General features: G+C 50.0%; 2 protein-coding genes, 1 non-coding gene and 1 pseudogene across 4 annotated transcripts; all 4 read left to right on the top strand.

Moving 5' to 3' along the window:
- The first annotated feature begins 6732 nt into the window (after window positions 1–6732).
- LOC149370640 (uncharacterized) lies at window positions 6733–11593 on the top strand (annotated as a pseudogene).
- A 6888-nt stretch (window positions 11594–18481) lies between these two features.
- LOC149370639 (uncharacterized) lies at window positions 18482–34117 on the top strand. 2 transcript variants are annotated; one of them, XM_089583860.1, is made up of 5 exons: window positions 18482–18638; window positions 20479–20548; window positions 24554–24721; window positions 27458–27541; window positions 33977–34117. In XM_089583860.1, the coding sequence occupies exons 1-5, from the start codon at window positions 18571–18573 to the stop codon at window positions 34079–34081; spliced, it is 495 nt and encodes a 164-aa protein (XP_089439986.1). In that variant the 5' UTR covers window positions 18482–18570; the 3' UTR covers window positions 34082–34117. The 2 variants fall into 2 exon arrangements, with proteins under 2 accessions (XP_089439986.1, XP_089439995.1); XM_089583869.1 differs by having other exon boundaries at window positions 18495–18688.
- Window positions 34118–81323: 47206 nt separating this feature from the next.
- Window positions 81324–138666, top strand: LOC149370638 (uncharacterized). Its single transcript, XM_089562452.1, has 2 exons — window positions 81324–81813; window positions 134466–138666. Exons 1-2 carry the CDS (start codon window positions 81339–81341, stop codon window positions 134801–134803), a joined length of 813 nt encoding a protein of 270 aa, XP_089418578.1. The 5' UTR covers window positions 81324–81338; the 3' UTR covers window positions 134804–138666.
- Window positions 138667–143376: 4710 nt separating this feature from the next.
- TRNAA-AGC (transfer RNA alanine (anticodon AGC)) lies at window positions 143377–143449 on the top strand. Its single transcript has one exon. It is a non-coding gene; the product is annotated as a tRNA-Ala (tRNA).
- Window positions 143450–143662: the final 213 nt, after the last annotated feature.

Here is a 143662-nt window from a genome sequence, read left to right as displayed (position 1 = left end):
AGATATGGGTGTGCTGCCTATATTCCTCCGTTAAGTAGGCGAGAGTAGTTTGCAGAAGCGCTGCCTGTGGCATGCGGCTCTTTGCATTCACACCTGGAACAAACTTCTTCACCTTTAGAGGAGAGAGTGTCCATGGAGGAAAGGCCAGAGGTAGTAGTTTCTGTGGCTGATTAATAGTAGGGATGGGCAGGAGCTGCACTGCCTGGCCAAAGCTAGAGTTGCTGTGAGTTAGTTGGACACGGTGCAGGAAGTGCTTCTTCCCTTGAAGAACATGGCGGAGATGGGTACGCATAGTTTCCTTGGCGGCAATCACCTCTAGTGGGAGACATCCTGCCTCCGCTACTGTTCCTGATGCAGAGGAACCCTTTGGGAGGCCAAGGCATATTCGCAGGCAGTTGTTCCGTGCGGCAACGAGAGACTTATTGCTTGATGTAGATAATCTTTGAAACACTGGTAGACAGTAGCGCAAGGTTCCTTCAACGTAGGCTTTTTCAAGCAGAAGCATTGATCGGCAGTTGCTACCCCACCTTGTTCCCGCCATGAACCTAAACACTTGCGATGCTGCAGTGATCCTCTCGCGGAGTTTTTTGATCTGAGGTGTCCATGACAGATTATAGTCGATTACAACACCCAGGAATCGTTGAGATCGTACATATGGTAGCGATCGTCCGCCTAGGAGCAGCGGATATCGGGTCATCGTTTTTCTTGTAAACGCCATTGCAACACTCTTTTCTGGCGAGAGACGAAGACCTCTGGAAGCCAGGTACATCGAAATGTGCAATAGCGCTCTCTGTAGACGTTGCTGGGTGATATAGCGCGAGCGGGATGCGGTCCAGATGCAGATATCATCAGCATAAATTGTTATACGGACCCCTCGCGGAAGGTTTCTTCTTATGTGTATAAGGGCAATATTGAACAGGAGAGGGCTGAGCACTGCTCCCTGTGGTACGCCCCTCTCTACTGCGTGAAAGCGTGTTGAACCGTTTGGAGTGCTCATAAAAATTTGCCGTTCTTTCAAATAATGCCCAATCCATTTGTATAGCTTTCCTCCAAGGCCAAGACTGGCAAAGGCGGCGAGTATTGCATGGTGAAAGACAGAGTCAAAGGCGGCCTTGATGTCTAGGAAAACGGCTGTCGGGATGTACTCAGCATGAAGGTACTCCTCAATTGATGAGACGGCCGCGGCGGCTGGAATTTCTTTGGAGGAGAAATTCTAGAGGCCCGTGTACTATGCGATGTCAGTGCACGTTAAAGAACCCCAGGTGGTCGAAATTTCCGGAGCCCTTCACTACGGCGTCTCTCATAGCCTTAGTCGCTTTGGGACGTTAAACCCCACAAAACCAAACAAAACCAATTGATGAGACGAGGGAGATGATATTGTCAGTCGCAGACCTGTTTTGACGGAACCCGTTCATTTCTTGGGGAAACTCATTTCGGCTTTCTAGGAACCAAGTTATGCGTTTGCAGATCATGCGCTCCATGAGCTTACCTACGCAGCTCAGTAGGGCAATGGGCCGGAATGATGCGTAGCTTGTTGGCTGCTTACAGGGTTTCAAAACAGGCACAATTTTCGCCAGCTTCCATTCCGTGGGGACCTCATCAGTCATCCAGGAAGAATTGTAATACTCCAGGAGTCGAAGACGGGAGGTGTGGGGTAGCTTTGCAATGGCTTCATAGGTCACCTCATCATGACCCGGAGACGTGTGTCTATTTGTCTCCGCGATAGCTGTGGATAGTTCTTCCATTGTGAAAGGCAGGTCTAACGCTGGCACTGCCGCCTTTGGGATGCCTGAGTGACCATTTGCGGAGAGTGTCGAATGCCCTGACCCTGCCGACAGTAGCCTACAGTATTCTTCTGAGACTTCTTTTATAGATTTTTGTTCGTGAAGGGAGAGTGCAGCGAAGGGGTGGAGTTGTTGAGGTGGCGTGCGCATACCTCTAACTATCCGCCAAATATTGGTTACTGGTTGGCGCACATCCAGAGTAGAACAAAAGTCACGCCACTTTTGCCGACTGAGTTTATCCATATAGCGTCGAATGTGACGTTGCGCCCGTCGGCATGCACGTAGGTCATCGAGGCTTTTTGTGCGCAGAGCTTTCCTTTCAGCTCGCCGGCGTATAGCGCAGAGCCTTTGAAATGTGTCATCATTTGAAGGTAGGCTATCATTTTTAGTTGTAATTTGTGTACTCGCTCTCAGGCAATACGCCATTGTTGATGCTATTTCCTCATTGCGAGTTGCCGCAGTAATTCCTCTGCTTACAGCGCCCTTGTATGCGTCCCAGTCTGTAGATTTTGTAAGGAATTTCTTTGGGTTCCTCTGCGCATGGAAAGCCGATATGAGGATTGGGTAATGGTCGCTTCCGCGTGTCTCCAAATCAGTGCACCAGCCAAAGTTGTGGGCGAATGAACTTGTGACAAATGTCAAGTCGATGCTGCTGGTAGTCGTCGGGCCACGGAGGTAGGTGATGCTGCCATCATTTAATGGCTGAACCGAATGCTTGGAGAGAAGTTTTGCAAGCTTGGCACCTCGGGCACATGTATGTGAGCTGCACCAAATTTCATTATGAGCATTGAAGTCTCCGCAAATAATATGCGGTGAGGGCGTCCTTGCTATCAAGTTATCAAGTCTCATAGCATCAAATGGCGTGCCTGGCTCAAGATATACTCCAATCAGAGTGTACTGTTGTCCGGCAATAACTGTTACAGCGCACACGTATTCATTGTCGCTGTGAGGCGGGACATCAACCGATGAGGCCGGGATATCCTTGCGAAAGCCTATTAGCAATCTGCTGACGTTATCTGGTCGTTGTGAATGATGGAAATAGTATCCGTGGAGTCGGAAAGTTCCCTCGACGCGTGATTCACAGATGACTATGAAGGGGAAGCGGTACGCTCGCACGAGCTGTCGGAAATCTGAGAGTTTAGAGCGTAGCCCGCGAGCGTTCCACTGGAAAATGGTGCATGTACGAAAGATGTTGTGGATTGTCAGCTGCGGCGAAGTTCTCGCTGTTGAAGCCATGATTACTGAAGTGTGGTATTACGCCCCTGCGGAGCGTAGGAGAGCGACACCAACGGCTCCATTGCAAGGACAGCTTCTACTTCTGGGAGACCTCCTGACGAGGGGTTTGCACGGATAAGAGCCTTGATGGCTGCAAACAGCATCGGAATGAGTAGGCTTGTGATATCTTGTTCAGAGTTTCCGGTTTGCTGCTTGTCGCTGATCTTCCTGTCATGTTGTGGCGCCTTAGGCTCAGAGCGAGCGACGCTGTTTGTCGGGTCTTGTGCAGTGCGCTGCAGCAGCTTTGATGAAGGTGAAGAACCAACGGACTTCCCACGCTTCTTTTTTACTGCATCAGCGTAGGTCTTGTCAGGTGCTTTCCCACGCTGTGTTGACTGATTCTCGGAAAGAGCTGCCGTAGTCGTGAAAACCACGTCGGGGTTAGGTGGTGGTTCATGGCGCTTAGGGGGTTTCCCTTGTGTTTGCTCTGCCGTGCGAGCAACTGTGGCTGCTTTCTTTTTATAACACCCTCCGTAGGAAGCAGGTTGAGGGCCACCGCAGTTAGCGCATTTAGGTTGGGCTCTCGAAGTGCATTCTTTGTGTGAGTGGGGGCCGGCCAGCACACTTTGCAGCGCACGGGGCCGTTACAATGTCTTGATATGTGGCCATGCCTCTGACATTTATAGCACTGAGTTGCTGCTCCGACGTATTCAGTTACAGGGTAACTACAGAACCCAAGCGTTACTCTTTTTGGTAGGTGCGCATCTTTTGCGAATTCCAATATAACAGCGCGACGGCGTACCTCTTTGATCTTTCCACCGTCCTCAGGAGTGTAGGCCGTTAGCCTCCTTGCTGAAAGGACACCTTGGTCACGTAGATATTCCTTCAGATCTTCGTCTGTGTAGATGACAGGTACATCTTGTATTTTGCCATAGCTTGCCATATAAGAGTATGGGACTCGGGCCTCTACGGCCACTCCAGCCAGCTTAGTTACCGTGAGCAGACGGTTGGCGGCGGGCAGCGTCGATACTGTAACCATCAGGCTTTCATCCTTGTGAATGCGATGGCTGAGGACTTTTTCTTGTGCCGATGCTACAACCGCCGAAGCCACAGTGTTGGGGTTGGCTTTCCATAGGCTTCCTCCTTCCTCGGTGGGCCTGAAGACTACAGGAACACCGGTAGCTCTCTTTTTCTTGTACGAGACAACTGTGAACGATGCTTGGTCCATGTCCTCTGGATGATCGGTCAGAGGCTCGTTGCTTGCTTGGTCGTCACGCAGCCTCTTGTTTGCCGGGCCCTGGTCTGTAGCCGCAACTACAGGGGCCGCTGGACCCGCCGCTGCCGCTGCTGCCATCAGTGCAGCATGGAGTTCAGCTGGTGGTGATGTTCCGTGTCGGCGGTGATACGGCGCACAGCGCCGAGGAGGCCGCTTGACGTGCTTTTGCCGGCGTCCAGGGACCCCCAGGTCGTCGCACGTCGAGAACACACGCCACAAAAAAGTGAAAAACCTCTGAAGTGAGAAAATAAAGCCGAAAATTACGGACCGGTGTCAGACAGCCGGCCCACTAATCATCGTCTGGCTTTGTGGATAACGTTGTAGACATAATTGAAGCTGACGGGGAACGAAAGTAATATTGGATTTAGGCCTTATTAAGGCTTTGTGGATAACGTTGTAGAAAGCTTTAATAAGGCCTAAATCCAATATTGCTTTCGTTCCTGTTCCCCCGTCAGCTTCAATTATGTCCTTGTTAAAATGCAAGAGTATGTCCTGGGTAGACAGTTGGGCCCTGAATCCTAATATTGTTTCAGGTAGGAGGGTCATGTCCTTCGCATAGTTTTGGAGCCGGTTGAGGATGACATGCTCCATGAGTTTGCCTAGGCATGATGTTAATGAAATTGGGCGTAGATTCTCAGCGCTGAGTTTCTTACCCGCTTTAGGAATGAAAGTGATTTTTGCGTGTTTCCACTCTTGTGGTATGTTGCCTGCATGCCAGTATTTGTTCATAAGGTCTTTAACCGCTGCGACTGACGTTGTGTCCAAGTTCCTGAGAGTTTTATTTGTTACTTTGTCTGGTCCTGCCACAGATATCCGCAGTTTTCCAATTGCGTAGCAGACCTCTGCGTCTGTGATGTCTGCGCTAAATTTGGATTAGGAAACCCCCGGTAGTCTGGTTGTACGGTACCCTCATCCGTGTTTAAATAGCGTTCTGCTAGCTCTTTGATTAGGTCTTCACTTGTAGCCTCATATTTATGTATGACTCTATACAGCTGACTTTGTTGCACGGGACGTGTTTGTTCTTGGTCTAGGAGGTGTCTTAGAAGATGTCATGTCGTTTTATTTCCGAGCTGTCCGTTTATGCTTTCACATACTTGGTTCTATTGTTGTGCTTGGAGTGTAAGTGTATGCTCCTCGACTCGCCTTTCGATTTCAACGATCTTTTTGCGGAGTCGCTTGTTGTGTTTTTGGTTCTCTCAGCGTTTTTGGAGGCCTTTTTGTGCCTGCCATAGGTGTTAGAGTTTTGAGTCTGCAATCTGCTCCTCTTTATCAACTGGGACCACAACGATAGTGGAGCTGGCATTCTCATTCAGGGAGCTAACTCAGCCGCTAAGGTTAGTGATCTCCTTAGTGATTTTGTTGCGAAGTTCCCTGAACTTGTCCCAATCCGTGGTTCGTATTTCTATAGCTTTGTTTTTGAGTTTTGTCACGGGGAAGGGGACGTGAAAGATGAAATGATTACTACCAAGATTTTGCCCGGTGTTGACGCACTTTGTGTCCTTGACCTTTTTAGAGAGGGATAAGTCTCGAGATGCGTCTACACGTACATTGTTACCCATGCGTGCGTGGTCGCTCGGGTTGTTTAACGTTGTGAACCCTAGTGATTGTATGGTTTGCCAGAACAGGTTGCCTTTTGGAGTTGCTTTGGTATATCCCCATACTGGGTGTTGAGAGTTGAAGTCTCCCACATTTATTAGTTGAGCTCTAGCAGCCAGCATTATTGTGTTTATCAACAAGTGTGGGAGTCCGTTGCCTATGTTTCTGGGCGGGTTGTATACATTAAGAATGAAGAGATTTGTGTCACCTTTTTGTCTTGGTACTACCTGTACTACGGTGTAATTTTCTTCCGATTCGTTTATAGAATGTTTTAATCCACCGGCTTTTGCCGCTACACTTCACCGGTTTAAATGCTAAAGCTGATCTTCCGGGTTCTCTTGGAATCCTCTCCGCTACCCTTTAGAGACCAGGATAACCGGTGGTCTCGTATGGCAACGGAGTCATTTCCAGTAGAGGTCAAACGTTGCAGTGAGTGACAGAGCGTTGGATGGGCGTATGAAATTAGGAATCTTTTAAGATAATGTGGCCACAGCTGCCTTTTTCCTGCACTGCGCCCAGTCAGACTGATAGTGATGATGATATTGCAATGGTCACTAGAATAAGAAATATTATTCTTCAACTGTATAAACAAGGTCTAGCGCCATACAGGCAGGATTTTTCTACTGGCCTCATCGTGTAGTGCCTTAGACATAGTTCAAGTCTGCACAAAGTTTGCTTAGCCTGTGGTAATCATCATCTTTATGTCCAGAGATGACCAAGGTACCTCGTGGCTGCGTGCCACAGCCTCGAGACAGAAGAAGAAGAAATCCCGCCGAGGTTCTGTCGGTCTCGTTCTTCCTTGGATATCTGCTTTTCTGATCCACCCTGTGTCCGCAACAGCGTCCACCACATCAACGACTCGGCATGCATGGCGTCCTCGGGGCGCAAGCACCGGGCCCGCGACAGGGCCCCTTCCCAGGGACGCCGGAAGTCCAGCGTGGTGGTCCTGGAAGAGAGCCTGCCGAGCCGTCGCCACGCCGTGTTCGTGGCCTGCATGTCCACGGTGAGCGGCGTGCTGGCCTGCGTGGTGCCGTTGGCCGTCCACTGGTGGCAACACAAGTGCGAGGACCGAGAGTGCCTCATGCTGTACGCCGACGTGCGCCGCTCGGTGGACCCGAGCGTGAGCCCCTGCGACGACTTCCACCGGCACGTGTGCGCGGGCTGGACTCGCCTGAACACGCCGCTCGAGGCGTACAAGCAGCGGGCGTCCCTTATCTTACGCAACGTGGTCCTCTTGCAGGAGTCCGGCCCTGTGAAACACACGGCGAGGGACAAGGCGCATCGGCTTTTCGTGAGGTGTGTACGCCTGACCCCTTATCGTACATCGTGCCGCAGACCGGCACACTTCGAAATGCAGAACGCGCTAGAGGCGATGTGGCAGAGCTAGACATACGGAGCGCAACGCGACGTTAGGGTATCAGTCTGTCAGCAGGACCTGTCTTGCTTGGTGCGCCGCAGACATAAAAATAAGCATTAACTAATCCGACCTTCCGAGTTTTAATACCGCCATCTGCTGTCAGCTATGGAACTTCTCCATCATCAGCCTGACCATGCCCACTGCAGGGCAAAGGCCTCTCCCATATTTTTAACTCTGTCCTGTGCCAGCTGCTACCACCCTATCCCCATCAACTTCTTTATCTCCTAACCCAACTCTCCTACCCCAACCTAACTTTCTTCCGCCCCCTGCTACGCTTGCCTTCTCTTGGTATTCACTCTGTTACCCTTAATGGGCATCGGTTAACTCGTCTTCGCATTACATGCCCTGATCAAGCCCATTTCTACTTGATTTCGGCTAGAACGTCATGCACTTGCGTTTGTTCCCTGACCAATTTTGCCCTCTTCCTCTCTTAATGTTACGCCTATAATTTTCCATAATTCGCTGTGTTGTACCCTAAGTTGCACATTTTTCGTTAGCCTCCACGTTTTACCCGTAGTTGAGTACCGGTAAGATATAGCGGATATATAGTTTTCTCTTGAATATTGTTGAATTGTCATTCATTACCTGAGAGAACTTGCCAGATGCGCTCCACGCCATATTCATCGGACGTCAGTCTGTGTTTTCCTTTTTTTTTTTTTTTGTCGCCGAGATCCTGCTTAGGTGCGCTTCACGAGAGTGGTGCACAATTCAGAATGATCCACGTAGAAGCATTTGCAACGTCACAAGCCTTCCAGGGCTTAGGGAAGAGAGCCAAATTAATACGGCTGCCATTTATACTTCGCCAGATGTAGTACTAGGAAAATATTCTTGAACCACGACTTCAGCCGAATTCGGGTAGTATTTAGCTAGCGAAAAATAGTCGTGTACAGTATTGCCACCACAGAGGAGCAGAGGAAGACAGTGATGAAGAGGATAGCTGACAATTTTGGCGTTGTTTTTAGAGGGCAACTAGATATATATAGTTTTCCTGCTTGTTTTTTTTTTCGTGATGGGCAACATGCTGTTTCACAGCTCAAAGAACAAATAGAGACTGAGTCTTTTCAGTGCGCTACCATCAGTAACAGCTGGTATACGCTGTCGGCTGATGGCTACGACTTCAACAGACGTGTCTAGAAGAAAGACCAAGTGACCATGGCCTCACACGTGTGTAGTACCGTCGCCTGACACTACCAGTTTTGCATTGACCAATTATTCCTTTACATTACAAGCTACCCTATTTATTTCTAAAAATTGAAGTTCGCAGAATACATCACCCACACGTTTGTCTGTTCATTTCATTTACTGAAGCCTCAAGGGCCTGCAGGCGTTACATAAGGCACTCAAGAAGAATGTACAAGATATCAGAATTAAAGGAAAGAAACCAAGAATAATAAAAACTTTTGCAAAATAGTACGGAAACATGTCACTTGGGAAAGCAACAAACATCGTAAGAAATACAGAATATCACTCGTTGCTTTGTTGCGAAAAAAATGGCTGTGGCTTAAGTTAGTTATGCCTGGATGTGCGTAGCGAGAGGTACGGTTAATCTTACTGTTTGCCTCAGTTATCTCTACGCTTACATCTTTATCGTTTCGCTTGATACGTCTCAGTGTTTAGGTTTTGTTGTCATCTATCGTTAAGTTATGGTTACATTAAAGCCTAGACATTTTTAAAGTGTAACGCATTTATTTTCATAGTCTTCACCTTGTTGTTTCTCAATTGCCACAAAGACGGTCCGATGGTCGGTGAAGTAGCAAAAAGCCGTCTCAATGGCTCCGACACAGTACTGTCGTCGGCCCTGGCACAACATGGCGAACTAGACGACGAGCCATCCTCATCTGAATCCACTCGCCCGGCCGCTTCGTACTTACGACGCTTCTCGAAGCGTGCGGCTCGTTCTTCCTTCGTCTCCTCTGCTCGCTGCTTCCTCTTGGTTTCGTTCCGACGACGAAGCCTGGCTTTTTCAGTCGCTCCTACTCACTTTCCATATTTGCTGACGAATCCTACCACTTATATATATATATACGATGCAACGCTGGCTCCTCCTCTGTTACAACGCGGTTTCATCGCATCCTCCTCTGACATCATGCCAGATGGCGTGGTGAGCAGCGCTGCCAGCTTCGGCGGTTGCTAGGCAACGGCTCAGCTTGCGGTGCGGCCACCGGCCACAGCGAAACGGCGAATGTAGCTCTCGCTACAAAACTGCTCGATCTGTGCAGGAAATAATGTTTACAGACAGGGCATTTAATCCGGCTATTGTATCTGGGGAAGAACTACCATTCATCGCTGTTGTGCAGCCAAACTCGAGAGCTAGGGGATGACGGTGAATTAGGCAAGAAGATATTCATGGTGGGCGGGGTGGGGGGGGGGGGGGGGGGAGGGGGGTGTTGTAGAAGATGCCTGCTTTGAGAGTATGTAGAAAAGGAAACGAAGAAGGCAAATGCGGCGTGAGTGAAGTCTTGGGCATGAGAGGGTTTATTTAAGAGCACTGACGCTAGTTTCACGTGATTATTGTGAGATGAATACCGTGGCTCCGTTTTGGACGCCTTATGTTGATCGGCAAGATATGCTTGGGAAGAATGCCAGATGGGCGGAACGCCTTCGAGTTTCTGGCGTACGTGAGTTTGCCAAGTGAGTTGTCTGACTTCGTGTGGTGCTGATTTTAGGCTTCGTCGCAATAATCAGGAGTACGTGAGGCCTGAGATACCCCCGATGGCGATGATATCAGGTGGAGACCAAATATTTGTATGAAGTTACGGTAATGGGAGTCTAATTGACGTGGTATGTGTTGTTAAAAGAGGAGTGTTTACTAGCGAAGGACACCAGTGAGAATTTGCGCCATTTTTCACACCATGATTGATTATTAAGTGACCCTCCAGAATAATAATGCAATCGCCCTCTTGAGAAGAAAAATCCACACGTTACACAGTCTACTAAAGAGAAACCTTATTATTGTCTACACCACCCGCCATTTTTTTCTTACGTTACCCCAATATTTTGATTCCAGGTGTCTCAGCCATGCGGCCTCCGAGGATTCACTGCGCTCCTTTCTGCGTCATCTGAAGCTAGGCTGGCCTGTGCAAGCCGACTCTGTCTCACGAGTGGAGTTCCTGGACACGTTGGTAGGGTCGTCACTAGACTACGGCGTGCCATCTCTGTGGTCCTTGACCGTAGGTCGCCACCCCACCTGGCCGCAGCAGAACATCATCTACCTGTATCTGGACCCTTCCGTGCCTCAGTGGATCGTGCACGTGCTCAGCTTAGTGCGGCGACGCCGAGCGCGCCTCTACCTGCGTCGCTGTGCCGAGATCATTGGCGGCACTGGTCAGTCCTACGAGGAGATGATTCAGCACATTCTTCGCATGCACACGGCGCTGTCGCGGGACATATACACCCACTACGGCTTTCCCGACGTGCAGTACGTCAACCTCTCTGACGTGGACATGAGGGTCGCTGTGAATCGCCACCTCCCGGACAGTTCGCAGCACTGGCCTAAGGATGAGATGCTCGTCCTCCATCTGCAGCTTTTCAGGCGCTTTTTGGACAGCTACACGACGAGCGAGGAAGCGAGGAGTCGGGCGCAGCTCTACATTGGCGCATATGTTGTGTGGTACTTGTCGCCGCTTGCGTCCCATTACCTAACCAGACATCTGATGGCCGACCTTGGACTCGCAGACGAAGCGGACGGGTACAAAACCACACGCTGCTTTGACGCAGTCGCGAGTCTCATGCCTTTAGCCGTGTGGAAGATGATGTACACTGTGGTAAATGAACACGAAACAGCAGCCATGTTCGAGGTGTTCGGGGAGGTTCGCAACGCGCTTTATAACGCGACTCGGCGCACGGATGTCAGTACTGCAGAAGATATGCGCCTCGTCATGAATGATGTGTATATGAACGCGTTCAACATGTCCATGACTTGGGAGGCGGTGGAACAAGCCTACAATTACGTGCCGATGCTGAAAGGTTCCTTTCTCAGCATGTACCTGGCTGTAGCCTCGGCAGGGACGACCACGTACAAGGACTCCCACCGCAACTCTGCTAGTGACGTTCGCTACCTTCCAATCATCACATTTATCCAGCTTTACAGAATGCTGGTGCTACGAGAAGTTGGGGTTCCCGCGCATCTGGCGACACCCCCGCTTTTCCACAGCAGCTTCCCGGTGCATCTGAAAATGGCGGTGTTAGGAAAGCACATAGCTTTCAACTTCGGGCTCATGTTCTACTACATCTATTACAGAACAGCCACCTTCAAACCGGTGCCGTTCGATCAGGTCCGATACAGTAACAAGGAACAGTTCAGAGATATCTTGATGTCAGCGAGACCAGTTCTCCTGAGCCTGAGCCTCCACCGCTCTCACCACGTTCCGCTGGTTATCCATTCGTACGTACTGGATGCCATACAGAGGACCACCTTCTTCCAAAACGATGGCGCCCAAGAGCCCTCCGAGGGCGCCTACCCTCCGGCTGACAACGACGGACAACTCGTCACCGGACAAGGCTCCGACCTACGCCCCGTTCGAAGCCTGCAGGAGTTAAGTGCTTGGGAGCTGCACCGACTCTTCTACCTGGTCTCCTGCTTCGCACACTGCCGCGGACTCGGAGACATGTCCCTTCCGAAATCCATCTGCAACGTCGCGCTTCCCGCAAGCGCCAGTTTCTCGCGCGTTTTCAAGTGCACCACAGGTGATGCCATGTTCTTTAACGTCACATGGGAATGAACAACGTAAGCCGAAGACTGGAGCACCGGATGAGAGACCTCACCAACTTCAGGAAACCGTCCGCTGAAGATGACGAAGAGGCGGTGACTATTTTGCTTCCAGTTACTGCTGTGCTTGAACACACAAAATAGGTTATGGCGAAAGCGCCATCGTGGTGTTCAAACGGCAACGTGCTTGCACGAAACATTTTAATCTATAATAGGGTCCTTGCAAAAGGAGTTCACAAGCGGTGTTTATTTAACATTACGTGCTATGGGACAAAGGGTTAACAGGCTATAACAGAGCACTAGGCGATGGCACTGGTGCAGTGTGGGGGGTTTGTTTTAAACATATTCCAGATTCCACAGCTAAATACAACTCTAATTTCATTTGGGGTGTACAATGTGCAGACCCAGGTCGCTAGCTTGAGCAGAGAGCCTCCGTTGCGTCGCTGCAGTCTAATTGCTTTTGTTGTTTCCTCGTCATCTTTAGACCATCAAACTTCACCTGTGTTATCGCAATTTATGCTAGCATTAATGAAAAGCTAAAGTATTTCACGAGCAAATTAACTCGTCCGGGCTAAGGGTGCCAGCTAATCGTTGCTTGATCGTCCACTACAAATAAGTTGGAGAGCAGTGACAGCACTTTTTGTCGTTTATAACGTATTGCAGGCACTGGCGGTGCTATCCGGTATTGCCAAAGGACATAATTAGCCATTGAAATATACTCGCCAAATTTCATTGTTCTCAGTGTGCCAGAACAGGCGTTTACGTGGTCCTTAGTTGTTCTTCATGAAGGGTCATTGAAAAACAATGACGTTTGGAAAATGCTGGTGTCAACCTCAGTATAGAAGTAATTCGATGATAAAACTATCAAGTATCACTGCGCGAAATATAATTATGCACGGGCAAGTGACATGAACAAAAACACGTGTACTCTCATTTCGATGGTGTTAGAAATGAATTGCCATTCGAAGCTGTTGATGCCTCTGCTGGAAGTGACTGGTGGAGCTCATATGAGACCAAGGTTGCTCTTCCCGTACATCACCTGCCACCTGCCGCGCATGGCAGATGGAGACTTCACACAAACCTGCTGACTTCCGACTGGTTGCTGCAAGTGACTTCTAGCCCCCCTCAGCCAATGGGAGTTAATGATATCGCAATAAAAAAATGCAGAGCCAGTGTTTGACTAAGGAAAGCTTCTAGGAAGTTCATTAACTTCGCTAATAAAAATCCATCTTTCTAGAGTAAAGCGGGGACAGACTACGAGAGAGATTTTTATACAAGTACGGTATAAAACTGGTGCCAACTAAAGGTAACCAAGCTTTTAACAGTGTTCTAGAAGCGGAGTAAAACCAACTGAAGGCTTCTGAGAATTGCCTGGCCTAGTCTAGTATTTTTTTCGTTCTTCAAAGTTAGTTAATCAGTAGCTCCTAATTAGCCACCTTTCTCATTATTGGCTTCAGGAACAGTGTCAAATGAGAAGTTGTGGATCATCTTTTAAAGCAGATAGCTGAAATGTTTGCACCAAGGCACCGTTTACGTGAAGTATTTTTACCAGCCCGAAAAGTAACTAGCCGAATACAGAAGTTTCCACGTAACAGTGGTGCTCCTTCAGAGTTCAAAGACTCATATCAGAGAACAAAATACGCTTTTCTCTGGAGCGTTGTCGCCAATGGGGCTTTGCGTGAGCACTGGGCGAGAGACATGCGCCAGTGGCTGTCAAGTGGCAGCTTTTTTTAGAGCGCCGCTCTTTGGCACCCGTTCCTGCGTTTCGCGGCGTTGCCGTTGTCCATCGTAACCAGTTCCGGAGCCGGGGCAGCGCGCTGCTCTAGATTCGCGAAGATAGCACGAGGAGGAAAGCGGATGGGGAGGGTACGGTGGCAGCCAGTAGACGGGCTCCGCGGCTGTGACCCGCCAAGAGATGGCGCCAGTGTTCCGCGCGTCATCTTCATAGCTGAAGCATATGCTGCACACTGTGGACTAGAATGCTCCCCTCAAAAATCTGAATATTTATGCATATGCTCGTACTCAAAAGACAGTTTCCAATACAGCTCAACTTGAAAAACGGTCTAATACAGGAGAGACCAGCAATCCGGGTCTTAGGGCTATATATCCACCAAAGACGACACGCTACCACCACTATTCGAAAACTCCATACAATAGGGGAACAAGTAGGATGCATGATCAGGCGAATCTCCAACAAACAGGGGTCTTGGGAACTCACCATACCCTGCGGCTTCCACATGCGTTTGTGGTCAGTCGCATTCTATACTCGACACCATACTTACACTTACGCAAACAAGACTAAACCAAACTCGAAGCGGTTCTACACAAAATATATAAACGTGCTCTGGACCTTCCCATTATTACGTCTAACGCAAGATTGCTCGTCTTTGGTATGACGAACACATATTAAGAGCTTAAATTTAGCCCATCTCACTAATCAAACACAACGACTGACACAAACCGAATCAGGTAGACGACTTTTAACCCACCTCAAAATTCAACACACCAACCCAGAACACGAACGGTACCGAATCCCGGAATTACGACGTCGGGCCATCCACGTCAGATCCCTCCCAAGGAATATAACTTTTGCGGACCATCAGGGACACCGTACGGCCCGGGTGGAAGCCATAAATCAATATTATCAATCCAAAACTGGCGTATTCTATGTAGATGCCTCCGGACCACATCATTGGAGCTGGTACACAGTGGCCATAATGCATACTAACCACATAGTTGACGGGCTCGCGATTTGCGCCCCGGATATCACACACGCTGAAGAAATAGCTATAGCACTGGCTGCAGCGAACTCAAAATCTAAATACATTACCACTGACTCTTATGAGGTGTGTCGAAACATAGTACAGGGTTACGCACCCTATCTGGCCTCCGAAATTTACCAAAGCTGCATCCGAGAAACCGACCCTCCACGTAAACATATGGTGTGGGCACTGGCACACCAGGGGGTTATAGGGAATGAAGCTGCAGATGCTGCAGCCTGAGCGCTTCCAATCCGGGTCGTTCCCAGACCCCATACAGGCCAACCACCTGTTGAGGAGCCCACGCCTATGACCTTTAAGGAAATTCTTACAAAGCGCCGCTTGGAACATCAACGTTTCCCGCCCCTGTGCGAAGGTCTCAGCAAAGGAGAAGAAAGGATTCTACTTCGCCTTTTCACTAACACCTACCTCAATCCTCAATCTTGCAATCATAAAATTTTTCGGTCCTAACGTAGATGGTACCTGCCCGCTCTGCGAAGCAGAACAGGCTGACTCCTATCATATGGTATGGGCCTGCTCCTCCATTCGCAGCATTACCCTTCCCCCAACATCACAAGGGAGGCGTGGGAAGCTGCCCTGCTTAACTGCGCTGACCTCGCGGCCCACTTGGGCCCAAGCCGCAGCCGCAGCTAGTGGTATGCCGGACTAGGCAACCACCTATGCCTCCTATCAACCTACTTTCCTTTTCTTGTAATAAAGTTTTTTCTTACTAAGTGCGCCCAGGTAAAGACCCAGCGGCGGGGGACTGCTGTGCGCTGCCGAAGCCGAAACCTAGAGCGGCCTCCGTTAGGCACTGCGCTTTCCGTATGAGGTCGCCTACGGTCCAAATACCGTAGCAGCTGCGTTCAAAAACCGCATTACCGAGAAGCGGAATCGTCGGCCAGTTTTAGAGGGCAGCTTTTGGCGCTCGTTCCTGCGTTTCGCGGCGTCACCGTTGTCCCTCGTAACCAGCTCCGAAGCCGGGGCAGCGCGCTGCTCTAGATGCATGCGCTCCTGGCGCCGTTTCTCCCGCGCGCCCAAGCCGAAAAGCATAGCCGCCGCTATTCGCCACTGCGGGTGTCACCTCGCCCACTAGCTCCGTGGCGGCGACCGTGCGATAGCTCGCGGTGTTCTCCGGTTGCCGAGGCGCCGGCTTGGCATCAGCGGATCACGGTGCGTGCATCCCAAGCCGAAACGCAGAGCCTCGTTCACTTCACTCGTTAGCAGCGTCAGCGGCATCAGTCAGGCGCTGCTATCTCCTCTCCGCACAACGTTCCTATGCGCCCACGCGCTGCCTCCCGCAACCTCCCGATAACTTAATTGCTCTATTCGTTCCTCCTCCCATGCCACCCTTGTGTTGCAGCAATCAGAGCATCGCATCGGTGGCGGCGGATCGCAATATGTGATCACAAGTTGTCTGTAATGGAACATACGTGTCTTGCTCGAATTCTTTGTCGCAATCTATCGAAAAGCTGGAACAGCTGATGAGCTGCGCTCAAATTTCGCATTAGGAAGTAACGTAATCGTCGACAATTTTTTAAAGACCGGTAAATGAAGCTGCGTAAATGGCACCTCGGTGAAAGCATTGCAGCCGGCTGTTTTTCAAGAGGGTCTACAACTTCTCAACTGACACTTAGTTTCTGAAGCCAATAATTAAGAAGTTAGCTAACTAGTCTTTACTAATACTCTCCAAAATGCTGCGGATTATGCCGAGCGGCACTCAACATCCCTCAGTTGGTTTCATTGGGGCTAGGACATACAGTCTGATTGAAAAGTTTGTTTAACTTCTAGCTGAGACACCTGGTATTACAGTACATACTACGTCCGCCGCTATGAACGAGGGGGCCTCTGGTGCATACTCCAAAGGTTTGATTGCACTCAGCATAAATGCCCCCGAAAGCAGATCGCACAGCCGCTGCCGTAACTCAGTTGTATAGCACCGGACGCGAAATTCGGAATTCGTGGATTCGGATCTTTCCGGCGGCATATGGTTGTTTTTGGTCTTTATTATTCTGCCCTCTACTCAATTACCTTTAAGCGATAAAGTAATTGCGCTATCAATCTGCCATTGATCAATACCACAAATACAACATAAATGCAAACATTAACCTTTGCTCCTTTGTTTCGATGGCTGTTGGCTTCCGTCATATGGTGCATGACAGTTTGATTTGATAACAAGGAACTGAACAGACAGAGAAACCAAGAAAATCATAGCGGAATGTTTTCTTATATATTCATTTGCTGCGTTTGACAGTGTCAAATTAGAAAAAAAAATTGAAATTAGAATGAGAATTAGTACAGTCAGGGGTGACGCTGGTGAATGCACTCAAGAGATTTTAGCCGGCGTCTAAAAATCGCTGGCATGCTACTCTGCGTGGGGAAGGAAGTTTGGGAGATAAAGGCGGAAGGAGAGCGGTGCGAAAAATGTGAAATAAAAAAAAGGGGGGGAGGAGATTAAATGCAGCCATGAAATGGGTACTGGGATGCATTGGCAAGTAGTGATGTCAAATATGAAATGACGAAGTGCATAGCCCGACATATGAGATAACAAAGTTCACTGCGTGAAGAATAGTTGAGGCAAGCATGCAAGGTGAAATTATAGCTTGTCAATATGTCCAATGTCCTTTAAATATGCAAATAAAAAGTCCATTGTTGGTCAAATGTTTAAGGGAGTCCCCCAAGGTGGAGTAGATTTGAAGTAAGGGAGTAATTACTCATTGACATCCACCCAAGCGCAGCCACACGTCTACAGAGGAAAGCTATACAGCTTTCTCAGAAACTTCGTAGTTAAAAAGAAAATTCGTCCTGACTTCGGGTTCGAACCTCGGACGGAAGATCTGCGGATAAATTCATTGGCATAGTGAAATCTTAGAATATATGAAAAAAATGTCTTCGTAAACTCTTTCCCGTTGAAAAATTGATTGTATCCGTTGCTGGGTGTGAGCCACCTAATAAAATACTGTGTACTTAAAACATTTTTCTTTTAACGCGAGGTATCCTTGTGATGTGTTCATGTGTTTTTCGAGTGTGTGAAGTTACAGACAACGGCACCGCAGCGGCAGCGGATTGTTTCTTGGGGCTCTACTGGAAACCGCATCAGGCACAGCACCGATGGTACCGCGTTACTGAAATTCTAAAAACTGATATGAATCTTGGAACGAAAATCACGCAAAGGACGATACACAGGGAAGAAGTAGACAGGATGAGCGCGGACTTGCAGCTAAGTTCATGCATTACCAACTACCAACTAAGTTCATGCATTGCCAACTAGCCCCCCATCGTACACTCCTTGATATGAATCTTGCTTGCAGTAGGATACGCGCCTCTCAACAATTAAGATGCCTATTACTAATAGTTCAAAAGTTAACTATTAAAGTTTAGTTACCAACTTTACTACTTAGCATGATTCGCCTGTTTTTTGACGTCCACCAACACTGGTATTATTATGTCGCAAAAAGCTTCCCTTTAGCTCAAAAGCCCTATTTTTAAAAATTAGTGATCGGCTTCCCTTAAACACCTGGTATATTTTCCAGTCGGTTTTTTATTTCTTTCGCTCCGCGTGCGTCATCGCGCGCGAGTCGTTTAGTCCTGTTGCTGCATGCGTTAGCGGCGGCGCGTGGTCCATGACGGCGGCCACATTTTGCTTCGTACAAATATAGCCGCTTCTGTTTCGGCCGCGCGTACAGCTGCATTCTGGAGTCAACATAGCTGAGCCTCTGTTCGGGCGGTGCGTTTAGCAACTGCGCCTGGCTCACTCATCGCGGTGGAGGAACTGGCCGGAAGCCCTCTGCAGCGCTTTTACGTCGCGCTTATACATGGCCACCAACGACCGGGTACGGGAACCCTTGGCCGACCGCCCTGGCCTTACCACCCTAGCACCCTGGTAAGACCACCCCACCATCCTGGTGAGACCAGTCGCGAATCATGAACAAGGTATTCAAATGTTTTAAATTTAAATTCCATATGTGTATGGTGTACCACGTATCGTGTTCAATTAAACCCACAAAAGTGCTCTTATTTCTTTTTATGGAGTCCCGGCGTTACACACACGTAAGCCAACAATTCCTCTAGACACTTACAGTCTCAAGTTTGAACCAAGTATTCAATGATTTGTTGTTTTTGACTTTAACTCAAGCTTTATTTCATAAGTTAATCATTTGCAAACGAAAATTCTTGCATCCACCGCCAAGCTCATTGGTTCCGTTTCCATTTTCATGCTTCCCCTTGTCATTTGTGCTCAATTTATTTATCGTCAGGTTATTATTGTTCTCATAATCACTTCTGCTGCACCGAGCTTTCAGACTTCATTGCCCCCTTCCCCGACTGAGAGATTGTGTCGTACCGCTTCAATGAATTTCACTTCTCCCTCTTATTGGTGCCTACAATACTACGCTGTTCATGATTGTACGAGGGGATGCTGAAAAGTTCCTGGCTTTGCCCCCTTTCATGTCGAACTGAAATATTAGTTGGGTACCATAAAAAGCATGATATCTTTTTATGTAACTGCGCAAGTATCAGATGTTTCTTGTTTTTGTAACTATTTTTAATTTCTGGTAGAACGTGAGATGGCAGAGGCACAAGCATGTTTCACGCCTGTGGAGTTACGGGTCGTGATGAAGTTTTTGTTTCTATAGGGAAAGTCTGCAAAGGACATTCACAGTCAGATGTCACAAATACTAGGGGAGAAGTTTCCCTTCTACAGCACTGTCAAAACCTGCGCTGCTCGTTTCAAGACTGGGCATTTCACTGTTGAAGATGAGCCATGTAGTGGGGGCCCCACAACCTCAACAGAGCCGGCAACAAATGATTCTCTCCGTAAGCTGATCCTTGAGGGTCGGCTAATATCCGCCAGAGAGATAGCCTAGATACTGGACATCTCCCGTGAGCGCGTTGGTTTTATTATTACAGATATCCTAGACATGCGCATGCTTTCAGCGAAGTGGGTGTCGAAATGTTTGAACAGTGAACAGAAGGAGGCTCGAGTTGAGGCATCCAGAGCTGTTTTGACCCATTTTGATACTACAAAAGACTTTTTGAATAGATTACTGACTGAGGATGAAACATGGTTCCACATTTATGATCCAGGAACCAAGGAACAGTCAGAGGAATGGCGCCACAGTGGGTCCCCGCGACCGAAGAAATTCTGCGCCCAGAAATAGTCAAAAAAAGTCATGGCGTCCATTTTTTGGGGCAAAGATGGAGTTCTATTGGTAGACTACCTACCTCAGGGCTGTAGTATAAGCGGAGAATATTATGCCGGCCTCCTTGACAAGCTGAAAGAGGCAATTAAGAAGAAAAACGCCGGAGAAAGCTGAGCAAAGGAATCCTTTTGTTGCAGGACAATGCATCTGCGCATTTTTTCAAAGTGTTGACTGGCAAACTGTAGGCCCTGGGTTTCCAATTGGTCCACCATCCCCTGTATTCATTTCACCTGGCCCCTTCTGACTACCATCTGTATCCAAACTTGAAGAAACATCTGAAGGGTCGTCATTTCGACGACATTGCTGACGTCAAACTTGCTGCTGAAGGCTGGATTGACGACCTGTCACATAATTTTTTTTTAAAATGGACTAGAAAAGCAGAAAGAACGATGCAATAATTGCATCAGACTCAGGGGGGAATATGTTGAATAAATGGGCACTTTCAAAACTCTGGCTACATTCTTTCTGTGCAAAGCCAGGAACTTCTCAGCACCCCCTCGTATTTATGGGATATATGCGCAGGTTAACCATGGACAACACCAAGACATGGCTGCTGGTCAGCCTTGACGCATCCTATTTCATCGGAGAGTTGGTGAGTTCACAGAGCAACACGCATGATGAACGTGGAGACTGCATAGTGAAGGAAAAGCAACCCATTTACTTCGCGCAGGTGGGTACGGGCTGCATCCCACTGCATGCCAGAGACACCACAGCGCCTCCGTCGCTACCGGACTGCGTTTTGCGAAGAAATGCGGAGGAAATTAGCTTGCTTCTTACACAGGATGAGAAGCTCTCTTTGGGGGCGTACTAGCTGCTTACCCGGTCATGAAAGCGTCCTGAATTCACCGTCAATGTGAGCGCAGCTATAATGACAAAATGGTCGAGAACAGGCGACGGAAAGTGTGGAAACCCTATGTCAATGCAGAGCGTTCTCTCCCTTGTACGAGCAGGGTGCTCCTAGTTCCTTTTTTTTTTGCAAGGAATTCACTTCACTTATTAAGCGGGTGATCGGCCTCTTCTCGCCAATGAAACTGCTGTAGCCATCCAGCCGTCCAGAAGAGTCGCTTCCTGAATGCAGCTCAAAGCTGAAGGGTCTACGTTTAACGGAGTATTCCATTAGCCTTGACTGCTGTCTGTGTCTGGTGGGCACGGCGTCAAACCTTCAAAGAGAGGGCTGAGTCGGGCTGGTTGGTTTATGTTGAATGGTACGGCAAAACAGCGCTGACGGACGGGACGGAAGAAGACGAGACAGACACATGCGCTGAACATACAACAGATGAGCGGAGGCAATAGGCGGAAAGGAAAGTGCCCGATGTACAAGAAATGAATTCAAGGAGAGGGCTGAGTCGGGCTGGTTGGTTCATGTTGAATGGTACGCATGTGTTTGTCTCGTCTTCTTCCGCCCCGTCCGTCTGCGCAGTTTTGCCGTACCATTCGACATGAACCAACCAGCCCGACTCAGCCCTCTCCTTGAATTCATTTCTTGTACATCGGGCACTTTCCTTTCTGCCTGTTGCCTCCGCTCATCTGTTGTATGTTCAGCGCATGTGTCTGTTTCGTCTTCTTCCGTCCCGTCCGTCAGCACTGTTTTGCCGTACCATTCGTCAAACCTTACATCGACTGCGAACACAAAATTAGTTCGCATCTACAATCACCAGTGTACCTCAAGGCAAGACACACGATGGCTAGCAATTAGCTTCGAGCTTCTAGGCAGATGATCTTCCTGAATCGCGACTTTGCGTCTCATCCGAGGCGCTGTACTCGAATAGTGCAAATGTGATCGGAAACACCCCCACAAAATGGAAAGCAATACCTACAGCGACCACAAGCATCATGGCCTGCGATGTAGTTTCTGCGAATGTCGAAATGTGTCCTGTGGTTGATAGTTTTAATTGTAATTTATTCTTTCATCAGATAGTAATCACAATCTGTACGTGTCCGCTTAAGCATGCATCTGTATAAACAAAGTACATATACGTGAATACAGCACAGATCTCCGTCTTTCAAAACACCTTAAGACATTGATTCATCCGAACAATTCAAACCGAAGCCTCCTTAGCATTCACTGCCCAGCGAACAAACAGAGAAAAATTCATCTTCTTAGTACGTACTTAATACAAGAAAGTCTGACATGGATGCCACAGTATACCCTACAAGGATATCACGAGTGAACCTAACGAAGCAGCATATGCCATAAAGAACACTCCTGCTACATCAGGAACCCATATCCAGCCTAGAAAGACAAACAACCAGCATATTCCACATCATCATTCCAACCCTCTAAATGACAACAAAAAGCACGCTTTGAAGCTGAAACAAAACCGGTGAACTGATTAAATCTATTCACTGGATAATCGTCCAAGTCCATTCATACGCTTTACCTTTGGCTTTTGCAGTAGATGATATTTCTGGATCTACAGAACTCGGATTGAAGTAAAATGGAATGCAAAATTTCCTTGTTAGTTTGCCACAGTTTGTGGAGAGACTTGGCACCGCAAACGTTTCTATTGGACGAAGGTCAAGAGTTTTTGTATTCTTATTCGAAATTAATTGATTTAGTTAGCTGATATATAGTTAAAATTGTTTACTCAGTGTATTAGAGGGAACTCTGCGTGAACGACGAAGAGGTACCTTGTAGCAACTGCCGTCATGAACGTTTGTGGCTCGCTGTGGTGACCCGGTCTACGGAGGGTTGACATGGCAGCGGCCAGCCAAGTTGTCCACCGCGGTATTGCCGACTGGTACTCCGGCACTGCACTTTAACCCCGCTCTTGCGCTTGGCACCATATTTTTATTCCGTTGCAAGGTATCGGTAGAATCTGCGTGATCGATTACACATCCACCGCAATACAGTAGCGTGCGTGCTGAGCGGCGTATTGTGCGTGGCGTACATCTCGACATGTATAATATGAACTCGCGAACTGCAACCGCACATAAGTGCTGTGCCAGTGTGACTGGCGAGGCGGAATGCTGAAGTTGGATATTCTCCGGCTCCGCTTCAAAAGGCCGGTGAGACTTGGGGTAAAAGCTGTAGCTGAAAACGTCTGTTAGTCAGGAAGAATGTCAATTACTTTGTGCTCTCGAGAATGCCTTGTACAGTGATATCCAGTGGCACTGATTGGTATAATTATATACGAGCACACTGTGATTCGAAACACGCCAGAGGGGAGAAAACCAGGTGGTTCTGGGGGGGAGAATAGGCGACCAGGTTGCGTATAACTGGCTAGTCATAGGACAGCGCTTTTTAGGACGAAGAGTGGAGTTCTTATTATTACCGACACCGAGGGACAAGGGAGCCAGCGAGTACAATAGCTCCGCTTGCCGACAAGTCTACTACGCTCTAGGTCGGTACATGCTGCAGACAACTGGCTGGTGGTAGTGGTGGAAGACATTTATATACAGGTACACTTAGAGGTTATGCATGAGTTGGCCCAGAGGGGCCCAGCCCTTACAAGTACTAGATGGAGGTCCCTAGTTCCGGACCCCAGTGACGTTGGCCGCCGCCCGGGCCCGCGCGACCAACGCTCGTTGGGCCTGCAGGTCAGAGCAGCCGAGCAGGGTCGCCTCCCAGTCCTCCCGGGTTGGGTTGGGGGGGCAGGCCCACACCATGTGGTAGATGTCCGAAGACTTCTCCGCTCAGAGCGGACAGCTGCCAGAGAAAGAAGGGTCGAAGTGTTTGAGAGCTGCCGGGCAGAGCTAAGTATTAGTATACAGGCGAAGCAGAAGCCGCTCCTCCGCCCTTGAGAGACCTTTACACGGGCGGGGATAAAGACCGTGGCCAGATTGGTAAAGTAAAACAATGTCTTTGAAAGTGTAAGCTGGAGTAAATTCGAGTTTCTGATCGTCAGTGTCGGAGGGGAATGTCCGGTGAGAGAGCGCGTGGGCGGCGGCGTCAGCTGCCTCATTTCCCTCAAGGCCCATGTGAGCAGGAGCCCAAACGATACGCCGGTGAGCGGGGTCCCCGGTGTAGCCGCTGTTTTGGAGAATGCGGTAGGCTAGGTACGGTACCCAGCCCTGCTCGACGTTCCGACAGGCCCCTCGTGAGTCGGAAATAATTGTTTTTGAATTGGAATCAGATGCAGCCAACGCAATGTTGACCTCCTCCGCGTGTTATGTCGCGGGCTCGGAAGGCTGCAGTGGTTCGCGGCGCCGTGCGCCGTCTGAGTCGGCAGATTTCCTACCCAACGGAGATTTTGCCGCGGTATGGGAAGTTTAATGCGCCGACGCTACACATAGACTTTTTAAGGCATACCGTGGCGGTGAGGTCTAGGTACACCCACCCGGAACTCTGTTCTGGATAACCCCGACGCTTTCCCCGTTTTATTTATTTGTCTCGAACCAACAGGGTAAGCTTGTTAATATATAGACAACAGGGTGCGGCGTCTAGCAAACTGCATTTCAATTTTACTTCGGCAAAATAGTAACCTTCATCACTTGCTTCGTGCAAAGGGCCCCGGCACGTTCCCCGGCGGTAGTCGACGCTCACTGTGCTGATCGGTTCTAACAGACGCCGCTAGGGCGTTCAGCAGCTTCTGCGTCGCTCCTGGTACGTGTCTGGGGTGCGTGGATCAGCGCGTATGATGCGTCCCATCTACAGGTACTGGGCGCTCTTGTCTGGGCCGCCTGTTTCGCCTTCCCGGAAGACAGTTGGCATCATCATATCATGTACCAATGTGCCTTCGTCGCCATCATCGTCATCGCCGGAACGCTTTTTCGCTGCATTACAAGCTTGGAAGCCCGATATACATTTCATCGAGAATTGCCTGTGAGTAGCCACAGATCATGTCCCTCATATATATTCACCGTGTAGGGAACTGCAGCAGTTTTCAATCCGGACCGAAGCATTATACTAATTTCCCGAATTTATCACCCTTCGCAGGGAAGTAATTGCGACAGGTGTTCTGTCCTCGAGTGACCTGTAGGCTTTCAAAGGAAATAATTATCCATCGTTAAAGCTCAGCCCCTGTAAATTAATTTTAAAAAGGCTTCGGTAAGGTTGCTAGGAAGGACGAAAGTGAACAATTGATTGAACTGAATGTAATATCTACAGCAAAGTCTGCAGCTGCGAAAGTCAAGGCGAGTATGGCGTCATTGGAAACAGATCTAATTTGCCTGGCTTCAGCTTTCCTTCATTTGCGTCACACCTCAATATTCGCGCGGTGAATGGGACCGGTTTCTATAATTAGAGATAAATTTCACGCGGAAGAAAATTTAGTCAGGATACTGTTTCCCGTCGACGTGGAAACACGAGGGGTGAATAAGCGGGCATTAAAATTCATTGTTCATAAACAGAATGTTGAAGCATGGGGGGCCAATAATGAATGTGTTTCTAAGCAAGGGAAAAAAACCACTTGTAATTGTCTGAGAAAATTAAAAACACATTTTCCTGTGTCTTGAGTGTGCCTCGAACAGTACTTACAGAGCATCGGTGAGCGTCACCTTCTATAAATACCGCACTGCTGCCGCTGGTGGAAGCAAGAGGAATATTTTGCGCCTTCTTTACATTACCACCCAGAGTGGACTACGAGCACAAGAGTTGCCTAGAGTCACTCAGTAGAGGAGCGATACCGCACGCACACACGCACGCACGCATTTTTTTACCATTTGTCCCAGCGGTAGTGAAGAAGTAATAGGCCCGTCCAGCAAATACCGCCCAACAATGCAATAGGTAACACCTGCTAGATAGCGTGTTATCTAGCCACGCTTTGGTTTGTCTAGCAGGCAAAGTTTCACGGCAGCTTTCCCCGCTTCCGCGCAGGTGTAACTTTTGGACACGTCTGCAGAAATTTCAGTGGATGTCAACGAAAAGTTCGCCTTTGATGTGTTCAAGAAGTTCCGAGACTCTTTGCCGTACTTAGAAGACCCTGTGGTCAGAGTTACTGCGCTCGATTACCGTTGCATGCCAGATGCCGAGCAAGGTTTCAGACAGTCCCCATACCGAGGGAACTCTTCAGTTTGCCTTCAGTATTATGTTCAGTACCCAAGGAATTAATCGCAAAAGAACTGGATGTACTTTCAGCCTGAGAGCTGGATAAGGAGTATGGCGTCAGTGGTGGCCTCGCGGTGTGTCGCCCGCGAAAACTCAGGCAGTCACGTGCTACCTAAGAACAATGCTGCCTATATATGGGTGCAAAAAAAAAAATGTGGACAGGCATTCTAGAATGGGCCCTTGGTGGACGTGTGAATCAGGTCAGGGTGGAAGTAACTATACGCATGGGAGCAGCGGAGTCCGGTGCAGCTCTAGTTCTCTCTTGTTCGCCGCAGGCGAGGGGGAGAAGGCTATGTTCCAGAATGTATTGTTTATACTATCCCTGCAAAGGGTCTCACCCACACTTTGTACTGTATACTCTCAATGGTGAACATTGGTAGGTCATGTAGCATTCATTGGTATCATTTCCAGAGAACAAACATCTGAGCGAATAGCCTGCCAAACGACCGACTGTCCGCTAGCTTTCTCGCACGCTCGGAATTGCGAGTGTTTCTTTTAGTATTTGTGCGGCGGGACCGGCGGGATCAGCAACTTGCGAAGTTACTGATCCCGCAACTTGCGATCAGCAACTTGCGAACTTGCTGATCGCCGACTTCGAATCGCTCGAGAGGTATTAAACTGACATGGACCCCAGCTCACGCGGAGAATCCAGGAAATGAGCTGCCCCATCAACACGTTCGAGAATTAGTCGACTAAGCGGTGGTGCAAAGTCAGGAACCGGAACATTTCGGTGAGCCACTCATATACCATGAACTCGCTGAAGATTATATAGAAATAAGAAGAATACTCCCAAAACCCCATAAAAGTCTGACCAGACAACAACAGGTTATGTAGAGACAACTACAGACGGAGACCCTCCCCAAACCAAACTACATATCTAAATGCATAAATAAGGATATCAATCCCTCCTGCCACTTTTGTGGGGAGAAAGATAACTTCGACCATATCATCTCTGCGTGTAAAGTCTGAAAGCCTCCCTCAGAACTGTTGCCTGATCCCTCTAAAGAAGCATGGGATAAGCTAAAATCCAGCGATGACCCCGGCATTCAGTCCAAGGCCGTCCAATAGGCCGGCGTCGCCAAGGTCTCCACGGCCTGCGGCACGCTATGCCTAACTTGCCTCAATTCCCTACCTTTATGCACAAAGTTTTGTCAGCCTCAGGCGCGAGTGAGTCTCTACGCAGAAGACTTTTTGCGCCACCTCGTACCCCAAATGACAAAATTAAACCTTACATAATTTCCTGCGCAGGTTAGTTTAGTAAAGAAATTTTGCACTTGAATGAACTTGTTTTATTTGCCCTCAACCGGTAGCACAACTTTTAAACCAGCAAAGACACTGAGAAAACTTGAGATAGATTCGATAAATTGCACTAAGCTCAAACAATTCAGACAAAAGTGTCATGGTACGCACTCATCTCAGAGTGCCAGAAGCCTTTTCGTTTCAGCGTTCCTGTTCCCGTCACTTGCCGAGTCTCTGTGTGCTTTTAATATTGTTTTACTGTTCGATTTTCAGGTCCGTATTTTTCACCTCACTGTCGGTTGCGGGTACCTAGTCTCAGGAACAGCCGGCATCAGTAATGGTCCGCAGTTCACCTCGGTGAGTGCTACCTTGCACGTTTGTTACCTTGACACCTTACGATCCATAACTGGCGATTTTCACGACCTAGTGGGGGCGCCTCAGTTTATTCAGTATGGCGGCGCTACTGAGTACTGCTTTTCAGCGGAGCATGGGTAGAATCATGCGCTCTACAATTTCAAAATATGCTCGCGCTTGTTTGCCAATGGTGGATACCTAGTGTGAGTCAGTCTATCGTTGCTGGGCGGTGTAAACGGACTAAACCCGATATAAGGAAGAAATCGCTGTCTGGCCTGTGAAAACGGCGGCCGTGAATTCCGAGCGGTGGACGGTGGAGGCGCACCTTGGAGAGAAATTTAAACCATAACAACGATGTTGGAGACTTACGCAGCGGGCTAACGACGAAAATAGAAGCAATTTTTTTTTAAATTTAGCACTTTAGGTAAGCAAGACACAGCGACTGTCATGCTGGTTGCACAGAAAATCAGTTAGAAACGTTCTTACTGCCTCATGAGTTTTAACTGCTAAAGCTGCCTTTACTTACCGTTTTTTCGTGCTCACAAATTTTATCGCCACGTTCTACTTCTTCATATGAATATTGATTATTTTGTCGTGCGCACAAGGGTAAAGCGAAAACAATACGTTATCTCCTTCACCGCGCATTATCTTCTCGGGGTAACCACGCTTCGCGCTCTATGTTTGTGAGCAGTGAATGCAAAGCACGTAACGAATGTAAAGCCGTTATGCTACAATATTTTCATCCGATTCTATTCGGTACTTACCATCCACCCGTCAGAGCTAGTGCATGCTTCCAGTCACAGCGAAGGCATGAGGAGTTCGAGTAAAATATTACATCAACCCCCACCCCCACCCCGCCCCCTCCTTTCCGTGCATAACTAATCACCATACACGCAAGCCGTAATAAGGCCTGCCACTACAGAGACATTCATGAACAAACCTCATCATGCACTCGTTAGCCGTGTTTGATCAGCGATGGTTGTTAACGAATAGCCACTCGTATTTACATAGCTCCTCACAAATACCTCTTTAGAAGTAGAGATTCGGTGCTTGATGAGAACTGCGCAGTCATGGTCCTGCACGCGCTCCACTACAAAGCGTACAAACTTGCTGTCCCCATGTTTTCTCAGTATTGATAGCTCCACAAAACTCTCGCAGTGACGCTCACCGCCTCTTCTATCTCGTCAGCATACAAACGTGCACGTAACAGGACTCGTAAGATATATTAGTACAGCAAAACTCGGACAACGTCTTATTGTCCAGGAGAAAACATTCATGCAACGAAGCAAAAAGGCGCGTTTGCGCGGTCGGTGGAGTTCGCGGCGCCACCGCAGCATGGCGTCACTTCTGGAAAATCGCCACATATGTATGAGAGATGTGGCGAGGAGCCGAAATGTCTTCATTGGAAAACCCACACTGATGTTAAAACGCATCATTACAAGTGCTGCGAGTTCCCTCGCTGCAAATTGATTGTTCAGTGACCTTTAGCTTCGCCTTCGATCGAAGACGTATTGTATCTGTGCTTTTGCGTCGTGCATTGCAGCGCTGGACCTTTTGGAGCATTTGTGTCAGGTTTTTACCTACACAAGTCTACATTATTCAATAAGAGAAAGAAACTGTCCCATAAGCAGCACCATTTTTAAACCTGTTTGACAGGGTGCCTGAAAACTCGTGTCAAATCAAATCAAATCAAATCAAATCAATTTATTCAAACATCCTGAGATGCTTAGGGGCACGGACAAAACGCCAAAGGTGGCTTGACGAGGTCCGTGCCCCTTACAAGGCATACAGTGGAATACGCGGAATGTTTAAAATACAGGCAGTGAATTTGCAGAAAACGCAGCTGCCCACTAGGCAGAAAGGCGCACAAAATAAAAAAATTAAAAAATTCGAAAAATGGAGATAACGAAAGGCAAACAAAACTTTAGGTGTCCGGATCATGAAAAACTGTAGTGCACAAAGCTGGTTAAGTATAAGAAATGCACGGCACGAAAGTGAAGGGAAGAAAAAACGAGAACAAAATAACACACATCTCTGTAACTGTGCTTATTTCACAAACAAAAACAAAGAAATTCACTTTATCGCCACGTACAATTCTTTTGTTACAGAAACATGCTGCGTAGATCCCTGAACGATTAGTTGAGGACGTCTCGGTTATCATCACCGAAGAGTTCGTTCAGGATAGCTGGCAGACGATATTTCAACATTTGTTTCCCGAAATTTGTGCGGCATACATCAACTTTCCATTTTTCCGGATTTCGTGTACAATACACAGGATAGTTCGCAGCAAGTGCGGGTAGCACTGCTAAAGAATTGTCGTGTTTAATTATTTCTGATTTGTAGTGACGGATTAGTCTCCAGGAATATAAAGACTCTATACTGATTATGCTAAATTTCTTAAACAATTCGGCTGTGTGTGAATAACGAGGAACTTTTGCAATAATGCGGATAGCACGTTTTTGTAAACGCAAAAGTTTATTAATATTATCAAGCGTTGTGGTTCCCCAGACAAGCGCGCCATAATTCATAACCGAGGAAAAAAGGGAATTGTATAACAATACGTTAACTGATGTAGGAAAAGATGAACAGTAGCGACGCAAATAGCCAGTCGTACGCGAGAGCTTCCCGGAGAGGTAGGTAATGTGGTCGTCCCAAGACATATTTTCTGAAAAAATGACCCCTAGTGTTTTAAAATGGGGAACCACTTCAATTGTAGTGTTGTTTATTGCAAGGGATGGAATAGAAATACCTTTTTGACGTGGATGAAAGATCACTGCTTTTGTCTTTGCAACGTTGATCTTTAAATCATTCTCCGTCGCCCAAGTATTTATATGTCCCAGTGTCCTCTTTGCACGATCGGCTAAATTGATGCTCGATTTTCCAGAAAAAAAAACACACTTGTGTCGTCGGCGTATATAATATAGTCAGCAGATTTGTCAATATTAACAATTTCATTGACATAAATTAAAAACAGTAAGGGCCCTAAAATACTCCCCTGAGGGACACCCGAAACTACTGGTTTAATAGCTGAGCGTTGTCTATGAATATCGACAAATTGTGTGCGATGCTGTAAGTAAGAAGACATTAAAGAAAGAACTTTGCCGCGAAAACCGCAGTATTCCATCTTTTTAAGCAGGATGCGGTGATTGATGAGATCAAAGGCTTTCGTGAAATCTAAAAAGAGGCCTAACACGATATATTTATTTTCGAAATTCTGTAATATCAGCTCCTTTTGAGCAAGCAAAGCTAACTCGGTTGATTTATTTTTTCGGAAACCGTACTGAGCCGGAGTTAAACTGTTATATTTGTCAGAAAAAGCCATCAAGCGTTGCAGAATTTATTTTTCGAATCCTTTGGAATTGACAGGAAGAATAGAAATAGGACGATAATTTGATAATTCATCTCGGTTTCCTTTTTTATAGATCACGGTAACCCTTGAGGTTTGCATGCTACGCGGGAACAGACCGAACGACAGGCAGGCGTTAAAAATGTGCATCAAATAGGGTGCTATTACATCTATAACATATTTAACTGGTGTGATCTGAAGACCAAGAGCATCTTTTGACTTACTATTTTTAAGCGATACAGACGCTGCAATAACTTCATCAATAGTGACGGGCTTCAAAAACATACTGTGGCCGGTACTTTGCTCCATGTAACTGTAATTAGTGGTGGTGTTTCGTGCCTGTGCAACAGAAAGGAAGTAATCGTTAAAAGCATTGGCTAGGTCAACTCCGGTTAATTCTACATTATCTAAGGTTACTTTCGAGACTGTTTCGGGTGGCTCTCTGGTCAAAAGACTCAATATCCTCCATATGTCCTCTGATCGGCCAGTCGAGTAGTTGAAAAGATTTTCGTGATAATTCCTTTTAGCTGCACGTAGTTCTTGGTTGACAAAATTTCGGTACTATTTATAAATTTTTAATGTGTCAAGGTTCCTGGCTTGCAGAAACTTAGCATACAGTCGATCTCGTTTTCTGATAAGCTTTAGCATGTCGGTGGTAACCCATGGCTTGCGAGCCTTTTTAGGTCGTTTTAGTGTAACAAGTGAAAAGCAGTCGTAATAGGCATCAGTAATTTTTTCCATTAATTTATCGTAAGCTTCTTCAGGGTTTCTCATCTCAAGTACATCGGCCCAATTAAAGCCGGTTAAGCGGGTGCGAAAGGATGACAGCTTTTCTGGGTTGATTACACGGTACTGGAAAGGTTGTCTTGAGTGTCTGTTGGTGTTAACAATATGCTCAATAGACATAAAGATTCGAAGATGATCGCTGAGCGTGTAATTTATGACTCTGCCTTTCACACGGGATATATCAATATTTGTGATGAATAGATCTAACACAGACTGTGAAGTTACTGTTATTCTTGTGGGTGACATTATTACATTCTTGCATAGCTGAATGTTTAACTGGGTTTCGAAGTTTTCTTTTACGCTGTTTTCACCAAGCCAGTTTACGTTGAAGTCCCCACCTAGAATTACGTGGTATTTGTTCTCGTTTACGTACTCCAAGATAGAATCCAGAAATGAAAAAAACTGGCAGGTATCTCCAGATGGCGGACGATAGCAAACACAGAAAATGGTTGACCCTGACTTCAGCGTCAGTGTTTCGCAGTCTGGTGTGACAACACAGAATTCTGGCTGCAGCTCGCAGTTCATATTGTTCGAGGTCAGGGCACAAACACCACCACCTAATCGGTCAGTGCGATTAATAAAATATGATCGGTATCCAGGCATACGAAACACATCGTTCTCAGTGTTGAACCAAGTCTCAGAGAACATTACCACATCAAACAGTACTCCTAATTCGCGAAAGAAACATTCTAAATTCGCATATTTATTTCTATCAGACTGCAAGTTGAAGTGAACACAGTTAAACCGTGTCTGTGTGTTGGTGGCGGCATAGTTGCTAAGTTCCGACATGCCCAGATAACTATAACCCGGCGAAGCCATGATATCCGTTGAAGTCGATATCCGTTGAAGTCGACAGTACTGCATGAAAAGGCGGTACGCACACAGCCGCAAGCACACACCCACGATTCGTCTTTGTTATTCCATGACTACTGCGCAACGAACGGGACACGAAGAAGGACGCAGGCAGGTTGTGTCCCTGCCTGTGTCCTTCTTCTTGTCCCGTTCGTTGCGCTGTAGTCACGGAATATCGAAACCAACTCGCCCAGAAACTTACCCCGTCTTTGTTGTCATGCTTGAATGCCTGAAAGACAGAACTTCGCTCTGGAAAAGATATGGTGCAAAGAAAAGATAAAGAAAAAACTTTTGGCCTCTTGCCAGTGTGGCTGTCAAACATTCAAACCTTTGCGCACTATTCTGTTATACCAACTTTTACAGAGCTCGTGTGGTCCGTCAGAACGCTGCCGCAAATAGAATGAGCTGCCACTGGAATAAGTGTTTCCAACACACAAGTCAGGTACATATTGCACAGACTTCCCGACACTACCCACCGTAGCTTTGTATACTAATGCCCTCAATATAAACTGCACCACTGAAAATGAGTTCGAAGCAGACTTCTCGAACTAGCTTAAGACAGACATGTTCTTGCATTTCTCTGCCAGTTCGAAGAGGAAGGTTTCTTGCATTGTGTGGGCATATACTTTCCGCTGCACGTTAACCGAGGATATATTTGCTAGTAAGCGGGAAGCCCATTACAGACCCCGCTGGCATGCTGCCGAATGTATTGAGAGCAAGCGTCTTCGTAAAAAACAAGAAAGGAAAATATAGCGTAAATTGCAAGCAAGTTATGGAAATGAACGTTTGCCCCTTGCTGGCAGATTTAAAATTCTTGGGCAATAAGCTTCGAGATGGCAAATATTGTCAGACTGAGCTTAAAGAGTTACTTCCTTAAACCTGCTCGCGTCAAAGGCAATGATCTAAATAAGGTTTGGACGGAAATTTTCGCTTCAAGCTTCAAACTGTCGACTAGTTCGGACCACGAATTAAAAATACATGGCGCAACCTTTGATAAAACGTTATAAATAGGCATAAATGACAGCTCACCTTCGCATACTATAACTATTACAGTGTTGCACAGCCATGCTATGCTGTGTGCTTATGCCCCATTTTCATAAGCAAATCGTTGCCTTTGACATCAGATGTTAGCTCAGGGGTGTTTTTTTTATTTGTTTACGTCCATGGAGAAATTCTGAGGTACGACGCCTTGAGTTTCAGTCATAAAAGCATCCATAGAGTGCGGAAGCCTCTATGGTAGCCATTCGCACACGGGTGGGCCCCTCTAATTGGTTGTTACTATCTGAGTCGGAACTGCCATTTCGAGATTATTGACTGAGTGCATTGCTAAGCAGAGCAGATGCGAGAAGGTGTTTTTGCGTTGATTTAACATGTCGAAATGTATCTTTCGATTGCGTTATAAACGCAGCTATCTTGATTCATCTTTCTCTTGCCTGCTTTTTGTCATTTTGCAGATGATGGCACAGGCATGCGGAGCATTTCACCTCTCGCATTTCTTTACATTCCTCACCTGCTCCAGGATGACCAATCAGCAAATTCGCCATCCGTATTTGCAATAAATATCTCAACGAATCATTCTACATTCATTCTGATCACATTCGCCGTATACATACTGTGCCTTTTTCTCAAGCGACGCTATCTATTCACCACAAGACATCGGCGCAGTATTGGAAATGTGGTTTGGTTTGGTTTGGTTTATGGGGTCCCAAAGCGACTCAGGCTATGAGAGACGCCGTAGTGGAGGGCTCCGGAAATTTCGACCACCTGGTGTTCTTTAACGTGCACTGACATCGCACAGTACACGGGCCTCTAGAATTTCTCCTCCAAAGAAATTTAACCGCCGCGGCCGGGATCGAACCCGCGTCTTTCGGGTCAGCAGCCGAGCACCATAACCACTGAGCCACCGCGGCGGGTTTATTATGTTAGCGAACCTTGGTCCTGGAAGGACCTTCGTTGCCTACGGATTTCTAACTTTGGCTATCCAGTGCTGGTTCGTGTTATCCACTGTTTGCCTGATATCGGCTGTACCATTCCAGTCATCATCATCAGTCTGACTACGCCCACTGCAGGACAAAGGCCTCTCTCATGTCTCTCCAATTAACCCTGTCCTGTGGCAGCTGCGGCCGCCCTACTCCTGCAAACTTCCTTATCTTATCCACCCATCTAATTTTCTGCCTCCTCGATTCGCTTGACATCTCGTGGAATCCGGACAGTTACCCTTAATGACCATTGGTGATCTTGCCCTGCCCAAATCCATTTCTACTTTTTGGCTTCGACTAGAATATTGACACCGTCCATTCATCGTCGTCGTTCTACTAGACCCACGAGAACGCGGAATGCGCGCGCGAGCTGGCCTTAGGAAGAAGCCGAAGTGTCTGGCTGCGAATGCTCCGCTTTTGGGACCGCTACTGACGTCCGCTGCAGTCACCTACATTGAAGTGTCCAACCGAGCCGGACGTACTGTACCACCCGTGACATCTGGTGGAGGGCGCTGGGTAACGCATTCCATGCCTCGGACTCCCCCAGCAAGCAGGGATTCAAGTCCTCGAGGGTCATCTGCCATCGAGGTGACGCCTGTACACCACGGTAGCCTCCGGCTCCAAGGCCTTCAACCCGAGTTTGGGCTTCTGGAGTCTCGCTCAACACAAGCGGTTCGTTCAGCGCCATCGTCGACGACCGTCCAGCCCGAAATAGGCATGCAGACGACGATTAGTTCACCTTCTGTTGTGCTGCAGCAGCCTCGGGAGCCACCGATCTTCCAAGGTTCTCCAGGCGAAGACCCGGAAGACTGGCTGGAGAAATTTGAACGCGTGGCCCGGTACAACAAATGGGCGGAAGACTCGAAGCTTCAACACGTGTTCTTTTCGCTGGAGGGCGCAGCTCGTACGTGGTTCGAGAACCGGGAGTCGTCCATAACGACGTGGAACGTATTTAAAGACCAGTTCCTGAAGGATTTCACCACGGTGATTCGAAGAGAATGGGCCGATCTGCTCCTTCAGTCCCGAACCCAGCTACCAAATGAAAGCATACTGGTATACTTCGAAGAGATGGCAAAGTTATTTCGTCGAGCTGACCCGGACATGACAGAGCAGAAGAAACTCAGGTACCTTATGCGAGGTGTCAAGGAGCAAATCTTTGCCGGACTGGTTCGCAATCCACCGAGCACGGTCGCAGAGTTTCTGTCGGAGGCAACCACCATGGAAGAGACACTCGATATGCGGTTGCGGCAATACGAGCGTCAGCCTTTGGCCATGACTGCGGTAGCCACGGACATCAGTAACACCCACATGCTTCGCGAAACCGTACGAGCTATCGTTCGCGAGGAGCTCCAGAAGCTGTTCCCGGCTACGCCGCCTGCGCCAACGGTTTCTGCTCTATCCGAGGTTATTCGGGAAGAGGTGCAACAGGCGCTTACAACACCAGCTCCCTTCCAGCCGTCCACAGCCCCACCTCGAATGACATACGCCGCTGTTGCTCGTCGCGGACAACCGCCGCCGAGTCGTCTTCAGGAAACCCCGGCCTCTTTTCGGCCGCCACCACCTGCTCGTCCTGCTCCATCGTATCCCCGTAAAAGTGATATCTGGCGCACTCCCAACTACCGTCCTCTCTGCTATCACTGCGGTGAGCCGGGCCACCTGTACCGCAACTGCAGGTATCGTCAGATGGGCCTGCCGGGGTTCCCTGCAGATGCACCACGTCCGCAGCCTGGGCAGCGACCCAGAGAAATCAACGATTATCTGGCCGACTCTGCCGGTGGGAGACGCAGGTCGCCATTCCTACGTCGTCGGTCTTACGTTGACTTTCCTCGGGGAAGGTCGCCAAGCCCCCGCCAGGAAAACTAAAAGCAGCAACCTTTGTGGGGGAGGTTGCTCACCGACGAAATGTAACAGACCCTCCTACGCCGCAACTAGGTGGCCACCCGATGCCACGACCGAATGCCATCCAACACCGTGAACTGCCGACTCTACGTGAATGCCACCTGACGTATCGAAATGAACCCGCGCCGCACCGCAGCCGTGACCGAACACCGCGCCGTACCTCTCACACGACGTCTACGACAGCAAACCTGAGCATTTCCCTCGACGGAACAGACTTCACTGCACTCGTCGACACAGGGGCGGATTACTCTATCCTCAGTGGAAATTTCGCCGCCACTCTGAAAAAGGTCACCACTCCGTGGATGGGCCCACAGATTCGTACAGCCGGGGGTCACTTAGTTACACCGACCGGGACTTGCACATAAAGAGTAGAAGTTCAAGGCGCAACCTACCTGGCAACGTTCGTTATACTTCAACATTGTTCACGTGACGTCATTCTCGGGATGGATTTCTTGACCGAGAATGGAGCGGTCATCGACCTCCAGTCAAAGGCCGTGTGTTTCTCCACAGAGAACGCAATACACAGAGATCCAGACCATCCGACCGCACTTTGCATCCTGGATGACCACGTCACCATCCCACCTCGTTCGAGTATTATGGTTTCTGTCGGCGCCAAGACTGTGCGGAATTTCGAAGGCGTCACGGAAGGCAACCAGATCTTGCTTTTTCCCAGGAGCCTTGCTGTCGCCAGAGGAGTCGTTAATCTCGTCGACGGAGAAACAGAGGTGCTGATAACCAATTTCGGTGGTGCACATCAACATCTGAACGTGGGAACCGTTGTGGCTCACGTTGATGCCATCGCCCATGTCAGAAGCACACCCAGTATTTCCACAATGTCGTTGTCGCAACAGCAGAGCCCAGTCACTGGTTTCACGTTCGACGTCAATCCAGCACTCTCCCCGACGCAGCAACAAGTTAAAGATCTTCTTCTGCGCTACGGCGACACCTTTTCGGTATCATCGCGTGTTGGACGAACTCACCTAGCGAAGCATCGCATTATTACGGACGATAACGTGCACCCTCTCCGACAGTCCCCCTACCGAGTGTCTCCCGCTGAACGCGACGCTATTGGCCGCCAAGTCAAGGAAATGCTCCGCGACGACGTAATTCGTCCTTCCCGCAGTCCCTGGGCAGCGCCAGTCGTCCTTGTGAAGAAGAAAGACGGAACATTGCGGTTCTGTGTAGACTACCGTCGCTTAAACAAACTCACCAAAAAGGATGTCTATCCTCTCCCCCGGATCGACGACGCTCTGGATCGCCTTTGTAGCGCGAAATACTTTTCTTCGATGGACCTCAAGTCAGGTTACTGGCAAATTGAGGTCGATGAGCGGGACCGTGAAAAAACAGCTTTTATTACTCCAGATGGCCTGTATGAATTTACGGCCATGTCCTTTGGACTGTGCTCTGCACCGGCAACTTTCCAACGCCTTATGGATACCGTCCTTGCCGATTTAAAATGGCAGACGTGTCTCGTCTATCTTGACGATGTTGTCGTCGTCGCCCCGACTTTCCAGGAGCATCTTCACCGCCTCGAATTGGTCCTACAAGCAATAAGGTCTTCTGGACTCACGCTCAAAAATGAGAAATGCCACTTTGCGTATACAGAGCTGAAGTTCTTAGGGCACGTTGTGAATCAAGCCGGTGTTCAGCCTGATCCTGAAAAAACAACAGCTATTGCCCATTTTCCGCCGCCGCAAGACTTGAAAGCTGTCCGCCGTTTTCTTGGATTGTGCGCGTATTACCGTCGCTTCGTGAAAGATTTTGCTCGCATTGCCGAGCCGCTGACGCGCCTAACAGGGTCGGACACACCTTTCAGATGGGAAGCAGCGCAAGAAAATGCATTCCGCAGCCTTCAAAGCCTCCTGCAGGCGCCTCCCGTTCTGGCTCACTTCGACGTAAACGCCGACACGGAGCTCCATACTGATGCCAGCAACATCGGCTTAGGTGCTGTCCTGGTCCAGATCCAAGCAGGTCAAGAACGGGTCATCGCTTACGCAAGTCGATGTCTGTCACCAGCCGAATCAAACTATTCCGCTACCGAGAAAGAATGCCTTGCCATTGTATGGGCCACTTCGAAATTCCGACCGTACCTTTACGGCAAAAATTTTAATGTGGTGACCGATCATCATGCCTTATGCTGGCTCGCAAGCCTTAAAGACCCGTCCGCTCGCCTCGTCCGATGGAGTCTGCGGCTCCATGAATACGACATGACTGTCGTGTACAAATCCGGGCGCAAGCACTCTGACGCCGATTGTCTGTCCCGCGCCCCAGTAGATCCTTCTACCGACGCCTGTAATGATGACGACATCTTACTGAGTGCTCTCAACGCCTCCTGCCTCGCTGACCAATAATGCGCCGACCTCGAACTTCGAGACGTAATGGAATTTCTCAACAGCAGCAACACGACCGCCCCACGCGCTTTCAGGCGCGTGTTGCCATCTTTATGCATCCGAAATGGTCTTCTGGTCAAGAAAAATTTCGCTCCAAACAATACGCAATACCTAATCGTCGTACCGGCTAGCCTGCGCAATGAAATCCTCCAGGCCTCCCATGACGAACCCACTTTTGGACATTTGGGCATAGCCCGTACGCTAGCCCGAATCCAAGAGAATTACTACTGGCCTCGTCTCCGTGCTGATGTCACTCACTACGTCAGAACGTGCCGAGCCTGTCAGCGTCGCAAGGTACCGTCAACCAAACAAGCTGGGTTCTTGATGCCCATTAGACCACCTACAAGGCCCTTCCAACAAATAGGAATGGACATGCTGGGTCCGTTCCCACGTTCGAACTCTGGCAACAAATGGATAATTGTCGCGACGGACTACCTTACCCGCTATGCAGAAACGTCAGCTCTACCCAGCGGCACCGCTTTAGAAGTCGCCAAGTTCGCGCATCAGATCGTACTCCGCCATGGGGCACCTGAAGTGCTGATCACTGACAGAGGCCCTGCGTTCATGGCTGAGCTGCTGCAGGAGATCTTGGTTTACAGTCATACCGACCACCGCCGAACAACGTCGTACCACCCTCAAACGAACGGGTTGACTGAAAGACTGAACCGAACCCTTTCTGACATGATTTCCATGTACGTCGATATTGAACACAAAACGTGGGACGAAGTGCTTCCTTATGTCACCTTCGCCTACAATACGGCCATGCAAGAAACAACGCAGATGTCCCCATTCCACCTCGTCTACGGCCGTGCAGTGACGACGATGTTCGACGCAATGTTACCACATCTGGACGACTCTAGCCTTCACACTGATACCTACACGTTCCTGGAACGCGCCGAAGCTGCTCGCCAACTGGCCAAAGTTCGAATTCAGGACCAACAACTTCGAGATGCAGATCGCTACAATCGGCGCCGTCATGACGTCCATTATGCGCCTGGCGACCGTGTGTGGGTGTGGTTCCCCATTCGGCGACGAGGACTGAGCGAAAAACTCCTCCATCGCTACTTCGGACCATACCGCGTGGTCAGGTCATTGGGCGACCTCACCTACGAGGTCATTCCCGATGGATTTCAGAAGTCCCGACGGTCTCCGTGCCCTGAAGTGGTTCACGTGGTCCGCCTGAAGCCTTACCACGAGCGGTAGCCTTGCCCACTAATCCCGATCATTCCTTCCGACCTCTCCACTCACTCCCAGCATCGGGACGATGCTTCTTTTTGCCGGGGAGTAATGACACCGTCCATATATCGTCGTCGTTCTACTAGACCCACGAGAGCGCGGAATGCGCGCGCGAGCTGGCCTTAGGAAGAAGCCGAAGTGTCTGGCTGCGAATGCTCCGCTTTTGGGACCGCTACTGACGTCCGCTGCAGTCACCTACTTTGAAGTGTCCAACCGAGCCGGACGTACTGTACCACCCGCCCGTGACAATATTATTAACCCGCGTTTGTTCCCTGACCCACTGTGCCTTTTTCCCGTCTTTTAACATTACACCTGTCATTTTTTTATCCATATCTCGCTGCGTAGTGCTGTTTAAGTTTAACCCTAATCGTTAGCCACCACGTTTCTGCCCCATAGGTGAGCACTGGTAAGATATAGCTGTAATATACACTTCTATTGAGGAACATTGGTAAACTGCCATTCACGATCGAGGAGAACTTTCACAGCGCGCTCCAGCCCACTCCTATTCTTTTAGTCATTTCACTCTCGTGATCCGGATCTGCGGTCACTACTGTTGTGACCGTACTTCGGACCACGTGGGCCCGATCAAGCAGCTACCGTGAACAATCAACAAGGCCGACAACCTCGCGACGACCATGGGAAGTGGGATGCTTGGAATGCCCCTCCGAGCCTCAGCGGATTAGTGTTGCAGGAATGTCTAGGGCCATTGTCAGCAGTAACCCCAGCGAAATTCCTTGAGCGGAGGTGACCACTATAGCGGCGAAGGCCGGGGACGCGCCGGAGGTATTGTCCGAGCGACCACAGCAGAGGCGACGTGCCGGCGCCGGTCACGCTGGCGGATAATTGAAGAATTCTGTGTCTCCGACTCGCGTTCTGGGCAATCGGCGGGGAGGCAAGTTCATTCACCTGCTGGAGGACTTCCGGAGATTCCTTTCCCGCAGGGCTGGATGAGTCAGCATCTCCCCCTCTCATCGACCCAGCTGCGAGAGAGTGGAAAAGCTCGCACCTGCCCAGCCGTGGGTGGTAACAAGAACGTCCCCTTCGGTCCATCCGATTGGACAGTGCTCGTCGACCATTATTCCCCAGCCAGGGATCTGGGGAAACCGAACGATATTTAACTCGGCCGTGAGTGTGGCCGAGAGAAGCCTGCTAGCTCCAGTCGACTACGGTTGACGAAGACGTTCCCCTTCCACTGAGAGCCATTCTCAGTCCCGCTCTATGTAAATAATGTAATTATTCATGTAACCATGTAAATACAGTTTTTCCTTCACTTCCCCTACTCCCCGTCTCCGACCCACGTTTCCTTCCTCCTTCGGCAATGCGGCGGTGATCCTGGATCCGATGCCTGGTGGGACACGCTACTAGCACGGCAAAATATAACACTACCTACCTTTCCGCTTCCAGTGCCTCGCTACCACTTGTGAACTGCTGTTCCCTTGCGAGACTGTTGAACATTACTTTGGTTTTCTGCATGTTAATTTTAACCCCACCGTTCTGCTTTGCCTGTCTAACTCATTGATCATGCTTTGCAGCTCATCCACTGTGTTACTTAGCAAGGCAGTATCATAAGCGAATCGCAGATTACTAAGGTAATCTCCATTCATTCTTATCCCCAACTTTTCCCCATCCAGGCCTCTGAAGACCTCATGTTAAAGGTGATGAATAGCATTGGCGAGATCGCGTTTCCCTGCCTGACACGCTTCCTTATTGAAATCTTATTGCTGACTTTATGAAGGACTATGGTGGTTGTGTAGCCGTTATAAATACCTTCCAGTATATTTGCACAAGGCTAATCTGCACCCTGCTTTAGTAATGCCCGCATGACTGCAAAGGTTTCGACTGAGTCAAATGCTTTCTTGTACTCTATGAAGGCGGGTGTTTCAGCGAACACTTAAAAAAATTCCTGAAAATATTTGGTTCAATATAGCAAACAAATAGGTGTAGGATTACACTATCAAAGCTCTGAAAAGCATACTAAAAGGGCCAATATGAAGTGGCACGGCATGTCACCTCAAGAAACAACCAGGGGCGAGGAGTTTACGAGCTGAATGAGCGTGAAGGAGTTTTGTGGTGGCTGCCATACATTTGATTGGAATGGCCTTCTTCGATGTCTCGTGGATCTGACTTATGTCCGCACAAGATTCATTTTGGTGGCTGGCACTTTGATATTCAAACTAAATTGTTGCAATACCAAAGCCCTGCTTTTACCAAGACTTGCTCTATGTCAACCACCAAAATTCAACGTCAACAGGTTAGCTGTGCAAAGAGTGTCGGCAGCCTACAAGATTACTATGTAAACAGATGACAAGATCATCTATGCAGGCACACTTAGGAGTCAAACGCGGGAGACTGTCGCATCCAGGTGCTTCTGGTGCTTCTCCAGCAATGATGTGGAGATATCCTTTGACCCTCAAGAAAAAAAGAAACGGAATTAGAACATGCTCAACTGCGAGTAAGGTCTCTGTAGGGCTGAAAGAAACCTCTCTAGTGTACTTTGGCATCCCTGTCTCAATACGTGGCCATGCGTGTCATTTACTAAGGTGCACGTGCACTTGGGCATTGTTTGTTTTGATGTGAAGGTAATCATGATGCAGCTCTTTCTTGCTGTTTTGGTTAGAAACAAACAGAAACCATCAAAGGCACCGTCATCCCACTTCTTTCATTTCAAGAGAGTTTCTTTCATTCCTTCATTGTAAGACAGTGGCCTGCTTGAGCTACTGGTTGCCGCACACATTTCGAGCTCGATCTGCTTCTTGGGACCCGATCTTGCGTTTTGCGACTTGATCGGCTTGTACCAAGGTTCTGGCCTCCAGTGCTTCCAGAGTCGCGGTAAACCACACTTCAAAAGTTCTAAATTTGTTTGGCTGATTATGAGCTTTTCATATATCTGAGCAGATGTGGGAAGTGTGGTGGTCATATTTCATCTTGAAGAAACTAATCTTATTGCAATGTCGTGTGCAGATATACCCCTTCATCAGTTTTATTTTCATTTTGAGAAGCGATCTAAGGAATTGACATTGAGTGTTTTGTAGTTAGTTCTGGGATGTTTGCAGTTTGTTGCACCAATGGATCTCCCCAAAAGTAACAGATGATATGTGACATTCTACAATAGAATCAATATTATGCATGTGGGTCAAAAAGAGGTTCAGAAACACGCCTTATTATATTTTTCTTGCTGAATTTGACCCATCATCTGATCGCATGCCACTGTGAAGGTGGCAGGGTGGGTTGTGCATCAGAGAATCTGGCATTGCAACTAGAGATGTGAAGGCCTGAAAAAAAACACTGCAAGTTTGGAAAAAAAAACGTTTTTTTTTTCGTTTTTTTCAGACGACAAAAAATGGAAAGGAACATCGAAAATTTCACAATGCAATTTCAAGGTTCTGTGATTTCTTGCTTTCAGTTCAAGGTTTTTGTTTTTGTTTTGAAAACCATAACAGTTTGCATCGTTGAACGATTGGAGAGCAGTCGTCATCGCCGGTACCAGGTAGTGCTTTTAAAACTCAAGGCTGAAGTAGAACAAAATGACTGCAAATTCTACAGCGCGACACACCCGGCATAAATAACATAGGCTGCTGTGCACGTAAGCGGTTCTAGCCAAATGCAAGCCTAGCTTTTTGGTTTCCAACGTAGCAGAGTACAGGACATCCGCAGGAATTTGATTCAGGACAGGGGTCTGGGACTCAGCGAAGCACGTGGCCCCATCTACCTGGTGGCAAGGCCTTTGCACCAACCAGCCGCTAACTCCTCTGGCTTGCCAACTGCTGCAGATACCATAATCAACCGCCAGCTGCGAACAAAACTGGTCACATTTCGGAAACGTCCATACAAGGATTCGCAACAGGTTTTCAGGAGATCGCGTTCGAAAGCTCGTGTATGTGCAGTCGAACCTAACTGTGGACACAACTTAATCCATACTGCTGCACGTAGTGCCGCATCCAGTGGCAGTGACTCTGAATCTGATATGGAGTGACTTATAGATCAGTTTTCATGTTCCCTTTGTCGGTGCAATGGAACAAGAAGTTCGTTCCACAAATACAATATTTATATCTCCATATTCGCCTGGAGTGCAAATCATTATTTATCTTCTCGGTGCAATAGAACAAGAAGTTCTTTTCAGAATATGACATCTATAACTGCATATCCGACTGAACTTCGGAGCATTATTATTGATCGTTGTGCTGTTGCAAACACGTTTTGCAAAATTTCCGATTTTTCATGAAAAAAACCCTGAAAAGAATGGTTTTTTTCATGCCATTCAAAATTTCTTGAAATTTTGCATCTCTAATGGCAACACATTGCTACAAGCCAGCTAATATGACTCCAAGGGTTTGAAGAAATTGGTAGACATCTCAGGTGTGAAACTGAATCAGCATTGCTGGTGGTTGCCAGAACCCAAGAAAATGAGGGCGATCACTTTGATTGATGCAGAGGAAATTCTGATAGCATGCTACTATCACTTTTTCACTTTTACTCCACAGTATATACCAATTCTTCGGCGCACAGATATCATTACGGAGTGCGCCATAGAAGTAGTATGTAACTGCTATTCACTCTGTGAACAGCTGCACCATGCGTCTTTTTGTCCGCCACAGGCAGTGCCTTTGTGGCACCGATATCTGGCCATCCCTATGCCACCATAACACATATTGCAAAGCAGTGTCATTCAAAAATTCGGCCCCCAGCTGTTTAAGCACCAAGTCAATGAGCGGGTCTACTACGCGTCTACTCACCTTTTGCTGGGCTGGTGGCAATGCGTGGTACATGACGCACATGCGATGCCGAGATCTAGCATCTCTGCGCCGTGCAGAAGCAGGAGCGAAGGTACCCTGCCTTTTCCGCATCGACAAGAAACCTTCTCCGCACAACAGCGCCTACGTGCGCGAAAGTTGTCTTGTCAGTGGGCTTCCTTGCACTGAGAAGATAACTTTGCCGCAAGTATGTACTGTTGTGCAGAGAAGGTTTCTTCTCGATGCAGAAGAGGCAGGGTATCTTCGCTCTTGCGTCTGCGCGGCGCAGAGGTCTTGCAGTCGCAACACCCATTGTGCGGAGTTGCCGGGGTTCGCGGCCATTATGAAACTCGATCTTAACGAACTCACATGCGAAACACTTTGTCTCAAGTGGATTCTTTTAAACTGAATCCTGCGAGGAACCAACCAAATGGTCTCACATTGTTCATCTTATTCGTGAATTAATTTGAACGGAAGTCTACTCTAAAAACGCGTACTCTGTAAATATACCACACACATGAAATAAGCAGTGAATGGAAAACATAATAGTCCCAAGAACACGTTACTCCTTTCCAGGTAGAAAATGTCAAGTGAAAGAAGTAGATAACTGCTTTTAAATTTTGAAGGTCTACAAACGCCTAAATTTAGTTGTATTTTCGTCTTTCAGATGATGTGCTAAAAGTTACAATACATGGATCAGTTTGGCATCAACCTATGACCACTAGACAATTCATAATTCAATTTCTTCTTCATGCTACTGCAGTTTCATCAACCGAACGACTGCTGTAAAGTGCAGTTGGTGTCTAGATTACGCGAGGCATCAAAAAAACAAATGTGATAGCTGACATGTATAGTTAATTCAGTACGACACTTGAGCCAGCCTCCTTCAAGAGCTGGAATGACAACACATGATGTAATGATGTATCAGCAGTTACATTGGTGTTCTTTACATTCCTCACGCGACCTGAACACCAACTACATGTCGCAGCAATTGTTCGGTTGATGACACCGAAACTGTGACCGCATTGAGAAGAAATCTGATAATAAATTATTTAGTAGTCGTAGGGCAAATATCACATTCTGATCCATGCATATTAATGTATAGCACATCATTTGACAGATAATGTGTAAGGAAAAATTAATTTGGCGTCTACACGATTTTAACTACCACCTGCTGTCAATAAGAAAGAAGCACAAGCTGAAGGCAAACTGCAGACAACTAGCTTCTGTCTTTTGCATTCCACGTCTGTTTCGTCTTCGGGTTCTAAAGGAAAGACCACGACACCATACCAACTAGCACGAATGCTTGCTTTACTAGAAAAAGAACACCACATTTAGGAAGCCATTGCTCACATTTTATTAGTTTGCCAGATGACTCCTAGACACAATGTTCTGTTCCATGAGTGTACAGCAGATCTGTGCAGACATGTTCTCATGGGGTGAAAGGTGTTCGGAACAACAGAACTGAACCTCTCAGCAGTGATGCAGCTGTCTACATGAAGGCAAGGTGTCACTTCTACCTTCACACTATGTACTATGCACCATAGAGTTTCTTACTATTACCTAGAGGGAAAGCTGGCAGCCCGTCTATGGGAGTTTGCATGGCGGCCCCTCGAGACCACTTCAGCCACCATGGGCGCTCAAAGCATCATGGGGCGGTGAGCTACTTGTTGCGGAACTGCAACTTTTGGCCAAAAATAATAGAAAAATAAAGCTGTTTGATAACTACAAACGTTCTAACATTCAATATATTGTCTAATGATTGCAACAAACGAGCAGAAAAGCATTTAAGTGCAAAGTTCACCCAAAATAAGAGACGACTCGTTCTCCTATTGGCCAAGTAGTGAACACTATAAAAACTAATATTTCGTAATTGGCAGGCGCACTTTTAAAAGTAAATATGTTTTCAAAAAAGATGTTGTTGCTTAAATACTATAAGAGGTTTTTAATGGCATTTCAGAAAAGTGAAACCTTTTATTGGTGTCGCGTGTCGTCGCGTTTTCACTACTATGGGTTTTGCACACTGCGTTCGCGCGAAAGTCGTCTGCGCACACACGAACAGCGTTTTCGGAACGAAACGTCTTAGTAGTGCCACTCCATGTTCCCAAAAAATTACGACTGTTCCGCAACAAGTAGCTCACCGCCCCATGATGCTTTGGGCGTCCATGGTGGCTGAAATGCAGCGCCGCCAGCTTTCCCTCTAGGTAATAATAAGAAACTCTATGCTATGCACAGCATCTGAAATCCTCAAGTAACGCCTAATGCTAAACCAGCAGTGCTCATTGAGGTCGCACAGCTGTGGCTTCCCATCATGGCGGCTCTCACACACAACTTGCTCTTAACGACACCCACTACTCGCATGAAGTCGTCCATCCCCTGCAAGCGCAGGCTCCGCACGGCGTCCTGAATCCTCTCAGTGGCTTGTTGACTATCTACGGATGCAAGCTGGCAGACTTTCCCTTCAAGAGCAGAGTTCGAAGCCACCAGTTCTAGGGCCTCTGCATAGTGTCTGCTGGGGTCTCCCATTACGCAGTGTGTAGCACGAGTGACAAGACCCATGTTACGGCGAGCAATGTCTTTGAGAGCGAGAAATTTGCGCCAGTTGTCTTGGGCAACAATCTCATGCCATGAAGCTTGAAGAGCAAAAGAAACAAGGGTAAAATTTTTGACAACATCTGGTGACAAGTTACTAACAAATGCGTTAATAATGTCGGCTTCAAAGAGCAAGGAGCAGTCTGTTATGGTCGTGCTGAACGCGATGACCCTGGCAATGTTGGCACCACCTTCCTCTCTGAAGCATCCACTGCTGTCCACAAACAGTTTCCTGACACTCTTGTTTTGCAAGAGGCTTCGCAGAATAACTGCTCTCATTGCGGAACCGTCTCCATGATGCAATCCCCAAAACTCATCAAAAGTCAGTGTCAGGTCTTTCAGCGTGCTGGTACTTTCAACGTATCTGGCGATCAAGGGCACCAATTCTACATCTTCATACTAATTCGGAAGGTGAAACTTGACGGTACTTATGTGGCTGCACGACACGAAAGACCCGAGAAGAATAAGCGAGCCTGGCACAGAAACTCAAAGTTGTGCAGTTGTTTGCACTCACTGAAAATAACATCAAGTGTGTTCATTATATGGGGCTGCGAGCCTTGTTTAGTGCACCGCACCAAGAGGTAAATGTTTAGGCCTTAAATTGTATCTCTCTTGAGGGTGCTATTTTGCCTTAGTTCTGCTAGCAAGGCCTCACATTCTGCCGGAGAAAAACCGAACATGCTCAATGTCAGCTCTTCCAGAGCACGATATTTTTAAAGGATTGACAGCCAAGGGCGATTGTGCTCAGACAGTTCTCCATAGTCCTCAGTGTGGAAAGCTACATAACCATACTCCTGAGCCCCATACCATTTGCAATCAATCAGTTTGAAGCTACGCAGTGTCATGTTTCCAGCGAGATATCTCTCAACTGCAGAGCCTGCCTTATTATCGATGTCAAACCGTTCGAGTGTTGCATGTAAGAGGGTCCAGTTTTGATGCAAGATTCTGACGATGTTTCTTAGCAAATACGATGATCCACCACGAATCCTGAGTGTTGTCAGAGCTTCGTTTAATATGAGGTGTTTGAACAAGCTGCACGTAAAGTCAGCTTTCCCAACAAAGAAACGAGTGGAATCAATATCTAGCGTTGTCAGTGTTATAGTCTCTCCCAAAGTATCCAAAACCGTTTTGATTTCAGAACGATTATTCGCAGGTCCACGTCTTAAAGCCAGAACCTTGACACATGGTGAGGTTCGAAGGGCGGAGTGGAGTGCCTTACTCACGCCATCATTCATGTTGACTTCTATTTCATGGAAGTCAAAATCAGTCAACAGATTCGAAATCTCAAGGTCATCAAAATATGACATGGGAGTCGTAATACCTTTTAGTGCGTCTTCAAGCTTATGTATAGAAAAACTGTTACGAATCCTCTTCCGTGCTGAACAGACCCGCAGACCTGCACTGATCAATCCCCTGTATTCTAGCTTGGAAGCCTTCAAGCATACCTCAACAACGCAACAATGTTCTGTAAGCAGCAAGTACACGAGACTGCGTGCATGGCGCCTTTCGAGTTCACAGTAAGGGGAAGTAGAAAAATGATAAGGAACAACGCTCAGCCGGGCAGGAGTTTCTTCTCTTAGCTCTAGCTCAATAGCGCTGAGAAACTCATTCCAGACGGGCAGTTCTGTGAGAATATTACAGAGGCCAACGTCTTTCGCTGTGCAGACCTCCGGGTGCGTCAGTGTCGCTGCTGTCAGGGGGCTTCTGCAATCTTGGAAGTCATCCAGATGGAGATCTGCTCTTGTTTCACCCATCATAACATCAACACGCTGTTCCTTTTCTTCAGCAAAAACTCTGCCTTTTATCTGTCCACCTGGAATGTGTGAAAAAAAAAACGTGTACTGCAAAAGGCCTTATTTTGCAATAGGACGAAAATACCTTTTTTCAGAAAAAGAAGAAAACGAATGGAAACGCAGCTTAAAGAGATTTTTTTTTTTCAAGTAGTGCTCCATTTACATTTTTTTGGTGTCAACCTTCTACTTAATCACACGTTCACAATAAACTGAAATACAGTGTCACGAAGAAAGCGAAAGGAAAGTTCTTAATACACCATCCACAAAAAGCGCTTCTATCTCGAATTCAGAATGAAAGATGTTGCAGTTTCCCTCCAATTATGATGTAACATGTTATTATTTTGAACCGTCATTTGCGAGCAGGTCTGAAAAGCAATACAGGAGAGGCTGCGGAATATACTGCCCCATACATGAGGGTGAGTGCACCACTGAAATCCGCCAGAAATCTTAGCCTTGGCCCTCAGTTTTGCCCGGCTCGCTGCTGGATCCCAGCCCTGCCGCACTCCTCCACTGCTGGGACAGGTTAAAATTACGCTAATCTGTTTGACACTGCAGTCATTATTACACCCTTCCACCATGCCTCCTAGCACCATTAACTGTATCCTCTTCTATCATCAACTTTCGCAGATGGTGTCGACACCGAGTACCCACCTCTGGGTGCCACAAGGGACCATGCCAATCTCCAAAACTATTTTCTCTACCTGCTGCTGTTCGAGAAACCACCACAATTTGCACATACTTGCCCAAAAGACCTCTCCATTAACAAACAACGTGGCTCAAGCAGTGCATCCTGGCGGGAAAATTTTTATTTATTTATTTATTTGAAATACTGCGGACCATGCATGGTCCTAGCAGGAGGGGCACATTCAAACATTTTTCAATACAAAAAATGACAAGCATGCATAAAGAAAAAAAATCATAAGTCAGACAATCAATCAGAATTGAATATATAGACAAGCATCGCAACACAAAACAAACAAAACTCATGAAATAAAGAGATGACGTTCCAACTCTGCAACAAAATTGCTGGACAGAAAAATATGAGAAGGTAATGCATTCCATTCGGATACAGTTCTAGGGAAGTAACTATTTTTAAATGTGTTTCTGCGAGCGAAAATTGGTGCCAGTGAGTGTTCCTGCGTATGTCTGGTTCTTCTCGTGCAATGAGCTTTGACGCAATTAGGCAACTTCATTTTTATTCCAAATTGCCCATTTTGGACTCTGCACTTGCCACACACGTTTCAGAAGAGCGTGTTGTCGGGCTAGTTGGTTCTGCATAGTATATAAGTGAATTGCGCAACAACTTAGACAGGACACAGAAAGAAACTGTTGTTCTGTGTCCTGTCTAAGTTGTTGCGGAATTCACTTATATACCACACACGTTTCACCGCCGCCTTCTGACACTTACAACGACCCCAGTAAGAGTTGCATTTGCTGCATCACGCTTTCACAATCGGAATAATTTGCTACACGTGACCCGGCCACACCTGTGTTGTGCAGTTTCAATCGCACCGGCAATGCCTGCAGAGGGCATTGATGTGACAGATGATCAATGCATGTTTCATATTTTCAAGCCAGAGCACCAACATAGCCAGCACGTCTTCTTCATCTTGAGTACAGCATCACTCACTCATCTCGGTTGCACTCATGTGGGCCACACTGCACCCAAGTCTTAGAGTAAGGTAAATTACAAGGATATTTTAATGGAACATTAGGCAATGCAGCACAGTACAATTGGTCGATCATGTCTTAGGCGACCATACTGCATATTTAGTGGTGCCTCCTATAGCCTGTGAAAGTTGACAATACCCCCTAGCGTTCACGATGAAACACTAACTACAAACTGGGAGCTTCGACTGTCACTAGATGCCGGAAAATTATTTGCTCCTTGCGAGTTCACTCAAAAGCAATGAAAGGCATGCTGTTTTGACCATCAGCATTTCCATTTAAACGCGTGTTCTCAGCGTCGCAGGGTCTTTTTGCTAGTATGGTGGATCCCCAGAGCAAGGCAATGCTGTCACAGAAATAAGTCAGTGCAACGAACTGAAAAATTCAAGCAAAGCACCTGACTCCTCCAACTATCTCTCCAATGTGGCTTGCACTCATGAAACTTGTTAGAATGTTGTTTTTCTGTGCAGTTTTCATCTGATGAAAGCTGCTGATGCTCAGAATGGACGCTAGAGAAATGGTATTGTGCACATCCAGTGGGTTTACGCATGCTTTGAATAAACTGTCATGTCGGGCATTTTGACAATGGTAGCAACATTCAGGTGTGCAGGCATTCACCCTGGACACAGTATGAGTAGCGTGACCATGTGTGTCTCAGCCAAACATGCGAAGCACTCACAGACAGAGAGGAAGATATCTCATCAAATGCTGTTGTTTCTGTGCCGTCAGTTCACCATGGCCTCCGAGACTCTAGCTAATTTCAGGGGTCATTTTAATACTAGGCGGCGCCGACAACTACAAGTACCGATATGAACTAATATTAACAAGCACTTCTGTAATGCGCATTTCGGGAGGACTTCACCCTCACCTTAGAATCAGAGGAACTTCACCTTCAAAAACAATCAATCATATGGTCTCCCAGACTTGGCTGCACTTTCTGCACCAGTTCAAGCTGCGCTGCACTCGCGCCCTCGATTAGCCAGGGCAGCTAGCGCCACCTGCACTTCGGTACTCGATTTCACTTCGTGCTGCACGAGTTCTGCACTTTTGCACTAGCCTCCCGGCGAGTTGTCTTCTCGTGCAAGTAGTGCAAGGTGCTTGGCGTGCTCCCAGACGGCTCCGTGGCCACGCTTGTTTTAGTGAGCGGCGTTGATACCATGGTTGAGGCGGCTGCATACCCGTGCTAGACGCGGCATCTGCACCGTGCTGGCACTAAACAGCTGAAATGACAGTGCGCGTACGTGTGCGTGTGTGCTTGCCTGTGTACGTGCGTAAGCGACTGGCGGCCATATGGCGTACTGCGTATGGGTTCTCATCTTTCTGTCCAGCTTCGCATGTGCTTTACACGACCTCTCTTTTGTGTGCAAATATTATTATTGCTCGCCGCACGACGGAGAATTTGCAGAAAAGGCAGATGGGGAGACGTTTTTTAATACGTGAGTGATCGCAACGTTTGTGATGACTCGCTATGACATCAGTATACCTCCGCTTGCAGCAATCGACTGGCCTTGAGGTCGTCGTCAACCCACAGCTACGCCTGCCAGTTAGTCTCTGATAGTCACCCCACCGTCCCCGACCGCCGACAGTGGACGCGAGTTGTGTACAAATATGGTTCGAGTTATCAGGCAACTGTTTCCTTCTGTAATTGCGGCAGTCACTTTTAGATAGAACGGGAATAGCCTGAATCACGTGTATGAACTGTCAAAGGTCGTCTCGAGCGGAAATCTGAACTTCCCGAATTCAAAGTTTGTTGCCTCCTCAAAGTACCCGTTGAATCGGTGACGGTCGACCGGCCTGCGCCGCTTTGCACAACGCAACGGAAATGACTGTGTCAAATTCTTCGCAACTTTTGCAATTAACAAATTTCATAGCCGCTCCACGAAATATGCGCCACTTTGAACAAATTCACAGCGTTCAGTACAGCTAGCATAATCCCGCGCGTATGTCAAACCACGCGACAGACACCAACACACGGCCGCAGCAGACGAACGTTTCTGCACTTTTGCACTCGCGCCACAAGAACTGGCACTGCACTGGCACGGCACTTTGTGAACTCGTGCAGAGAGCGCAGCCAAATCGAGGTGACCTATAGTCAAACAGCACCACGAAACATGTGCAGCGATTTGGAGTTCAGCAGGCTTTGCTATGCCGAAGCGATTACGTACACATGCACACATTTCACTGGTCGCAAAGTAGGTATATAATAAGGTTGCTAGCGGGGGAAATGGCAGAGAAAATAAAAGCAGCGGACAAACTGAGCAGTTATCCTCGTCATTTAAAGATAAACGATGAAAACAACATCACATCGGCTGTCATCAAACTTGTGTCGCATTACGCCATCATTCCGGCAATAATTCTGCGATCCAGGCTGCGCGTGGTCACCGTCTCACCATTACGTTGAGTCGCTCAGTGGTTATGGTGCTCGGCTGCTGACCCGAAAGACACGGGTTCGATCCCGGCCGCGGCGGTTGAATTTCTTTGGAGGAGAAATTCTAGAGGCCCGTGTACTGTGCGATGTCAGTGGACGTTAAAGAACCCCAGGTGGTCGAAATTTCCGGAGCCCTCCACTACGGCGTCTCTCATAGCGCTTTGGGACGTTAAACCCCATAAACCAAACCAAACCAAGTGTGCGCGTTTTTTTTCTGAATGCGGTGCTTTGAACAAAACATCGGTGCTTCGACAACGGTCGCTGAGAGAACCTTTCCACTACATAGCTAGGCCATGCCATACAAAATGGCTACTGACAGAGGAAGCCCTCGGACGGATGCAATAACCACACAGTTCAGCGAGACAGAGTGTAGTTGAGTCTAACTGAAGCAGACTCCCCGCACCACTAAGTCAGATAAGGCGCACGGCTACATCGAGGTTTGCACATTTTTTTTATTTTTTCAGATTTATTCAGATTTATTTGAACAACACTTGGCTGCCGAGGAGGCGAACAAAAAGGCAAACAAAAGTTGCCTGACGAAGCGTCCGCCCCCTTTACACTCTACCACCGAGCAGTGGGCAGGTTTAACCAAAGAAAACAGACCATATCGCCAAAGAGACATTGCATATAACATTATACACGAAAACATAAAAAAAAGAAAAACAACACATAATCACTTAAGGCACACAATTAAAAAATGTTGCAAAAAGTAGATTCGCGAGTTAACATTGTTACACGGAATTGCACATAAAAATGCAACATCGGTATCGGTATCACGTTCGTATTTAGAGTGCCGCCACCAGTACGTTGAAATAGACCACAGGGCAGTGTCCTTGGACCGCTTTTATTTCTTATTTTTATTAATGACTTACCAAGCCTTGTTTCTGTCCCTATAAGATTATTCGCCGACGATTGTGTCATTTACAATAGAATAAATTCTCCCAGTGATCAAATGAACATACAACATAGCCTAGACAATATTACCAAATGGTGCGATGACTGGCAAATGACCATTAATCCCTCGAAATCTGTTTGTATGTCTACCACTAGGAAAAAACTACCTTAGAATTTCCTTACCATATTCGTGATAATGTGCTCGGAAGGGTAGATGAACACAAGTATTTGGGACTAATATTTACTAGCGACTTTAGATGGAATAGGCATGTAGAGGAAGCATGCAATAAGGCTAATAAAGTGCTGTGGAGTCTGAGGCGCAACTTACATAGTACAACTACTGAAATTAAAAACTTGGCTTATAGAACACTGGTCAGACCTATAATTGAATACGCTAAAATTGTCTGGGATCCTCAGACGCAAAAAAACTGTAACAAACTAGAAAGGATTCAGAGGTTAGCCTCTCGATTCATATTTAATAAATATCGCCGAGTTCACTCCCCCTCAGAGCTGTGTCAGCTTGCAGACCTTCCCAAGTTAGAATTAAGGACCAAATTCGACAGGCTCAAGTTTCTATTCCTTATTATCAGTAATGCAATTAAAATCAATAGGACCGATTATTTCGACATTCGTTCTAATGAATCATCTAGACATCGCCATAGCATGTATATTCCGCCTCCAGTAACTCGTAACGATGCATTTAAATATAGTTTCTTCCCCAGAGCAATAAAAGAATGGAACATGCTTCCCGATTTCGTAGTTCAATCTTCTTCGCTCAGGGCATTTTTGGTTAATTTAGACTCTTTTATTTATTCCGGGAGCGCGGTGTGCTAACATGACTGAGTTAAGTCCGTGTATTGTGTTTCGTGTCTTTATATAGTGTTTTACTGTGTAGATGCTCTTGAGTGTGCGTGATTATGTTTTTTTGTTGCTCTCTTCTACAATGTAATAGGGCACTGTGTATACTTCTCTCGTCCTCTTTAATGACTTGTTACGTGTACAATGCGCTTGATGACAGATTTGTTGGTATTTTTGCTGTCTTTTTTTTCCTACCACTCCTATAATGACCCTTCAATAGGGTTAACAGTATCAATAAACAAACAAACAGACGGCATGAAGAGCTTATCTATGCCGGCCAAAGTGAGGTTTTCTTTTCTAATAAAACGTAGAAATTTTTTTTATATAGGACATATGTTGAAGGTTATGGTCGTGGTCTCTAAAGAAGAAAGTTTGCGAGAACCTAGCCGGATCCATTTTTATTTGATGATATATTTTCAATGGTATTCTTTTGTTCATTATATTCGTGATAGTTCATACCTGATGTTTTTTCGAAAAGTGGGGCTGAGGGGGCTCTATATGAAGAGTTTTCTATTAATCGTATGACTCGTTTTTGTAGTATAAGCGCTTTTGTAGTATAAGGTTTTCCATATTTGCTTTTGTCGTGGTTCCCCATACAAGAATACAATATTGCAGATGAGAATAAACTACACTATAATACAATTGCATTTTTAACCACATTGCTAGTAAGTTCTTTACCTTGAAGATAATTCCGATTGATCTGAAAATATCTTTTCGTATTTTTTCAGTGTGCAAGACCAGCTCAAATTTTCTTAAAGTTTATTGGTTTATTGGAGTTTAACGTCCCGAAGCAACTAAGGCTATGAGGGACGCCGTAGTGAAGGGCTCCGGAAATTTCGACCACCTGGGGTTCTTTAACGTGCACTGACATCGCACTTATCTTTCTCAAAGATAACCCCCAGAATTTTGTGAGAGTTTACTCGTTCTAGGTGTTCCCCACGAAATTGTATAATAGGTTCTCTACAGATAGCTTTATTTCTGGGACGGAAAATAATGTGCTTTCTTTTATTTGGGTTCAAGTCTAATTGATTAATGGTAAGCCATAGTGATAGTTTGCTTAGCCAGCTGTTTGTTTGCCTTTCAAGCATTTCTGAGTCTGTTCCAGAAAAAAAATACATTTGCATTATCTGCATACAAGATTATATCTGGCGTAAGTGGAATATCGATAATGTCATTAATATAAAATAAAAACAGTCAGGGCCCTAAGATGGCGCCTTGTGGGGCCACGTATTTATTGTTCCTAGACCTGATTTTGCTTGGTTAATCTGCACGTATTGCTGTCGACTGTCTAAGTAACCTTTTATTAAGTTAAATGCCATTCCTCTGATTCCATAGTTGTATAACTTTTGCAACAATATATTGTCACGTTGTAGTGACGGCAGTCCAGTGGTCAGGAAGACACCAGCCAGTCTTAGAAACGAAGCTCTTTATTTGGGATGACTTGCGCCCGCAAAATAACTGAATCACTCGGCGGCGGCGTAAGCAACAAACGTGCTCGTCGGTCGTCGAACTACGAATGCCCGCTGCTCGCGGCATCGTTCAATTTAAAGCCGGCAAGGAAACTTCGAGATAACAGGTCGAGATCATCTAGAGTAATCTAGAAACACGTAGATGCAGCTGTTCATGGCTGTGAACAATCGAGATAAGTCCGGTCGCTTCTCGCGTCAAGAACAAAAATGATAACACCCCTTTTCTGCGGCCTTGCGCGAACGAACGGACGCTACAATGATACGTGGCATTACCCCCCTTCCAAAGAAGCATCGTCTCGATGCTTTATAATGAAATTAAACACGGAGAATTCTTCGAGGACTTAGAGTCCTTTAGCGTTTCTAATAAGGTGTAAGGGCAGCGGTAAAAGCTTCAGTCTGGCCGTGTCGTCGTCGTCGTCGGTGTTGTCGTCGGTGTTGTAGTTTTTGTCGTCGTATTTGTCGTCGTAGTAGTCGTCGTCGTCGTCGTAGGGATCGTCGTCGTCGTAGGGGTCGTCGTCGTCGTAGGGGTCGTCGTTGTCGTAGGGGTCGTCGTTGTCGTAGGGGTCGTCGTTGTCGTAGGGTTCGTCGTCGTCGTAGGGGGCATGGTCTTCTGTTTTCGTCGATGGAGGATCTTAGTTATTGCGCTCAGAAGCATCCTCACCTCCAGAGGCCGCTTTATTCAGTTCAACCCTCGAGGGCTGGGGAAGCGTCCACGCACTGCGCAGCCTCGGCTAGGTGATACTTAGCGCGGTGACGATGGCGACGGAGAACGCGATAGGCGGCTGGGCGATGAGCATCCCTCCCGACGCAAAAAATCCTCAATTTCGGCTGGTCGCTGGCCGGGTCGGGGTCGTGGGGCGTCGTAAGGGAACCCTCGGATGCCCATTCTCCTGTATGGGCAGTACCGGAGAATGTGACCCGCTTCTCCGCAGTGGAAGCACTGCGGGCGGCGCTGGTCGGGTGTTCTCCACTCGACGCATTTCCTCGGCCGTGTACGACGCTCTTAGGACGGGCGAGTCGGGGCGAGAGGCGGCGCTCCAGCGCAGCTGGCTAAGGGCGATAGGGGCTTGGGTCCCGTCGTCGAGGTACAGGACGGCGCACTGCTGCGGCGTAAGTCGTGGCTGGAGGCTCCAGAGGCTGCGTGGTAAACTGGATTCAGGTCTTCCGGCGAATAACTCAAAGGGCTGGCGTCATGACTTGCAGGGGTTTTCCGGTACCTGGAAGGCCACCCCGCACCTCCACCAGATGTCACGTCGTAGTGACGGCAGTCCAGTGGTCAGGAAGACACCAGCCAGTCTTAGAAACGAAGCTCTTTATTTGGGCTGACTTGCGCCCGCAAAATAACTGAATCACTCGGCGGCGGCGTAGAAAGAGAAGTTTATTTTTTCTGTTTTAACATAGAAAATACAAAACAAAACAGATGAACTTAATGCTCTGATCAGTCAAGCACATGCTCAGTGACGCAGCACTGAGCACGTCAGTAATGCAGTAGAAATGCCGATACTCGACCGCCGCGCAGGACGATTAAGTATGTCGACCATTTGCGCAAGAACTCAGCCTCGCTCATTGACAGAGCGTCCATGCATGCTTGTTCAAAGAGGCGCGTGCGCAGGCGCTGCAACATTGGGAACATTGTTCTTTGCGGACGCCCATTTAAGGATGCCACTCCACGCTGCCGCCACAAAACGAACATGCCGACACACAAGAGCATATTTTGAAACACTTCGGGAGAACTAGTGCGCGCTTCCAGGCGGGTTAAAAACATGCGTGACACTAATGTCCAAAAGGTGCGCGCAACTACACACTCAAACATTGCGTGCTGCAAAGTTTCAAGCAGACCGCACTGCGGGCATCGGGCGGAGGGCGCCACGCCCCACGCCCCACGCCGCAAGGCGGTCTCTTGTGGGCAGGACCCGCCAGCCTCGCAGCCAGCCGAAGTCCCTGACATCTGCAGGAAGCGTAGCTGAGGTCAGTTGGCGCCAGCGTGCCCGTCTCGTTTTCTGGAGTTGTTCGCGGGTCAGCGCAGCGACCGTTAGTGCTTCACACATCCTGGAGGGCGGGGTTTCATCAACATCCAGATCGGGCACGCTGGCAGTCAACGACGTCAGTGTGCGACGCACATTAACGAAAAATGCCGGGGGCTGCTCGGCTGTAGGGCCAACCACGTGTTGCGAAAAAAACTCGTTACGCGCTGTACCCAGAAAGTATGTGAGGAGTGTTCTCCCGGGATAGTCTGGGTTGCGTACAAGATCTCGTACTCCTCGCAAGGCGAGCACATTGCACATGGTGCGGATACAAGGTATACCAAACCCACCCATGTACGATGGAAGGCGCATGAACATTCGTGACACAAGTTCGGTTTTGCCCGCCCAAACGAAAGAGCCACAGGCCGAGGTTAGCCTGCGCGCAAACGTGCGCGGTGGGTTTGCGACGCGGCGGCGGCGGCGGCGGCGGCGTAAGCAACAAACGTGCTCGTCGGTCGTCGAACTACGAATGCCCGTTGCTCGCGGCATCGTTCAATTTAAAGCCGGCAAGGAAACTTCGAGATAACAGGTCGAGATCATCTAGAGTAATCTAGAAACACGTAGATGCAGCTGTTCATGGCTGTGAACAATCGAGATAAGTCCGGTCGCTTCTCGCGTCAAGAACAAAAATGATAACACCCCTTTTCTGCGGCCTTGCGCGAACGAACGGACGCTACAATGATACGTGGCAATATTGTGTTTGATGGAACCAAACGCTTTCATGAAGTCAAGGAAAAGTCCTATTGTGTGATATATTTGTTCAAAGTTGCTTATTATTTTATCTTCAGTATTAAGTACCGCTTTTTCAGTACATTTGTCTTTCTGAAAGCCATATTGTTGTTCTGCAATTATACCTTCTTGTTTACAAAAATTTAATAAGCGAATGTTAATAACCTCCCTGCCTGGACCCAAATGAGGGTCTGCAGTATTGTAAAAATAAATAAATAAATAAAACTACATCCGATCCTTCCTCACTAACCGAAGAGCAGTGATAACGGTCGGAACAATAGATTCTGCCCCAATCACACTAGGAAGTAAAGGAACACCACAGGGCTCCGTTATGTCCCCCTTCCTTTTTAGCCTCTCCCTCATCAAGATTCCCCCCAAATTGGCACATATACCAGACCTACGTCACACGTTCTATGTAGATGACATCACACTTTGGGTAACCAAAGGATGCGAAGGCTACATACGAGGGGGTACCCAAAACAAACCGGACTAAATTTTTTGGTCGGCAAAGCTTCTGTGGTACCGCGTTTTGCCACTAGGAGTACATAGAACGAACATTCCAGAGTTAGTAAGCCGAGTGCCGTCGTTGAAGGAGGTCAGACTAGTTTAGGCAGAGTTTTAGAGTGACGACTGTTTTGTGTGAATGTCGTTTTTGCAATGGCTGATTTTCGTGAATAGCGTACGCCGGTGAAATTCTGAATTTTTCTCGGAAAAAGTTGAATGGAAACTCTTGAAATATTAAGAAAGACGTACAAGGACGATGCTATGCGGACAACTCAAGTGTTCCTGAACCGAATCCTGAATCAAAGCAACAATCATGTCATTGGGAAACTTCAAACTCACCTCGCCTCAAGAAAGCTCGTCAGGTGAACCCAAACCTCAAAACAATGCTGATTTGTTTTTTCTACGTGAGAGGAGTCGTCCATTGAGAATTTGTTCCGCAGGGTCAGACAGTTAGCCGGGCTTTCTACTTGGATGTTTTGAAAAGATTGGGCAACAGTGTGCGGTGGAAGCGACCAGATTTGTGGCGGTCGGGTGACTAGTTTTAACATCATGGCAATGGCCCTGCTCACAAAGCCCTGTCTCTACGACAATTTTGGACCAAAAATGGCATGTCCCCTATTCCTCAACCCTCATACTCTCCCGACCTTGCCCCGTGATACTTTCTTTGTTTCCTAGAATGAAAAAATAGGTGAATGGAAAGCGTTTCGCTGATGTTGCTGAGGTGAAAAAAACGACGGAGGCACTGTCAAGCATCACCAAAGATGAATTTAAACAATGTTTTGAAAAATGGAATGAAAGATTCGACAAGCGTATCATTGCAAGTGGGGATTACTTTGAAGGAGATTGAAGGTCTGTGCTTAAAATGTGAACAAATAAGTTCAAACAAAAATAAGTCCGGTTTCTTTTGGGTACCCCCTCGTAGAAGACACACTCCAAGAAGCAGTGGACATCATTGAGGCATGCGCATGGGCATCCGACCTCACTTGTTCAGAGCAAAAATGTGAACTGTTCGTGATCCGTCATAAACAAAGAGGTAGGCGTACTACGACCCCCCCCCCCCCCCCCGCAAATAAACGTCTATGTTAATGGACGATCCGTCAAAGAGGTACAAACCATGAGAATACTGGGGTTGTGTTTACAAACAAATGGAAAGAATACTGACACACACAATAAGCTAAAACGCACGGTAGAAGCGACGGCGCGATTAATCCGCCTCACCGCTAATCGAAGACAAGGGGTGAGGAAAAGCGATTTATACCGACTAGTACAGGCCTTTGCTCTCAGCAGGATACTCTGTGCCATCCCGTATCTCAAATTGGCGAAAGCAGAAAAGGACGAATTGGATAGCATGATACGGCAGGCCTACAAAGCTGCGTTAGGACTCCCACTAAATGCCTCAACCGAAAGGCTTATGAGGTGAGGAATACATAACACCCATAATGAACTGAAAGAAGCCCATTTAATGGCTCAAACAGCAAGATTAGCCAATTGCAGAACTGGCAGGTTTGGAATTAACTTTCAACCTACGGATAAAGATGGTAAATTAGACTTACCCCGCGATTATAGGACGGCCCTACTAACCAAACCACCCCCCGAAAACATGCACCCCTTACACCATGAGGGTAGAAGAGAAGCACGAGCCAAAGCCGTACATAATAATGTACGGACAGTGCGCTGAAACACTTTATGTAGATGCAGCAGAATACGAACATACGAATGCCTTTGCAACTGTGGCTGTGAACGAGAATGGTGACCACAACGTCTCGGCAACAATCAAAACGAAATCCTCTGAAACGGCAGAAGAGGCGGCTATAGCCCTCGTCCTAGCGCATACCCAAGAGAGCATCATCCTCAGCGACTCCAAAATGGGTATCAATAATTTTGCAAGCCTGACTAAGGAACAAGAGTTTACGTGGCGTCGTCTACAGACGAGATCGATACGTACCCCATCACTCCTCGCGCCATTTATCCATATCTTTATAACCGAAACTCTAAACACTGTGGCCAACGTGCCACCTACGATCACATCCTGTGGGACTTCAAAATGGAGCCACCTCCGGGTGATCTAGTTACCGCTCCTTTTTTCGAGCGGTGGGAGAACGTGCTGGCTAGCTCTAACCCCAGAATGCAAGTTTTGGCGGATTAGTGGGCTGACAAAGTCGTCGAGGGCTACGTACTAAAGGGAAACTGCATAGGCTTTAGAAATCAACGAGCTTAAGAAGGTCGAATGGGTGAAACTTGCAGGTAAAGCATGTGAAGTCTTTTTGGGCTAGCACTGGAAACAGTGAAGTAATCGCCTATTAAAATATGGACACCGTTCATGCTTCTCCGCAGAGCAGAACGCCAAGTGGGGGGTGCGTGATGACGTCATCGAAGGTATCGGTACATTTCCAACGCATAAACGCCTGCTTTGTAGGAAAATAACCAACGCCACCGAAGGCGAACCCTGCCGAGAGTTGTTTCGCAGCGTCTAACAAGTCAGGGCAGGATGTGGCTGACGACAGTGCTAATTTGAAATCATACCTTCCGTGACGTCACACTGAGTTTCCCTGCAATCCTTCGGTGCGTTGAGGAGAAGCGCTAAATTCAATCGTCGATTACGTCACTATTTTAAATGCTAGTGCAAAAACACTTGGCATGCTTTAACTACAGCCTATATAAATTTGAATCCTTGAATATCGCGAAATTTTCAAAAAAGTGCTGCAGTTGCCCTTTAACGCGACCTCTTACCAAGCGCTTTCCGGCGAATAAAATGTTTTTCAATCAATAGGGCGACATCTCACGGTGCGTTTCTAGCCGCCCCTGCCCAGTGACGTAAAGTGGGCAGCCTGGGTACAGCCTGGGCCATGAGCTGGGCGACCCTTATCATTGGCTCTGCCCACTGACGTCACGAGCAATTTTTGCAATAATTCATCCGCAACTTAGCACTGATGTTCCTAGCAGTACTATTTTATTGATTGCTTATTATTTTTTTTAAAACACACGTATACAGAGGTAAGAATCCAGCGCATTTCTTGAAATTAATGTAGTACTTCCGGTGGAGAAAGAAATCCGTCTGCTCACAAAAGCACGGGTTCTCGTCAAATCTTTGCGCACGCCTTTGCGAGTTTCCTAGCTGCGTTGACGAGTCGCTGCTGTCGTCAGTATCGTCGTCCTGTGGTCTCGGTATGACGTGTACTGATAAGGCTCGAAGTCCATCTCAGCGGTGGCTGCACGAAGCCGCGCTTCGAGCTCCGGATCCATGCCGTTCGAGCAGCGAGGCTATGCGATAGCAGCTGGGCGACGAAACTCACGCGCGGGAAAATGGCTGCGCCCACCGGAAGTAAACAAGCCGAGAGCCATTGCTTGACGTATTCATGGGCTGAGCACCGCCCCGTCTTTTTTTTTTTTTTTCGGAGCGAGCCTCGCGTGTATGAGTTGAGGGTAGCAGGTGGGGGAGAGGAGGTACATCATTTTTAATCGGGGATATCTTCGGTGTTGATGAAGTCTTAACAATTTTTGCGGGGCGGTGACAAGTGATGGAATACCGATCTATCGTGCGCTTTTGCTAACCTTGGCAAATAGCGTCTGTGGATCCATTTTTATTTTTATTTTTTTTTTACATTTTTTAACCACTGACTATGGCTTTGCCAACAAATGATGTTATATTTTCCCGCATTCTTTACTGCCGCCACGGTGGTTCAGTATACCGAAATACGCGGATTCGATCTCGGCCACGGCGTTCAAATTTCAATGAAGGCGAAATTCCAGAGGCCCGTGTACTGTGCGATGTCAGTGAACGACTTCACAATATCTGCGCTTGTAGACGTGACTGTCTCTCATAATCTTGGAAACTGTTTTATAGCGTAAAACATTGCTAATCAAATTCCTCTATAAGTATTCAGGCACAAATGTTTTCCAACTCCTTACCAATTAACGAGCATGCAGCGGGAATAAGATGGAGGGATATGATGGGTGGCGAGGGATTGGGAGACTGGGTAAAGCTGTCACGCTGTGATTGCTGGATTAAATCGACAGAGTGGAGAGGGTGTACTGTATGTCACATGGGGATTGGTGGACTGCATTACGCCACCCGCTCGTGCGGTATGAACACGTCAGCGGCAGCTGCTGACCAAGCCGGGTTGAACTGCAATGCTAACGCATGGTCTTCACCGTGAATCGCATTGATCGTCCGTGAATTCTTATTGGTCTATACCACTGCAGGTATTCCCTCACCTTTTTTTTAGCTGTCTTCTTATGGTTGCTTATCAGAGGGACTCCAAAATGAGAGAATGAGAGAAGTCATGTACCAGGTTTGCGGACGTAGTCATGAGAGCGAGAAAAGGGGGCAGAAAAAATAGACATGTTTAGTATGCCGAAACATATGCCGGTTTACCGGCTGCCTCTGGCGCATGCGCAGTGGCTCTGCCTGGCCCCGCCCGTGTCCCTGTGTGTGCGCAGGAGGGGTGCGGTGACCGGGTATACGTCTCCGGTAATACGTCTCCGGTATGCTCAAAACGTCTAATGTTTCTCCGTCGTTCCAGTTACAGTGCTTCACCGCTGCCGCCTGAGACGGAGGCAATGTGGGGTGCATTTCCGGGGCATACCACGAGGCAACACATTTTGAGCGCCAGATGTTGCAGTATGCATTCACACGATGCATGCGTTGCCCACGTGCGATGTGCCAAGGAAACTCAATGCACATGCTTTCGCTTTGACCGCAAATAAAAAATTTGCTGGGGTTTATCTTTAGTTAAACCTGGTAGGTTGCGTAAGCATCCATAGCGTTCCATTCGGAATCATCACCGGTTGTAGACGATTCGGTTTCGATAGAGGCGCAGTGCGCCCGTCTAGCAGCGTCTTGAGCGCGCCGCTTAGCAAGGCGCTGTTCGCGTTCTTCATCTTTCTCCGAAGCCCGTTGTCGTTTCCTGGCTTCGTCAAGCCGACGTAGCCTCCCTTTCTGTTCATCAGGCGGCATAACGACGGAGCCGGAAAGCGAGCGAACGCATTTTATACCCCTCCCCGTTCTCCAGCCTCCTCTCCACACTCCGCAGCTGGCGAGAGCGTGGCGAGGGCAGCGCCTCCACTCGGCAGTGGCGCGGCTACAGCTGTAGTGCGCCGGGCCTCGCGCCGCCTTTCAAGGTCAAACGTGCCTCGCGGCCGCCCCGACTCGACGGGCTGAAACCTGTGGTAATATTGCTTACGCAATAAAAAAAACGGCCTTGGAAACACTGGGCGCTCGAATGGGCATGATTTCCGCGAGCATTACAATCGGCCAGTATGTCAGCAGGCAGATTTCCTGTGCAGTTCCGGTCGCCTGTGAAACGTAGTTTCCAGTAAGCGATGTAATCAGTCGCTGCGCAAACAGCGCACGAAACAGGGGGGTTTGGTTCCTGAATCGGCTGCCAAGCGACGCGTGCCTGGCAACCACTGGGTATGAAAACATATGCATATGAAAACAGGGCATGCTTCTTAAGATGAATGCGAACGTAAATACAATGTATCTTCGTTCGCTGCCCGGTTAGGGTGTCTGCAGTGAGTTACTACGTCTTTTTTAGGCATGCATGCATAGTTCCCTTTATGCGGGCAGACAGTCTTTAGGGTGGCGGCCGCCACCACTCGCCTTCCCTTGGTGCTGTCACTGTGGACGAGCCGCAAAATAAGGGACAGAAATAAAGTTAAAATGTCCCCTTTACGGCTGCGACAGTTGAAATCCTCTCTTAAAGGGCCACTGCCCAGGGTACGGACATTTTTGAAAAACAAGCCCACTGCATAGATGAGGCATCGAAGATAACCTCTGCAAAATACTAGAGCCATGCGCGCCCCGAAAAGCTGCGAAAATTCAAATCAAAGCCCGCTCGTTCTTTCCTTCAACAAAAACGGCCCGCCCCACTACTCTGAACCCCGTTGACGTCATGGGGGGTTACTTTCGCTAAAGGCACTCCATTGGTGCATCGTTCTGACTGACGGGAGAAGGTTGGGCGTAGCCTTGGCGTCGCGTCGTCTGCACAACGCTTTCCGCAGCGCCTTCTGTTCTGGCTCATGCCTACAAACCCGCATGAAGGAACAAAAAAAAAACAAACTGCGGAGGGAGCGTGCGGCGACAGCCTTGAACCCTAGCCATAAAAAGTAAAAAAATAGTAAAACTGAGGGAGTTGGTTTGAGCCCGACAACCGGTTCTCGGCCCGACAGCCCCCTTAACCCGACTTTTTTCGGGCTCATGTAAACGCCCAGTGTGACGCGGGTTCGCCTCGCCGTAAACACGTGCACCCAGGATGCGACCTAACGACTCTGTCCATGAGGGGAGTTTGACGTCTCCCGTAATCCCACGCCATTAGGCGCCCCCGTTCTCCCGCTGGGTTGCTGACCCCTTTCTGTGCGGTTGTGCGGAGGGCCCAAGAAAAAGGACGTAATGGGCATTCCACTCACGCGACCGGATGCGGCAAACAAAATACAGCACCGCGAACTTCACTGAAAGGAATTCGTTAAAGCATTTGAAAAATGTAAAGCAAAACAACCAGACTACTTCCGCGATCCGGGGGAGAGGTGACGGGGCTAGCTACAACGGGTTATCCAAACCGAATTAAGCATCAGTCCTGCCGACTGCAGCGTTCTTGAGGGCAGGAGTCATTCAAATAGAGGGACGCCACGTCGCCTGCATTTCCCGTATCCGGCTGATACATATGCAAAATCAGCACGCCACTCAAACAATAGATTACATCGTCGGCCTCGCAGTATCTGCGAACGGATAGGCAGTGCTGTGTGGGTCACGGTGTTACCTCCTATTTTTGCCGCAGGTCGTTATCAGCAGGCACGCATGTTATGTAATACATTAGTGCTCGACTGTATCGAAAGAGGAATAAGTTATCAGCTCAAAACTTCTGCTCATTACTGGCACCTTGTGAAGCATTTCTTTGGCCTTTGGGTCACCGTTGAAAATTACGCTCAGTCATAGACGTTTTGTTTCATAACGTGTGCGCAACTCGTTTTCCTAGGATGTTTCCGAACCCTTCCCATCCCTGATCACAAGCCGCTTTCAACGCCTTTCAGTAAAACGGCTCCATTTGTTCAGATATCACCCCTCACTTCTTGCCGTTTTTTATTGCCTTTCTTCTTACTGGAAAGAACCCCTGCGCTGCGATCAAAAGCACCTTGTTCCTCTCGCACCAGACGCCACTCCATTGCTTGCCGTTTCGGGGTTACTGCATTCCGTTCTCTCCAAGAAGTGTGGCATTCTATGGAGGGAGGAAAGAATTTAGGAGAGGCTGTTACGTCACTTTTTTTTTTTTTTTGCTTCTGGACATGAGGTCTTCCTCTCCCTAGTTTCCTGCTGTCTCAGCGCACTTGCGCATGCGCTGCAGAAAATGAAGCAGACGACACCACTGCGCCGTCGGACAAATACTCCCATTAGCCTTTGCGAAAACACGTGACTTCCGGCGCATTTTTTTTTTTTTTCACGCTGCTCGGATAGCGAGGATCTCTTCTAAGCTTTCCTTCCTCCATGGATGGGCAGAATGTGAAGGAAAGCACAAGCCGATCAGCTTGCGCAACGGACCGCTCAACTGACCTGGCATGCTCCTGCACGAGGCCTGCTTTTCTTTCTCTTGTGCGCCCCCCCCCCCTCCCCGGTCGGTCACACGATCCAGACTGAGGACGCAAGTCGCGTGTGCACTCACAACAATACAGGGGGGCGAAAAGCAAGGCACAAAAGAAGCTACGGTTCTCTGCGCTTACACCGTCGGTGGCGCAGATGTGGCCACCGAGAACGACTTGCATTCGGCCCAGGGAAGAAAGCTGGAGAGAGTGAGGAGGTGGCAGGTGGGGGCGGGACTCTGGAAGCGGGGAGGGGAAGTGATTCCTCTCATTTTTTTCTTTTTTGGTAGCTTCCTCAGCCGAGAGCGAGCGCGCCTCCCTCAACACCGGCCGTGCCTCAGCCGAGGGATACCGATCACAAAAAGGAGGGCGTCTGCTCGCGTCCCTTCTCAGAGGCCGGAAGCCGCGGTTTCTTCGCTGTCCGCCCGCCTGCACTTCCCTTCGAGTTGGCTTTTGCACAGGAGCTCTACGTCGAAGTGGAGCGGCAGTGCGCTGAGAACGCTGTCTAGGTCTGAGAGGATCTGAGGCGTTCAGACTGCAAAGCAGGAAATGATACGACGATATTCCGTGCCTCAACCGAAAATTCTCTTATATAGGCCGAAAAATCCCTATTTTGGGAACTGTTTCTCAGCACTGTCATTGTAAGATCAAGCATTTCCATCCGAGTTCGTTAAAAGTATTTTTTTTTCGTTAATCATGGCAGTTCGTTGAGAACCATGAAGGCCAAAGTGCAGGAATTGTCTTTTCTGCACTCGAAGACTTGTTTGAAGCAGGGTTGACCCGTGAGGAAAGTTTGTCACCATCGCCACCGAAAGCTATATGATGAAAGAAAATGCCGTCTAGAATTAATTTTCAAGCTTTGTTCATGCAAAATGCATTTCTTAGTAAAAGCGAAGGAAAGAGGTACGCAAAAGAGTAGCATTAAGAGGTATCTCGTTCATGAATCTTAAAACTTTGATTTTGCGTAAGGTGAACATGACTGTACATGTACATGTACTGTACTCCCAAACTGGTCTGTCTGTCGTACCGGTTGACACCCCAAGTGTGGGAACTGAAAAAAAAAAAAGATTAAGTTGAGGTCTGATGTAGGGTATAGCCCACGTAATGAAAATTCCGAGCCACAAAAGTACCATTAAGGTTCCGGGCCCAGCGTACCGCGGAAACAGTGGCGCCATGAGGAAAACGTCACTGGGAGCCGCCAGTTACGCCACTGGGAGTTAAGACGGCTGATCGCCCTACCATTCTTATCTCGGAATCTTTTTCGTGGTTCTCTGGGAAAAGATACGGAACGTGAAACATTCGCGCAGTAGCAGTGGTGGCGACTGTCGTACTTCCAAAAGGCTTAAAGGCTTTTCGCACTGATATCGATTGCGCCATCCTCTCGCTTTCTTTTCTGCGCTGGGAGCCTGGCCAGTGCCTCGTCTTGGCCGTGATCTTCAATTTCAGGTGGAAATTTTGTCAGCAATATATATATATATATATATATAAATTTTCATGCGTATTTTTCTGCTATGCGTTTTGTGTTTCCCACTTACCTGTTCTGTACCCACCCCTATAAAAGGGGATGCATTAAATATGTAAAATCACTCCTGAAGAAGATCGGTCTTCCGATCGAAACGTCGAGTTGAATAAATGTTTCCTTTAACGAAGCGTATACTTCGCTATATGTTCTTATAAGCAGTCAAGTACTTCGCGCTTTTCGCAACCTATATATATATATATATATATATATATATATATATATATAATTAAGCAAAGAAGAGAAGGGGAGTGAGGGGCTCGTTATAAATATGACAGAAGCCAACAGCCTCAGAAACCAAGGGGCACAGGGGATTTTTTTATTAATTTATTTATTTAATTTGTGGTGCTGATCAATTTAGAATATTACTGAATATGTTATCGCTTAATGCTAATTGATTAGAAAAGCAGAAGAAAAAACAACCACATGCCGCCGGTGGGATCCGAACCCACGACCTCCGAATTACGCGTCCGGTGCTCTACCTCTGAGCTACGGCGACGGCTGTCGAATCTTCTGCTTTCGGGGGTATTTATGTTTACAAGTAACGTAACCTTGAGAGTGTTCATCAGCGCCACCCACGTTCATAAGCGGCGGACGTGGAACGTCCTGAGTTACCGCAGGTGTGACGTAGAACGTCATCGAACAAAGAGGGTGGAAGCTGCGTGAGAACCCTCTTATGCTTCCTATGGCGTCAAGGCTGCCAGAACCGAGGCCCTCGCTAAGCAATTAAGCAAAGAAGAGAAGGGGAGTGAGGGGCTCGTTATAAATATGACAGAAGCCAACAGCCTCAGAAACCAAGGGGCACAGGGGATTTTTTTATTAATTTATTTATTTAATTTGTGGTGCTGATCAATTTAGAATATTACTGAATATGTTATCGCTTAATGCTAATTGATTAGAAAAGCAGAAGAAAAAACAACCACATGCCGCCGGTGGGATCCGAACCCACGACCTCCGAATTACGCGTCCGGTGCTCTACCTCTGAGCTACGGCGACGGCTGTCGAATCTTCTGCTTTCGGGGGTATTTATGTTTACAAGTAACGTAACCTTGAGAGTGTTCATCAGCGCCACCCCGTTCATAAGCGGCGGACGTGGAACGTCCTGAGTTACCGCAGGTGTGACGTAGAACGTCATCGAACGAAGAGGGTGGAAGCTGCGTGAGAACCCTCTTATGCTTCCTATGGCGTCAAGGCTGCCAGAACCGAGGCCCTCGCTAAGCAATTAAGCAAAGAAGAGAAGGGGAGTGAGGGGCTCGTTATAAATATGACAGAAGCCAACAGCCTCAGAAACCAAGGGGCACAGGGGATTTTTTTATTAATTTATTTATTTAATTTGTGGTGCTGATCAATTTAGAATATTACTGAATATGTTATCGCTTAATGCTAATTGATTAGAAAAGCAGAAGAAAAAACAACCACATGCCGCCGGTGGGATCCGAACCCACGACCTCCGAATTACGCGTCCGGTGCTCTACCTCTGAGCTACGGCGACGGCTGTCGAATCTTCTGCTTTCGGGGGTATTTATGTTTACAAGTAACGTAACCTTGAGAGTGTTCATCAGCGCCACCCACGTTCATAAGCGGCGGACGTGGAACGTCCTGAGTTACCGCAGGTGTGACGTAGAACGTCATCGAACGAAGAGGGTGGAAGCTGCGTGAGAACCCTCTTATGCTTCCTATGGCGTCAAGGCTGCCAGAACCGAGGCCCTCGCTAAGCAATTAAGCAAAGAAGAGAAGGGGAGTGAGGGGCTCGTTATAAATATGACAGAAGCCAACAGCCTCAGAAACCAAGGGGCACAGGGGATTTTTTTATTAATTTATTTATTTAATTTGTGGTGCTGATCAATTTAGAATATTACTGAATATGTTATCGCTTAATGCTAATTGATTAGAAAAGCAGAAGAAAAAACAACCACATGCCGCCGGTGGGATCCGAACCCACGACCTCCGAATTACGCGTCCGGTGCTCTACCTCTGAGCTACGGCGACGGCTGTCGAATCTTCTGCTTTCGGGGGTATTTATGTTTACAAGTAACGTGACCTTGAGAGTGTTCATCAGCGCCACCCACGTTCATAAGCGGCGGACGTGGAACGTCCTGAGTTACCGCAGGTGTGACGTAGAACGTCATCGAACGAAGAGGGTGGAAGCTGCGTGAGAACCCTCTTATGCTTCCTATGGCGTCAAGGCTGCCAGAACCGAGGCCCTCGCTAAGCAATTAAGCAAAGAAGAGAAGGGGAGTGAGGGGCTCGTTATAAATATGACAGAAGCCAACAGCCTCAGAAACCAAGGCGCACAGGGGATTTTTTTATTAATTTCTTTATTTAATTTGTGGTGCTGGTCAATTTAGAATATTACTGAATATGTTATCGCTTAATGCTAATTGATTAGAAAAGCAGAAGAAAAAACAACCACATGCCGCCGGTGGGATCCGAACCCACGACCTCCGAATTACGCGTCCGGTGCTCTACCTCTGAGCTACGGCGACGGCTGTCTGCTAATCAATTAGCATTAAGCGATAACATATTCAGTAATATTCTAAATTGATCAGCACCACAAATTAAATAAATAAATTAATAAAAAAAATCCCCTGTGCCCCTTGGTTTCTGAGGCTGTTGGCTTCTGTCATATTTATAACGAGCCCCTCACTCCCCTTCTCTTCTTTGCTTAATTGCTTAGCGAGGGCCTCGGTTCTGGCAGCCTTGACGCCATAGGAAGCATAAGAGGGTTCTCACGCAGCTTCCACCCTCTTCGTTCGATGACGTTCTACGTCACACCTGCGGTAACTCAGGACGTTCCACGTCCGCCGCTTATGAACGTGGGTGGCGCTGATGAACACTCTCAAGGTTACGTTACTTGTAAACATAAATACCCCCGAAAGCAGAAGATTCGACAGCCGTCGCCGTAGCTCAGAGGTAGAGCACCGGACGCGTAATTCGGAGGTCGTGGGTTCGGATCCCACCGGCGGCATGTGGTTGTTTTTTCTTCTGCTTTTCTAATCAATTAGCATTAAGCGATAACATATTCAGTAATATTCTAAATTGATCAGCACCACAAATTAAATAAATAAATTAATAAAAAAATCCCCTGTGCCCCTTGGTTTCTGAGGCTGTTGGCTTCTGTCATATTTATAACGAGCCCCTCACTCCCCTTCTCTTCTTTGCTTAATTGCTTAGCGAGGGCCTCGGTTCTGGCAGCCTTGACGCCATAGGAAGCATAAGAGGGTTCTCACGCAGCTTCCACCCTCTTCGTTCGATGACGTTCTACGTCACACCTGCGGTAACTCAGGACGTTCCACGTCCGCCGCTTATGAACGTGGGTGGCGCTGATGAACACTCTCAAGGTTACGTTACTTGTAAACATAAATACCCCCGAAAGCAGAAGATTCGACAGCCGTCGCCGTAGCTCAGAGGTAGAGCACCGGACGCGTAATTCGGAGGTCGTGGGTTCGGATCCTACCGGCGGCATGTGGTTGTTTTTTCTTCTGCTTTTCTAATCAATTAGCATTAAGCGATAACATATTCAGTAATATTCTAAATTGATCAGCACCACAAATTAAATAAATAAATTAATAAAAAAATCCCCTGTGGCCCTTTGTTTCTGAGGCTGTTGGCTTCTGTCATATTTATAACGAGCCCCTCACTCCCCTTCTCTTCTTTGCTTAATTGCTTAGCGAGGGCCTCGGTTCTGGCAGCCTTGACGCCATAGGAAGCATAAGAGGGTTCTCACGCAGCTTCCACCCTCTTCGTTCGATGACGTTCTACGTCACACGTGCGGTAACTCAGGACGTTCCACGTCCGCCGCTTATGAACGTGGGTGGCGCTGATGAACACTCTCAAGGTTACGTTACTTGTAAACATAAATACCCCCGAAAGCAGAAGATTCGACAGCCGTCGCCGTAGCTCAGAGGTAGAGCACCGGACGCGTAATTCGGAGGTCGTGGGTTCGGATCCCACCGGCGGCATGTGGTTGTTTTTTCTTCTGCTTTTCTAATCAATTAGCATTAAGCGATAACATATTCAGTAATATTCTAAATTGATCAGCACCACAAATTAAATAAATAAATTAATGAAAAAATCCCCTGTGCCCCTTGGTTTCTGAGGCTGTTGGCTTCTGTCATATTTATAACGAGCCCCTCACTCCCCTTCTCTTCTTTGCTTAATTGCTTAGCGAGGGCCTCGGTTCTGGCAGCCTTGACGCCATAGGAAGCATAAGAGGGTTCTCACGCAGCTTCCACCCTTTTCGTTCGATGACGTTCTACGTCACACCTGCGGTAACTCAGGACGTTCCACGTCCGCCGCTTATGAACGTGGGTGGCGCTGATGAACACTCTCAAGGTTACGTTACTTGTAAACATAAATACCCCCGAAAGCAGAAGATTCGACAGCCGTCGCCGTAGCTCAGAGGTAGAGCACCGGACGCGTAATTCGGAGGTCGTGGGTTCGGATCCCACCGGCGGCATGTGGTTGTTTTTTCTTCTGCTTTTCTAATCAATTAGCATTAAGCGATAACATATTCAGTAATATTCTAAATTGATCAGCACCACAAATTAAATAAATAAATTAATAAAAAAATCCCCTGTGCCCCTTGGTTTCTGAGGCTGTTGGCTTCTGTCATATTTATAACGAGCCCCTCACTCCCCTTCTCTTCTTTGCTTAATTGCTTAGCGAGGGCCTCGGTTCTGGCAGCCTTGACGCCATAGGAAGCATAAGAGGGTTCTCACGCAGCTTCCACCCTCTTCGTTCGATGACGTTCTACGTCACACCTGCGGTAACTCAGGACGTTCCACGTCCGCCGCTTATGAACGTGGGTGGCGCTGATGAACACTCTCAAGGTTACGTTACTTGTAAACATAAATACCCCCGAAAGCAGAAGATTCGACAGCCGTCGCCGTAGCTCAGAGGTAGAGCACCGGACGCGTAATTCGGAGGTCGTGGGTTCGGATCCCACCGGCGGCATGTGGTTGTTTTTTCTTCTGCTTTTCTAATCAATTAGCATTAAGCGATAACATATTCAGTAATATTCTAAATTGATCAGCACCACAAATTAAATAAATAAATTAATAAAAAAATCCCCTGTGCCCCTTGGTTTCTGAGGCTGTTGGCTTCTGTCATATTTATAACGAGCCCCTCACTCCCCTTCTCTTCTTTGCTTAATTGCTTAGCGAGGGCCTCGGTTCTGGCAGCCTTGACGCCATAGGAAGCATAAGAGGGTTCTCACGCAGCTTCCACCCTCTTCGTTCGATGACGTTCTACGTCACACCTGCGGTAACTCAGGACGTTCCACGTCCGCCGCTTATGAACGTGGGTGGCGCTGATGAACACTCTCAAGGTTACGTTACTTGTAAACATAAATACCCCCGAAAGCAGAAGATTCGACAGCCGTCGCCGTAGCTCAGAGGTAGAGCACCGGACACGTAATTCGGAGGTCGTGGGTTCGGATCCCACCGGCGGCATGTGGTTGTTTTTTCTTCTGCTTTTCTAATCAATTAGCATTAAGCGATAACATATTCAGTAATATTCTAAATTGATCAGCACCACAAATTAAATAAATAAATTAATAAAAAAATCCCCTGTGCCCCTTGGTTTCTGAGGCTGTTGGCTTCTGTCATATTTATAACGAGCCCCTCACTCCCCTTCTCTTCTTTGCTTAATTGCTTAGCGAGGGCCTCGGTTCTGGCAGCCTTGACGCCATAGGAAGCATAAGAGGGTTCTCACGCAGCTTCCACCTTCTTCGTTCGATGACGTTCTACGTCACACCTGCGGTAACTCAGGACGTTCCACGTCCGCCGCTTATGAACGTGGGTGGCGCTGATGAACACTCTCAAGGTTACGTTACTTGTAAACATAAATACCCCCGAAAGCAGAAGATTCGACAGCCGTCGCCGTAGCTCAGAGGTAGAGCACCGGACGCGTAATTCGGAGGTCGTGGGTTCGGATCCCACCGGCGGCATGTGGTTGTTTTTTCTTCTGCTTTTCTAATCAATTAGCATTAAGCGATAACATATTCAGTAATATTCTAAATTGATCAGCACCACAAATTAAATAAATAAATTAATAAAAAAATCCCCTGTGCCCCTTGGTTTCTGAGGCTGTTGGCTTCTGTCATATTTATAACGAGCCCCTCACTCCCCTTCTCTTCTTTGCTTAATTGCTTAGCGAGGGCCTCGGTTCTGGCAGCCTTGACGCCATAGGAAGCATAAGAGGGTTCTCACGCAGCTTCCACCCTCTTCGTTCGATGACGTTCTACGTCACACCTGCGGTAACTCAGGACGTTCCACGTCCGCCGCTTATGAACGTGGGTGGCGCTGATGAACACTCTCAAGGTTACGTTACTTGTAAACATAAATACCCCCGAAAGCAGAAGATTCGACAGCCGTCGCCGTAGCTCAGAGGTAGAGCACCGGACGCGTAATTCGGAGGTCGTGGGTTCGGATCCCACCGGCGGCATGTGGTTGTTTTTTCTTCTGCTTTTCTAATCAATTAGCATTAAGCGATAACATATTCAGTAATATTCTAAATTGATCAGCACCACAAATTAAATAAATAAATTAATAAAAAAATCCCCTGTGCCCCTTGGTTTCTGAGGCTGTTGGCTTCTGTCATATTTATAACGAGCCCCTCACTCCCCTTCTCTTCTTTGCTTAATTGCTTAGCGAGGGCCTCGGTTCTGGCAGCCTTGACGCCATAGGAAGCATAAGAGGGTTCTCACGCAGCTTCCACCCTCTTCGTTCGATGACGTTCTACGTCACACCTGCGGTAACTCAGGACGTTCCACGTCCGCCGCTTATGAACGTGGGTGGCGCTGATGAACACTCTCAAGGTTACGTTACTTGTAAACATAAATACCCCCGAAAGCAGAAGATTCGACAGCCGTCGCCGTAGCTCAGAGGTAGAGCACCGGACGCGTAATTCGGAGGTCGTGGGTTCGGATCCCACCGGCGGCATGTGGTTGTTTTTTCTTCTGCTTTTCTAATCAATTAGCATTAAGCGATAACATATTCAGTAATATTCTAAATTGATCAGCACCACAAATTAAATAAATAAATTAATAAAAAAATCCCCTGTGCCCCTTGGTTTCTGAGACTGTTGGCTTCTGTCATATTTATAACGAGCCCCTCACTCCCCTTCTCTTCTTTGCTTAATTGCTTAGCGAGGGCCTCGGTTCTGGCAGCCTTGACGCCATAGGAAGCATAAGAGGGTTCTCACGCAGCTTCCACCCTCTTCGTTCGATGACGTTCTACGTCACACCTGCGGTAACTCAGGACGTTCCACGTCCGCCGCTTATGAACGTGGGTGGCGCTGATGAACACTCTCAAGGTTACGTTACTTGTAAACATAAATACCCCCGAAAGCAGAAGATTCGACAGCCGTCGCCGTAGCTCAGAGGTAGAGCACCGGACGCGTAATTCGGAGGTCGTGGGTTCGGATCCCACCGGCGGCATGTGGTTGTTTTTTCTTCTGCTTTTCTAATCAATTAGCATTAAGCGATAACATATTCAGTAATATTCTAAATTGATCAGCACCACAAATTAAATAAATAAATTAATAAAAAAATCCCCTGTGCCCCTTGGTTTCTGAGGCTGTTGGCTTCTGTCATATTTATAACGAGCCCCTCACTCCCCTTCTCTTCTTTGCTTAATTGCTTAGCGAGGGCCTCGGTTCTGGCAGCCTTGACGCCATAGGAAGCATAAGAGGGTTCTCACGCAGCTTCCACCTTCTTCGTTCGATGACGTTCTACGTCACACCTGCGGTAACTCAGGACGTTCCACGTCCGCCGCTTATGAACGTGGGTGGCGCTGATGAACACTCTCAAGGTTACGTTACTTGTAAACATAAATACCCCCGAAAGCAGAAGATTCGACAGCCGTCGCCGTAGCTCAGAGGTAGAGCACCGGACGCGTAATTCGGAGGTCGTGGGTTCGGATCCCACCGGCGGCATGTGGTTGTTTTTTCTTCTGCTTTTCTAATCAATTAGCATTAAGCGATAACATATTCAGTAATATTCTAAATTGATCAGCACCACAAATTAAATAAATAAATTAATAAAAAAATCCCCTGTGCCCCTTGGTTTCTGAGGCTGTTGGCTTCTGTCATATTTATAACGAGCCCCTCACTCCCCTTCTCTTCTTTGCTTAATTGCTTAGCGAGGGCCTCGGTTCTGGCAGCCTTGACGCCATAGGAAGCATAAGAGGGTTCTCACGCAGCTTCCACCCTCTTCGTTCGATGACGTTCTACGTCACACCTGCGGTAACTCAGGACGTTCCACGTCCGCCGCTTATGAACGTGGGTGGCGCTGATGAACACTCTCAAGGTTACGTTACTTGTAAACATAAATACCCCCGAAAGCAGAAGATTCGACAGCCGTCGCCGTAGCTCAGAGGTAGAGCACCGGACGCGTAATTCGGAGGTCGTGGGTTCGGATCCCACCGGCGGCATGTGGTTGTTTTTTCTTCTGCTTTTCTAATCAATTAGCATTAAGCGATAACATATTCAGTAATATTCTAAATTGATCAGCACCACAAATTAAATAAATAAATTAATAAAAAAATCCCCTGTGCCCCTTGGTTTCTGAGGCTGTTGGCTTCTGTCATATTTATAACGAGCCCCTCACTCCCCTTCTCTTCTTTGCTTAATTGCTTAGCGAGGGCCTCGGTTCTGGCAGCCTTGACGCCATAGGAAGCATAAGAGGGTTCTCACGCAGCTTCCACCCTCTTCGTTCGATGACGTTCTACGTCACACCTGCGGTAACTCAGGACGTTCCACGTCCGCCGCTTATGAACGTGGGTGGCGCTGATGAACACTCTCAAGGTTACGTTACTTGTAAACATAAATACCCCCGAAAGCAGAAGATTCGACAGCCGTCGCCGTAGCTCAGAGGTAGAGCACCGGACGCGTAATTCGGAGGTCGTGGGTTCGGATCCCACCGGCGGCATGTGGTTGTTTTTTCTTCTGCTTTTCTAATCAATTAGCATTAAGCGATAACATATTCAGTAATATTCTAAATTGATCAGCACCACAAATTAAATAAATAAATTAATAAAAAAATCCCCTGTGCCCCTTGGTTTCTGAGGCTGTTGGCTTCTGTCATACATATATATATATATATATATATATATATATATATATATATATATATATATATCTCATCTCATCTGTCCACTCTTACAAATACCTTGGCATCACCCTTTCAGATACACTAACCTGGTCAGAGCATATAATGAACATTACTAACGAAGCCAATCGCACTCTTGGTTGCCTCCGTCGAAACTTGCGCCTAGCCTCTGCATCCGTGAAAACACTTATCTTACATTTATCAGACCTAAAATAGAATACGCATGCTCAGTCTGGGATCCCCATCAAGCTAATCTTTCTAACACCCTCGAAGCTCTACAAAATCGCGCTGCAAGGTTTATTTTCCCAGACTACTCCTATCATTCCAGTGTCACTGCACTCAAATCACGGGCTAATCTTACCTATCTTGAAAAGCGACGCTGCATCTTCAGGCTGTGCCTTTTTCACAAGTTCTACCATACGCCACTCAATGTTTCAGCAATCTTACCAGCTCATCGACAGTCAAGCCGCACCAGCCATCCTAAAGCCGTCTATCCGCCCCCAGCACAGACCACAGCCCATCTTCGTTCGTTTTTTGTTCAGACCGCTCGGGACTGGAACAAACTGCCTGTCGACGCTGTGCACCACTCCGACCCACATTCCTTCAAGACTGCCATCGAACCACTCTTCACTTGAACATTATGCCCATCCCTCATGTAATACCCCACACCAAGGGGCATTTGAGGTACTACTACTACTAATAATATATATATATATATATATATATATATATATATATACACACACACTCTTGAATTGACTGCTAAGCCTTAAAATTCGATTAAAAGTAATGGATATCACCTTTTACTTTAGGCCCAACTTTAGATAAAAGAGTTCCGTAAAAAAAAAGAAGGAAACTCGCCGAATAAAATATCACTAAAATGATACGGTTCTATGACGGCTATATAGCTCGCGACGAAAGAGGACGTATTCAACTTACAGAAGTTCCGCTCAAACAAGCACTTTTCGCTGAGTAGTTGTACTTGGCTAGGAAATGAACAGCTGAGAGTGTCTGCGTTAGGGAACACTTTCATCTACGGGTAGCGTTCTTTAAAACCAATTTAAGGTTGGTAAAGGCACGCAAAGGTTTAAAAGCCTTCCTCACTATTTATTTGCGATATAGCATGAATATATATAAGAAGAACAAAAATATTGAACTGACTCACACATTCTGATTATTCCTATCCTCTGCTTATTCACCACATGTGTTGCTTCGCGCTAACTCGCAATGACGACCGTCAGACAGAAATGACGCCATTTGTTCCACAGACCTTAATAATCTTCACAGGAGAGAAAATCTACGGCTTTCGCAGAAGCGAAGTTGATATCTCGAAGCTTTATTTTGTGGTTCAAAAACGAAAAGAAAACGAAAATGGCCCTGAATTATCGAGCCATTATTTCCCTCGATCGTACTGATGTACAGCCCTTGTCACAACTATCCAGCCCAAGAGGTTCGCTTCTAAGCTTTCTGACGGGGCTCCCTAGATTATCTGGCAATCCAAAGTTCTGGAAGATTGAGGACTCGAAGCCAATTATCGATCGAGAGATTTTGGTTCCTAAGTGTAGATAACTAGGCACGCTGAAGGCCTCGCAAGCAAACCCCTTGGGCTGTATACTTTTGACGGGGGGCGTACCTCTTTTGAGCGGGCGTCACTTCATGATAATTTTAGCCTGTAGGGCTGTCGCTGGAACGAGAGCCCATTCCGGAGCTCTCGGGTGAATATACTTTTTTCTGTAGTTCTCCGCCCTATGATTTCACCTAAGGACAGAAATGACAAGTGCCATCTCACGCTATGGACTACATTCCAGGCACGAAAACAAGATAAAAAAAGAGAGAAAGATAACGACGTTGGGGTTGCGCTAGCACTGTGCAAAGCCTGACGCCCCTCTGGAATTCGAAGTACGCACAGTGTGGCCGCTCAGGTTGAAAGCTGCATGCAGCCAACTACCGTTTCAGCAAGAGGAGCATTCTTCGAACGCTTTGGCATGCTGGAACCCCGTTGCCCTGGTCAGAATAAAAGCATAATGAGCTAAAGGTGCACATCTTAGGGAGGTGCGCAGCATAGGAGGGGCACAGGTCTTGTTTCTGTGGCGCTGTACCTCCTCAGAGTGTTTCACCAACTACACCAAGCCGACATCCAAGAAGAATCGCAACCTGACCTTCAGCGCTTACCATGGGCCCGATCAATGGAACCAGCATTGAGTAGGCTTCGCAATGTAAACTATCATGCCGTACCGTGAGCATCGTATTCGCGATTTCTCTCTTCCTTTGAAGGAAGTCGCCACACCATGGAATAGATTCAGTGCTGAAAAACAGTTCGGTCGCAGTTTCGGACAAAGACAATCATTACAGTTGGACACGGACACTTTCAAACCACATTTTTCTCCAACTCATGAGCGCAGCCGTGATCTGTGCGACTGCCGCTCCCATGGAGCCACTCCACATAATACAACGAAGGAAACGAGACCACATCGGATATCGGGGCACCGGGGTTGTCTCCGGCCAGCTTTGAACTTTCACGGAGCTGCGACCAGAACGGGAAGCAGCATTCCCCATTGGAGGGCGTCGCGTGGAGAGGGTGAGCGCTCTGCTGGCATCCCGCTTTTATTCAGCGACGGCATTCAGAGATCGAAGAGCAGCGGGGAGGGTGTGGAGGCTGGAAGCCGCAGCGGACGCAGCTGTTCGGGGTGCGGGGGCATGGTTCGTGGACCTGTTGGATTGGCCGACTCCTCTCGCGGTGACGTGCTCGGTGTCTCCGTGCCAGCGAATACCAGATCCAGCATCACCAGCTCCGCCAAGTTTTTGCGTGTGAGTGGGATCTGCTGCCTGCAATCAGTGGAAGATGGCCTGTGACGCGAGATGTGATTTGCACCCGAAAAAAAGCAAAGTTAGGCGTATCACTCGTTTGTCTACTGCGTAGGGAGTAGCGGAATTATCGTCCTGTGTCGTTGTGTCGTTTTATCGTACGTTTTTGCCACGACGAGGAGTTACTCAACTTGTTATCAGGAGTGAGCTCATTGTGATATCGGCTCGCATAGGAATGTCTCTCTGAATCAACAGTCGTCACACTCTACGGTGATTGATTGAGGCAAGTCGCATACTGACAGACAGCCGCTCCTGCGACACTCGGAACGGGTCTTCAGTCCCACGCAAATTTCAGCATCGACTCATTTAACGGCGCCTTCATGAACGGGGCGGTTTTGTCATTCGCGTGATAACTGGTGATATGGAGCGCTGTCATTGCGTCCACTACACTGGAGAGGTTTTGCCGTTCGCGGAGGCAAGTCAGGGTGGTTCCGCATGAACAATCATGCTTTTGTGTCGGTCCATCGCCACCTCTTCCTGAGACGAACTAGTGCCAGTTCGCGAAGAACTCCAAGTTGAGCTGCTTCAGTCATCGGCGTCACAGCGTGGGAACAAATGTTGCGTTTCCCGAGAGCCACACAACGCACGCGGCTTCTGCTCGTGGTCGTCGTGGCGTTCACCCTACTCTTCATATGCGGGGTTGCCGACGACGACGACTGGAGCGCCGTGACGCGGCGCGCGCCGGCAACTGGTTCCGAGGAGAGCGCTGGCGAAGCGGCGAACGACGAATACGCACTCTCCGCTGCAGCAGCAGCCCGTTCGGATTCTCCGCTGTTGGAGCGTGGTGTGCTCGACGATCGTCGGCTCGCTGTGGTGTCGCGCGGTGGTAGTGACGACTCGTTCGCTGCTGCCGCTTCAGTGGCCGCTGTTGGTATGGTGCGCCCGGAGGTTGTGGAACAGCGGCAAGGCGCCGCTGTCTGGCAGGGCCAGGCCGTCACCGTGGTCGGCTTACTGGGATTGACCGTGTTCGCGGTCATCGTCGCCGTCGTCGGACGCAAGCTGTACCGATCTCGGAGGGAGCGACGGAATGGTGAGTGATGCGCATCGCGCAAACAGTACGGCATCCCTGACCACTTTCTTTGTGCGGTCTGTGTAGCAGTATGACTGAACCTGTGATGTGATTTCGTATTTAACGGTGGAAACTGGCGAGAAAAGGAAATGCGCGACGGCTTAATTAGCCCTTCGTGCGGAGAGAAGACAGAGAGGGGAAATGCGTTGACAGTTCCACTGCACGTTTTATCATCGTCATAGTTTGGGGTGTTGTTGCGAAAAAAAAAACATTAACAACGTTCCGATTCGTTACCAGCTTCATATTACATTAGTATAGTGTACTGCAGTGAAGTATGTAGTTACTTAGCAGTCTGCTATACGCCGCTAAGGTGAAATCGATATTTGTAGTTCGAAATGCCATTACCGTGTGTCGAAAGTACGCAAGGATGGCTCAGTAGTGAACATTTTATGTCGATATTTGTGGGCCGAAATGTATGTGCCAGTAACGACGGGGCAGTGCTCAGAACTAGCGAATGTTTTTTTTTTTTTTTTTGGGGGGGGGGGGGGGGTGCAGCATTCGTGTGCTTGCACCAGTCAGTCCCATCATTCCGCCACCGCTCGCTCACCGACGTAGTGAATTCCCGAGCAGGTACTGCGCTTTTCGTGATAAACATTTAATGTCGGGGTCCGGCAGCTGCTTTCCAAACGTTGTACCAGGCGCGGTCTTATCGAAGGCAATCGTGGTGTTTGCCTGCTATGTACAAATATGCTGTTTTGTCCGTATCTGGTGATCACGAAATCAGCGCGTCCTATCGACAGTTCAGCTACGTTCTATTCGCCGTCAACTACCGTTGATTGACTCGGCGTTGCGTTCGTGTGGCTTGGTGCCAACTTCCGGTGTGCGTCGAAGCGCCTTGTCCTCTCTCGCGTACCCTATGCTCCGGATAAACTATTATAACCAAGTGGACATAATAAAATAAGAAAGGGTAAACATTATATAAGTACAGTTTAAATAGCACCTAGCGTAGCCTCCTCGGAGAGAGAGCTATGAGGTCGTTCCCGAGTCGTTTCCTTTTCGTGGAGCTGCTTTGCTCTCTTCTGAGAACCGCTGCGGCCGGGTTGGGCGCTTTCGGAGATCCGGTTTTGTTCGTTTTGACGCCGTTGCCCGCGGCGCCGTCCACATACGCGACCGGCGTGTGGGAACGGGGCGAGTGCGCGAGCAAGCCCGCTGCGGGACCTTCGAAATGGGACGCGGCAACCCAGCCTCGCGCCGCCGTCTCTTGGAACAATAAACGCGCCTGTCGCGATAACGCCGCGCACCAGAGCTAAATATCCTTGGCGCGCTGCGCTGTTGGTAAGGGGGGCTTTTCCACTCCGTAGCGTGAGGCTTTTTGCGCTGGCTGGAAAACCACTGAGCGAAGAACGCTCGGCGCATTATTTTCCGGGTTCGGCCGCATTTTTGTTCGCTCCTGCTGCTTCACTTTCACCGGTGTGCGAGGTTTCCGCGTAGTGCGCACTCCGCGGGTGTGCTGCGTGTACGCGACACTAGTCACGTACTGTGGCTGCTCGCTGTCAACGGCCGCAGACAGCATTGTGTGCTTGCCTCCTGATATCAGAGTCTGTCCTGGTACTCGAAAGTCGCCGCAGGCCTGCCGCGAGAGAAGGCTGCAGATCAGAGCCCTTTGTCGCGTTTGCTCTATATGTATGCACTTTGTTAAGATCATTTGACTTGTCAGCAGCTAAAGTCTACTTCGTTTCTCCAGCCCCAACTTTTCTCAAGGCAGACTGACGACGTATTCACCCTTAGTAACATGCGCCGAAGACATTGGCGGAGCACGATAGTTAAGCAAGATGGGTGACATTTCTCGCTTGCAGAAGTGATGTGGAAATGCGGAAGGTGATATGTCAGGCTGTACTGCGAAATGTATGACGTATTGGACGCAGAAAGGGCGGCGCACGGTCTTACAAAAGCGAATTGCTGGCGGTCAGCATGACCTCTGAAATACTAACAACGTTCCCTGCTGAGCGGATCTCGGAGGCCGTGGGACGAGAATACGCGGAGGGGTTGGCTCGAAAAACGAGCGCTCCCTGTTATTCCAGCAGTGCCAAGAACAACAGCGATAGTCCGTCGCCCGGAAGAAAGTAAATATGCAATACGCAATCCATCCGTCTGAAGAAATTTTTTTCTTGCTTGAAAAGCTCATGGGGGTGGAACGGAACGGAAGGTGGAATGTCAGGTACAGAGTAGCCTAACTTTTCAACACTTGACTGCTAACGAGGAGGGAGTCTTGCATCCGCAGTGGCCGGGGGTGAGTGCGTCAGACAAGCCGAATATTTCGCTCTAGCAGTCGGTCCGACGACCGCGTCGTCATTGTCAGAGGAGGAGCGATATATGACGCCTTACGTTCGTTGAATTCCCGGTGCGTCGGTCGTGCCCCGGTATCGCTTCGGCATTGTCGTCATCGCCGTCGGATGTTGACACACTCGGCGAGACGGGAAAGAACAAGACGCCGTCGTCCTGTCTCCGGCGCGGGAAACCACTCATTTCGCAGCTGCGCGTGCGGTCGTGACGTCATAGCGGAGCGCGCGTGTGATGACGTTCCTTCTTCATCGCGGCGCTGTGTTGGGCGTTTCCGTATTTGGAACGAGGCGCTCGTTTCCGAAAACGCGGCGCGCTTTTCAAAGGGTACCGATTTTGGAGCGAAATGATCATTGCGCTGGATCCGCCCTGAAGGCTTCGCTAATACTGCTCGTAGAAAGCGGAGCTTTCTCAGAACGCAGGGTCAGTCGACGGATTGTATACTGAAGACCGCTGTCGTGTGACAGTACCATTCTTTGATTTGTGTCTGTGTGCCGTCACTACGATACTAATTTTCAAACTCCAATATGATGCTGCATCTTCTTTCAGGGCTATGCGCACAAGTTTCGTCCCTGTCAGTCATTCACTCGTTTCTTTCTGGTCTCAACTGCACTCCGTTCGCTATTTCATCCTTTGTTGGCGAGCGGTCTCGTTTAGTTCTGGTGGTAAGATTGAGAGCTCCTTGAGAAGGGAGTCGTCTCTGGGAAAGGAAAGAGCTTTGCTTTTTCTTCTTTTTTGAGCCTTTCTCACCGCCTTTCATTTCTCGTTTCGCGGCTCGGCGTACCACCGCTTCGCGCCTATTCTTGCTCGGAGGGGAAAAACAAACGAGAAACAAAAACTAAATACGAAAAAAAAATGGGAGCTCGCTCCGCGGTCGCTGCACAAATGGGAGCGCGGCTAGGCCGGCAGCAAAACTTGTTCTCGGCAACCGCGCGAAATCGCGAGGCTTCCCGCTGTGTGTGTGCGTGCCTCGGCGCGCTACAGAAAAAGCGCGCGCTGCAGCCGCGATCCTTGAATGGACGCGAGAAGGCCAAACGCCCTGTGGAGAACTCCGTACGGAGCCGTTTCTCCTCCTCGCCAGTCCGCTGTGGAGGGCTGTGCGTACTCTTTTGTGTGCGTTTGTCTGTAAGTGGCGATGGGGCGGCTGCGAGCTTAAAAAGCGCCGTTACTTTTGGCAAGTGCTTGCGTACGCAAGCATTCAGCGCAGGCCGTTTGTAGGCTAGCCACTTTTAGCTGAAAGGAGTGTTTGTTGTTGGAATCATCAGTGGGGGACGTGGCTGTTCGGAACGTTAACGCCGCCGGAATCGTCGCGTACAATGCGCTGCGCGGAAAACTGCTCGGCGTCGTTGAAAACAGCTGAGCCGCTTTGTGCGCGAGGACTGGAATTCGATCGCGATGATTTCTTCAGCTGTGCACGTTATGTCATCTTTGAAAAGAGATTGAAATAGTTTACTTCGGCAGCGTTTGGTTGGCGACGAAAGGGCGAGCGAAATTGCCTGACAGACTGTCAATTCCCGCTCACCTTCCTTCTGCTTACACTTAGAGCACAAGTTACTAAAATTTCGGAAGTGTAGACCCATAAGAGAGGCACATTAGATTGCATGCAATACACTGGTAACATTCATGCAGCATATAATTTCATAAGACATGAATATTAAGAAGATTTTGCCCGGAAGTAAATTAATCAGAATGGTTACCAGGGAACGGAGTTGCAGGTAACAGAATAGTTCTGCATAATATCATGAAGTGGTAGATAGCAGTAAAAATAGTGTTTTGTGTGTGCGTGTGTGTGTGCGTGTGTGTGTGTGCGTGTGTGTGTGCGTGTGTGTGCGTGTGTGTGTGTGTGTGTGTGCGTGTGTGTGCGTGTGTGTGTGTGCGTGTGTGTGTGTGTGTGCGTGTGTGTGTGCGTGTGTGTGTGTGCGTGTGTGTGTGTGTGCGTGTGTGTGCGTGTGTGTGTGTGTGTGTGTTGGGCGACGTCATGTGTTTGGTGGAGATCTGGTAAATCCAGTTTCGAGGAAAGGCAATCCTCAAGGCCCATCTATTCGGCCCCTTCCCTCACAAACGTGCGCAGTACAGGGACGAACACAAACTTGCATACAAAACACGTCTCTGGCGTGTCCCTTCCCTGTGCATGTGAGCTGAGGTTAACCGGTGCTAATGACCCGTGTCATTCTTCATGTCTGCAGCTAGCGGGGCAACGGGTTGTTGACAATCCTACGCTTTGAGCAGCGGCACCGCAGACATGGGACAAAAGTCACGCGACGCGACGCGTATTATGATGGCTGGTCGCCGCCCGCGTGCGCCCTCCTCGCCGCAATTACGTGCACAATGGTATGCGACCCGACGTGTACGCTCCTGGAGGGGTTTGACCTTTCCCATATTCTCGGAATGCTCCGCTGTTCTGTTGCCCCTTTCTCGCTCGGTAGAGTCTGTGCCCACGCCCCACTCCTCCTCCGTTGTGAGAGAAAGAGAAACTCGATGTACAGCCCCCGTCCAAAGTATACAGCCTAAGGGGTTTGCTCCTAAGCTGTTTAATGGAACCCCCCTAGCGTGTCGAACAGTCCAAAGCTTGGGAGAATTAAGGACGTACAGCCATTCCTCTTTCGAGAGATTACGGTCGCTGAGGATGCATAACGAGGCAGACTGTAGGCCTCACAGGCAAACCCCTTGGGCTGTATACTTTTGACGGGGGGTGTACATTCCCTTTTCGCGAACACAAACGCGGCAAACAGTCCATAGGGTCGCGAAGTTCACTGGTACAAGTACATGGTTCAAATGAAGCACGACTCCCCTCTTGAGCCCCCCCCAAGAGCGAGCGACAAATCCGCTCCTTGTAGAGCGAGCGTTTATTAATTTGTATGACGCCCCCCGTTAACTCTGTCGATTCGTGTTGCTACCTATGTTGTTACTGAACTCTGGAAGGTCAGCACCAACGGATGACGGCGCTGCTGAGCGAAGTCGTTTACACGCTGTGCTCAAAGAAAAAATGACGAGCAAAAGCCTCATCCTGTGTTGTGCATCCGAACGGCTTGGTGGGAACGTGCTGCGGCAGGCGAACATATCTTCCGCTAATCAACTCCCCCGTGGCGTGGGGTCAGATAAGCAGCGTGTGCAGCCAGGCCTTGCAGTGCTGCGTTCGGTCAAGGTCAGCTGTGAATGTCGGCGATTGCGATTGCGACCCGTATCTTCTAGGGCCTACATTCATTCTTCCTACTGACCTCACAATATCCGCTTTGTTGTGACACGGCGCAGGAAATTCCAGAGCTATAGCCTCGTTGCCTCTTTCCTGATATGGCACGTTGAGAAGCGGTTCCCGCGCCGATCTCGGTCTAGTGCCTTGCATGAACAGGTTTCGGGGATCCGTTTAGCTGGACGGATCCGCAATCCAGACATGCCGCAGTTCGCATGGGCAGACAGATGATCTTTTGATACGGAATGCAATGTACACAGTTCGTTAACAAATAAGAGCGAATTGTGAAACGGAGTCGCGCTAGTTTTTCGGCGACTTAATGACATCGCTTGTACGACTAAATACACTTGATGAGAACGAAGAGAGGCGCGAATAAATGACTGTGGAACTGGCGGTGTCATATGTCGTCGTCCAATATATCTTCATCGTATTTTAGGCACCTTTAAGTCTTAGTAGTTATGCGCTTGAGATGCGTTCTTTGGGTGCGAGTTCTGGCCGAGCTACAGCTGTCTTGCCTATTCTGGCACAGTTTAAATAAAATAAAAAAAAGCGTCGGCCTGTTACGTTGAAACGTCCTGTTTCCAAAGATCTGCATCTCTTCAGACTTTAATATAGTTCCACGATGTTGTATACGACTTAATGCCTCTGTTGTTACTTGTTGAGGAACGAAAAAGCATCATATTAAAATTTGACGCTTCCCGCTGTTCTTATGCATTCGCGATTTGCCTGCTGTTCACTCTGCAACCGGAGGCACACGTCGAGCGCGCCCTTTTGGCCAAGTTAAGTATTATGTAAAAAACAGCGCGAACGAACGGGGACGAAATGAAGAATACTTCGAAATAAGAATATTTCGTCCCCGTTTGTTCGCGCTGTTTTTTGCATAATATATCACCAACTCGCCCGCTTAGCTATCCTGTTAAGTATTCTGCTGAAGCGGACTCGGACGGTGCGAGTTGGGAAGTTCTGCGACAGTTCTGAGACAGCGCTTCAAATGCGTGGCGCCGTTCCTATGAAGGAGCGTCGCCAGCGAAAAGATCCCCGCTCGCTACCGTGTTAGCGGCCGCCGTCCTTGCCCGCCTTTCTCAGTTCAGGAGGGGGTGTTGCTTTCCCTCGAGTGTCGCCTTGCGTGCGGCGACGCCTCCGGGGTTGTCGCGCGACGCGATTTTTCTCTCCGGGTGACGCGCCCGTTTCGGCGGGTGTCGTCAAGCCGAGATCTGCCCCCGGCTGCTGAGCTGTCGCTTCCTCTCCCTCCCGTCGCGTGGGTATCAGCGGAAGGAGGAGGCAGTCTTCTTTGTCGTCTTTGCAGCCATCGCTTCTGTGTGTTTGTTCGCGGTTCACGCGGGACGGACGGAGCGCTGTGAACGCGTCATCCACTGCTCTGACTGTATGACCTTGTTGTTTTCCGTCCGAGATGAGTGGACAGCCTTTTACATGACCGCTATGGCGCTGGGACATTGGCGTCCATTCATTATAATTCGTCTCTTCTGTTTAATGCTGCGGAGTTCTCTCAATGTGTTTCCAATCTAGGTCGCGGTAATTTAGCGATTACGGTGCAGTTTCATTCGACTTCTAGTTGCTTTCGCCTCTCATCACTTACTGTGAATCGCCGCCCGTTGCGTGATGCTGACAGCGGAGGAAAAGAATCCCTTACGTTATCATTGTGCTTTCTTGTTTACCGCTGCGTAAATGAGCAGCGTTGTGTATGCATACCGCGAATTCCCTGGTGCAGGCACGTTTCATTACCGTGTCCGTCTACGTTAATGCAGTCCACTTTTAGAGGTAGTGTGTTTCGCAATCCTATGTCGCGCTTTGAACTATTTGCTTGGGTTTTCTCTTGACCGCTGTGATTGAAGCTTTCGGTCACGTAAACAAAGGGTAGGGACTGCCCTGTATGGGAGGTGGAAAATGCGCGGCTAGTATTAAAGTGACATCACTTTCTGTGGTTCGAATGCTTCGCTAGTCGACCGTTTCCTTGGTCTTGCTGTACCACCACAGGGAACAAAAACCTCCGAGATGCTAGGCGTAAAATTTTTGGCTGGTACAGGACTCCGAAAAGAAGTGTGCATTTGTAGCAGCGACTTCGGCTGCTTCCGAGCGTTGCTGCCTCGGGCCGTTGAACTCTACACACGTGCGCGCGGCAGTTGAGCACGCGGTCTTGCCGTCCCCAGCTTTGCTCTTCAGGGCGCCGAGACTAATTTGCTACGCCGCTCAGCCGCGCGTCTGCAGATGAGGGGGTATGAACGGAGACGCTGGAACAAGACAGAAATGAAGGGGCGACGAAGTGGAGACGCGCTGCTCTCACATCGACGGAGTGAAAGTGACGGGGGAGGTTTCTGTCTCCCCTCCTCTCCCTTACTCTCCTTTCGGGGGTGAAAGGGAATGCCGTGGCGGGCTGTAGCTGTAGTGGCATGACCGGACATTTATTTGTTGATGGTTCTTTCTTCTCCCGGAAAGGGGGACCGACCGGCCCCTGCTGCGCGTCTGTCTTGCATTCGGCGCGCCCGGGGAAGGGGGCGGTCGTCTTCATCGTCGGCATTTCCGGCGGACAAGCGAAGGTTGAGGGAGGGAGGATGCCGTTCCCCCCAAGACGAGTTTGGCCGTTCGTTGTTTCTTTTCTTGTTCGGCGGTTGTTCGCTTCTTTCTCGTTTTCTTTTGTTCTTCTCATCTTCCAGGCTCGTTCTCGGGGCTCCATCTCTTTCCCTGTCGAGTGCTTTTGTTAGTTCCGCTCTGGTAAGAGAGGGATCGGCGCACACTCTCATCCTCGGAATCCGCGCCTCTCCTCCCTGCATCCGACGCCTGCAGTTCTTTCGTTTGCAGATACAATGCACTGATGGTTGCGGCTCGAGTGGCTGCTCTTTTTTTCCTCTCGGTGCGGACGTCTGATGAAGGCGTGGAACCTGAAAAAAATGGCAAGGGGAAAAATGACACCATAAATCAGAGCTGCTTAGTCGTTGCATTATCTCGGTAGAGAAGTGCTGTACGTTCCGGTCTAATGATATTTGACGATAGTTTTGTGAACAGAAATCAGGGGCAGTTCAAGGCCAGCGACTGAAAGTGTCGCGTGGTAAGCAAAAATGAGCTTGAAAGCTCACGTTTGGTGCAGAGTGCGTAGAATGATTCCAGAAAGGAACTCGAGTAGACAGGCGACTGCGTTGCTCTTCAAGCGCAACATTTGAAACGCATATTAGAGCAGTGCGAGTAATAATTTAACTTCTGTACCATTCATGGAGTGCTCCAATCTCTGGCTTGTATAAGTTGCGTGCAACAAGGGTAGCATTCATCCCGTGCCAGGCGTATGTTTTAGCTCCTCAAATGTGTGGCATCCTGGCAAAACTGTCCGCTGCCGTTTCACCAACACAAGCGTTACCGTTGCTGTCAGAGGATAAAGGCGGGGACACATGTGCGAAAAGTGCGTGCGATTCGCTGCGGCGCGTCGTTGCGACCGTCGTCGCAACGACCGAACGCAGCTCGTCGCATGCGTCCAACCTGCTGGATGCCAACGACGAGCCGCATGCGGCAAACGCAACGACGGGATGCGGGAGCCAATGAGAGCGCGGAGAGCGGCAGCGTCATGATGACGTAGAGGCTCAGGGCGCTCGGGGCCGAGCCATGCCGCCGGGACGGTCTACCAGCTTTGATGCCGGCCGCCGGCGTCTGAAAAACGCACTGGTATTGCTTGTTCACGTTCTAGCAAGCCCAGGGATAGATGCATGTCGAAATTACATCATTTCTGACGATCGTTGGTCAATACCGAGTTGCTCGTAAAAGGCGATACAAGCAAATTTCATCCCACAGCCGCTTCGGTGCTGCTGCTACTTGGTGTGGTTCGTCTGCCGTCTGCTAGCTCCGTTTCTGAAGGCGTCGTGGAAATCGAACATATCTTTTATTATGGGACGAGTTCGGAGTAAAGCGATGTGAATAGTAGGCCGTTTATTATAGCACAGGCGACTTCCGAAGCGCCGTCAGCTGCGGTTTCAACGCGAAACCAAGTAGGCCTAGCGACGACTAGGGCAGCCGGGACCAGCGCGCAGTTCGTCGCCCGGCGTTGCCGCAGCCGGTGTCGTTGCCGAAAGATCCTCTTTTGCATAGGTATATTGTCGTTGCTCGAATCTAGGAAGCATCCTCTCTGGTACATGGCTGTTTTGTACTTGTGCGAACGTGCAGTACTCCGAGCATGCCGGCCGGCCGGCCAGCCTGGATCCCGTCTGCCGGCGTCATAAAAACGAGCTAAAGTGTGTTCTTGACTTAAATAATAAACCCTGGGATGAGAAGTGTGAAAAATATGTCATTTTTGAGGATCGCTGACCAATACTGAGCTGCTGCTAAAGGTAACGACTGCGATACAAGCAAACTTCTTTCCACAACCACCCCGCAGCTGCCGCTGGCATGACGTTGGGGTCCGGCTCGCCTGGCGCTCGCTCGCTTCGCTGCCGAAGGCGTCGCGGAAATTGACCATATTATTGCTTTATTGTGAGATGATGTCGTTGACAGTAGAGCGATGTGTGGAGTAGGCCTTTTATTATAGCTCAGGCGACTTCCGAAGCGCCGGCCGCTGCGGTTTCGATCCGAAAGAGGCTATAGGCCTAGCGACGACCACGGCAGCCAGGCAGTAGCAGAGCTCGTCGCCCGGAGCGCCCGCGAGCGGTGCCGTTGCCGAAAGCTCGCAACATAAGCAGGCATGCTTTGTCGCTGCTCGAGCAGACTTTCTGATAACAAGGCAATCTTGTCTTTTCTTGGGATATTTGTACGCGATCACAAGCAGCGCTGAGGCACCGCTGCACGGCGGCGAAGTGTGACAGCGGTTGTGGGCGGAGCTTGGGTAGAGCGGCGCAGCGATGCTCACCGCTTCGTGTGTCCCTGCTTGCAGTGGGGTGGCAGTTCGCACGCGACGATCGGTGCGGCGCGTCGGCGAAGTTGTCGCACATGTGTTCCCTGCTTAAGAGTGTACCGCACGCATACGCACGGATAGCTCAGACCATGTTGGTAACGGTGTTCTGTGCCACGTGGTATATTGTTCCGATTCCATTTTGTTATTTCCTTTTCTTTTCTGTCTTGATTATTGCCCGCTGTCAATATGGCCTGCCACGCGCCGTGGGGTCATTTCAGTTATTCACGAAGAGCGGGAAAAAATGACTGGAGATTGGAATCGGGATCGAACCGATACCGACCCGAGAACCACAGCTGCACCTAGTTCATGAAATACCTAGTGCGGTATCTGCACTTTGTGTCAGTAGTGTATGGTAATTCTTTGTTTGTTGTTTTTTATTCTCCCACGGCCCTTTGAAGCGTGCGAGGTTGTTATCTCACTTAATAAAAAAGAAAATAAAACGAAGGGCTGTTTTGCCTATAATAACAGGCCCAGCCACATCTGGTTATCACTTTGCGATCGCATCAAGGCCAGCGTTCGGAGACGCCCTAGGGGTGAATGTAGCTGGCAAGCCGGGCCAAGAAGCGCGCACACCGACCCCGCGCGGGTCCCTGGCCTAATTGGATTAGAGCGCCAGACTCGGGGCCAGAAGGGAACGGGGGGGGGGGGGGGGGGGGGGGGGGGGGTTGTGAGTCAGCGCAGCGCTTCTCCGGCCTCCCCTAGCCTGGCTGGCTGCTCAAGCTGCAGTGCGACCGAGTGATCCGCCGGTGACCGTGCGGCGACAGTGGATTAGGCAACCCTGCGGACTCAGCAGAGCCGCCGGTGGTGGCCTGTTGTCGTCGCTGCTGCCTATGCTGCTGACTGCAGCGAACGCCGCGTCGGCGCTCCCTTGCGCGCGCCGCCGGGGAAAAAAAAAAACGAAAAAGAGAACATATGGCCTCGCTTTTAGTTCTTTTCTTTCACTTTGTTCCCAGATCAACAATAATGCTTTTATTGTAGTTGGAAATGAAAGGGACGGGGGTGGGGATCATTCCTAGGAATGCCCTTGGCGACAAAGATGCCTTCGTGTGATGGCTGCATTCGCAACTGTTTCATCTGGTCCTAGTAGCAGTACACGTACGCCACTTGTAGCCACTTCGTTTGCGACACGTCGCCAACACACTGCATACCCCCCCCCCCCCCCCCCTCATTTCTCTCGGGAGAGCGTGGCACAGGATGAATGCATTCAGTCGCGGGTGCGCTGTTAATTCCCAAACGAGTGCGCGTGCTTCGCATTCGTCTATTTTTCTTCGTTTTTCCCGCGCGTGAGGCGCAGCGAGGCGGGAGACCTCGTCGTTAGCGGTGCAGGCGGGCGGACCAATCGGGGCCACCAATTAGTCCCGTTTCTTACGTCGTTAGCGCGTGCGCGCCGCTCATTTAAAGTAGAACGCAACAACGTTCGTGTTCGTGAGTCCTATGTGCGCACACGGTGACCCGGCAGGTCCTCCGGGACGTCGTCGAAGTCTGTCCTGGTGCGCACGAAGGAAGGAAGTGTAATTTGGGCGGCCCACTTCTCTCTCTCTCCCCCCCCCCCCCCCCCCCCCGTCTCTCTTTTAATCCATGGTGAGAAAACGAACAGTACGGGGGCTCCAGAATGTCGCTAGTAACATTGGCGTGCTCACCGTCTGTCGTCCCCGGGGAGCAATAGTTGCTGGAACCGAGGCGTGGCCCCCCGCGGGTAGGGGGGGCAGACCCTGCGTCGTTGCCGGTGTAGTCTATTTCGGGCGTTCCTGGGCTGCGCGATCTGTCTGATGGTGGCGACACGACGCTGCACTGCCTGAGTCAGGGGGGGGGGGGGGGGGGGGGGGGGCACGTGTTTAGCGTTTAACGAGCACTGAGCCCGGCTTGCTGGAACAGTCTGTAAATGATTAAACTATCCGTAGGACTGTTCGTAGTACGTGTTGTATTGACCGGCCTGTATTCCCGGATAGGTGGCGTAGAAAAAGACAATGAGCGTGGGATCCTCATTAGTGCGACACTGTTGCGAAGTGTCTCGAAAGTTGATCTCTTATTGAGCAACTTTCTATGTTTTGTAAAGGCACGAACAGGCTTGGTCCTGGTTTGGGGAGGGAGCTCTGCAGTTTGTCCCATTGGCCCCGCACTGCCCAGTTTAATTATGGATTCAGTTAGAGTGAGTAGCGAGCTGAGGCCCGCCCAAATTGATTGGAGGTGGGCTTCTCGAAGTGCTAACACTGATGCGTGCGCGTACGTTGTCACGGCAACATGCTCCACGTAGGAAGCTCGTCGCGCACAAGTTCTGTCTCGGTGCGTTTATCGTGGACCTTGGCGTCGTCAAATTTTAATTCGCCACGGCCCGTCTTGTACAACGTTCATACTTGACTGTAATGTGTGGGTGCATTCCATTTGCTTCGCGCCTCTCGAGCCCTGATTGCACCCATCTCTTACGATGTGCGAAGCAGATGATCAGTGTTGGAAACGCGGGTGCACTCTACGAGGGCTAACGACCAGACGCTGAATAACTGAGAAACTGTCGTGGGGATATCAAAAAGGGTGCAGACTGGGACAGTCCCTGTCTCTCGCATTAATCTATTAATCGCCACGGTCTCACGGCGGCGTGACATTCTACTTGTAAACATGAAGCGGAGTAAGGCAGCGAGCGCCAGGATGTATTGTTCGACCAATCTTTGTACTTTGGAATAAAGCGCGACTTGTGCCTACTGGAAACAAGTTGCGCGCGTTGCATTAAAAATAAACCTTGGCAAACTCGGTATGCTTATGGGGTCGTTCAGAGGGTCTTACGCAGATCACTATAGTCGCATACAACTCAAGAACGCAGCGGCTTTTCCCAGTCAAAGGAGGACCCCCTCCAGCCAATGTCGTCGGCGGATTCTCATGACCCTGCTAGCGTGACAATGCAGGGAGCGGCGCTAGAATGGAGATGGATCTTCGACCATAGAGGGAGGGGACTATCCCCTTTCATGTGGCGCTCCCTGCATTGTTACGCTAGTAGGGTCATGAGAATTAGCCGACGCCACTGGACGGAAGGAGATCCTTTGGAGGGGAAAAGCCGCTGCGTTGTCAGGTTGTGGACGTCGCGCCTGTCGCGTCGCTCCGCGTCGTACACGTGTTCATAGTTCCATATTCACGTGCGGTCGTTCGAGTGTTGCGCGACATCGTCGCCACACGGCACCCCACGCGACGTTCGTCTCTCCCTGGACCAGAGCCAGCATGGCGGGACATGTGGCGCGCACCCGAGGCTTGCACGCTGTGCAGGTAAAGTCCACAGGCAGCCCAACTCGACGCCTCAACACCCGTCAGTATCTCGCGCCGACGACGGCAACTATACGAGTCGGTGACCGGCTGTCATCGCTCGCTGGTTCCGCTTTCGGGCGTTGCGTGTGGCCTCGGCAACCCCCGCGTGTTTCCGCCTGCGCTGCGTCACTCGGCGCACGCGCCTCGGAATAGACATCGCGCAGCTTGCGTGTCGGTGAGTGATGCTGTTTACTACACGCAAACAACCAGGATTGGGGAGAGGGGGGGGGGGGGGAGCGGTGATTTAGTGAGGTGCAGTGCCCGCCGAAAGCCCGTGTGTGTCTGTGTACTGCGTGCCGCGCGCGTCACGAAACGGGGGCGATGCACCGCGTTTCTCAAGCCGGGGGTCAGCGTGTCAGGAGGAGGAGTCACCACGGTGTGCTCTGTCACCGGTCTGCCAGCTGGGCCGACTGAAAGCGCTGATGTAACATGCGCAGCGCCTCGTTTTCCCTTTTTTTTTTCTTCTTCAGAAGAGTGCGCCATCGGTTTCGGAAACCTCGAAAGTGTCGACAGCCTGCGTAGGCAAACAGCATTGCGATGGCGCGCGTTTAGAGTGCAAACAGGTTGCGCAGGGAAACAACAGTGCATACGCACTGCGTGGGTTGCCTAACCTTTTGGTGAAGCCTGCTCGTTGGCTGACTCTGCAGAGGCGATCGATCTCTGGCGCTTTGCTGCGGAGCGGTTTGCAAAGCTTGTTACTTGCGACTATACCATCTTTGAAACGAAGACGCAAGCACTCTGGCCCGTACGTTGCGCTGACGTGAGGGCCGGTGCTACTTGCGCATGCGCTTTAACCGCTCGTCTCCGTTTTCTTATCAACAATTGCGTCTTATCACCAATTGCGTTTTATCACCAATTGCGTTTTATCACCAATTGCGTTTTATCACCAATTGCGTTTTATCACCAATTGCGTTTTATCACCAATTGCGTTTTATCACCAATTGCCTCCTTTCAACAATTGCGTCCTATCAACAATTGCGTCCTATCAACAATTGCGTCTTAACAACAAATGCGTCTCTTGACGGTGAACAAACGTCAGCAGTACCGCAAAAATCCACACCATGAAATTTTTCTGACAACGAAAAATCCCTATACCCTCCCTCCCTCCCTATAAAAGTCTTGGTGTCTGGCGCACGTATTGTTTACATATTTTGCGAGACAACCACGCTTGTACAAGAACTAAAAAAGTGATACGCATAGACGCATGGTACTGATCTTTGGTAAAAAACAAACAACAAAAACACAACAAATCATTATCTCGTCCTGCTTGGATGGAGACACGTGTGCTTCCTCCACGCGTCGTAGGTTTTCTTTTGCTTTTCTTTTTTTCCCCAGCGGCGACGTGCTCGTTTCGGGTGCCGGTGCGTTCTGGCCTGATGTTTTGATTTCACCTTTGTGGGAGTGCTGGAGGCGCGTGAAAAAGGGTTGTGATTGCGGGGGCAGGGTGCGGAACGGTGGCCGGGACGTACGATAATTGCCGGCAGTTCGTATATGCGGCCGAAAAAAAAAAAAAAGATCTCAACGGAGGCGAGGGCTCACGAAGAAACAGTACGGGGCGTTCAATAAAAGAAAGAAAAGACAGCAAAGAAACAGCTTTTTTTAGACTTCCGAGTTTGTACGGGTCAAAAAGCGGCGACCAGGAAGCTTAAAAAGCTGTTTTCTCCACAACACAGCGCACCTGACTCTCGACGTTCTCGCGGAAGTCGGCGCGCGCGACGCGTGGGATACGCGGTGTGTATATCGTGGCGACGAATGGGAAAGCCAACCACCAGGTTATCTCCCTTCGACAAAACAATGGTTGGTTTATGGGGTTTAACGTCCCTAAGCGACTAAGGCTATGAGAGACAAAACAATGAGCGCGTCTCGACAGTTTCACGCGGGAGCCAACACGGACGGAGACCCCGTGAATGGGAGTACGAATTCCGGCCACCCGACGCTTATTCAAGGCGCGCGCATGCGCAGACGGCCTGCCAGGGACTGCGAATGCCTCGCACGCATAATGCGCCGGCGGCTTCCTCTTCCGTTCGGAAGAAGCTTCCGCTCCCATTGCGATTCACTTCCACCTCTGCTGCGGTCTTTGTTTTGCCACTCTTGTCTTCGCCGTGCCCGTTTTGGCGGGCCCATGCGTCCGCCGAGCAGCGGAAGTGGGTATGTACGCTGCTTAGAGGGGAAACGCGTTTATGCGTTCGGTTATTAAAGACGGTATACGGGGAAGTTGGTTTCGGTTGCGCGACTATAATGGCTCGTAATTGCCTGGTAAGGCCGTACCCAACCATGCCTGAGGTCGCGGAGGCGAAAAGGCCGCGTTTGTTGGTCGCTAGAAGCTGCGGGAGGGTGAATTAAGTGAAAGGTAAGGTATAGACGATAGGCACAGTTCTAAGCGTGGCGAAACACACTGTACTGGGCTCATGCTGAGCTTTTGCGGTGATGAAATAGTGGGACAAAAAAGGAAAAGAAAAGAATAAAGAAACACTGATAACATAGCAGCGAAATAGGCAGATCGGAGCCAGCCTGCATAGTCGTCTGTATAGGAGTACGCGTCTGGGTGTGTGAAGTATACTGCGGGTCTCGTCAGGTGTCATTACCAAGAAGGGAGTGGCAATTGCGTCCTGGCCAGGGGTAATGCTGTGTATATACAACGGAATTCGGGAGCGGGGATAACATGCGTGATGGCTGCAAGCCGCAAGGTGTCACAACCCCCCCTCCCCAGCGGGGTGGGGGGGGGGTCACTTAATTACCTTCCGCTGTCGTCGTTTGCTGGACAGTGGCCCATAGCGGTGGAACCGTTGGTAATTGGATTCGCATAATACGCGCCCACTGGGCTCCCCATGGGTGTCGGCTCAGCGCTGGCTCGAAAATCCCGCCTTGTCCGTAATGCGGCGAGTTGGCGTCGGCCAAGGTTGAGTCGTTGGCGAGGCGAGAGACGTGACGTTCTAAGAGAGCGAGGGAAAGAAAAGAAAGGGAGAGTGAAAGACGAGAGCGTAGGAGAGGGAGAGCGATGAAATATGGGGCAGGCGAAACAAAAGGCGGACAATTGAATGGGAAGGATACGCGGTGTGCGGAGCCCTTATAACGAGAGCCCTGTTCCGCGTCCGCTTCACTGCCACACAATATGGCGCGGCGAAAACCAGCTCGGACAACACCGCGCCCTGCGTCGACGTAGTGTCGGCTGCTCGGCACGGCCCGGAAAGCGAGATGGAGAGAGTGCGCGCTTTTCCACGGGGCTGAGGCGCATAAATTTCCGGGCGTGGTCCGTTCGTTGTTCCCGTGACGTTCTTCGTGTCTCTGCGGCGGCGAGGTCGTTCCCCGCACCCCCCCCCCCCCCCCCCCCCTCCCCGCTAATCAGTCGGCGCAGAGATACGAGCGGATGGGACAGGACGCGGTGCATTATGGACGAGAGCGTGTAGGTGCTAAAACTCGGAGTGGACACGCGGTGAGCAAACTGCACGGGTAGGCGCCGCGCCGGACCATAAACGGTGTCGCTGAGCGCCGTAAAAGCTCGGCCGCGCTCGACGTTGGCGTGCTCTCGTGCCGGCTGCACTTAACGGCGTTCCCATTCTCTGGTGTCCCTCTAAAAGGCCTTTGACGAGAACGCGTTTCTTCATCGGGATGTCAGGTGCGGGTTGGGGTAGGGGCGGGGTGCTCTATTTTTAAGCCGCTTTTCCTCGGGCGACACGCCACAGGCTGACGGCCTGGCTAAACGTTTCGCAGATCTTCGTCAGTATCTCGTCTGCCTCCTCCACTGCGCTTCCAGTGTCCTGACCGGTTGTGTCGGTTCTTGCTGTTGGTGACTGGCTTATTCCTGAAGTCGCATGTGTACTCACGCAGAGGGATTGACTTTTGTTTGGAGATCAGTGCCCTAGAAAGGCAAATGGTTGTAGATTAACATTTTATAGGTCACTATTTCCAACGACCCCCAACGAGTCGTTGGAAATAAAGTTTTGAATTGAATTGAATTGAATCTTTCCTTCGGCATTACGGGACATGGGAGGCCGTGTGCAGATGTGCAAAGAATTAAAAATGTGGAAGACATAGGGATTCGTATTAGTTCGAAAACAACTGTGCGGACACCAAGCTCTTTGGCCCCTCCTCTTCTGAGCTCAATCTCTTCATCGGTGACCTGTCGTATGCGTGGTTTAGCTAAGCAGTATGGGCTCCAGTCTTCCGCTTGTATCTGTTGCTGTCCCTAGCCTTTCCTGAGAGGCATATAAAGGCTTCAATTTCTTATCGTGGCCACTGGGGACGTTGCCGCTACAGAGGTGCGCGAAGTGGGCAGGTATATGGTTCTGATACTTAGCCCCAGTGCGCATGCGTGAGGAGATTCTGGGGGCTGTGGGACTGCACACGGTCGTTGCTCCTTTCTTCGTGGCGTAGCCGAACCTCTGCCGAGCGCCGTGATCTGTAGGAGCGAATGCAACGTCTTTGTAACTGCGCGTTGATCAGAGCTTTAGTAATGGACGAAGTCATTGGGTTTGCGGCGAGACCTTAATACCAGTAACTGCGAAAAATCCCTCAGTCCACTGGATGGAAACTCGTGGTCTGTGGATGCAGGTTGAAGTGCCATTTCAATGCTGTCAGCAGGCAGCCATGACTATCCCTCTGTATATGAACGAATACGAAATAAGGTGTGATAGAAGCAGAGTATGGTGTTTATGATCGTGAGAACCTCCGCTTACGTAAGCTTCCCAAGAACAACTGCATAACAGCACATTCAACACACCCCCTGCTACCCACTCTGCAAACGCTATACGGGGATGCCCGTGGTAGCAGTCGTACATTCTTGGACTGCCCGCACATTGAAGCCACCCTCTTCCATCCCCTGTTACAAGTCCGTGCTCCAAACCGCTCTCTTTCAGGGGCGAACTTCTCTGCACATGGCATGAATTTCTGACTAAGCATATCAGTGCTGTTCCGATGTCATAACACCGGATTTGGTGTGTCATTGAAGACATTTTGTCCACCTCGAAATTTTTTTTTTTTTGGCCGTCCGTTCCTTCGTCGTTAAGCCAGTCGCGGGCCCCGCCTCTAGGTCGCGCCTTCATTTAAGCTGCAGCGATCAATAACCTAACTATACCGCTGTACTAACCAATGTATACGGCGCGTGCCTGCGCCCTGAGCGTGACCCGGAAGAAACGCGCTGGACGTGTGCAGTGACGTGTAGGCAGGCACGCGGCTAACCACTGGAGGCGCGCATAATGACGATGTCGTCTTCGTGTCGCGACGACACCGGCGGCGGGGTAGCCGGCCGGAAAGGGGGCCGCTTCCTCGGTCACCGCGTCTGGTCAGCCGCCCCGGGCGTGGCGGTGACACCGTCCACGTCGTCTTCCTTCAACGGATGCGTTTGACCCGGTTTAACGCTGCCTCCCAAAGTAGCGGACGCTACCGATAAGAGCGCTGCGTGTTTTTGTAGCGTGAGCTACATTGGCCTCAGTCTCGCTGTTTCGCGTGCTCCCTCCGTCGACCATACTGCGCATGCGCGAGGAACGAGTGACGTCACTGCGCGCAGGTGGCGCTCGCGCTCGCCGCTGCTGCCGCCTGCGCAGAGCCACGTGACGTCACTGCTCACGCCGCGTGTATCCTAGCATAGCACAGCTAAGCCACTGCCAACTTTTTTAGCGAGGCCTGTACAGAAAATCTACGAGGAAAGTTGCTCGGGAGACGCACTTTTGGGTTTAATACGGAGACTGGGGTGCTTGCTTCTCCGTCGTTACGGTGTTGAAGTCGCCGTTTTAATCGTACTCTTGACTGTGTCGTTCTGCAGTTCTTGTCTGCGGTTAATCTGCCGCTATATTACTGTGTAACATCTGCAATGTTTTGTGGCAATTGTTCGTGAAATTAGTGACTTAGAGAAGTGGCGAGAGAATGGTTTGCCGGAGCTCCCATAGCGAGCCGACCGTTGTTGACACTTTGCTATCGCAGGCAAGGGCGTGTCGGTACTACACCTTGTTCACACCAAAAGCTTGCCGACGGGGTTTTAACAGATAGGAGCGAAACAGGGAGCGGCTAAGCACACTTTGATCCTCGCGCCACATCTCGGCATGCGAGTTCATCGACCTGTTAACATTGCTGCGGCGTGAAATTTCGCAGCAATATTAAACAGGTGACTCTTGGACAGTGTAACGTTCCTCACTGGTGACGTCGTGACACGACCGTCAGTCCCTCCGCGGTTGTCTGTGTGGTTTTGTTTCTGATGTGTTGGGTGGCGGCGACAAGGTGTCATCGCATCGTAGGGCGCTGATAAACTCGACGATTGGAACGTGTGCAAAACGGGGCGTCGGCCTTCTGAAGGGCGTGTTTCCGCACTCGGGACTTGGAGTGTCGCCACGATAACATTGAAAATTGTGCGTTTATCGGCGGGTGAACTGCGGTGCATTCAGCTCCCGGGCGGCATTCGTGTGATCCCGTTTTCGATGGGTTCACTGGCTTCTGCGGTGTACAGAAGGGCGTTGTGAGCCCCTGTTAGCCCTGACGACATCGACGTTTCACTCGCGAGGCTCTGAAAGTGTGACTGGGGAAGGTTAGAAACATTGCCATATATGCGTCCTAAAATTTCTCAAAGGTCATGGATCGTCATTGTCATCATCGATGCACGGGCGTGGTCAAGGAAACCCGGAAACGCGTCGTCCGTGACCGTAATGTGCCCTTAGCAGTGACGCACAACACCAAACACGCCGGGACATTGCGAGATACCAATGTTCCGTTCACTGGCTGCTCAACGCTTTGCTCTTTAGTACCACCGGGCTTGAATGTTTCGTGAAGCGAGTTGCGACCACATTTTGTGCTGTTTCAGCCCATGTGAGGTGGCGTAGTGCGACTTCGAAAAGTCGTTGACGTGCTGGTTACGGTAAATCTCGACAATGACTGTGTGTTGCCATCGTGACGACAGACGCGACTGGAATGCCTTGTGCCGGAACATGCAATTGTTCCGGCCCACTCCGGTGGGGTAAGGTTCGTATTGGCCTCTGTATATGTCACTTGGTTCGCGCGAGAATTACTGCGTGCCGCTGCTTGTGTTTAATGGGGGAAAGAGAGCGCGCGCACTTGTCTGAGCGGGCGCGCATGCGCACCCATTCATTTGGACGTTATCCATATTACTGAAAACACCGCTCGTGCGCGAGGCTCATCGGTCGGAGTGTGCTCACCGCGCGCCACGCCGTCTGTGCACACTTTGCCTCAATATTAAAGGGAACACATTGCGGCAGTTGAACGGATGATTACTCTCAATACACACGTTTTAGTGTTGTCAAATGGTTTTCCGCTGGACGTATAGTAGTCATAACTTGAGCGAAGAAATAAGACCAGAACTAGTTCTTATGCTGAGTGGGGTTTGTTTCTTTTCACATTGCAAGCTGACTGTACAGTGCATGCCACGGCTCGGCAGAGGACAGCGTGTATTTAGTGCGAGGTCGAGCCAGGCGCCGAAATCAGCTCGGTAATTCTGGCAGAGGTGACCCGCCACCTTCGTTCGTGGCTCTACATCGCGTCGAGGTTACGTGCTTGGCTTCGTCTTAACTATCCAGACGGAGAGGAAAACCAGGCGAGACAGGTACCCTTCTCTCTAGCGCCGTGCCCTCCTCTGTGCTCACTCTCTGAGACCCCCTCGCAGATCGCAACAGACGCAGTGTGTGGGGGGGGTCATTGCGTGCTGACATCTCGGCTCAGGAGTGCGCAGGGAACCATCCCGCCTGTACTGTGAGAGGAAGAGGAGAGAGAGAGAGCACAAGGCTGCCTGCTCCTCGAAGGTCGGCGACCCTGCAGCAGCAGCAGCGGGAGGGAGCAGCAGCAGAGCCTCGCCGCCGCTCGGGGTTTTCTTCGCCGAGACGAACGGCGGCGCTCACGCGTGCGACGACGCAGCGGCTTTTCTTTCGCTCCGCTCGTCAGCTGCAGGCGCACTCTCACGCGAGCATCCACGGCTTTGTTCTGGGGAGAACAAAGGACGCGGTGACCCCCCGGCGTCGGCAGAGCTCCACGGCTGGTGCCAGGAGGGACCGCTCGCTGGTCGCAGGTGCAGCCGCCAGCGGGGCCCTCGGGACGATCGCTGCTCACGTGGCAATACTGTCCAGGGTCATTGTATGGAGGAGAAGCCTCGGAGCCACTAAATTGTCGCAAATTTAGGTGTTTTTTTACCAGCGCCTATGTACAGCCACGACCGCTTGCTGCAAAGCGCAAAGCTTTGCGCTTTGCATCAAGCGGCCGTGGTACAGCGTTCTGACGCCGGCTTGGAGCTGAAACGTTTACAGCGCTATCGGCTCACTTGACCCGCTCATCTGTGTGAGGGCGAGGCGTGAAGTTTCAGAGCCTAGAAAAAAAAGCATCCTAGCCGCGTACTGTTTGAAGGGAGCTTCGTGGTCGCTTTCTTTTTCGCTGCTGTCAGAATCGTGCCAAGCGTGCTCTAATAAACTGCGCGGATGGCGCGAGAATCGAGCGGACTTGCGCTTCGCGCATGCGTACACGTAGTACGTCGGCCGCAAAACTTCGCGCCCCACGATAAGCACGGATTCGCTCGCAACCGACGACTTGCTGAACGGTGCACTCTTTCATGGCGTCCGCAGCCACCGGCGTGAACCGCAATTACGGAAGGCGTTCGTCGAGTACACGAGCTCTCTCTTTTCTTTGTCCATCATGGTCGCTAAACCCTTTGGCCCCGTCGTGCGCACAGACGGGAGGGGAGTGTTCGCGTGCGGGTGCAAAGCAGCTGCCTCAAGGTCGTAGCCGCGTAGTCCGGGCTGTTTTGCGAGAGCAGGGTGCGATGTGGGCCACCAGCGCCCCGGGGCAGGCGCTGGTCAGCGGCGCGTGCGATGTGGATTGGGGCCGCGCGGATGTGCTGCGTCCGCATGGCTGGCTAGCTGGGGAGCAGCTCAGCTGCGGCACTCTTCGGGGCTGGCTTGCTTGCCTACGGCGGGGCCCCGGCGCAAGGAGCGTGGTCAGCGTAGCGCATCCAGCCGTGGAGAAGCCGCCGCCTCCCTTCCTTCGTTCCAGAATTGCGGTGGCTGGGCGCATGTTTGTGTGTGCGTGCGTCCGCGTGCGTGTGTTGGTGTGCACCAACAAACTGACACCGGAGTGTCGACGGCGGCGTCTCGCCAGCCTAACGCCTGGCACCGCTCTCGGTGCTATATAGTCGTAATATACATTTTAAACAGAAAGGAACCCGCCGCGGTGGCTCAGTGGTTACGGCGCTCGGCTGCTGACCCGAAAGACGCGGGTTCGATCCCGGCCGCGGCGGCTGAGTTTCTTGAAGGCGAAATTCTAGAGGCCCGTGTGCTGTGCAATGTCAGTGCACGTTAAAGAACCCCAGGTGGTCGAAATTTCCGGAGCCCTTCACAACGGCGTCTCTCATAGCCTCAGTCGCTTTGGGACGTTAAACCCCAACAAACAAACAAACAAACAAACAAACAAACAAACAAACAGAAAGGAGTAAAAAGGAGAAAGTTTTCCTCTAACGCACTTCCTTTAGAAAAGCGAGTGCTTTAGACGACAAATTACTCCCTTTTTCACTCCCATTTAGTAGTATTAATATTTAGAGAGTAGGCTCGGCATGAACAGTCCAGCCGTAACAGCAACGAGGTTCGCTGTTCGTATATACTGGGCACAGGTAAACTGGGCTATTTGAAAGAAACGCCTTTTGTGACCATGTGGGGAAAACACACTCTCGTACGGTGTCGCTGCTCGAATGTTGCTGTAGGGCGGAGGGGCATGGATCTTCAAGCGCGTATAGCGTGCAGCAGGTGCTCGGGAGGAGGTCGATGTCCGGGCTTTACAAGGTCGTTTATGCGCAGTGAAAAGCCGTACCTGCATCAGAGTAGGGCCGCAGTGGTCGGTAACTCTACCCGCTATAACTCGACCTCGGCAAGACAACGTCGTGGCCGCAGATTCAGCGCGTAAGTCGGGTTCAGCGAGCATTTGTCGCGCTGCGAAATCTGACGCCGAGCTCGTATGCACACTTTGCGGCGTCGAAAATCGGTCATCGCACCGTTCGATCCGGTGTATACCGCTCCGGATCGGCGGGGGAGATTTTGTGATCCTGCGCTTCGCGACGCTGCTGTTCTCGCTAAGCGACCGAAGGCTGGCAGATCAGGCGGGAGATACACGCTGGAAAGGAGCGAGCGCGCGGGACGACGAAGAAAGTGGCGCAGCCGGTAAGAGGGGGAAGGGGGGGGGGGGGATGAACCAAGGAGCAGGGCCGGCGGCGGCTGAGCCAGCTCTCGACGCGATTACGGCGGTCGGAGAGCGGATGTTTCGACACGCTCATGCGGCGGCGGCGGCGGTGCTAAGTGGTCGGACGTTCGGGTGCTTCCTGTTTCGAAAGGGCCGCCTATGTTTAACTCCCATGCACCTCCTTCTTGGGCACGGGTACGACCTTTTATTTAATCCTTCCGTGACGGTGCGGTGCGGAAGCTGCGTGCCAAGTGCGAGCGGATTTGGATAACGCTTTGGAAAGGATACAGTTTTATGCTGCGGGCGGAACTGCGCCGGCGGACGCCGTATCTCGGCGCCGGCGTAACACGGAATGATGCTTTACAAGCTGCCTGCCGATCATACGTCCCTGGAGGTATTATACCTTTGGGACGCACATACTATTGCGTAACGCGTGAGTGAGGGCGCCTTTTCTAGATTCAACAGTTTTCACTGCTTGAGCCTCTGTTTAGTCGTTGTGTAGCGTCAACTAATGCACGGGCGCGTTCAAGAGGACGTTCTCGCGGTGCATACGGGAATCGGTTTCCGGGAGAGCCATGTGTGTATACGTGGCGATCGCTTGTACCCGGGCCGGTATTTTTCCGTTAAGTTAATCCTGCCGACAGACATGACGGAAGTCGAGTCACCGAAACCAAGCAGCATTAAGGATATTTTTTTTTTAGATTCGTGGTGTTCATTGATGGGACGTTAATAGGGGAATTGTTTTAAAGAAAACTGATTACAAAGGACAATAAAAAACAACCACATGCCGCCACATGCTGATCGGGACGGATGACATCCGGGAAAAGAAAGCAACGCACTATACGCGGCATCGCGTGCGATCCGTATGTGTGCCGTCGCCCTGCCGGCCATTGCGTGACGCTTGTTACACAGTCGGCAGGGTGACCGGGGCGGCTTCGCTTTCGTTTGCGTAGCCACAGGTGCTTCGAGTTCGGTCAGTCTGACCCCGATCGAACGAGCGGCGCTCCGAGTTCCGACGTCGTCTCGTCAGCTGCGCTCCGGCAAAGTGGGACCGGGCGTCGGCGGCCCTAATCGCGAGCACGGGAGAGGAGGGTAAACACGCTGACGTCCAGTCGGTGGCGGGCAGCGTCACGCAACGCACCCTGCGTCGTGTGCGGTGGCGGGAGCATTGTTCTTGGGACAAAAGGCAGCTGCTGGCGGCAATGTCCTTCTCCCCGCTGAGCGTAATGTGACGCAACGTGTTCATCCATCTTTCTCTCTCTCTCGCCCTGAAATGCGTGGAAAAGCGCATGTTCGCGGTTGCTGCGTCCCGCTAGCGTCCGTTGAGAATGGATTGATGACTGTCGTCGTCTGTTTGACCGTCCGACGAGACGTATAGAAGGAGAGGAATGCAGAGGTACGCGGGGGAGCAGCTGCACCTGGGCTCGTAAGGATGCCGTACTAATGCAGGGCTGCGTGTAGATTTCGACCACCTGGTCGAAAATGTTTCACCTCCATTGGAGCGCGCGGCTGCTGCGCTTGGGATTGGATCCCGCGGCCTCGAGCTCAACTGCGGAGCCAGTGAGGCATGGGTGCGGGAGTGCAGTGGATTACTGCCAGAGATTATACTGTTACACTATTGTTTAAGTGTGTCGTGTACTTTGACGTCTGGTACAAAGACGGGCGTGTTTTAGTCCACTCACCCATAGAAAGCTCCTGTAAGGCTTTACTCTTTCGCTACATAGAATGTGCTTTTGGGTTCGACATGGTTCAAACAACCGGCGCCGAGACTAAGAATAATACGCACAGCACACACGTAAGGCGCACTAACTACTGGCAGCTTATTGTTTGTTACTTAGAATAAATACCTGCGGCCAAGCGACAAACGTGAAGGAAAGGTTGTATACAGTCATGCACAGCACGCGCGGACCCATACTATACCGTTGCTGTTGATGCGTTGAACCGTAGGTATGCCAGCTCCTTTATTTTTACTGCTGATGTAAACAAAACTGGCGATCAACTGACTCAGTGTGACGTATTCTAGGCCGATTGCTGTTCCGACGTGCTGACTATTTGGGGAGGGCCGATGGCTCGGGGTGGGTTTCGAGCACTGAACAGTGCCCGGACGCAACGTCTGATGAAACACGTTACGGGACCTCGCACGCTTCGAGCGACACGGTATGCTGCCGAGTTGTTGCTGTCTATTTCTTCACTCTTTGGGTTGCCGAAGGCTCGGAAGAGTGAACAGAACGGAAGCTAATAGGCGCAGAAACGCGCTGTGACGAAAGCAGGCTCGGTACAGAGGCGCCACGTTGGAGCCTGTTAAAGAAGGACGGAAAAGGAGAGCGCATACGGCTCATCAGAATTTCATGTGGTTGGCACGGTTGCCGGATGAGCGCGCGGATGGCCGCAAAGCAACGCCCGGCGCGCGCATGCGAGAGCGGGAGGAAATCTCGGAAACGCTCGGTCGGAGCACAGCCGTGGTTGCACGCGGCGCTTGCGCATGTACGACGGAGATCTTATCAGTGTAAGTATAGTAGAAAACGTTTAATCACAAACAGAAAGGATAAAGAGGCATAGGGTTTCTTACTATTAAAGAGGGAAAGCTGGCAGTCCGTCTATGGGAGTTTGAGTGAAGCTCCCTCAAGACCTCTTCAGCCACCATGGGCGCTCAAAGCATCGTGGGCCGGTGAGCTACCGAGTGCAGAACTACAACTTTTGGCCAAAAAACAATGCAGAAATAAACGCTATTCGATAATCAAGAATGTCCTAACGTTCAATATCCTGTCTGTAAATTGCAACAAACGAACAGAAAAGCATTTAAGTGCAAAGTTCGCCCAAAATAAGGGATGGCTAGCTCTCCTATTGGCCAAGTAATGAACACCACAAAAACTGATATTTCGTAATTAACAAGCGCTCTTTTAAAAGTAAATATGTTTTCAAAAAAAAATTTTGTTGCTTAAACACTATAAGAGATTTTTAATGGCATTTCAGAAAAGTGAAACCTTTTATTGGCGTCGTGTGTAGTCGCGTTTTCTCTACTATGGGTTTTGCACACTGCGTTCGCACGGAAGTCGTCTGCGCTAACTGCGCACACACGAACAGCGTTTTCGGAATGAAACGTCTTTGTAGTGCCACTCCGTGTTCCCGAAAAATGACGACTGTTCCGCAACATGTAGCTCACCGCCCCGTGAGGCTTTGAGCGTCCATGGTGGCCGAAGTGCAGCGCCGCCAGCTTTCCCTCTAGGTAATAGTAAGAAACTCTATGTAAAGAGGAGAAAATAGTTTTTTTTTGGTGGAGTCCTTACTTCAGGACCCCCCAATGTCCAACGCAGTTGCTGTTGCTTGGTGTATCAGGTTAAGCTGGGTCGCCAAATCAGCTGAGCTGACCGTTCCATCGGGCGAGGAGGGTATACCGGAACGCCTCCTCTCTGGGTTGTTGCAAACCGGTTCCGGTTTCGGTTTCTATTTTTTGAAAGTTGGGCGCACTTTTTTCGTTGGTTGAAAGTGCAGTTTTCGGTTTCTTTTTTGGCGTTATATTCCACGGGCCAATTACCGTTGTTTTTTTTTTGTTTTCTTTTCAGTGATGAAATGTTGTATTACTGTGGGCAGAAGTTGCTTAGAGTTTACTGTGGCCTTTTTTGTCAGCATGATCGAGCAGTTTGTTTAGCAGTAAATAATGCACAACTAGTCTTACTTAGAGCTGTTCTTGCAAAAAGAAGCGCCTTCGCTAATAAAAACAGAAAACGAAAGTGAAAGGAGCATCAATTGTACGAAAACGCAAGCGTTCAGTTACACCTCAAAATTGGATTGTCCTGTTAGCATTAAGTTGCAGCGCTGGTTCGAGCGAGATGGCAACGGAACTGTCTCTGAACCGTCGCGGTAGCTAGAACACTACCCTTTCCTTGACGCTTGTGCTCAGCTTCACGTCACTGACCTTACGTGCAGTGAAGAAACGTATACTAACTCAAGTAATTGTCATAGGCGGATGATGACAGCGAACAAGCAGAGCTTGGGTAGCAGGCGACGATTGCGAGGATGGATAGTTTCCTGACCTGCGGAGGTGGAAGCGGAAGAATGCGTCAGAGCAGCCTATATGGGTCTTAATCAGCAGACTGTGGCTTCTGCGCTTTTTCTTCTTTGACTGCGCTCAACTCTTACTCAATAGCCGGATAGCTGCGGCGTGCATGTCAAGGATACTGACCTTTTTCGGTTCAAACTTAATTTCCAAAATTTAATTAGGCGTATTTTCATCGTTTTATTCTTTTTGTTTGAGCCGAAAAGCCAAACCCCGTAGCTTTATCGGCCACCCGGGGCGATTCCGCTCACTCGACATGTATAGTAACGGGGTTAAGCAATGTTAAGCGGCGTTCACTATTACCTGGCTATTTCGGCGTGCTCCGGTAGGCGTGTAGCATGGTCGAGGAAGTTTTCTATTGCCACTTCGTTTTCTTCTTTTTTTTTTTTCAGCTGGATCGGGTGGAAAGACATTCTAGGGTGCTTGCTGTCCATATTTTAGCGGTACCTATCTTGCGGCAGCAGTTCTACGTTGGCAGTGCGCGGCTCACTTGGATCAGGATAGGATGATGTAGAGCTGCCGCTTCGCATTCTGAAGGGTGCTGGGGCTTGTGCCCAGTGTGTCGCCTAGCCACTGGTTATTGAACGTGTACAAGATTCCCCCTGCCTGGTGCTCGGCTTTTCTGAGCTGTAAGAACACGGGAAGACGGAGGAGGCCTCGATAGTGTATACAAGCTCGTTCAGCGTCCATTTAATTTCAGATCTTTACAATCGTTGTATTTAGTACTCAACGCCGGGCCGTGGCCGCACCCCCACACCTAATATATGCCATTTCATAAGAGGGTGTTGGTGGTAAACTTTAGTAAATATTGCCCCGCCGTGGTGGCTCAGCGGTTACGGCGCTCGGCTGCTGACCCGAAAGACGCGGGTTCGACCCCGGCCGCGGCGGTTGAATTTCGTTGAAGGCGAAATTCTAGAGGCCCGTGTACTGTGCGATGTCAGTGCACGTTAAAGAACCCCAGGTGGTCGAAATTTCCGGAGCCCTCCACTACGGCGTCTCCCATAGCCTCAGCTGCTTTGGGACGTTAAACCCCATAAACCTAAACCTAAACCTTTAGTAAATATTGAGCCATATCTTAGGTTATTCTTGGGTTGCCTCTTGGTCTCGTGAAATGGCCGGCAGTCGGTAACGTCCGGCGACTTCCAAAGCCCAGCCCACCAGCTGCTTTTGGGCAGCTGGGTCGGAGCTAGACACCGCGACCTGCCATCGCTCGAGGTCAGGGAGTTGCCACTCTGATGGCGGCTGGAACTCAGAGCATATGTAGAGTATGTGATGGAAATCACCTCTTGGAGCTCCACATAGGGTACACTCTGGCGAGAACAGCAAAGAGAACAAAGAGGCCGACAGCAACAATGTCGGCTTCTGTGGGCGACCTGAGGTTACACATTTCTGCAGCGTGCAGTCGCACCCGGCGTATACCGTGTGTAGCTGGATTCTTTTTCCCCCCTTTCTGTTTCTCTGCATGTTTTTTTGCGTAAATTGATGCAGACATCGCGGGCGGCGGCGGCAGCAGCCTTTGCGTGCTGCCCCTTCAACCCCCCCGCGCTGCGCATATAACCTGTTCCCGGTCCGCCGCTGGTATGCGGTAATAGCTGAGAGCGCTGGCTGCAGTCTGGGTCGCCGCGAGCGCCCTCCCGCGGCCACGTGATCGATACGTCTGCTGCACGAAGGCCGCGTTGCGTGTAATCGCGGGCTCGTATACAGCATATGCATATATTCATCGGCAACGCGGAAGAAAGGTCCGCGCGCTGAACAGACTATGCGGCCGGGCCTCAGCGAGACTCTGAAGAGGAGGCCCCGCTCTGGGGATCGGACTTCCTCAAAGAGTGAAACTGTCCGCTGTCGTCGAGCGAGACGGATCGTGGTTAGTGCCCGACGCGGGCTCCTCTCGAGCGTCCCAGACAATGTACACGGACTCTGTTTTTTTTTTTTTTTTTTTTTTTGTCTGGAAAAGCTGTACTTTGCGTCTTGTTATGCCGTGTGGCTCTCTGTCTGGCCCTAATGCGTGTTCACTTTAACGCGACTCTAATCTGTTCCCGCTGTCTTGTGGCGTCTGGCTATGGAGTGTAAGCGGTTGAGCAGCGCGTAGTAAGTGGTGCTGGCCTGTCTGTGGTTGACATTTAAACCTTTCGCGTTGTCGCTGAGTGACTTCCTGAGTTGTAGGAGGAAGTGAAAGGCCGCGCAGTAAAACAACAATAAAAGAGAGCGTGTGAAGTGGAGTTGGAAGTGCGCCGTAGTGATGTTGAACTTATTGGCTTCGTGAACTGTTGTATGTTTTGGCCCGCTTCGCTGGCTTTAGCAAGCTGTGCGTGGGGGCGCGAGGTCTGCGTGGTATAGCTACAGGCAGGCTGTCGTGCATTTGATAAGGTTTCCGAATTTCGCTGGTGTGAGTCAGCGGATATCTACTGTTATCTGATCAACAGGCAATAGATGGACAAACGATAATAATGAGCCGTACCCGGCGAAATCGGAGAAGTCTAGACAAGCAGGCGGAGTTAAGTACGTAAGATGACAAAACCGTATGAATGGAGACGTAAATAAGTGAGACGGGACTTGGCATCGATGGATGATGATAATGGCTATTCGCTTTCGAGTATGGATTGCATGCGGCGGCAAATATTCTGTCAAAACTCATCAACTAACTTGCTGGTCTGGCTGAACGCCATACTAGCCGACCTTAAACATTGGTCGTGACCGATATACTTTCCTAAATTGTAATCCACGAGTCCCGATCTTAACGCATGTTTACAGGGGATCCTGGCTGATACAGTCAGCATGGATAGAATAGTGTTTTTTTTTTTCGGGGGGTGGGGGGGGGGGGGGGAGAGCTGCGACAGAGGAGTGCAGCTTTGAAAACGGAACAATGTGCGTCTCTCATTTGTGCCGCGGCATGCCGTCGCATGTCTCTCCCCGCACGAAGCGGAAATCCGAGCACGCGCGAAAGCTGCATGGCTTTCACGAAACGGTTGGTGAGTACCCGGTAATCGCTTTTCTGGCCGGCAGTGTTCTCACAGGCCCCGAGTATTCTTTTCGCTTCAGCCGTCGCTTAATGTCTGCTCCACAGCGCACTTTCACCTAATGGCATCGTATCTCTTCCCAGCGGTTGCACAGATCGCGTGCTCCCTGGGACATGCTTATCAGTGAACGATGTAGTGGCTCCACTACCTTTGCACTTCCTGTTGGCTGAGGCTGCTTAGCTCGGAGCACGGTGGACTGTGACTAAAGGCCGGTAATAAAAAGAGGACAAAGAAAAACTGTACAGATACGGGAGCGTTTCAGTGCAAGGGCCCCGTGTGATGTCACTGTTTAACAACGCGCTGGAGGAACGTCACTAGCTATCAACTTTCTAAGTCAAACCCTAGCCACTTGGGACTAACTGCATCACTTAGCTGTTCCGACGAGCGGTCACTCCGTGAGGCTGACCTTTTGCTGTTAGTGCCTTATTTTCGTTAAAGGAGCTATGTTTCGACAGTCAGCCCTCAAAGGACTCAACTCTGTACCACAACCAATCCTTTGTGGCAACATTGCCAGTAACCTCAGCGGTGCCCTAATGTGTTTGAGCATCGGTTTTCCATGAGAAGGGTTCGGGGGTCGATGCCCAGTGCCGTCGGGTACGCACCGTTTTTCTACTGGGTATAAACTTTTCCCTGACCTGATGCTCGTCTTGAGGCGGAACGCTTCGAACGCTTTGACTCCACTCCAAGCTGACGAAACACTTCGATCCATAACGCATTTTGTGCCGCCGTGGTGGCTCAGCGGTTATGGTGCTCGGCTGCTGACCCGAAAGACGCGGGTTCGATCCCGGCCGCGGCGGCTAGAATTTCTTTGGAGGAGAAATTCTAGAGGCCCGTGTACTGTGCGATGTCAGTGCACGTTAAAGAACCCCAGGTGGTCGAAATTTCCGGAGCCCTTCACTACGGCGTCTCTCATAGCCTTAGTCGCTTTGGGACGTTAAACCCCATAAACCAAACCAAACCATAACGCATTTTGGCTAAGCTGCCCGTACGCAAATAAAACAAAAACCATCACTATCAACAGCGACAGCCACGGCGGCATGGTAGCTCTTGTTGTGAGACGCCGTTTTTGCGTAGTCCATACACGCACCAACAGGGTAGTAACGGGGGCAAGGTGGTGGTTCGTTGCACAGAAAACTTGCCTGACAGATACTGAGAACACAAGGCTTCCTCTCCTGTTTATAGGTTATGTTAGGTTAGGTTAGGTTAGGTTAGGTTAGGCTAGGCTAGGCTAGGCTAGGCTAGGCTAGGATGGGATAGGCTAGGATGGGATAGGATAGGAGAGCGGTTTCTGTACAATGCACACGCCGTGATTCGTCCTGGTCGTTGGTAAAGATGTGCATAGTTGCCCTTGCGGATACTGTACGTAAGTACACGTCGAGGAAAAGGAGCTGTGCACACATTGGCGCTCCCACCCTCGCTGCTGCGCGGGAGGTAGGCGGCTGCAGCGATCCGGTGAAATGCGGTCGCCGCGTCACGGCGCCCGCGCGGTCGATTGCGCCGCGGCTTCCGCGTCGCCCCACGTGCCGATGAAGACGGACCCCGCGCCGCGGCATCCCGACGGGGTGTCAACTCTCTTTTTTGCCGCCCCTTCTTTTTATAGAATGGGGGCCATATGGCGCGCGCGTATACCTCGAAGTGTGCCCTGCGTGCACTGGCTCACCCGCCGAGGCACACTGTAATTGGGCCGGATATAAGCGGCTGCGTGAACTAGGCTTCGAAGCCGTCAGCCCCTTGGTTATGTTTGCCGCCGATGCCTGTGCAGTCCAGAGAGCTTTGTCGGTCTCCTTTGAGCTATCTTCAGCAGCGGTTATTGGTGGGTCGAACAACACTGTGGAGTGGCTTTCAACCCCGCCGGCAGCGCTTTTCGTACCGGGTACGAAAGAGGTCCTCTTGCCTTGTCGTCGACAAGTCACCCATTGTAGATGCAATGTCACATCCTGGCGTGGAGGCTGAAGGTACATATTTTCTGTGGGGGTAATGAGAGGAAAAGAGCCTTCGTTGCGCCGGTCCCGTTGTCGGATACCATTCCTCACGGCCTCGCACGAATGTACAGTCGACAGCAGAAGTTCACGGGACGCGCTCGCTCGGAAGTTTAATGTAGCGCCTCCTCGTGACCCGGTACTGATACCAGCGGATGAAACGTGCACGCCCGCTTATTCTTGCCGGCATTTTTGCGTGACTTTTCGAAATAACTTTTTTTAACTTCACACCCGCGCCCAGTAACAGCTTACTGCAGACTGTGCACGTTGGCATGCATCTGCGCCCTTTCAGTATCAGGTCGATAGCGTCTGCTTAGCTGCAGCAGCGCAGCCTTTTTGTGCTGACCTTGACCCGCTTCGCAGCATCAGCGGCCTTGGTTCTAAATTTGAACTTCGCTTCTTCACCGTTCAATGCTTCGCGTTCTTTCGAGTTCTCTTGACCGTTCTTCTTTTTTTTTTCTCTCTGAATGCCTCCCTCGCTGGGGTCTATCCACCTCGGCGTCCTTGCTGACCGCCCATCTTCCACCTTTTTCGCTTCGCGCGTTGCACACACCGGGCCTGCGGTGGCGACCTTCTTCCCTGCCTCGCACATTACGCGCTCCGCCTGTCAATCATCGCTAGCGTACGCATTCACGGAAAAACGAAATGAGGGGGAAAGGGGGAGGGAGGTGTCGTTCCGCTCCGGCGCGTCCGTTCAGCAGCGCCGAGGTCGACGACGCGCAGGGGAAGAACGACAGCGGGCTCGATCCGTCGCCTTTTGTTTTTTTCCGAGCGCTTTCCTTCGCGCACGCGGCGGCTCTTTGCGGACATGTGGGTCAGGACGCAGAGGGCGCACGTCCCGCTGTCCCCTCGTCGTCGTCGCCCTGACCTCTGCGAGCGCGCAGAGACAAAGGAGCGGAGTGCGCATCCACCGCAGGTCGCAGCCGCGTTGCTGCTGCCCCCCCCCCCCCCCCCCCCCCTGTTTGCGTTGTTGCGGACGGCATTGCTGTCCGGCCCCTCTGCTCCTCCTCCTCCTCCTCCTCTCCCCCGTGCTCATCTTGCGTATGGAATGTATGTACTGGAATGCTCGCGGCCTTGCCTGACGGCTCGCAGTATCTGTCGTTGTATAGTCGCGCTGTTTAGAACGGATCTGTTCACGGTCTCCGCATGGCAGTTGGTACGGAGAAGTCTACCCCTGGCATTCCTTTCAGCGATAGCCTATATGCGGTGTGCGAAAGGTGCCACTGTGGGCTGGAGCAGGATAGAAGCGGGCAGCTAAAAGAAAGCGGGTAGGAATGGGCGCCCGTTACCGAATCAAAATGTGTACACGCTTGATTTTACGAATGCTGGTGGCCTACATATTGTCGGCGTTTTCTTTAGAGCGCTCTTAATGCGAATGTTCCCAGCCATCGTGTGTCCGCCATCACGTGACCGCAGTTTTAGGGTGGCCAGGGATGCAGGCAAGATAACGTTGCCCTCGATGTGCAAAGCAGGACGGGGTGCCATACGCCGCGTTTACGTGAATGCGACAGAAATCGAACTCCAGTCCACATTTCGAGGGAGAGTTGAAAAATGTTGAGGAAGAGAGCAGAGAATGAGTCACGCTTTTCCTGCTCAAAACCTGCCCTTTCCCTCAAAAAGTGGACTGGAGTCGACTTCACTCGCATTCATGCAAACGCGACTTCAGTGCGGCTCTTTCTTATTCCCATGCTTATCCAATGCGAGGGATCGGCTAGAATTGCTAGCCATTGTGTTCACAAGGTTCGAAAGTATGACCTTTGCGGCTATCAGAGGGCTGTTGTCAGAGAGAGTTTATTTTAGAGCGCAATCTTAGGCGCCCATTCCTGTGCTCCGGGTCGCGGTCGTCGCTGTTGTCGGAGTAACCAGTTGTCCAATTAGCAGACCGAAATGCCACCTGGAATGTGGCTGCCACGGGAAGATCTCGGAGGATGGATAGCAGCGTAACATGCCCCCTGCCAGCCGTAGCAGGTGACGTGTGAAGAGCTGCGCTCAAATTTCGCATTACCGACTACCGTAATCGCCTGTCAATTTGTTTTCCTTTACGAAATGATGCCGTGTACAATCAGCGTTCTTTAACGCTGCCTTTTGCACGTGTATCGCACTGCTGCTTGGACCTCAGTTACCGACCTTTATTAAGACGAAAGCCTTTAAGCGCTCATAGTCAAGGTCATATGACTGTGTCCGTCCGTCCGTTACATCTAAAGTGAAAGTCGTAACTAGTCATTACTAGTCACGAGTCATGACTAACTAGACATTAACCAATCATGACTAGTTAGTCATCAGCCGATTAGTCATAGCTAGTTTGTCATTAACCACTAATGACCACAGTCATTAACCAGTCATGACCAGTTACTCGCCAGCTAATTAGTCATAACTAACTGGTCGTCAACTAATTACATCTGACTAGTATGTAATTAACCAATCATGACTAGTTACTCATGACTCGCCAATCCAAGTCGCCCCGTAGCCGCCTCCTGTGTGCCTACGGCCGTCGTCTCGTTGGTGGCAAGGCTTTCGCCTCGTGCACTCTAACTCTAGGTCGTCAAAGTGCCCCCTGGATTTTTATTTCGTAAGTGGATAAGTGATAAAGTGACACGAATGGCTAGGGCAGAAAGCGCGCTCACAAGACGGGAGACCGTTCCGCATGTTGACCTGCTGTCCACGACGTCGCTTTTGCTCGCGGTGTGGCACGGCATGGTGTAGGGTCACTGGAGCGGCTTGCGAGGGGAAACCCCGCCAGGACGTAATCATGATCGGATTCATTCCGTTGCGCATGATCGAGCAGCTGGCACATGCCCGTCGTGGTGCGCCTCCGCTACCTCGTTGAGTTAGACCAGGCGCGCATCGCTGGAGCTGATACGCCGATCGAGATGACACCGCTTGTGTTCGAACTTTTAATCGCCATATAGGCATTGTGGAGACGCAGCCTAGCTCATATATTTCGGAGAGTACGGCAAATGTTGATAGCGCCGAATGTTAAATATCGCAGTCTGTCGGAGCACAGCTTTGTATGTCCATGAAGATGAAGTTGTCTTGAGGTGAACGCTGCTCAAACAAGCTGCTGCCCTTTTGCATTCCATCCACTGGTCGTTGCATCGGCCCCTGCGCAGAGTGTGGACCAGCGTGGAGCGGCGCTTTGAAGGGAACCGTGTTTCCGAACGCGCTGTCCCATCAGTCTCGAGCGTCAGTAGTTTTGCGAATGTCTTTAGTGCCGGGTTATACGCTTCTTGGCGGGCAGTAAAAACGTGCGTACTCGTTAGGATGGGAGGTTAGACTGGCTTGATTTCACTGATTTATGTAGTATAGTTAATGGGAACTTAAAGGCAAGGAGGTAACGCTACACAGAGTAGCGCCACCTCCTAGTAAGCACTGTCTGGTTGAGAGGCAGAGCGTACGTATACGCTTCCTCTGAGAACCCTTCGGCTGGCCTTAGGGAAAATCCTAAAGAAACGTTCCCGGCTCCTGCATATATGACGAATTGCGTTCGCTTTGGGAGGGCACGGTATACGGGACAGGCTCGACATCGATCTCTCTCCCGGGGGCCCGGCTCTCGAACCCTGCTCGCATATCGGGCCGTGTATTATGTATGGCGAAATAAGTGAGGCGGCGGCGTCGGGAGCGGGGCAAGGAACCGGATCACCTTGGCGCGACGCCAGCCGGATAGCGAGGTTCTTGTGCGCCCCCCCCCCCCCCCCCTTTCTTCCTCCTCCTCTTTTCGTTGCCTTGACGCGCCCAGCTGCTGTCCGGGCGATGCAGCGCCGCCGCTGCTTTCTTTGCTCGCTGCTGCAGCTGCCGGCGTTCGTGCATCCTCCTCGTGCAGTGCGCACTCGCTTTCTTTACGTTTTCCGCTCGAGTGACCGCTGCTGCCAGCCGGCGTGTACGTCGCTGTTTGCTCTAGTTTGACGAACAGCAGTCAGTGACCACGAGGGTGGAGTCTAGCGATTGCGCTCTGGCTTCTGCTTTGCCCTAACAGCTAGCGGTTGTCGGCACGCAACTCTTTTGTTTCGTGATCTCCACACAAGTTAATGCTTGATCTCCTGAGGGACCCCGTGAAGAACCTCATGAAGGACCTACTTCAGAATCTGTTCTGGGGATTCCTAGGGAAGCTTTTCCAGAACCTCCTATAGGATCTCCTGAGCTCCTCTTGAACGTCCAGAGGAGCGCACGCAGGGCTTCTTGCAGAACGTTCTCTCCTCAGCGCTAATCCCCGTTAGTGCTCTCCGTTAGCGCTGACGGACATGCAGTGCGTCGAGGTGTTCAGAAGATTCCTGTGCGCGCTGGCAGCGAGGGGCCAGAATGGTCGTGATCCGTGAAGGCCCTGGAGCTTCACGCCCTGCGTTACGATGCGCATTCTTTCGGGGCTCTGCTTAAACAGCCCAGCTTTTACAAGCACAGGAGATAGAGTCGCACGCGAGTTTGCTGCACTACCGGGTACACCCGCGGTGTGTGCGTCTTGAGTTTCGCATGTCCTCTGGAATGCTGTTTCGCCCGAGCCCAGCAGACAGCTGAACAACAGGAACAATAGCATGGCGACCACACAACCTCCCCAGCATTGGAGACGTGCTTGCAGGAGGAAGGAAGCATGCCTGCCGCTCACTGGGAGTGATCGATCGCGTGCGGAGACGGGCTGCCTAATCGAGGCTGGCTCTCCGGGAGAGGAGGAAGTCACCAGTGGCGCGCGATTGTCGGGGAGACAATGGGCCTCCTTGATAGCGCGCTCTTGGCCTTAATGCGCCCGCTTTGACGCCCACGTAATCGCCGCCTCGTTTCTCGTGCCGCGGTATTATCTGAAAGGGCATCCCAGTACCGTCTGCTTTGTTCCGTTATAGGTACTTCTCTTCTGTGGCGAGGCCACCAACGAACTGAATGGGTGAGTGGCGTGGGGACAAGGAAAAGACTGATGGAAAGCCTTGAACAGTGCCAGCGTTGTGCACAGCAACCGAGGAGTCGCGGTGACGGCTGCACAGCTGCCAATGATTCGTCCCTCCATTCTAACAACCGTGTGAATTGGTGCGCTTCGTGATTGAGGGTATACCTCTGAAGATGCATGTAAGTATGAATTCATGTAGATGGTGCCAACGCTTAGCTCTTATTTAACGCACGTAGATTGCGGAGGAAATAGGCTGGCTATGAACGGATTATTTCGGCACCAGTTAATGGCACATTATGATTGTGGTCAAAATTATGTGCGGAACTGGTGAAGTGAAGGGCGTTGAGGCTTGAACAGCTGCTCCACTCGGCTGTCGTCAAAATTCGCGAGGTCCGGTCGGCAATGGAATAAAAGGCCTTTGTAACGAGACGTGCCTTTTTCATTTGATGTTGCCATTGTGGCTTCTCCCGAGGTTACTTCGTTCTGCAGTTACCTTTTATCGGTATCTGCGCGATGATGTTGGGATTGCGAAGCAGCTTGTTCGCCGGCTAAGTGGAGAGATTGTCTGTGAAGAGCCGAACTTCCTGCCAGCTCTGCCATAGGGTATGCTCGGTCTCTGCTGCGGGACACGGGTTTTCCTTTATCGTTTACCACGCGCGCTAGTCAATTCGGACGGTGACCGGGAAAAATAAGCAAACAAACGCTTTGCCATAAAGGCAGCCGTTGAGGCCGCGATTGGTCCAGCCAAAAGCTTGAGTGGGCTTCTCGGTCTGCACGGAGTCTCGACACAGACATCAGAACCCACCCGTGCTGTCACGCCGTGTTCTCGGCCTTGATTCCATTTGCACAGCATATCCTGATGGATGCCAGCAAGTGTCCCCGACGCATCTCGCGAGCCATCGAGCCATAGGATCTGGGGCTTGGACGAATAACCCACAACTGGGCCTCTCGTATTTCTTCGCGCTCCCTCGACATCCGGGGCTCACACTATACTATGCTATCTCCCCGCGTGTCAGCGCGGCGGGGAGTGGGCTGCTTTGCATGGAACTCCGCCAGGGCATATCCCGGCAGCAGCACACACATGCGAGCCATAAACGGCGGCGCCTTGTGGTCCTCCCCCTCTGCTGCTGCTGCACGGTCGTCCTTCGGCGGCTGCTTTATCGCGCGCTGCTGCACCGACGCATGCCAACGCGAAGGCGGCGGCATCGACCAGACGCCGCAACGCAGAGGATGGAAGGGGAGGATACTCTGGTCGGCCTGCGCGTGCATGCGGGCTCTGCCAAGGGCGTTGGCCGCCTCTGCGGCTCCTTGTGCTGCAAGCCCGTACCGTCGGCCCGCGTACCGGCTCTGAGCAAAGGCGCTCCGGAGAAGCTGTCGTAGAGTGACGCTTGGAATGCAGTGTGTGCTCACCACTTCCTCTGTTTTCCTTGATGCGTGGATACTTGCGTGGTCATGGACACAGCCCCAGTGTACACAGCGGAATGTATTGAACTCGTAATCGAAGGCCATGCAATGACCGTTCTGCATTCCAAGCGTCACTTCACATCAATCCTGCAGTCTATGTGGCGGTGACCATGTAAATATGCAACAGGAAAAATGGGGGATGAGGAAAGACCATTATGCATTCCAACTCGTCTCGGTGAAAAGCGCTTTAGCGAACACTGAGCCATTGATGCTGGTAATCGGGAAGTTGGGGGTCAACTCGGCCTGAAACTTTGCAGCGAGGGAGGACGTGTCTGTCCGGCCTACTAGCCTTCATTGCGCAGTTCCGAAATGAGCAAAGTAACAGCATTGCTCGCTGGCAGCAACTGCGTGCTCTGCGTGGCGCGAGATTTTCTTCTGAAGCTTAGAAACATGTTCGCAGAAGGTACAGAATGAGTATTTACCTTACATGTCAATTGCTGGGAAAGTTAATCCTTGCGATTAACGAAACTGGTTTCTCGATTCTTTTGATTCACACCCTCTGCTCGGCTCTCAGCGCAGAAATTGGTTACCTTCTAATGTTAGGACCGCTTAGTAACGTGTAGATTTGGGCTAGTTGGTAATCCATGCTTGAAACAAAGCGCACAAAAAAAATTCGCTGTGGCTTAGCTTGGTTAAGCCCGGTAATTGCGAAAGCAATATCCGTACCTACGCCATGGTTCAGCTGGTAGTGTAGCTGGTGGTGGTGCTTGTGGTTAGATTTGTGGCGATGCATCTGTTATACAATCCAATCCAATGTAATCTAATGTAATCGAATCTAATCTATTCTAATCCAATCCAATCCAGTCCAGTACAATACAGTCCAGTCAGGCCGCCGTTCATGTGCACCACCGTCGCACACGGACGGCGCGAGATCGCGAAGCAATGTTAAGCCGCTGGTGGTTGGCACAGCTACTGCTTTCTAGCGACGTGAGTCCAGCCTAATCTCTTCAGCGTAACGCCACAATCGCGCTCCTAGCGGAGAGCGCAGGAGTTAGGCGCCGGTGGTGGCACCACCGCGGCTTGCGACGGCGCGAGTCGGTCGCCCTTCTCTTCGGCGTGGTGTCACACATGATGTCACACAGAGGTCAACTAAAGGTCAATGGTGGCACCGCCGCGCCACGGCAAAGGCTGAATGTGCAAATGTGCAAGTAGAAAAGCTTTCGCTTTAAAAAAGGACGAGTGAAAGACGACATATCAGCCCTTGCCTGTCGTTTTCGCTCGTCCTTGTGTTTATACACTGCCTGCGAGCCGGTCAGCGCTGGCAGAAAGTGTTAAGGTGCATTGTTTTTGTGCCCGTAAGTTCTTGTGGTTCTTCGTACATTCCTCGTCGTCGCACGGGATATATTTTCTCTTTCTGCCGGAGCGCGGTTTCGATGCAGTCGCGCGTCATATGCCTTCCTTCACGCGGCGTCCGCCTGCGCTGCGCGCATACCGGATGAGCCGGGAATTCTCCACGCGCTGTACGCGCCAGCACACGCTCTTGCATCACTGCTGCCTGCGTCGCATTGCGTCGCGAACAGCGTCCGTTCTCTTCTTTACTAAGCCCCACGTGCTTCTGAGTTCCTGTCCGTAGTGCTCATGTTCGTCCCCATCTGGGATGTATACATCTGTGGCGGCAAGATGCTCCGTGGTTATTTATTTATTTATTTATTTATGGTGATGTGTCCGCTAACAGCTATATGTAGGCCTTTCACAGCGGTGCACTCAGAACAGTGAAATAGAAAAGGACGATGAAAAGAGTAAGAAAAGAATATCAAAAGAGCAGTGAAAGCGATGGAGACGATTACAATGACAGTGAATGATACAAACACTGATAGACAAAAATAAACGGCATTCTTTGTCGCGGGGCTGGAGCTCGACCGCAGAGGAGGATCGGCTGTACTTGTTTGTTCGTTTGTTTTGCTCGCGAACCTCACAGTTGGAAACTATATGGGGATCGTGACTTTTCATGACGTTCTGCCGCGTTCATTTGTAAAGCGTATACAAAGGAGTAAGTGGTAGTCAGCGGTTGGACAAGAGCTGTGTAACCGACTCCGCAACCGACTGACTTTGCGGTCGGTTCACATGACGGTATAAATCGAGTTGCGGCTGGCGTAGATGGCGAGCTGTAGTGCACATTTCGTGCTTGTGTTTTGTATGGTGCCAGTGAAATCTCGTTAAAAACAGTAAAATATGTGGAAACTGAACGAACCGTTTAAAGAATTGCTCTAATCAGTATTCTTTTTACTTTTTTTTTTTACTTTTGTGCTGTTGCCTGTTTAACCTGATCCCTCACGGTCGGTCATTGTGCGTTCCCCCTGGTCTCGGAAAGGAAACGCGTTCCCGGTCTTTGCGGGGGATTTCACTGTTCGAAGGAAATCGGCGGGGAAAAAAAAAATCCTCGGCTCTGCAGGAAATCCTGGGCGGCAATCTGTGTGGTGAATAAAGCGGAAGCTAGGAAGGGGCGAAAGCCCAGAATAATGCACTGACTGTTCCGCGTAAAATCCGCATCTTGATGCTAGAAACATGAAACAAACTGGGATATAAAAATAGATAAATCGAACAGGAAATGAATAAGACTGCAGAACTGTTGACAGGATGTGCCCTCTTTGGCGTCCGTCCTGTCTGCAATGCTTTTCTCACGTTCCCGTGTGCTTGTGTGGTTGTTATTCGCTGATTTCCCGTCTTCGTAGCCGGCGCAAGACTCGCAATAACATCAGAGCGCCGGTCGGAAGTGCAGTGACGAATGACACGCTTATTGACGCACGCCGAGTGTTCAGAACGCACCAAGGACATGTGCCCCCCCCCCCCCCCCCCCTCCCCCCGTGAGGGTAGTCCGCGCGCTCGTTCCTTTTCGCGCTGTTGCGTTGACAAACGCGCCTTCCAGGTTATAAAAGCGTCAAGGCCGCTATACCTTTTATGCGCTTTAATCGCACTGTATGCGAAGTGGTTGGGACAGCCAGTTTGCGCTTCAGTCTGCCAGCAGGACGCCAGGATTATTCGCCTTGAATCCGGAGGTGCATCTATATTATAAACCAGTTATAACGCACGGATATTTCACTCGCAGTGCACAGCGGCCGCATTCGCCGTGAAAGCCGCGAGCCGCTTTACGCCGTCCTTACATTAAGGCAGCGAAGTTTCTATTTTCATCACGCTTACGTATTCAGTGAGACGGAGGTCTCGGTGGTTTCCGTTACGCCCCAGCGACGACTGCAGCGCCAACCTGGCGGCGTTCGCAGCCCTGACCTCAGTGTCAGCTGCGTACTAACTGATCTGGTGCGGAAAACCGTTTCTAATGCGTCAGCGGCGACCGCGTGCACTGTCGGATAGCGTTATTCCTTGGATGGACGCGATGCTACCCTTGGCGCCGGTTGCTCGGCGCAGCTGTTTCTTAGGTGCCTGCCTCGTGCCAGGTGGCGATTGAAGGTGGTTGGCGAGGAGCGCTCACGGACGCCCCGGGCTTGTGGCCTGGACGCCAAGAGGCAGGCTGCAGCGCACTTCGTGCGAGACGATTGCGTGAAGCTTAGTCCGTTCGCCGATACTGTATTCCAGGCATGAGTGTCCGCGTTATGTAATGGATCACGTGAGTAGCTCCCTGCGTGCGTGTATGTAAGGGGGGGGGGGGGGGGTGTTCTGGTTTTCAGGAATTGTTCCTGGTCAGGTCAGCGTGTGCGTAATGGGTGGGGGAGGGGGGGGGGGGGTTCCTGGTTTTTACGAATTGTTCTTGGTGAGCTAATGCCAACTCTGTGACGCAACAGAAAATAAGCAGTAGCAGTCGTCTCATTAGGGCTACTGCTGCTCCTTTCTTGCACTGAGACTAGATTTACTCGGATAGAGTAAACTGACATACTTTAGGATAGGCGAAGAAAACAATAATAAATAAAGCCTCCCTGCCTCCACCGCGATTGCGACAGCTGGAACTGTCTCGGCGGAGAGGAGCGATGCGTTAGTTTAGGTGACAAAGAGAATGTCCTAACTCCGCGAAATTTCCGCGGCCTGTACGCTTTGGCGCGAAGACTCTGTTTAAGATCTCTGTAAAAAAAGAAAAAAAGAACAACAGATTGAGATAGCGTATTTCTTGTGCCCTCACGTCTATATAATCGCGTCAGCTGTGTTCAGCGTATTCAGAGATCTCCCGAGGTAATAGCTTACATAAACATTTATTGTATAAAAAATCTCACCGTAAATATCCTGCGCGTGTTCCTTCTGTTCGCCTTCATGCGCCTATACCGGAGACAGGCCAACAAACCCGATTCTGTGCCGCTTCTCAGCCGTATTGCTTGTGACCCATAGGCTGTACACTGTGATTTGTCCCGTCGACTTGTGTACCGTGCTACTTCCGAGGTGGCGGGGTCCGTTCGCCGCTCCCTCCAAGCTGGAACATCGCTTCCGTTGTTCTGCCCATTGGGCTTGGGAGAAGCAGCCAACGAGAGCAGATCTCTGCAGATTGCGTGCGCTCCGGTTCGCGCTTCCGCCCGTCCCGCGCATAATCGATGGGGCATGCGGACCTGGCTTCGCGTCTTCCTCGAACGAGGAGGGAGAGTGCGTGACGAGGGGGGGAGGGGGGGGGGGGGGGGGTGTTCGGAAACGGGACACCGCCTTGGGACGCCTGGGCACTGCATAACGATAAGCGAGCGTGAAGAAGCAGGGGCCCATTGGCATAAATTGTTTCCTCTGATCTCGTTTTTATGTTGTCTGTTTTTGTATTTTCCGCTCCGAATTGGTTTTGCGACTCCGCTCGCCATCGCATCGCTATTGGCTCAGTTGCGTATCAATCAGTTTTTTTTCCTTCGTAACTTCACTGAGTTACTGCAGTTAAGTTCGTCCTCGTCTCATTCGCAATAGGGCGTAATGAGACGACAGCGTTTCGCAGTCTATGCAAAGAGGTCGAGCGTGGTAAGAACAATAAGAGTCTGAGTTAGTTGCGTGTGAAAGCAGTATCCTACCTTCCGACGGGCCAACCAGAGACTACTCAGGTTCTCGAGGCACGTCTGCTATCAGCCGGCTCGTTCGTTAACGGGCACGCGATGGCCATGTAAATAAAAAGAAAAGCAAAAGATGTCCATATTGATAACGCAGGGCTTAATCTTTAACATGCGCTCGTTCTACTGAGGGTTAGCTCGCTGTATTTTTCTGTAAAGTTTCTGGCGCGAAGTTCGCCTTCGTTACGAGATAGTGTTTCGCGCGAAGTATGTGCGCCGTACACGCCTGTGTGCCGCGGCCTATTTGTTCCCAATCGAACATGCGCACACGAGTGGCGCTAAAAACAGGAAGAAGTGCGCGCACCACGCTATTATAACGCGCGAAGGCACAACGTAAGGCGCTGGACAACGAGAGAACGGCGGGGGGGGGGGGGTTACGGGGAGAAAACATGGACGGAAATAACTCGATCGCTGGCATCAATACACACACTTCATCGCGCTCTGTGCAGCGGTAACAACAAAAACAGCAGTCGCCGCCGCCGCTGCAAGCTCCCCGGAAAATTGCTCTCCCGTCGATGCAGCGCGCTCCATGGCTGTTGAGAACGGCCGGCAGCCGTGCGAGCCGGCACGATCTCCTAACTAGCGGGAGAAAAAAAAACAACAAAGAAAGCAGCAGAAGCTGGGCGAAAAGCGGGGGGGGGGGGGGGGGGGGAGAGAGAGAGGGGGGACAGATTGAGGAAAACTGCGGAGCGCCGCGGCGAAGGCGGTGCTATGAACCGTTTCGAAGTTTTCTTTGTGTACTCCTTTCCTTGGCCAAGTATGCGGTCGGCTGGAAAAAAATAAAATAATGAAACGTCTCCCGCGAAGCGATTCTCGGTAAGTGAAGACGAGGCAAAACGGCCCGCGAATAAACAACGACCAAAAGACGGTCGATCGTCGGAGGCCAGGCAGGCACGCGAAACCCGCCGTTTTATTCGTTTAGTTTTTTTTTTTCTTGTTGGTATGAATTCCGTAACGAAGAATTGGCTCCCCGCGTACATACCAATGCCGTGTTTGGGAGGCTTTGGAGGCCACCGAAGCTCACGGGAAGCGAGGCGGTATTTGTATGTTCTTTGCTCATTTAGAATGCGCAAGCGTATGGGCGGACAGATTGAATATGAAGTTTATTCGCCCTCGTCAGCTGGCTGGCGGAACGTCTCTGGATTTAAAGCTCGGGGATTTCGATTGCATGTGAGGCGGTTGGAATACGAATGAAGCCCACAGCGGACACTGCAAATCTCGTCACGGACACTTTGCTCGAGTAAACAGGCTCTCCTTAGGATAGGTCTCGTTTTTTTTTTTGTTCTTACTTTGTCTCGCTTTCGTCACCGTCCCCTACGCCTGTGATTGGCTCTGGTTGCCCTTTCTTCCAGTAAGTGGCGTATAGCGCGGTCATTCGTCTCCGAGATCGTGTAGGGTTTTTTCTTGACTGTGCATGGGTGTTGTTGACGGAACACTGAGGAGAAATCCATGTAATTATTATTGTTTCTGGCGGTGTCGTCGTTTGTCCGGGGGCATAAGACGCATTTATTGGCGGGAAAACTGGATTTAATAATTCTTCTCGCCAGCCTACTCAAACTTGCCGCGCCCTTATAGTGAAAAGGATGGTTGCCACCGTTACGAAGTGGGTGGCGCTGTAGCCTGTTTGTTCTGAGATTCGCGCCCAAAAATCGGCGTCGACGCACTCATCTTAGTTGCGAAATCGGCCCTTGATGGCGACACCTGTATAGTTCGTTTTTCACGCTTTTATAGGGCCGCCGCGTTGGCTCAGCGGTTATGGTGCTCGGCTGCTGACCCAAAAGACGCAGGTTCGATCCCGGCCGCGGCGGCTAGAATTTCTTTGGAGGAGAAATTCTAGAGGCCCGTGTACTGTGCGATGTCAGTGCACGTTAAAGAACCACAGGTGGTCGAAATTTCCGGAGCCCTCCACTACGGCGTCTCTCATAGCCTTAGTCGCTTTGGGACGTTAAACCCCATAAACCAACCAACCAACGCTTTTATAGGTTATCAAAGCTTCGTTTTGCTTGAGAGGGGTCTCTTTGTTGTTAGAAGGCGGTGCCCTATTGACACATATGCCAACTTCGTTTGCTCCGTCTCCCTCTAAGTTTATTTTCCCGTTTCGATACCAGCGACTTCAGGCAAAATAAAAAAAAAATGAACCGAAGGGCACGATTCTGTGGCATGTTCTTTCGTTGTATACGGCGGTTCTTTTGTTGCCAACGGCGACAGTACTTCGGTGAGTCGGATGAGCGGCCTGATGCGTAAATAGAATTTGGCTACGTAGGCGTTGCCAACACGCTTTCGCTTGCTGTGAAAAGCGTCCGGTCTTTGCGTTGCTAACTCACTGCGCATGAAAGCTGAATCTGCCGTTTGGGCGAGGGCACAACTGCGATGCGCTGTTCGCCCTCTTAGCTACCTCTTTTTCTCGCCTTCATAGGAGCGCGGTTGCGTCTCGGATTGGCTGCCCTAAGTATGGGCTCACCAGCCTGTCTGGCGGGTTTCGTACAGTTAAAAAGGAGTCACTATCGCAGTTGCTGATGGACCTGTGTTGTAGCCTCGGTGTTATTCAAATGGGCTTGAAATAGCAAGGAGGCCTCGATAAGATACATCATAGGCTCCTGTGAAAGCGTTCGTTGAAGTGCTTCTCTTGCGAACACTATGCCCTTAATGCAGTTCGTGCATTTCCTGAAGTTTTTTTGTTTTTTTTTTAAGATGCTAAACACATGAACCCAGGTACTTGCGAGATTGAAAACAACTTTGTGAGCCTGTTTGATGCGACGTAGGTTTTGCTGCGGGAGATGGGGTGAAAGAGAAAAGAGCAGCTGAAAAAAAAATTGAGCAAAAAATCTGAAGCCACAGAAGAGCTCCTGTAATGGATGCGTAATACAATAATATCCGTTTGAAACGCATTGGGCAACGAACCTTTGTGTGGCAATTGTATGTAGCAACATAAGATGTTCGGTTCCCGGCCCTTTTCACTTAACAGTGAATGTGTGTGGCTGTAGCGAAGTATGACTGAGTTAGCGGTGTGCCAATGTTCGAAATTTTCGCATAGCGAATCGGATATCCTCCTATTCGATTCTTGGAACGAATCAAATAGTGGATGTTCGAAAAGCTATTCGAATATGTATTTAAGTATTCGAATAGTTAACGAGTAACTGGCATTAAGGAAGGCCGTTGATTTTTTTTTTTCGATGACTGCTCTAAAACAGCGCCCTCGCCGTCGCTGCACAGCTTGCTGCCACATTAGGTAACCCAGCCCTGAGGCGCGGTCCGTTCGTGTGGCAGCGTTCGTAATGCTCATACATGGCCTCCAAGATTGGGCGACGCAGCAGGGCTCGCTAGTTCAGGCAGATTTAGTTAACCATCCCTGAGGCTTTCATTATTATAGGGGAGCGCTTAACTTCAGAACGGACGAAGCAGACAAAACAACACGAGACACCGTGATCTCTGAAGCCATGGCTCACAGCTCGTGCCCTTCTCAGCTTTGCTGCTAGTTCATTCCCTGTGGTCTGGAGTAGCACAAGTTAATCTTTCTACGCATGCATGTAAGCCACATGGCGGTAAGTCAATATACTGACTGTGTGTTGCGTCCCGTTCCAGTCCCGTATACTGAAGATAAGTGTTGCCGTACCGCAGCGCCGTCACTAGCGTTTCTGTTTTCGCTCGCACGGCACAAGTCGAATCGAATAATAGATTCGTATTCGAACCGATTCGTTTCTCTGTTCGATTCGTATTCGATTCGGTTTTCAAAAAGTACTATTCGCGCACCTCTATTCGGAATGAAACAACCGGCCCCACATACATATCCATCGTCCCTCGCGGTCAGAGGGGTCAGCCTTGTCAGCGCTGCACAGAACTACCTTCGCACTGCATTGTGGCGCGCGTCTGTGATGCTTTGTTTCTGTCTTGCAATTTCCGGTGCGCACCGTGAGAACGGCATACCGACGCGGCGGCATTCTCTCTTTGTTTCTTCGCCCAGCTGCTATTGCTGCTTTGGCGGCTATCGGGGTCCCATGCCGAGCGGGCTCGCTGGCGGGGGGCGCCTTACCGGCCGCGCGTGAGCGCACTCTCTTCCACTCGCATTACCGGAAGCGGCGCATTAGGGGCTCGTTTATGCACCAAGCGTGCGCGCCTTGCATTGTGCGGGGACGCCAGCGAGAAGAGTGCCGCGAGCGCCTTATCTCGGGCCGACGCCCGTCTCAGCAGCTGGGCGTCGTGCAGTGCGCGGTGTTTGCGGAAGAGTGATCCGACGGATACTGAGAGGCACGTACATACGAGCGCTGCAGTTTCGGTCCGACGGGTGCGAAGGGATTTGCAGGCGGCTTTGCTGATTCGAGCCGGTTGTCAAGCGACACTCGTTTTTCGGCGTAGTTCTTGGCTACTAAAACTATATTGCAAAAACCAGATATGTAGCCAGGGATTTTTCTTTCTTTTTGCAGGAGGAGCGGGGGTAGGGTGCTTGATTTAGCTGCCTCATGTGAATACCGATCAAATACAGCTGTTATTTACTTACCTCTCGAGGGATATTGCTAAACTGAACTGGTTTTCATCACGAGAGAGAGTCTGTCAAATCCACTCAGCCCCATTCTTACTCTCCTACACTGTAAACAAAAATAAACCCAAAAGGGAGTATAAATGGTGGCGGCCACCCTCTTTACTCCATTTGTGAAAACATTTACTCCATGAGCGTGGAGCAAAAAGGTGGACTGTCCTCCATTTTACTCCCGTGAGGGAATAACAGGATTTACCTGCATTTACTCCAGTCTTAAAAGGGAGTTGTGCCAAATACTCCAGAATCGAGCTAGTGCGCTCACTGATGATGATGTCGCGTCACACGCCCTGGTACCCCCGTGGGCAATATGTGCGGTAATTCCGAAGAGACAGTAAGGCATATGCGAAATTCCGCAAGTGTGCTTTCCGACAACTATGTTCCCAGATGCCCGCCGCGGTGGCTCAGTGGTTATGGAGTTCGGCTGCTGTCCCGAAAGACGCGGGTTGGATCCCGGCCGCGGCGGTCGAATTGCGATGGAGGCGAAATTCTAGAGGCCCGTGTGCTGTGCGATGTCAGTGCACGTTAACGAACCCAGGTGGCCGGAATTTCCGGAGCCCTTCACTATCCCATAGCCCTTCACTATCCCATAGCCTGAGTAGCTCTGGGACGTTAAACCTCCATAAACCTAAACCTATGTTTCCAGAGACAAGATGACCGGCTTCTCTATAAAAGGAACTGTGACGGCTTCAGAAGACGTACCCGGTTACCACAAAGCCACTGAGCCATCGCGACGGTTGTGATTGGAGGCTTAAAAGCGGGGAACATGTGGTACCTAAAGATAGAAGTTCAGCATGCGGAGTCGGAATAGCCTCAAAGTCATTTGAATTGGCATTTCACGTGGAGTAAATTTCGAGACGGTAGTTTTTGTGTTGAAAGATATTTTCCAAATTCATAGGAAAATACGCACGAGCTTGATGTTACCCGCCAGTATCCCGTTCAAAAAAGAGGGACGCTCATAGCATGCATCTGTCCATCCATTTTGCGATGATGCTTTTCCATGGAGGTGGTTCTCTTTCGGGTGTCCTATTTGTTTCCTCGTAGCTCTTCTTTGACTGCATCTTCCAAGATTTCTAGATTGTACGGGATGTCGCGAACAGCGCGGCGATGACTGCCCCTTGTTTGCAAGTCTCTCCGTTCGAGAGGGTCCCAACCTGCTCGTACGGACTATAGGCGTAAAACGAGATATTTTGACAGTCGTACGTAATGAAACTGAATTGGAGAATGGACGCAATGCAGGAAGTACAGGGTTGAGCATACTTAGCGGGAACAAGTGAGCGTGTTGTTCTGCAGCTCACGCAGTGCCATCTGCTGGCGTGTCGCTTACACAGCGTGAGCGTACAGTGTGACAGGGCGCGGACACTGATAGTGCGCCGGCTGCGTGTTGCGCTCCCACCTGGCTCTGCGGCGGCCGCAGAGTCACACGCTGAAGTGTTCCCACTATGTGTGACCAGCCGTGTACATGGCGGGCATATCTGAAAGAGAGAGACAGATAGAAGTAGCTGAAAAAAAAAGCAGGAAGGCAATGGATTTTTAAAAGGAATCCTTTTTTCGAGCCCGCAGTGATGCCAGCGGGCTTCCTGGTTGGCACACATACATCCACCCCCTTTCGCGTGGCCTCCAGCCTCCCGCTTCCGCGGCTTCCGTTGTGCGCACACCTTTCCTCTGGCGGTCTTTTTTTATCCCTTCTGGGCCGACGCACCAGAGATGCAAAACGGTGCGTCTGTGTGTGTTCCTTCCAGTGTGTCTTCTTTCTCGAACCGAGTGATCGGCGAAGCGTGTCAGACGTTAATGCCGGTCGCGCGCGAGCCAGGCTGGGGCATTCGCCGCCGCAAGTCGGCGCTCTGGCGTGGTCAGCGCGTGTTGTATGGGGCGCCAGATTAGGCACCAGTCCGCCCTCCTCCTCTTTGTTTTTTGTTCTAAATTTTCGTTCCTGTCCGTGACCGCGGATCTAGCCGGCTTCTGCCGTGCACGTAGCGTGACGCCAGTGCTCAGAAGTCGTCGCGTACGCCGCGAACCAGCGCTTGGTCGGGGAAGAAGCAGAAGCCTAAAAATAAGACCCCCCCCCCCCCCCCCCGCTGCCGCCTCCCCCAAGCGCCGCTCTGCCTTTTGTTCTGGGCAAATTCGGCGCCGCTTCAGGGCACGCTGTCTGCTCCTCTCTGTTTAAGCGGATATATTTTTTTTTTCATTTAACTTTGGGCCACTTTTTTCTTTGTTGTTTCGTTTTGTTTCCCTTTGTGGGCCACGAGACACGCGACTGCTTGCTCCTCTGGCCGTGTAAACTCCAGCGGCTGCTGCCTTCTCGCTTCTCCGGGTCAGTGTGCGGTGCGGCCTTGGAATGTGTGTGTTCCTCGCCGTGGCGGTGTTGTTGAGGATTGCACGGTTTGGATTACACCTGTACCGCACGCTGGTGTACAGGAGCGCTTGGATGATCTGACCTGTCGCAAAGCCGCTTGCGTTGCGCCGTCTGGGGACTTATTTCGCGCATGTTCTGGGCGGAGTGTAATCTACGGTCGAGGGCCGTGCCGCAGCACGGGCCAGAATTAGCTGTGCCCCGCTATTGTTCAACAAACAGCAGCGATCGCTGACCTTTCTGTACGCCCTCGCAAACGGTGGTGGATAACCACTACCCGGTGAAGTAGTGATATACAATGATGTAGTTAACCACTACTGGGAAACCATTAACTTCGAACCAGTCATTAATTACTGCGTAGCGTACTGCACTCGGTTCAACTCAAGAGCGAAGCGGCTTTTCCCCGTCAAAGGACTCCCTTCCAGCCAATGGCGTCGGCCGACTCTCATGAGCCTACTAGTGTGACAAAGCAGGGAGTAGTCGATGAAAGGGGATACCCCTCCCTGAATGGCCGGGGATAGACCCCTTTTTCCATTGTGGCTACGCTTTCTGCATTGTCTGGCTAGCAGCGTCGTGAGAATTGGCCGACGCCACTGGTTGGAAGGGGTTCTTTTGTCGGGCAAAAACGCTGCGTTCTTGTGTTGTATCTGGCATTCTAGCATTCTGTCGCGCTGTACTGGTCCGCCGTGCCTGTTTTGCTCGAGCGTCGCCCAGTAGAAAGGACGACTCATGAAGACACATGCTCAATGGAGAAGAGCAGCTGGGCGCCTTGCATGGTATTAGTTCTATAGACGCAGTAACCTCGCGTACATGAACCCGACAGCGGCGGGTCCAGTAAGGGGACTGAGCTGAACAAGGTCAACTAGACTCGACGACTCTCTGTTTACGTGAACTCTATACGAGCGAGTCAACTCTCTTGGCGCGTCCTGTAGTAAACCTGTAGTGTAGTGAACCTGTTGGAATCGCTTTCCCGAAGCGTGAAAGAGGATAAAGGTGTATTTTGCGAAGGGGGCGGCGAGTCAACTCACTAATTGCGAGGGCCTTGATGGGTCCAGTCCAGTCGACCCGTCTCCGAGGCGTGTACATGAACCCAGTATCCGGTTTTCGACCTCACGATTCGACTGAACCCGGCCATATCCGGTTCATGTAAACGCCTCTAGTGCGAAATTTGTGTGCCAGATGCTTTGACAGCGACAGGGCAAGGTGCTTCGGGCTCGTTTTCTTTTTTATCCTGCGCGATTATCTTTCGCAGCGGTCCTCAGTATGTACAGCCCCCGTCAAAAGTACACGGCCCAAGGGGGTTTGCTTCTGAGGCCTGCTGCATGCCTCGTTATGCAACCTCAGCGATCGTAACCTCTCGAAAGACGAAAGGCATCGCACCCTCAATCCTCCCAAGCTTTGGACTCCTGGATATGCTGTGGAGCCCCACTAAACAGCTTAGAAGCAAACACCTTTGGCTGTATACTTTTGACTGGGACTGTACCTCACTAGATGGAACAAGAGGCACGTTGTGTTCCCCTTGTACCGGGCCACGGGCTAAAACGCTCGCTTCTTCTCTCTCTCTCTCCCTGACGCAGGAGTGAGCGGCTCCGGATGCCAGCAGGCGTCCACGTCGGCGGCCGGGGCGACCCGGTCTCGGCTCTTCTCCCGGGACCGGCTGAACACGACCGACTACATGCACACCCTGGCCACGCTCGACCGGCGGCTGGCCATGGACGAGATCCTCGAGAAGCGCCGCCGCGCCGTCTTCTTGCAGCAGATCCGCTGCCACGCGCCGGGAGACGAGGACGACGTCTTCCTCGAGGAGGGCCTCTTCTGCCCCGAGCCCAGCAGCGGGCCCGCGGCGCCCGCCAACGTGGACGACACGGCCGCCTCCTCTTCCGGAAGCCGCCTGCAGCAGCATGCCCTGCTCTAGGGTCCTGCCACCACCACGTTCCCCCGTCTTTTTTACCGTTGTCGACCCGTTTGTGAGCACGCGTCTATACAGTGGTGGCGCAGTCCCTCTTCACCCTCAACGCGAACACGACCATTTTCGAGCGTCAACGATAGGCTTATGTGTGTGAAACGGACGAAAGGTATACCGAGCCACCCTCTCGAAAATTTCTTCACGCGGTCGAAGGACCTTCGAAATTTTTTTGAGGACGTCCCGGGGACGTCCAGGGCCTGCTGTACTTTTGGCATTTGTGCAGCGGCTGTCGAGCCCTGGCTTTCGAAGCACCGTTAGTAGCAGCACGGGAAGGAAAAACAATTCCGAAGGGCTCGTGTTCGCGTTAAGGCTGGGGACGACTGTCGCGCTGTGCTCCAGAACACGACCTGCGCCGACACGAGGTGCGTTTTAGCGTGCAAGGCCGGAAGTGTCGCTCTGGTCGTGGTTCATGGTCGACCATCGACGGCACTGGTCTTTCGAGAGCTGTTACTATCACTGCGTTGGATTCATTGCGTTGTTTAAACCCACCGGTGTTTAACGCGTGCTGGCTACTCCACCCGTAAACTGCGGGACATGATGCATAGTACGCCAGTTCGACGCGGCAGTGAAGCACTGGCTCCGCGAGGTAAAGATACGACCGCAGTGAGCTAGGGGAACGGTCGCATGCTTCTCTGGTGCGCTGCAGCCTTGTATGGCAGAAATAGCGACGTTGTCCTGTGCGCTTGGAAATGTGACCCCAGCTAATTAATCTCTTGTGGTCTGCGTGGTGGGTCGTGTTCTGGTTCAACGCGCGTTTGAATAAAGCTTCTCGAATCGGTCTCTTCGATTTTCCAGAAACTACGAACCCCGATGCATCAAACGCTGCAAAGCATCGGGAGAATGGTGAAGTTTTCCTCCAGGGGCCGTAATGTCAGAATCGCCGAGGGGTGGCGGTACCAGCAAGGGAGAACTAAGGGTTCGGCGCTGACATCGAGGCATCCTAGAGAGAGTAGATTCAAGAAGAAAAATATCGCGCCTGCATGGTCGAAGGGACCGACGAGGAGTTCTAGGGGTTACAAAGCAGGCTCAGTGGAGCACGTCCTCAGAGTACAACGGCCGGCTGGAGATACTCGCTGAGTTAAAGCTCGAAGAATCCGCCACGTTTCTTCGTGCTTTACCCCGCGAGCAACTCTGCCGGGCTGTGAATGTGCATGCGACTCGTGACGTCATACGCCGTCGTGCGTCACTGGCAACATTTGTACAAAGCGTATTCAGCTGACTTGGATGCTTTGAATGCCTTTTCTGGCGATCTTGTGGTTTGTTTTACATTTCGCGTGCGCACACTTGTACAAACGAATAACTATAGGCGTCGTGCGAGGTCGGCGACGCCGCTGCCAAATTAGCGCTGTGTGCTCGAATCTGGCTCCGCGAGTACGTTTTCCTCTTGTTTCTTTTTTCGTTAACGAGTGTGCGAGCTATCGGACAATCGGCCAGCTGTCTTCTCTTGCGTATCGGCTGCAGGCCGACGCGCAGGCTATTGCGCAGCCCGCCACTGTAGCGTCGTTGTTGTCGGCGGCGTACAAAAATCCTTCATAGCTGTCGGACACTGTTTTTCCATCGTACTTGTTATAACCGTGCGTCGTTACGAAAACAGGCAACGTAGGCCTCATTTAAACGCCTGAGATGAAACTGAAGCGATCCCGGGCTGACGAGGGGAGAAGTTTGAGCTCACTTTAAGACCATGAGTTTGTGTATTTGTTTTTTGCTCGAATGGACCAATGATGCTGATACATTGAGGTAAAAGCCGGTGGACAGGGTAGACAGCTTTTTGCGGAGCTCATTCTCAACTTGAATGCTTGATGGGTTCCGTGATAGCATCGGGGAGTCGTATTGTTTTTCTCGTTTAATTTAAGGATGAGAAATCTGAAATGCCGTGCTCTCAGACGTGCTTTAAGTCTAAAAGCGCTGCGATCTACATTCAACAGACAACGAAGCTCGTATTCTGCGGTTTAGCATCATATCGCAACTACATTTGCAAAATTTTTGAAGATGAAATGAAGGGATTACGAGCGTATTCAGTTTACCTATCAGTGAGTGCGTTGTTAAAGAAAACAAATCTGCGCAAGGACCTGCGCAGTGTGTCTGTGTCATGGTTTGCGACGTTCGCGATTGAGAACTGACCAATACACCCGCTGTGTTCTCGGGCGTAGCCGCTTTGGCGAATCAAAAAGTGCGCCAGTCTGAGCGTCTGCTGGGAACGTCGCGCCACCTATCGGAAGCGCAGAACAACAATGCTGCATTCGCGCCAAATTCGTCTCTCTACGATTGACTTGCCTAAACTTCGCAATAAACGAAATTCGAGTTACGTAACAACCGCGTAGAGAGTATAGATGCTGTGTAAATCAAGCTATGACATGCAGATGGAAGCAATCTTCGGGGTCACAAGCTTTTTGTTCTCTTTCTTTCTTTTTGTCGACACATCGAAATCAACGCGGCGCAGAGCTTTGACGTGTCGCTGAAAAGATGTCGGTTCATGAGCCGCTTGGCTTTTTTGTCCATAGTTTTGTAATTGCGCGTGCGAAGGCATTTATATGGAGGTTTGGAGAACTCGCTGCTACTGCATGAGCCTTGTTTTACGGGATAAGTGACAGACAAAACGCTTGTAATTTTTGGTAGGCGTCGCGTGCAGAAAAACGTTCCATCTCCATGAATTTCTGTTATTAAACGGTCACAAAAGAACTTTTTTTCCCCCTCCACAACTGAATGCTAAACAGCTGTGCTCATTGAGGCTTCGTGCCAAAGGTGTCCGATGGGGGTCGTTGCCCACGAGACCCGTCCGCGCTTTGAACAGAAGGCGCGTGCTATTCGAAGTGCCTGATTATGGACACTGCTCTTGCAACGACAGGTAGAGGAATTTTTTCACCTTTAATGCCGTCGTTTTCTTCCTTGCCGGCTTCTTCGCCGGCCTTGGGGTGTTACTGCAGCTAGCCTTCTCTTTTTTTTCTATTCTTTTTTTCCTGTTCAATACTGTATAGGTTTTGAAACGTATGCTGGAGCTGAGATGTGAGATGTACACATCTGGCTAATTGAGAGTCTGATCCAGCGTCCTGAACGAGATATTTTTTTGAGCAGTTACATGTAAATACAGATAACATGAGCGTTGCTAATTGTGTCGGGTCGCTGTCTTCCGCGGACCGCAGTGAAAATTTCAAGAATACTTGTTTGTGAAACTTAGCGCCTAGCAGTTGGCTGCAGTGTGCAAAAGTCTCGTAAACTTTACACTGATTGATTATGCTACGTATACTTCCACAAACTCGCGTAGCGTATTTGCTTGTTTCGTTTTTAAAGCTCAAGGCACGCATTTGCCCAACCGCCAGCCTAGTTTCGCGATGGCAGCTACGGCGGGTGTTGTGTACATTTTTTCCCCTCCTTCTTGTCTCACACAATGACACGTGATCGGGCCCCTAGTGAATTATCCTAATGCAAGCGTAAACTCGATTGGACTAAAGTTTCGGGATGCAAGAAAAACGCACGAAGACTTACTGGTTCTACTTATTTGTGACAGCGAACGTCTTTGTTGTGTGTAAGAGCCGGTAGACGCACATGTGTGGCGAATGTTTTGGTGAAAATAAATAAAAAAGTGTGTGTTCTGTAGCGTGTGCATCCGCTGCCACTAATGGAGCGGCGTTGTTACCATTTCCAGCTTCATTGTCGCCGTTGAGACTGGGCAAAAGCTACTGTGACGACTGCGACGGGGGTTGTTTGTCCGTGAAGAACGGGCTCTTCCCTCCGCATTGTCTGCAGTCCGCCAATCAGATGAATCTATTTTTGGTAAATAAAAATGAAATGACTGACAAGAAAGAAAAAAGAAACGGATGTTGTCTGCTTGTGTTCGTTCTTCCTCTGTGCTGTGCTGTCCTTCCCACTCTGAGCCGCAGGGTGGCTCAGTGGTTACGGCGTTCGGCTGCTGACCCGAAAGACGCGGGTTCGATCCCGGCTGGGTCAAATTTCAATGGAGGCAAAATTCTAGTGGCCCGTGTACTGTGCGATGTCAGTGCACGTTAAAGAACTCCAGGTGGTCGAAATTTCTGGAGCTCTTCACTACGGCGTCCCTCATGGCCCGAGTCCCTTTGGGACGTTAAACTCCCATAAACCAAACCAAACCTTCCCACTGTTTGGAAAATGTTTCGCTCTTTATCTGAGTGCATTGCTTTGGTGGCCAGATGGAGAGGTTTGTGAATCGGGGGCGGAAGAAACAAAACTGGGGAGCGTTACGTCATCGGCGAAGCCATTATGAAGCAGTTCTCTGTCTCTCTCTGGGCACGTGAAAGTTGGCCCCACTTGGGGGCCGATACCAGGCTATGGCCAAAGGGTTGTCGCATGGGGCCGACTTTCTGTTTAGGACTGTGGGCTTCAAAACTGTCACCTGACGCACCTTGCCAATTGTTTACTTTCCACGCAATCGCGACACTCTTGGAACAGAAGGACACGTTGCAGTTCATGCCGCTGACAAACAGTACAGATGCGCCTTCCTAGCCCATACCGGACGCCCGAAGAGGGCATGTCCAGCATTCTTAGACAATAATTTTGAATATTGGAAAGCTGTAACTTGATTCTTAAGGTACTGTTATAGAAATATGGAAGGTTATGGTCCATTCTTCCGATATGTAGCAGAATCTTGTAGTGTTTCCATAGACCGCATCGAGCAGCTAAGACTGCCATAGAAAACCAATGGGGAACGCTTTTGACGATTGCAAAACGTCAACAGCAAAAAATTCAAGCTGGTAGGTCTGCGCATATAGTGGTTGTTGTGTACACAGTGTATTGTCACGTGACCCAAGGCGAGGACGACGCAAGAACGCGACCCGGGCACAGCGCACAGGCCGAGAGCACAGGGCCCGCACTCAGCACGGGGCACCCGAAACCACAACACGCGCGCCACCGAGACATTTCGTTCATCGCGCCTTTATTCAGAATATCCGTTGCAATATGAAAAAAAAAATGGCTGAGGCTTAGCTAAGGTTAAGCCTAGTCAGATGCGAAGCATATTGATGGCTAGGCTTGGTAATACATGGCTTTCCTTGGTTGAATACTTGGTCATTTTAATACAACCACTAGAAGTGTAGCAAATTAAAGGATTGCCGTGGCAGCTATATACGGGATCATCGGTGAATTCAATGCAGAGTGTGCAACCGCTGCCCCAGCATCGGCTACAACAGCATTCTTGGCACCCATGGAAAGTACACTGGAAACACCCTTAGTTATTCCACCACCGCCACCATTCCCTATAGACTGTATTGATGTACCCCCAGCAGCAGCAGGCAGCGCCTCTGATGTGGAGCCTCCACCGCCGCGGCCGACCGCGCGAGCCGGCAGCCCATCTCTCCTCTGCTGTGACGTCATGTTGTCACGTGGTGTCACGCTAAAGGTCAATGGTAGCTCCACCGCCGCGCTCGACGGGCTGTAGTGTAGCTCTAGTAATATGCTTCGCATAAAATGCGCTCATAAACTTTTTCCCGTTCAGGAATGCTTTTGTCCAAAATCGTTGGGTATGAAGTACAAGTATTTTGGTTTGCGTAAACGGCGGAAAGATATGAAAGGGGCGTTCAACTTGATGTGATGTGACGGGCGCCATTATGGTGCTGCCGCTCCACTTCAGCGGTCAGGCGGGAGCAGGTGGCGACAAGCCGATTGGACGCGGCGCGCTGCCTCCTGTTCACCTACACCAACATGGCGGCCAACTGAGGCTCGTTTGAATTACGGTGGCTTACGGCAGTAATGCAGCATGGTGTATCGGGGCAGTACAGGAGGTATAAGGTGCAAAGAGGTATATCTGTGAAAAGGAGCAGTTCTAGGATTTGTGTGTTGGAATCTGATGTTGTACTTGATATCCGAGTATGAATCGGACAGCTGCGGGGAGGGTGATACAATGAGCTGACAGCATAACCACAAATAGGGCTGTCAGGGGGACATGGGCAGGGCAAAGTTGGAAGCGTTGACGAAAGTATGTGTGGACCAGCTGAGGAAGATGGAGGAAAACTGCGGGCAGATGGGTTCATCAGACATTTCTGCAGAAGGTAAGCACTCTTGGAATGGAGGGAAATAAACAGGGTAAGTACGCGGAAGTGGGATAATGAAGAACGTTTTAAGGGCCGACCACTCACCAATACTTTATGAGATTATCGCGGAAATGAAAAGATCATGCTCCATATTGTAAGAATTGAGAACTGCAATATCAAAGAAACTGATTTCTAAAATTAATTTGCCATTTAAAATTGCATCAAGTGCCCTTTTGTGGTGAAATCCGCCGTTATCGGTGTATCCCACCACGTGACCTTATTTCCAGTTTTTTTTTTCTTTAAGGAGTGTTCATCTTTTATTATGTTTCATTATAAATAGGTCTAGTCAGAGACTACATAGCTGCAAATTAGTCCCACGAAAATAAAAAATCCGCATGGACTCTGCTTTCGCCGATCACTACGTATCGCTCCGCCGATGGCAGAGGGGCAAGCCGCCACGGGACTGGTTGAAAGGTTGGTCGACTCCTCCCACCGTTTTTGGGGAATTTAAGAAAAAAAAAGGCGGGAGCCGGGACGTTTAATCCGATTCAATTTAGGGAAATCGGCCGCACAGGGCATTAATCCTGTTTCTAAGAACACCCGGAAAGTGTAGATCGAGTTTTGGCGGTAAAAATACGAGTTCAGATCCCTCTTCAGTGCACCTTTAAGAACAGCTCGAGGATGACTGAGGGATAGTAAACTTGGCTGAATAACAAGGAATCGAGTTAATTCCTGGAGTGAAATTAGGTACAGCCAAAATGTTCTGGAAATTTATGCCGTAATGCGCGTAGATCTTAGAATATTGATTATTCAAAAAAGATCACGCAGTTTAAATTTACCTACCCTAGCGGACGCTCGCCATCACCCATTTCCAGAGGGGACGTTCTTATTGGCAGTTTTCACCCATCTCGCAGCTGCCCATGACGTCACTTGAGTGCCCCCTAACTCCGAGCCAACTTCGCAACGGAGCGAAAGCCGCAGAGCTTAAACGCCCTTCTTTCCAACGGTTTGAAGTACTTATAGCCCTTGCTTGCAGTTAATAGCTTATTTTTTGCTTAAAACGGTATGTTAGGATAAGGCATATATTTGTAACATAACTGCCAACTTTTAACGTTCGGGAGTCAAGGCCAAAAGTTTCCTTGATTACAACGAATTTGCATGGACCCGTCTTGTTAAATAAATTGGTTTATTGGGGTTTAACGTCCCAAAGCGACTCAGGCTATGAGAGACGCCGTAGTGAAGGGCTCCGGAAATTTCGTCCACCTGGGGTTCTTTAACGTGCACTGACATCGCACAGTACACGGGCCTCTAGAATTTCGCCTTCATCGGTTCAGGGTTCAGGTTGGTATGTAGTATGGAAGTTTTTTCGGGACGGGCGCAAGTTAATTTCTTCTAGCTGCTAGGGCGGTAGGGGGTTTAACTTGATTTCAGGATAGGGGGGGTCTGGGAAGCAAGGGGCCCCTTGGATACGTGCCTGGTTTCACCTTATGGTATTAAAAACGTAGAGTTGCCATCTTGAAGAGAGAAATACGGTGCGGACTTCACCATGAGCATCAATAGCTTCTGAGAGGAGAGATTACTTCCGGAGGGAGGCAGAGAGGTCTGCCTTAGCGATAATCAGCTGGCCTGTTATTCTGTACTGGGAGAGGGGAAGAACGAGGGTTATGACAATGTGGATAGAAAAGAGATAGAAAATGTACAACCGCATCTGGAAAGCGCCAAATTACAAACGCAAGTCGAGGCCCTTTGAACGGCGACAAAACGAAGCAGATGATCCTGCATTGCTTGCAGAGCTTTTCAAGTCCCCGATCAAGCGCCTATTACAAGGTCCTCCTCGCGTCAATAAACCGGACAACGCGTCAAGAAAGCAGGCAACGCCTGTATTTCGCTCGCATATACAAGACAAACCGCAGCTACATATTCCACAGTTTCAGTGACGTGCCACGAACAGCTTTCCCGATACCTTAAATTAACTTCCGCCACATCATCATCATCATCATCAGCCTGACTACACCCACTGCAGGGCAAAGGCCTCTCACATGTCTCTCCAATTAACCCTGTCCTGTGCCAGTTGCCGCCACTGTATCCGCCACATACACCCGATGAAAACATTTAGTGCATAATTAGCTGATCGTAACGTGTAGAGCGGGCTCTACTTTTCAGGATGCGCCGTTACATAAAGCAGTACAAGCTTCGTACACATTTCGGTGCAAGATTCTGTTCGCAAAGGCCAGCTTACGACAAAAAGGGTGCAAACTGTGAACGCTCTGGCGTATCTTGGAACCTGCGTTTCGCCTGGGAGTTAAGCGGAAGAGACTGATGGCACAGCGCATCTTCAGCTTAGTCGTTAACGCAACTGGACGTGTGGTTTAAAGGAGCGTGGTTTACTACCGTTCGCTGCGATCGGTTGCTCAACGTCGAATGGGCTCTGCTCCCAACCGGATCCCATCTGGGTCATCGGCGAGAGCCATGCGGCAAGGCAGTCAGCTCTCAAGAACTTCCGACAGCTACTCGTACCGTGTCGGGGGTGTAGCTCAGATGGTAGAGCGCTCGCTTAGCATGCGAGAGGTACTGGGATCGATACCCAGCACCTCCACTACTTTTTTTAAACCTCAGTTTTCACAATTATTGAGGTGACTGCGCAGTCACACGGCTCAGACTATCGCAACTGCCTGCAGAGATCTCGCGCCTCAATTCTTTCATTTCTAAGCGCAGGTGTCGTTCACAGCAATGTCAAAGATGGCATCGGCTGTTGATCTATAAGGGAACAGATCGATAAGATAGTTTGAAATTTGCCTGGTAAAGCGAC

The sequence above is a fragment of the Amblyomma mixtum genome, chromosome 1, assembly GCF_055824585.1.
Source record: "Amblyomma mixtum isolate Tamu chromosome 1, ASM5582458v1, whole genome shotgun sequence".
Taxonomy (NCBI): Eukaryota; Metazoa; Arthropoda; class Arachnida; order Ixodida; family Ixodidae; genus Amblyomma; species Amblyomma mixtum.
This window is presented reverse-complemented; position numbering and strand designations above follow the sequence as displayed.

Bases quoted from the DNA above. Each gene is read 5' to 3' on its own strand.
- LOC149370639 (XM_089583860.1), top strand. From the start codon at position 18,571: ATGGCCACCAACGACCGGGTACGGGAACCCTTGGCCGACCGCCCTGGC. The intron at 18,639-20,478 runs GTAAGACCACCC...ATATATGCGCAG, and splicing joins CTTACCACCCTAGCACCCTG to GTTAACCATGGACAACACCA. The intron at 24,722-27,457 runs GTGAGTAGCCAC...TTCGATTTTCAG, and splicing joins CATTTCATCGAGAATTGCCT to GTCCGTATTTTTCACCTCAC.
- LOC149370638 (XM_089562452.1), top strand. From the start codon at position 81,339: ATGTTGCGTTTCCCGAGAGCCACACAACGCACGCGGCTTCTGCTCGTG. The intron at 81,814-134,465 runs GTGAGTGATGCG...TCCCTGACGCAG, and splicing joins TCGGAGGGAGCGACGGAATG to GAGTGAGCGGCTCCGGATGC.